Source organism: Telopea speciosissima, chromosome 2 (genome assembly GCF_018873765.1).
Source record: "Telopea speciosissima isolate NSW1024214 ecotype Mountain lineage chromosome 2, Tspe_v1, whole genome shotgun sequence".
NCBI classification, from domain to species: domain Eukaryota; kingdom Viridiplantae; phylum Streptophyta; class Magnoliopsida; order Proteales; family Proteaceae; genus Telopea; species Telopea speciosissima.
Genome location: NC_057917.1, coordinates 54,040,626 through 54,184,804, shown reverse-complemented (window position 1 = coordinate 54,184,804; position 144,179 = coordinate 54,040,626). Strand labels below are relative to the sequence as shown.

At 41.2% G+C, this 144,179-nt stretch overlaps 7 protein-coding genes and 1 non-coding gene across 10 annotated transcripts; 3 read left to right on the top strand and 5 right to left on the bottom strand.

Moving 5' to 3' along the window:
- Nucleotides 1–30,673: 30,673 nt before the first annotated feature.
- LOC122653186 lies at nucleotides 30,674–55,689 on the top strand. The gene is made up of 8 exons (XM_043847129.1): nucleotides 30,674–31,448; nucleotides 51,708–51,875; nucleotides 52,106–52,204; nucleotides 52,366–52,467; nucleotides 52,594–52,710; nucleotides 53,121–53,261; nucleotides 53,581–53,934; nucleotides 55,396–55,689. The coding sequence occupies exons 1-8, from the start codon at nucleotides 30,855–30,857 to the stop codon at nucleotides 55,588–55,590; spliced, it is 1,770 nt and encodes a 589-aa protein (XP_043703064.1). The 5' UTR covers nucleotides 30,674–30,854; the 3' UTR covers nucleotides 55,591–55,689.
- A 3,842-nt stretch (nucleotides 55,690–59,531) lies between these two features.
- Nucleotides 59,532–66,474, top strand: LOC122652889 (chlorophyll a-b binding protein 8, chloroplastic). 2 transcript variants are annotated; one of them, XM_043846775.1, is made up of 5 exons: nucleotides 59,532–59,551; nucleotides 60,723–60,731; nucleotides 64,647–64,820; nucleotides 64,962–65,023; nucleotides 65,843–66,474. In XM_043846775.1, exons 1-5 carry the CDS (start codon nucleotides 59,540–59,542, stop codon nucleotides 66,459–66,461), a joined length of 876 nt encoding a protein of 291 aa, XP_043702710.1. In that variant the 5' UTR covers nucleotides 59,532–59,539; the 3' UTR covers nucleotides 66,462–66,474. The 2 variants fall into 2 exon arrangements, with proteins under 2 accessions (XP_043702710.1, XP_043702711.1); XM_043846776.1 differs by lacking the exons at nucleotides 59,532–59,551; nucleotides 60,723–60,731 and having other exon boundaries at nucleotides 64,596–64,820.
- Nucleotides 66,475–81,503: 15,029 nt separating this feature from the next.
- Nucleotides 81,504–87,095, bottom strand: LOC122652542. Its single transcript, XM_043846315.1, has 3 exons — nucleotides 86,854–87,095; nucleotides 84,933–86,148; nucleotides 81,504–84,557 (listed from the first exon to the last, which is right to left on the bottom strand). Exons 1-3 carry the CDS (start codon nucleotides 87,003–87,005, stop codon nucleotides 81,612–81,614), a joined length of 4,314 nt encoding a protein of 1,437 aa, XP_043702250.1. The 5' UTR covers nucleotides 87,006–87,095; the 3' UTR covers nucleotides 81,504–81,611.
- Nucleotides 87,096–96,548: 9,453 nt separating this feature from the next.
- On the bottom strand, nucleotides 96,549–96,684 carry LOC122653307. Its single transcript, XR_006331742.1, has one exon. It is a non-coding gene; the product is annotated as a small nucleolar RNA snoR86 (small nucleolar RNA).
- Nucleotides 96,685–104,843: 8,159 nt separating this feature from the next.
- Nucleotides 104,844–105,531, bottom strand: LOC122650867 (myb-related protein 308-like). Its single transcript, XM_043844238.1, has 3 exons — nucleotides 105,327–105,531; nucleotides 105,091–105,220; nucleotides 104,844–104,979 (listed from the first exon to the last, which is right to left on the bottom strand). The coding sequence occupies exons 1-3, from the start codon at nucleotides 105,457–105,459 to the stop codon at nucleotides 104,844–104,846; spliced, it is 399 nt and encodes a 132-aa protein (XP_043700173.1). The 5' UTR covers nucleotides 105,460–105,531.
- A 1,835-nt stretch (nucleotides 105,532–107,366) lies between these two features.
- Nucleotides 107,367–125,702, top strand: LOC122651941 (putative 4-hydroxy-4-methyl-2-oxoglutarate aldolase 3). Of its 2 annotated transcripts, none has more exons than XM_043845519.1 (2): nucleotides 107,367–107,377; nucleotides 125,191–125,702. In XM_043845519.1, the coding sequence occupies exon 2, from the start codon at nucleotides 125,196–125,198 to the stop codon at nucleotides 125,694–125,696; it is 501 nt and encodes a 166-aa protein (XP_043701454.1). In that variant the 5' UTR covers nucleotides 107,367–107,377; nucleotides 125,191–125,195; the 3' UTR covers nucleotides 125,697–125,702. The 2 variants fall into 2 exon arrangements, with proteins under 2 accessions (XP_043701454.1, XP_043701453.1); XM_043845518.1 differs by lacking the exon at nucleotides 107,367–107,377 and adding an exon at nucleotides 120,423–120,455.
- Nucleotides 107,724–112,112, bottom strand: LOC122651939 (probable WRKY transcription factor 2). The gene is made up of 5 exons (XM_043845517.1): nucleotides 111,617–112,112; nucleotides 110,381–110,569; nucleotides 108,646–109,541; nucleotides 108,393–108,551; nucleotides 107,724–108,288 (listed from the first exon to the last, which is right to left on the bottom strand). The coding sequence occupies exons 1-5, from the start codon at nucleotides 112,067–112,069 to the stop codon at nucleotides 107,733–107,735; spliced, it is 2,253 nt and encodes a 750-aa protein (XP_043701452.1). The 5' UTR covers nucleotides 112,070–112,112; the 3' UTR covers nucleotides 107,724–107,732.
- A 4,048-nt stretch (nucleotides 125,703–129,750) lies between the features above and the next one.
- LOC122650866 (pentatricopeptide repeat-containing protein At5g12100, mitochondrial-like) lies at nucleotides 129,751–132,289 on the bottom strand. The gene has a single exon (XM_043844237.1). It carries the CDS (start codon nucleotides 132,287–132,289, stop codon nucleotides 129,791–129,793), a length of 2,499 nt encoding a protein of 832 aa, XP_043700172.1. The 3' UTR covers nucleotides 129,751–129,790.
- Between the last annotated feature and the right edge of the window lie 11,890 nt (nucleotides 132,290–144,179).

The following is a 144,179-nucleotide window of genomic DNA, read 5'->3' as shown; positions in this document are numbered from 1 at the left end:
GTTTTTTATAGTTTGACTTTTGGGGACTTATTCCAATGACTCTCTAGTTAGGGGTGTCAATGGGTTGGGCTGGGCCGGGCTTGGCCTTAACCCTAACCTAACCCTGTTAGCCTTAACCTAAACCCAAACCCAGCCCGACCCTGCAAGGGTCAAGCATACCCTCAACCCAGCCCGACCCTAATTGACCCTGAATAGTGCATAGCCCATAACAACCCAGTGAGCCCACTTAACAAATAACAAAGCCCCAGCCCACTTAACATATATATATATATATATATTATGTATACACAAAGCCCTAGCCCACTTAACAAGCCCATTGTAACATATAATATATATGAATACATAGCCCCAACCCACTTAACAAAGCCCATTATACAGATAATATATTGTGTATACAGGGTCGGGCTGGCCCTGCCAAGGCTAAGACCTCAAACCTAGGCCCAGCCTAGCCCTGCCAGGGCCAGCAAAATACTAAACCCAGCCCGACCCTGTCTAGAACAGAGGCTCGGCCCAGCCCTGTCCAAGCTCAGGGCAGATTAGGGCCAAATCAGGATGGCCGGGTTTTTTTGACACCCTTATCTCTAGTCTATTCTAAGGTCAAGTGAGGTTCCTATAAAAGCCTCCTAAGGTCTCTACACAATGCATATGATTTTTTCATTATATATGTATATGCTATTACAATCATGCAATGTGTTTCTAAGTGCACACGAGGGACTTCAAGTCTTCTTTGCTTCAAGTGTCCTTTATTTGAGTTCTTCAAAGGTATATCCTTCAAGTCACATTGCTTCAAGGTCTTGAATATCTTCAATTTTATGATTCTTCACATAGTCCTTTCTTGATCATCTTGTCTTTCTTTCAAGCTTTACAAACCTGTCATTCTTGATTATTCTTAAGCAAAGTAATAGTTTCATCTATGTGTTTGTTATCATCAAAATTTTCATGGAAGTGGAGAAGTAGTTTTCCAACAAAAGCAAGTTTACAAATAATGGTTTCTCATATTCATACTAACCATTTACAAATAACTTCTAACCCATTCACACTAACCACGTAAAGACTTCATAACTTATATAACTACTCACATAACATAATAATTACTTACACAATTTGAGTAATAGCTCTGATAACTTCTACGTAAGCTCTCTCTATACATTATCATATTCTTCCACATAAGGCCATGCAACACCATGCACCATGCATGACAAATCCATAACACTCTCGTTCAAATTCCTCAAAAGAGAAGGAAAATGTCCTTCCAGTAATCCCAGATTATAAAAATAAATAAAACAACCAATAATTTAGCATATCCCTCTTATCCAACTCAGAAGCCAGAAGTTCTCTGGAACAGGGATGGCGATGGCCAAAAGTGAAAGCTCAGTGTCTTCGTGTTTTCTCTTCGACGATAACAACAGTTGAGGTTTAGAGCAGATAGGGCTTTGGTAAAGGAAGAATCATATTAAGTGAGAAAAAAAGAATTAAAAAAAAAAAAGAAAATAGATTACGGAAGTAAATCTTGCAGTCTGAGTCAAGACACAATGTAGCAAGCTAGCGTATGTGAAAAGTAACTACTCTCCACGTATGTATAGAGGAGGAGGAAAGTAATGAACCAGGATCACCTACCTGTGTCAAGTGGGCAACACCTAACGAGTGTCGGGCAATGCTCGACGTAATAGAGGATTGGATTGTTCTCTGCTTGCACGTGAAATTTACCATACAAATTTTTAATGGGGGAGGAAATAGGTTACTTTTGAACCACAAGTGCAGCTCCTCCATGCGAGCTTAGCTCTTTCACACTCAAGCAATGCAAGGAACACGTTCATGCAACTGTTGTGTATATTGGGAATGCACACAAACACACTCTCACCTAGGGTTTCTAAAACCCTAATTTCTAGACAAAGACGGAAGGAGGGGGGGGGGAGAGAATTAATGGAGAGAGGGAGGGTTAGCCAAAATCATGTGAGCCCTCTCCACTTAGAATAAGCTTCCTGATAGGAGGATGTTTGGGATTCTTAATCTCAACATTGCCTTATTTGGCTAATCCCTTCAATGACCAGTGTCCTTGTATGCTACAAAAGAGGGAAGAGGTAGAATCCCATTAGGTATCCAACATAATATGAATATCTTATAATATTCATTAATTTAATTAATAATTATTATAATGATTTATAGACTAAATAAGTTAATACCATTAAGTCCCCAAAGTAGTAGATGTTCGTCAATTAATCTAATCAATTGCATATTGGTCCATCAACTAAACAATATCACATAATAGACTATAGGGCAGGTAATTATATTACTGCCAAACCCCAATCCATCAAATATAACTATACAAAGATTCTATGTCAGTGATTGGACCAAAACATTTTTTGAAATATTTAATAAAATAATATTATTAATAAATAATATTAGTTTTCAAAACAATTTGTTAACTCTTTAGAAAATCGTTGTCGTATCCGGATTTTTGTCCAATCATACACAGATATTCTCTCGCCTCTATTTTAGGGCAGTGGTTCTATGTTGAGCATCTCTTTTGTTGATAATCAAATACTATATGAATCCAGTACACCGATATATAGTCAAGAAGACATCAACCATTGGTGTGCCAAAACCCAAAATGTGTAACCGCAACAATAGGGATACACAGATATTCTCTCTCCTCTATTAGGGCAGTGGTTCTATGTTGAACATCTCTTTTGTTCATAATCAAACACTATATGAAACCAGTACACCGATATATAGTCAAGAAGACATCAACCATTGGTGTGCCAAAACCCATAATGTGTAATCGTAACGACAAGGATCTCTCAAGTCAAGGGACCAATTGAATTCTTCTAACGAGAATCTTGTATTTCATCAAGTGGCAGTGACACATGTAAGACTCTCGTGTGATCCTGTATTACACACAGACGGTATGTGCACTCACACTTGTGTATTGGAATATTCTCGAAGATTGTAAACTAGGAAAACAACACTTAACCATTCACCTTCTCATTCCACCTTATAAGTGTTGAAACAGGATTATAGCACATAGTTCGAGAACTCAAATTTAGAAAGGATTTGGTAACATTAATAGGAGCCAATCAAATTCATCAAAATTCTATGCTTAAGCCCAGTCAATACACACAAAGGCACACTAATGCCAACTGAAGAACAATTGGAAGGCTACATTGATAACCCAACTACTATCTATTGTCATATCAATTGTGTTAGTCATGTAATCTGTTAAATGGAAGTTTGTGGGTATTTTCTTTTAAATAAAAAGTAAAAATGATAAAAAGGTGTTGATTAATGCACAATCTTAGGCTGTGTTTGGTATGTATTCTTGGAATGCATTCTAGGTCGATTTTGCCTTCTAGGATGATAAAAATAGTTGTTTTTATCGTCCAAGAATGCGTAATCGACGTAGAATGCATACCAAACACAGCCTTAGAATTGGCTCTACTGCACTTCAAGTAGAGGTTCGACTCTTTCAAAAAATTTCTAAGTCCAGGAAGAGAGCAATGCACATTCATTAGTATATTCTGCTATTATCCACACCGACAGAAGCTTCAACATGTTATCTGGTCATATTTTGAATGGTGTCTCTCCTTTTCATTCCAGGTACATCACAGATCTGAAGTGCAAGAGTCATTTGAAGCTAGATTAAAGGAGTAACAGTCCTCCAGATTGCAAGGAAGAAGTAACCAACCTAAAAACTGTGATCACTTCTCAGGATGGGACTGGTCCCTTATCTAGTCTTATATGATACTTCAGTTGTGTTTGATATGCATTCTTAGAATTGATTGTGGATGCAGAACGCATTTTGAAATCTGATTCTTCTCTATTTTCTCACTCCAAAATAGAGAGAAAAAAAAATAGAAAACTTGACTGTCTGATGGATACCCTTTTTAACGGACATTCAATCCTTCTTGGATTGGCTTTAATTTAAGTGTTCTGTTTTCATAAAAAAATATATATATATGCCCCATTATGTTCATGGAAAAGTAGTTTGGACAGAATGACAAAGGGAAAAAAGGGAAATGGAGATCAAAATTCTCTCTTTGATTGTCACAATAAAATCAGTGATGAGAAGACCGGAGGGCAAAAGTCACATTATAACACATGCTGAGTTTCTGAAAATCAAAAGGATTTTCTTTCGCAGCCATTTTTTGTCTTCTACTAAGCATAGCCCAATGGAATATGCCTAGTTTCCTGGTTGGTAAAATGGAGTCTACCTCTCCCCAACTAAATCCACCAAGAAAAGAATAAAGAATAAAAAGGAGACATTGGATGTAAATACCTGGTCTTTATTCACATTTCATGCACTTATATATTAGTACAGCAAGGAACTGTTTCATTTTACATTCTTAATTATCTTTCAAACTTCGGTCCTGGCTCAAGGCTTCATATTTCAGTTGAGTATCTGCATCCACTTCTTTCTCCTTTATGCTAACTTCCTCCAAATTCTCCATAATTTGTTCAAGAATGTATTCTTCCTCTGCTTGTAGCTGTTGCAATGCTTCTTCAAATGCCAACATAATTTCTTGATCAAAGACAGAGTCCTCATTGCATTGATTTTCATTCACTGAATTAATAGGTAAAGGACCAAATTTAGGAGTGACATAACCTCCAGGAGAGAATAATTGCCCTCCCACATCAAGCCACTCCTTGAGACTTCTGGTGGCTGCAGGGAAATCCACATTGTCACTTGGAATTGTGAGTGTTGTTAATCCACTTGCCATAACCTTTCTATTCAAGCCCCTTTCAGTCATGGCATTCCCCTTTTCGAAGGCGGTGGTGTCCTCGACAAAATCGATCATCTTAATTGTATAATTTGAACTACTAGAATTCACTAACATGTCTATAGTAGCTTCATTATTTTGTTGATGTCTAGACTTATTGACTTCCATGATTCCTTTTTCTTCAATCACATTCAGTTCCTTGATTGCATTGATCTCCTGCCCGAAGTGACTTTCTTCCTTTCCATCAACTTCAATGGTATTCTCACTAGCATCCTCACATTCATTCAATTTTGATCCACAGACATCCAGGAAATCTTGGGACTTATGGGCTTCAAGTACTGCTTTTGGCATCCAATTTCTTTCAAGCATTTCATCAAACTCTTGCACTGTGTGAAAGCTTCTACTCCGTTTAATAACTTCGGTCCCATTGGAGTTTGCTTTGTCAGGTAATGCAAATTCTGGGAACCAATGGAAGCTATTAGATCGTTTGCCTCCACTAGCAACCCTCTCAACTCTTGGTGGTGATTGTTGTTGTTTTTCTTCTTCATCTTCTTCTAGACCTGCCATCAACTCCCATGTGTTGATGATCTCTGGACTCGTATCCTCGAGAGGTGGTGGCATGTTTGTATCAGATTGCAATGTCAAATTCCTAATTTGAAGTTTTCCAGCTACGTTTTGAGCACTGCATACAAGGGCAAGGATAGGGTCACCACCATTCCTAGGTAAACATAGTTCTTCCAAAACAGTAAAGCCCTTGGCCATTCTTTGAAAGCTCTGGTTCATATCTTCCTTCAAGCTATTTGATCTTATCATGAATTTGGAAGAAAAGCACCCCATTTTCAATCAAGTAATGGTTCGAGGAAGAACTTACTGCACCAAGAAGAAAAACACATATAAGAACACTCCTTGAATATCCCTGTCCCCGCAGGCAAGAAAAAAAACAAAAAACAAAAATAAAGGGTTCTCTCAATCTTTAACTCTGTAATTGGGTTTTAAAAAATCAGCATCAAGCCTATGTGTATGAGGGGAAGTTCAAGATTTTACAGTTACTTATTTTCATTTGCCACTGTTACCACATCAAGCCTATGAACAACGACGAAGAGTTGCAGAGAAAGGAACTTCTATATGGTGAAAAACAACAAAAATAAAAAGAAAATCAATTCATCTTCAAGATTCAATAGAACTCCAAGAAGCAGCAGCAGCATAGTCTTATATTTATGGATCTTTTAAGCACAACCCAACCAACATATACAGAGTTAGAATCTAAAAGTATAGCAGGCCCAGATTTATCAAGAAGAAATCAAGATAAATCATAGTCAATTTGTGTGCTATTGACAAGAGAAGGAGATTCTGATGCTACAAGTTTGAGTAACAATTCGCATACGAAAGTGTCTGAGCATGAAAAACATGATAGAACAGAGAGAAATGAAAACGAATACTTTTCAAAGAGGATATGCCGTAAATTACTGAAGTGATTATATTCATATATGAAAGCAGGAGAAACAGAAAATCTCCTCGAGAGAGAGAGAGAGAGAGAGAAAAGAAGGCAGCAAGCACCATACATACCTGAAGAAGGTGGTAATGGAATGAAAAGGGAAGCCGTAATATGAACTATGGAGGAAGGATCGAACACGAAGATCATCAAAGGAGCTTCAGTTTCGTTTTCATCTCAAAAGTTTTAGAGTGGAACCGGTTCAGTCCTGACCAACGACAAGGACTAATGCCGTAATGAAAACGGTAATGGTTGGGGAAATGGTAAGCGGACTTTTAAGGTGGTGTACCAACCGCGAATTTTTTAATCTATGTCAGACGCACGTATAAAAAACACGAATGCACATCCTCTTTTTCTTTTTCTTTGTTTTCTTTTTTTTTGTGACTCTGTAGGATGTTCCTTTCCTCGTGGTTTAAAATTTTTCTTTATCAAAAAACAAAAAATGCAGATCCTCTTTTCGTGGATTTGCAGCTTTGCAGCTTCCCCTTTCACCTAAAAAGAAAAAAATAATAATAATAATTTGTCACTTGACATTTTTTTTTATTTTTTATTTTTTATTTTTTTTATTTTTTTTTTGTCTGGAGAGGCCGGATGGGGGTGTTTCATGTGGGGGAGTGTGGCTCCTGTTTGCGCGGGGTCAATGGGAGCTCACGTAGAAGAATCATGGAGGGCGACACTTCTGAATTTCATAGGGGCGGGTGGTCATTTCGCCCTCTCTATGTCTAGGTGTAGTGTGCATGTTTCCCCTCTAGAGTTTTGTTTCCCTTATTTTAAAGACTAAGGCAGTTGACCGTCACGATCATGACTAGTACATTTAGGTACGATAATAAAAAAGAAAATAATATAAACTCTTACAAATAATGAATTAGATGTTAATAACATTTTGAGAGAAAGAATGCTACCAAGCTGTCTATTTCTTCTTTTTTATTCTCCGCATAAGGCAGTGACAGTGACGTTGCTGCAACCCCTCACCTTTGGAAATAAGCAAAGAAATACGCTTTTTGATATAAAAATATAGGAATGTATATAAATCACTTATTAAATGTGAATTTACAAACTATGCTTGGGATCTTACGCCTAGAAAATCACATAAAACATGGGAATAGAAAATGAATAATAACAAAAAGGTTAACAAGGTCACACAATCTAAAATGCAATCTCTTTTGTTGTGTACCTAGTTGTGCCACGTGGAATGATGATGTAGTAATCGTTAGATATCTCATGAATAGTTTAAATTAAATATGTATTAAAATTCATTATCTAATTTAATTGTTTATATTTTCGTGTTTTGACAATTTTTACTTAGGCTTGACTGGTTACTTAGGGTGAAAATTCCACCTTTCATGAGGGGGCATTCATTTCCTCTACTGTATTTGGGCGCGGCCTCCTCCCGGATCCACAGAGAACAGATTCCCTTTACTAATCGTTGAATATTATTCATGAGTAATTGTCATGGGTAGACAAGCATGGGACCCACTGCAGTTTTGGAGACAATGAGGGGAGCGGGGGGGTTAAGGTGGGTGTTGTATGTTGTACGAATGGAAATATGGGATCGAGCAATGAGCCACTGGTGACCAGACAGACTGTCCGCGACGATGTTAACGTAATTTGCGGTAAGTGGCGAAGCCGGCCGCGCCGTAGGACCACCACTAAAGTTGAACGGCGGGCTGTGCCTTTTGTTTACTGATTTGTTTCTTTCTGGATAAAATGCGTTGCAGGTGGTGATCCCATTCCCACGCTGTTTGGGGATTGGGGAGGTCAAACTGGTCAAGTTACCTCCTATCCTCTCCAGTAGCCGCTTCAGAGGAAATTTATAGGGACATGTCCGTGATGATACAAAATGTGAAATTGCTCTCTTTTTCATGAAGAAATAAATAAGGAAAAGACAACGCTACCTGGGCATGTTCCGCACCCCAAGAAATTTTGCCTTTCCATGGGTGTGTGGCCATCATTTCGCCCGCCCTATGTCTAGGTGTAGGGGCAATGTACGACACATGCCCAGGTAGGGTTCTTTCTCCCAATAAATAAATTGAGGGGAGGGTTTCAAATAAGGTCATTGTAGGAAGGAATCTGTACACTATACTAATAAGGGATTGGAAAATGATAGCATCCCTATTGGGTTCACATTGGACCCACATAATTAGAATATGAGAGAGAATGTCAGTGTGAGTCCTACTATTTATCGTGTGAAGAAGTATTTAAAATCTATACAAGGGCAATTCATGTTTTCTTTTTTCCCATAATAAATAAATGGAAAAAGACCGATGCTGATAGGAGAGAGAATGTCAGTATTATTTTTCCCTAAATAAATATTCTCGATAATCTTGTACTTTTGTACGCTATATTATGCTAGGGTCGATGTTCTCTATGTCATAGCGCATGCTGCGCCTAGACATTTGGGGGCGGTATTTCTACCATTAAGGGGGTGAGGTGATCGTTTTGCCCAACCACATGCCCCATGTGGTTGGGCACAACTTACGCCCCAACACAGAGAATATTTTCCCATTATGTTAATAATACATTGTCAGTATGAATGTTCGGAGTCCCTGACCATCACCCTCATCATAACCATATCGCCACTATAAATCCATCAATAAAATTCACCATGATCCTCCGAGAGGATTTCCACCAGCATCATCTCAATGCAGCTGGTAAGTTGCAGAATCAACTCCACCAGACCATGGATTTAGTATTGATATCGTCATGATACCTAGCCGATATTGGATCGGTTTACAAAAAATATTGAAGGCAAACAACAAAAAAACAATATCAGAGTCTTGGGAGGCAAAATCATCTGGTCCAACCAATATGTATTGGTAGGCGGTAACCGATACTGGTATCGATACCGTGAACTAAATCCCCATCCACCATCATTAACCTATTGGCAAATTGTAGCACTCTTCTTGATATTTAAATCTTTTTTTAATATTATTTGAAAGCATGGAAAAACATCTCGGTAGTTTTGACCGAGATAACTCGATTTCTCCAGCTACCAAGACGAGATGGGCAACAACTCCAAAAAATCCTTGGTTTCGACTCATCGCGACCTGTTTCGACTGAAATAGTCCATATTTCGCAAGTTTAGACCTTAACACCTATGTAAATTCACTTATCCTCATCAAAACTTGAAGAAACCTGTCTCGAAACCAGGACATACACTTATTTATGCAAAATATCACTTAATTAAATGTTTTTTTATTTTTGTTTCAAAAGCTTTCAAACAAATCAAAATTGCTTAACTCTGATTTATACTGAAGGAGTTATGTTTCGATCAAACCTAATTTGGTGTGTGCGAATGTTATTTAAAATCGCTCTAAATTTTATATTTTTTTAAATATCAAAACCAATGAATATTTTACTGTACTTTTGATTTTTAACAATGTTAGATTTATACAAAATTTTAGATTTGAGAAAAATCCTAACATTTAAAAATTGAAAATTACACTTACAAAAATCCTTTGTGCTTAGAATTGGGGAGTTGACTTGTTGTCTTTTTGGAATTTATTTTTTAATTATTCTTATTGGATTCAAATAGGGGGTATTTATTTGTTTATGAATAATTTCTTAAGTAAATAAAATAGCAAATATAAAAATCATGATTCTTAATACACTATGCGTACATTAGTAACTTGGGTCAATAACCACAAATACCATTTTGAGTGTGTTTTTTTTTTGTGAAAATAGTTGATGCACTGTGTTTAAAATGTCAAAGTTAAGCTGTATAGAAAAAACTATAGGAAAAAAAACATTTTCGAACCTCGAAACCACTAACTTGAGTTGGCTGAGAAAAAATCTCTGGTTTTGACCAATTTCAACCATATCTTGGTTTCTGGCTGGTCGAAACCAATATTGAAACCAAGTTTTTGAACCTTGTTCAAAAATGCACTCGAGTTTCTCAGTGTTCACCCCCATTTTTTATAGTCCAAAGCATGCACCCTCTCCAATCCAATGGCTCCAATCAGAGGGTCATATACTGTACCTGAAAAAGATTCTCTATTCATCGTAGGTGGAGAGAATATTTAAAGTGGCTTTTTTAAGTAAAATGTGATTCAACATTGGAGATTGGAGAACTCTCAATGGCTATTACCTAAAAAGGAAAAATCTCTCAATGGCCAAAGAGAGTAAGGTGTTTAACCATTTAGAGCATCAATCGATTTTTAGCCCCATTTTGTCTTATGTTTAATTTTTATTTTAACGATTGTTTCTCCCTTTTAATTATTAAAATAATAAAAAATCAATTAAACTTATCTCTTGTCTAAGACTTCCAAAGATTATTATTGAATAAAAAAGCTCTAAAAATTCACTACTTTTGTGAAATCATTGCTTCTTCTTGATTCCATTTCTAGGATTTCAACCGATTCCAATCCAACCAAAATCAGAATCAGCATGAACCGATCCTGTCCCAAATCATGTATTCTCGAACCTTGATAGCAAGAGAACCTTCCCCTCTTTTCACTTCTTTTTACCTCCTCGGTGTGTCATGATTATAGACACCTCATTGGCTCATTATATCACTCCGAAGGGAGCTTATTACAATGATGAACACATGTTCAAGGATCAAGAGAAGGTTCTATTTTAAGGTCTCACAAATCCTTCATAATTTTGAAGATGTTGGAGATCATCCAGATGAAATGACTAAAATACCCCTTTAAGGTAAATAGGATTAAAATGTTGCTAATTGACCTCAAAATCTACCAAAATTTTCAAATAAAGTGTTTTCCATATTATAGTTCATCATACTTAACTTTGGCTTGAAATGAGTTTATTTGAACCACAATTTAGAAATGATTCAATTTTAGTCATGTGGGACCTACTTTGAAGTTGAAGTTAATTTTTGTTAACCAAAACCGTCCCCAAATTTCATACAATTTAACAGTACCTAAAAAAAAAATAAAAAAAACCTTTAAAATGCCCTTTGAATCACCCAATTTGTTTACCAAAAAAAACATAGAATCACCCAATTTCGATTTTGGAGCCAAAGATACAAGTTTTCAATGTTTTAATAAATTTGGATTAGGATAGGTGAGGCCCAAACCGGTTCAAAACAAAACCAACTAGCCCCTATGTTGAGCAGAGCCCATCACTAGTTGAGAAACCTCATGACCATGGATCGACATTCATTGGTCTCTATTCGACATCGAACATGCTTGTGTCAACATCGAGTGCGCTCCCCTCGATGCACGCTCAACGTCGAAGTTCATGCTTTAGATGTCAAATGTAGTTTATTAGACGCCACAAAGCCCTTAGAAGGACTCTTTGGGATCCAAAATCCAAACAAATTTATTTCTTGAATCCTTTGGATCATGATTAACTGCATCACTATCAAATTTTCTATTGGTTGGAGGATTTTATCCACTTTTCAATTGTTGATGAAAAACCATCTAAGTTATTCTTAACCAAAGTCCAACGTTTTGGGTGAGATCAGACCCTATACGTCGTAAAGATACCAAGAAGGTTGATTGAACTTTTTTTATAAATAGGTTTTTCCCTAGCTTTGAGAATAAGTTTAAATTATGTAAATACCCCTACAACTATAACTCGAGTTTAGGATTTGAGACTGAGAGAAGTTAGGCCTCCACTTGAGTTATGAGAGCCCTCGACGGCTCGACCCCAATAGTTTTGTGATTCCTTTTATTAGGTATAACTACTACACTTGTTCTTTTTTATTTTACTTCATTTAATATTGTATTTTGCTTCCTTAATGTATGAGAATGTGTATATTTTTTAGGGGGTGAAACGAGAAGGTGTGTATTACTATTACCTCTAGGTAATAGTGATATAAATCGTTATGGACCCAAATCTAGTATGAAAAAAAGTGTTTTTTATATGAATTTTGGGTTGCTATCCATTTTTTATCTAGTTATTTTGGTTTCGATATATGTTTTTTTAAAGTTTGGTTCGGTGTCTTAATGGTTTTGGTGCTCTCTGATTTGGTTTCTGTTGCATCAGGAAATCTTCGGTAGATCCTTCGAGTGCCGCAACCTGCTAAAGGACGTCAGGAACAAGGGAGAACCGGTATGGTTCCGGCCTAGGGCTCTCCAATGCGTAAGTTAGATCAGAATTATTAGAATTCAAGATGAATAATGGATTGGAATACCTGAGTATTTATAGTTGTGCATGGCGGTGTAGAGTGTCTCAGTTGGTGATAAGTATTCCTCGTGGAAGAGTCTATCTAGTGGTAGAGTTGAATTTTTATCCGCTGCTGTAACTGGAGTGTTGTTGTGCGCATCGTGCGGCGCAGCAATGGCCATGTGTGCACAGCGGGCCCCACTGTGCACACATGGCCGCTGCTGCGCCGCACAATGCGCACAGCAGCGGATAAAGGTCCAGTAGAGTTGTACTTGGAATAGCTCCTTGTGAGATGTAGAGTCTTAGTAGGGAGAGGTTCTGATAAGGCATAAAATCACCTCACCAATTGGAAGCTGCCGCGTGGCCGAGCCGAGGATAGACCGGGCACCGAACAGAGCTGAGCGGGAAATCGGGCCACCCAATCCCCGATGGGTCGTATAGCTGGACTGAGCCATCAGCCGAGTTCATGAGGCACCACCCGCATCGGCCATATGCCCTAAACCGAGCTCACACAGGTCAGCCTGGACCGAGGCCGAGGCCGAGCCCTCCACCAAAGACGTCATAATAGGCCCATCGGGAATTGCAGAGCCACGTCAGCACAGCCCAAGAATCGCGGGATAAGGATCGAGCCACAATCCCAGCGCGATACGGAATCACACTTCACATGGACTCTTACCTTAACAAGAGTTCGACCCCGAAAATAACTCTCCACTTCGCTCTACGCGAGAGAGCCTTCCAAGAGAAGAACTCCTACCATGCGAGGACTCTCCCTACCGCCTCAACTCCCTCTATAAATACTCAAGTATGTAGCTCTATTGCTCATCTCACTTTTTACTAGCTGTTACGCTGTCGCATTGGAGACCTGACTTGAGCGTCGGAGATTCCTAAGCTGGAGCCACATCGGCTCTCTTGCGCTCACTCGATTTTTGCAGGCTCATCTGCGGGCAAACCGGGCACCGAAGGTTCCCACACGCAATAGATTTGGCACCGTCTGTGGGAATGACGTCAGCAAGCCATCATCGTTTCTACCAACTTCAAGAGCAGGAACAATGGTGCAAACAAGATCAGGACAGCACGGTTCCGCCTCCCAGGGGGATGAGCCACAACCTGATAGGCAGGCAAGGCGATCACCGCCCCCTAAAGCATCGTGGAAAGGCGCGACCGGAAGACCCCCTGGGGTAGGGGGTACGCAGCCCAGCACGGGCGCCGCGGCCAATCCAATTCCCTCGTCGGAGGGTGGGAATGATGGAAGTGTGCTGGACACAGCAGCGGCTGACAAAGTACAGGTCAAGCCAAACTTGAACGGGCTGAGCCTACCACCGCTGCTACCCTTACCGAAGAATTTGGATCCCGAAGCCCCGACAAATAACCAACAAGTTATGGACTTGCAGCTGCAGATGCTCCACACCAACGAGATGCTGCGTACTTTCATGACCCAGATGGCCCAAGGTGGGCTGATGTGTCAACCATTGGTCGAGCCCCCTCCAGCCTCGGTACGTGTTGAGGGAAACTTGTAGCAGAATGGTGGCCGGCGTTGGGCCGAGGCGAGCCGAGCCGGGCCGCATCATCACACCCGTCTCATCAGAAGACTCCTCCTCCACGCCCTAGTAGGGGGCTCGACGGGATGAGCAAGAGCAGCACCGGAGCTCGGGAGCAGGACGAGAAATAGAACCTGCGGCATCGGTGATGAGAAGGTTGATATTTTCTGGTCGGTTCGGAGAAGACGGGCAGCTGAGGGGAAACCAAGAACAAGGGAACAAGCCAAATGGGAGACGTGTTACGAGGCACGGAGAAGGATCTCGCCATAACCCCTAGGGTCGAAGCCTGCCTCCCCGAGAAGAGCAACAGAGGAGCCCCCGTGGGTCCAATTTCCAGGTGGAAAGAAGAATAAGGAGGGAGGATGCAGATCGAGTCGACCAAAACGGCCGACCACAACGGGACGACTGAGTAAACCGAGCCCGAGCTGAAGGACAACATGGCCGACCTCGGCTGAACGAACAGGACAATTTGCATCAGCTGGATGAGCCGAACAATCGAGCACCTGAAATCGAGCTGGAAAAGTGGCTACGAGACTTGGTCGAGCAGGTGGAGGGATTGAAGAAACAGGCGACCCCGGGTGCCGTCCGACCTCCCTGGTTGGACGACACCCTTATCCTCCCGAGATTATGACAGCGCCACTACCGACCGGGTTCAAGCCACCTCCTTTCGATCTGTCTGACAGGACGACAGACTCGACGGATCATATCAACTACTTCAATGAGATGATGACCATGTACGGGGGAACCGAGATTGTCTCTTGTCGGGCTTTCCTCGCATCTCTCAAGGGCGCGGCGACCTCATGGTTCTCCTGGTAGCCACCGAACTCCATAATAGGCTTTGCCCAGCTCTGCCAAGCCTTCGTCATGCTGTTCCAAAGTAGTATGAAACACAAGAAGACGACAGTCAACCTCCTCAGCATGAAGCAACGGTCTGATGAGTCGATCAGAGCGTTCGTCTCACAGTTCAATAAAAAATCTTTAGACATCAAGGATTTGGATGAGGCCACCGCCCATACTACGATGAGCAACGGGCTCACCGACATGGACCTCATAAAGGACTTGGCCCGAAAGCCAACCAAAAACCTGGCCAAGCTCTTGGAGAGGTGCAATGAGTTTGAAAATATGGTGGAGGTGCTCCAAGCCCGGAAGGGGAATGAAGGTAGAGCCAAGAAGAAAAGGCCGACGACCGATGACTGCAAAGAGGAAAAGCGGCCTAGGACTGATCGTCGAGCTGAGAGATCAGACCAAGCTCGGAGCCCTGTTACACCCCACTGAATACCTCGTGAAAGAAGATTTTGATGCAAATACAGGACGGTGGGTACATCCGCCGACCCCGGCCGATGCAAGCCGGGTCATCTCGGAATCCTAACAAGTATTATCAATTCCACAAGGACACCGGTCACAACACCGAGGATTGTTATCAGCTGAAAAGAGAAATTAAAGAGCTGATAAAAGTGGGGCACCTGAAGCGATATGTCAAAGGAGGCCGGGAAGAACGTGGGGGTTAGCGACCTGAAGATCGCAACCAAAGGAGAGCCGAGCTAAGGCCCAAAAATAGGCAGGCCAAGCGTGATGAAGATAAAGCCGGAGCCAAAATCCGAGGTGATCAAAAGAAAGCTCGGAGAAATCCGAGGTGATCAAAAGAAAGCTCAAAAATGTTACGCTACATTCGTCAAGCAAAATAAAGGCAACGTCTGAGGAATGGCGATGTGCATCGAACACCTCCCTGAAGACCAACGGGATGAGCTCACAGAAAGGAGTGGAAGACCTGTGGAAGACCTCATCCCATTCTCCTGCAGCGACGAAGATCCAACCAAGATAGTACAACTCAGATCATTACTGAGCGAAGAACAAAGGAATCGACTCGGAAACTTCTTAAAGGCGAATGTCGACGTCTTCGCCTGGTCCGTCGCCGACATGCCGGACATACCAAGGCACATAGTCGAGCACCGACTCCACATGGATCTAAGCCGAAAGCTGATCCAACAGAAGAGAAGGAACTATGCCCTTGATCGCCAAGCCGCCATCAAGGAAGAAGTAGAGAAGCTACGCCGATCAGGGTTTATCTGAGAAGAGAAGTTCCTGACTTGGTTGGCGAACATCGTTATGGTTCCTAAGCCAAACGGGAAGTGGAGAATGCACGTCGATTATACCGACCTCAATAAGGCTTACCCGAAAGATGATTACCCGCTACCTCGGATCGACCTCTTAATTGACGCCACTGCCAGGCACGAGATGTTGAGCTTCATGGACGCGTACTATGGCTACAACCAAATCATGATGCATGAGGAGGATGAGTCATACACGACATTCCGAACTGATCAAGAAAATTTTTGTTACAAGGTCATGTAATTCGGGTTGAAGAACGCCGGAGCAACCTATCAACGACTGGTGAACTATGTATTCCACAAGCAGATCGGAAGAAACATGGAAGTCTATATGGACGACATGTTAGTGAAAAGCTTGAAGGCTGAGCACCACTTGGTCGACCTGGAAGAAGCCTTCGGCGTGCTAAGGAAGAACCAAATGAAACTGAACCTCGCCAAGTGTGCATTTGGCGTGACCTCGGGAAAGTTCCTCGATTTCATGGTCTCCGTCAGAGGCATCGAAGCCAATCCGGCAAAAATTAAGGCCATCCAAGAGATGAGCCCTCCAAGGACAATCCGAGAAGTACAAAGGCTAAACGGTCGAGTGGCAGCATTGGCACGATTCATGTCGAGGTCGGGCGACAAGTGCCTGTTATTCTTTAAGGCCCTCAAGAACATCCGGAACCCGAAGGACTTCATTGGTCGGACGAATGTCAACAAGCTTTTGAAGAGCGGAAGAAATACTTGGAGAACCCGCCTCTTCTCAGTCGACCCAAGCCAAAAGAAGAGCTTCAAGTTTACTTAGCCGCTATCCCGGTGACGGTCAGCGTGGTGTTGGCTAGGGAAGAAGGCTGAGCTCAGAAGCCCATATACTACATCAGCCATGTTCTTGTCGATGCCGAGACAAGGTACTCCAGGTTCGAGAAGGTAGCATTCGCTCTTATCATGGCCGCGAGGAAGCCCATACTTTCAAGCTCATCCGATCACTGTGTTGACCGACCAGCCTCTCAAGAGGATATTGCACAAACCCGATGTGTCAGGAAGGCTGATCACCTGGGCGATCGAGCTGAGTGAGTACGATATAAGCTATCGCCCGAGGACCGCGATAAAAGGGCAAGCACTTGTCGACTTCGTCGTCGAGTGCACAATGCCCGACCTTAAGGTCGAGGAAGAGAAGACAATGGAAGAAGCCAATGCGGAAGCTAAAGCCGACCCGACCTGGACCATGAACATTGACGGCTAGAGCAACCCCGGAGGAAGCGGGGCTGGGCTGATCCTGGTGAGTCCCGAAGGGTTTTACATCTAATATGCCCTAAGGTTCAAGTTCCTAGCCTCGAACAATGAGGCCGAATATGAGGCCCTCCTAGTCGGACTCTGAGTCAGCAAAGCCATAGGCGTCAAGCAATTGAGGGTACAAGGAGACTCGCAACTTGTGGTCAACCAGGTCAATGGAGACTATGAGGCAAAAGATGAAAGAATGATAGCCTACTTGAGCCGAGCACGGGAGTTTATTTTGGAGCTCGGGCACTTTGAGATGACTTGAGTACCGAGGAAAGAGAACGTCGTGGCCGACACCCTATCTAGGTTGGCCGAGGTTGACCTCCCAAATCTGAGCCAATCAGTGTACATTGAGATTTTGGAGAAGTCATCCTTGCAAGAAGAAAGCGTCAAACACATCGAGGAGGACGGGCCGACCTGGATGGACCCCATTGTAAACTACTTGGAGAATGACCAGCTTCCGAAGAATCTGGAAGAAGCAAGAAAAGTCAAAATCCGAGCTGCCAAGTATACCATGATCGACAGAGTGCTTTATAAGAAAGCCATCTCAGCGCCCCTTCTCCGATGCCTCAGACCGAAGGGAGCCGAGTACGCCTTGGCCGAGGTACACGAAGGAATATGCGGGAGCCACATGGGCGGTCGAGCTCTAGCATATAAGATACTTCGACAAAGGTTCTACTAGCCGAGAATGCAAGAAGAGGCCATGAAGTATGTGAAGACGTGCGAGAAGTGTCAGCTCTTCGCACCAGTGCCGAGCTAACCTGCAACAAAGCTGACCTCTATGCTGAGTCCAATTCCTTTTGCTATGTGGGGGATGGATATACTTGGAGACTTCACCCCGGCGTTCAAAAATCGAAAATACGTGGTCGTTGCCATTGACTACTTCACTAAGTGGGTTGAGGCCGAGCCCCTGACCACCATCACACAGAAGAGCATGGAGAAATTCTTCCAAGACAAGGTGATCTATCGGTTTGGACTAACCAAAGTGCTCATCACTGACAATGGTGCACAGTTCAACAATCCGAGCTTCCGAGAGTTCTGCAAGCACTTCTACATCGATTTTTGCCTGATCTCGGTAGCTTATCCACAAGCCAATGGGCAAGTGGAGGTGTCGAACCGAACACTACTTGCGGGGATCAAAAGAAGATTAGATGAAGCTAAAGAAAAATGGGTGGAAGAGCTGTCGAACGTTCTATGGGCATATCGGACAACCATGAGAACACCGACTGGGGAGAGTCCTTTTCGGCTAGCATATGGAACCGAAGCCCTCACTCCCGTCGAGGTCAAAGCGTCATCATACCGAGTACTCAACTTTGATGAGAAGACCTATAAGGATGGGCTTAGAGCCAACCTCGACTTTCTCGATGAAGTCCGAGAGAACTCCTTGCTTCGAAACACAGCTTACAAATAGAAGACGGTAAAGTACCACGACTCGAGGGTGAAGGAGCGACATTTTTACCAAGGAGACCTCGTCCTCAGAAAGCTCAGCGCGTCCCAACCAAAATAGCAAGGAAAGTTAGCACCAAATTGGGAGGGACCGTACATAGTCTCCAAGCAAATTCGCCCAGGGACGTATTGCTTGCAGACTCTGGGGGGCAAGAAGGTACCGAGGCCTTGGATCTCAAAAAATTTGAAGAAATTTTTTCAGTAATTTTTAGTAATCCCCTCAAGTATTCTGCTCTGCACGGTTTATGGCGAGCATATTTGTACTGGACTTCAGCCTCGACGTTCATGATTCAATAAAATAAAGACTTTCTCCACTTCTTAGTGTACTTTCAAACTCCAAGCATGCCGAGTCGTAAGACCAGTCCTTATAGACCTGGCTGACGTCAAAGACCAACCCTCATAGGTCGGCAACCAAGTCGTAAGACCAGTCCTTATAGACCTGGCTGACGTCAAAGACCGACCCTCATAGGTCGGCAACCAAGTCATAAGACCGGTCCTCATAGACCTGACCGACGTCAGAGACCGACCCTCATAGGTCGACAACCAAGTCATAAGATCGATCCTCATAGACCTAGCAGACGTCAAAGATCGACCCTCATAGGTCGACAATCATGTCACAAGACCGACCCATATAGGTCGACTACTAAGTCAGAAGATCGGCCCTCATAGGCCGGCGGACACACTCACCATGGTCGAGTTGAACGAAAGCCAAAATCAAGCAAAAATATCCAAGGCATTGGGCTCGGCCACATAGCCAGCTCGGCCAAGCAACTCCAGTGGCCGCCGATCCAATCTCGACCGAGCAACTCCATTACAGCCTAGCTAAAAATAGCCAAGTCCCTGAGCTTAGCTGAGGGACCGGATCGATAGCTCAGCCACGACACTCAGACAATCAAGAACAACATATGCAAGAAAAGAAAGGCAAACAATTTTTGAGCTCAAACACTTAGACAAATTGGAAAAACAATTTTCATTGATTAAAGCTGACGGATCGGCACATTACAAAAAGAGGGCAGCTCGGCCCATTACAAAAAAAAAAAAAAAAAAAAAAAAACTTTAAGTGTCACTCTCCTCGGCAACGTCCTTGGAAGCGACCTCGGCGACCTCCACGGTAATGTGCTCGGCAAGGAGGTTTTGGGGCTCAGTGCTAAGGGGGAGGGGGTCGACCTGCATAGGGTCCTCGGCTAGCAGAGCCTGCGTGACCTCGACACCCTCCTCGTCTCCCAACCCCTCAGCTATTGTGGTCACATCGTCATCATACCGTGAAATATTGAGGGAGGGGTATGCGGCCTTTATTTCCTTCAAGAGGTCGGCTCGGCCCGCGTCGTAGCCCTCGCCATACGGTGGCTTCCTTATCTCATGGCAAACCTGGGCATATTCTTCTGACATAAGGTAGTCGATAACCGCCTCGGCTCGAGCCCGCGCCAGGTCATCCTTGGCCTTCTTCTTGGCTTGGTCGAGCCGAGCCTTCAAGGCCTCGACCTCTTCCCCCTGCTTCGTCGCCGCCTCCTCTAAGCTCTTGATGTTGACCTCAGCTTCGCTGAGATTTGCAGTGGTCTCCCGACGTGCCTGGACGGCCTTACTCGCGTCCTCGTTGGCTTTCTCGACCTGAGCCTTGAGAGAGGAGTTCGCGATCAGAAGCCGTTTGAATCGGAGGAGGGTCTCCACGGCCTTGGAAAACCCCTACAAAAGACGTCCGAGCATTAGCGAACCTGAGCACAATAGGTCGGACCCCTAGTAGGAGCTGAGCAGGAAACTTACCATATTGAAGTCCTAGAACAGGGAAGAGAGGAGCTCGGGGTTGGTCAACTTCTCGAGCATTTCCCTATCCTGAGGAAGTTAACTTGCGTTGAGCCATTCCTTTACATGCGCGGTCGACATCAGGGCCGAGTTCCCTGGGAAGAGGCGCCAGTTCGGCCACAGCAGGACATTATTAGCCGAGGCCCTCCCTAGGACATATTGGGAGATGTTGGTCAGCGAAGCCATGGGCGAAGGACCACTACCCGTCAAATTGACCGAGATCTTCTGACGTTTGATGTCCCTCGGCGGGCTCAGCTCGTCCTTCCAACCCTTCCCTCTTCGGGAGGGGCTCAGCGGAGCTCTGTTCTTCTCGGCCTGGAGGCCGACCACCGTGTCAGTTGGGCTCGGCAACACAGCCTTGCCCTTCAATGTCTTGGAAGTCTCACCTCGGGACTTCTTCTCGACATTTTTCTTCCTCCTCTCCGCAATGGTCTCGGCCCTGAGCCGAGCCGTGTCCATAGGAGGAATGTGGCTGACCACTGCAAGAAAAACAACGCGTTAGAAACATACCAAAAAAGAAAGAGAAAAACTAAGTAAATGGGTCAGCTCGGCTAGGACTCCTACCAGGGGTCATATGCCACCTTTGAAGGAACCCCTCATCCTGGAGCTGGAGGACATCGAAGGGCGGACGCTGGCGAATCAAATTGAGCGAGGTCAGCTCGTTCTCGGTTAAGGGCAAGGTTTTGTTAATGTAATTCAAGTGGATCTCCTTCCACTCAGCTCAGAAGGGGCTGTCCGGAATGGAAGCAAAAAAGAATCGAGGCTTCCATTGCTTGTTTGAGGTCGGCGTCCCGACCAGAAACTTGTGGCCGCTCATGGTCGCATTCTTCCCAATTCGGTGGGTGAAATAGTACCACCCCTTCTCTAGAGACTTCATCAGGAAAAAGAGCCGAGAGAAGAGCGCTACGCTTGCACCTCGGCCCATGTCGCAGAAGAGGGCGTGGAAGCCGTACACGGACAGCCATGAGTTCGGGACCAACTGACCTAGAGACAGGTGGAAGTGGTCCAAGATCTAGTCCACTAGGTCGAGCACAGGGAGCCTGAAGGCGCACTTGAAGGGCAGCTCGTATAAGGCCACCTCGCTCGACCTGATGAAACAAGCCATCTCCTCGGGGTTAGGAACACGGAGCTGGACGTCCTCAAAGATGGCGTAAGTCGTCCTGAGGTAATGGAGGTTGGCATTCGTGATTGTGCTCTAGACGATGCTGATACTCCCCTCTTCAGGCTCTGGAGCATCAGTGGACGAGCTTACCGAGCCAACCCCATCTCGGGAAGAACTGTCCTCGTCCGAATTTTCATCATCTGTCGAAGATGATCCTGAGCCCTTGGCTCGGTCTTCAGGAATTGGCTAGGCCTCAAGGCCAGACTCCATGGGCAGGGGAAGCTAGGCGACGTCAGCCTGACGAGGCTCTGCTACAAGGGGCTCATCCGAGGTCGAGCCCAATAGGTCTATGGTGGGGGAGCGAGCAGGGAGCTCTCGACTCAGAATCGCACCCTCAGCCATCCCAGCGAACACTTCGCCCGCGTGGCTACTACCAACTGACATACTGAGAGGAGAGAACTTACTGATTGAAGACGAGTTGAGAAGCTGGACGAGCTGGAAGAAGAAGAGCTGAGCGCTTGCAATCTCAAGCAATCCGAGCTAGCCGAGCACTCAAGAGCTTTAAACAGTGAAGAATGAAAGAAGAAGAGTCACCTATTTATAGCCTCAGGGCCGAAGTGATCCAACAGCTAAGGGGAGTTTAGCGAGAATCAACGGTCCAAATCAAAGGACGATTTGACTTCCTGAGTGCAATTATGAGGGCGGATGACATGGCACTGCCCCCAACTGCCAGGCCGTACAACGTCACATCGCCGACAAAGTGAGCTCGGCTCGGTCGCAAGGGAAGACAGTCGAACAAACCAAAAGATCTCACTCATCAAGGGCGAGCCGACCCCAGATGAGTGGGGGGCCTGTGATAAGGTATAAAATCACCTCACCAATTGGAAGCTGCCGCGTGGTCGAGCCAAGGATAGATCGGGCATCGAACAGAGCTGAGCGAGAAATCGGGCCGACCCAATCCCCGATGGGTCGTATAGCTGGGCTGAGCCATCGGCGGAGCTCATGAGGCACCACCCGAATCGGCCATATGCCCTGAACCGAGCTCACACAGGTCAGCCTCGACTGAGGCCTAGGCCGAGCTTCGAGGCCGAGCCCTCTACCAAAGACATCATAATAGGCCCGCCGGGAATCGCGGAGCCACGTCAGCATAGCCTAAGAATCACGGGATAAGGATCGAGCCACAATCCCAACACGATATGGAATCACACTTCACATGGACTCTTACCTTAACGAGAGTCCGACCCTGAAAGTAACTCTCCACTTCGCTCTACGCGAGAGAGCCTTCCAAGAGAAGAACTCCTACCATACGAGGACTCTCCCAACCGCCTCACCTCCCTCTATAAATACTCAGGTATGGAGCTCTATTGCTCATCTCGTTTTTTACTAGCTGTTACGCTGTCGCATTGGAGACCTGACTTGAGCGTCGGAGATTCCTCTCTTGCGCTCACTCGATTTTTGTAGGCTCATCTGCGGGCGAACCGGGCACCGAAGGTTTCCACACGCAATAGGTTCCCTAAGCGTCCTCTTCTCGTGTTGAGTTTGATTAGGTTTGTACCTCTTTGGGATAGTCCTCCCTTCGGTATACCTCCAGTTAGGATCTTTTAGTGATAGGATAATGTAGATCTTGCTGATGACGTCATGGTTGGACTCCGTGGCTTGCATGGTAGACTTGGCTTTTGGGGTGGCCTCTGTTAAACAAAACAAAAAGCCCAGAATGGCGATTTGCAGAAGAAAAACGGAATAGAGAAAGTGCACACAACGCATAACACAGAGATTTACATGATTCACCCCCAAGATGGGAAGCTACATCCACGGTCGAGCAATAGAACAGGTTTCACTATTTTCTGGAAATATTACAAACCCTCTTAACCCTATCTCAAAGAGATAAGAACATTATATACGGAAGCCCAAACCCTAGAAAGTACAAAAGTGCCTCTGACCAAAAAATAGCCAAAAAAGGACCAAAACATAACATATGGCTCAAAAGTACTCATTTCAAAGATCTCGACAAGCCCAACACAGCCCCGCCATTTTTCGGCATTCCGAGGTTGTTTCGAGGCCAAAACGGCCCTCCGAAGGTCTCAACCGCACTTTCTGGACCAAATCAGGCTTCACCAACAACAGCCTCTTGGGTCCTATTCCTCTTGGGCTGCCGAACTGGTTCTGTCGCGGTCGGGCTTGAGCTGGCCTCCTCTTCGGGCCATATATTTTTGGTTTATCTGTTTCAATGTCACAAAACCCCAGCCTGAAACATGATCTAGTAAGCTCATATCGGTTTCGATCAGTTCAGGCTAGGTTTTGACACCCCTAATTCATGCATTAAGCTTCCTTAATTATTTCATTGTTTTGTGTGTGACACCCTTAATTCATGCATTAAGCAGGGTTTTGTTTCTTTTTTAATATTTAACCATAGATCTGCATTAATCTTGTTTTTCTATATTTATTAGATTTCTATTTTGCAGTTATTCGTGATTTTAGGCTTCACTTAGTCTCAAGACTCTCAACTCTCACGAGCGTTTTCATCATTTTCAGCCCATTTTACTTTTCACGGATTTTACATTATTTTTCTAACATCTCAAATGTTGTTAGTGTGTGCGCGTATTTTGTAGGCTAGTCTCCATTTTATTTTGATTTTTCTTTTATTCTTAAAGTTTTATTTTTATTATTTGAAAATTTTTCATATACCTCCCCTCAGGCATAATGTAATTACAAAAATACCTGTCAATTTTGAAAAATTTCGTGTGCCTTTCTATTTTTCTAAAAAGTTAATACATGCATCCATTCTGTTAGTATAGAACTAACAATGTTACAATTAATAGGTAAAATAACAAAAATGCCTTTGGGAATTGGGTTTAAAAAAAACACACAAAAAAAAACCCAACTCTATCTTCCCCAAAAATTTTCCACCGCAGATAAATCTCAGATTTCAAGAAGCTTGTCTGGCATTTGCTTATCTGGTATTGCGAAATTGATTGGATTCCGTACGTTAATAGGTTCTTGTTTTTTTTTTATTCTTGAGATTAGGCTATCCACGAGTAAATACAGAGCTTTAGATTGATGGTCGGGTTCTACGTATTTAAGGAGATTATGAAATTGCAAAGATTTTGAGGTATCGGCTGATTGTGGCCAGATCGGATCGGTGTCAGTTGAGACCGATCTTGATCCCGATATCAATCTGATCCAGTTGTACGGACAGGGATAAAAAAAATAAAAAAAAATAGTTTTTTAAAAAATATTTTTTTATAAGAAAACAGGAACAAAAGTGTCATATTTGCCCGAATTTGGACGATCCCAAATCATATCGGCCAATCCGATCCAACCGATACCGAGATCACGAACCATGCACCACTCTGTTCATACCCAAGAAAATTTTGGACACGTTATTTTGGGGTTGCTAGATTTTCCTTGGAAGTGTTAGTTCGTCAGTTCGAGAAATTCTTGTTGAAATCCACTTTGTGTGTGCCAAGTACGAGTACACCTATAAGCTGTAAACACCAAGAGTAAGGGCTTTGGTTTCCATGTTCTTGGTTACGATTTGGGGAAGATGAGTAGCAGTTATTGTAGAGGAAATGATTTGGGGAAGTTGAGTTGGGTTTTTTCCCCTTTTTTTCAAAACCAACTCGCAAAGGCATTTTTGTCACTTTACCCATTGATTTTAACGTTTTTGGTCCTATACTAATGGAATGAGAGCATGTGTTTTTTATATTTTTTTTGGTAAATGAGAGCATGTGTTAACGGTTTAAAAAGTAAAAGACACGTGAAAATTTCCAAAACTGATGAGTGCTTTTGTAATTATATGATACCTCAGGGGAGATACATGAAAATTTCCCTTCTTTTTTTAGGCATTTTCATGAATATAGGACATTTTAAAAATTGCTGAAATCCTTTATTTTGTTTAACTTTTGTGATTACTTACTTATCTGTTCTATTATGGTATTTTAATACATATATACATGTTAAGTAATGTTCTTTCTTAATTATTCTAGTATGATAATGTAATTCTGTAAATGTATTATGTTTAATGTTTTCCAGTTTTCATTAAACACATGTAGTTTAGTTTTATATTTTTTGTATACTAATCATTACTTTGTACTTTAGTTTTGTGTATACTAATCATTGTGTTGTACCCAAACACATGAGTTGTGTGACTACATTAACTTTTCCTTTAATTTTTTGTTTTATTTAATTTTGACCAAGTAAATACGAGGACCAATATAATTGGGTGGATAAAGTGCCTAACACCTTCCGTAGTCTACTACCTTCCTCGTATTCTAATCTTTTGGTTTGACCGGTCTCTATTGGAGTCCTTTATGAAGTCGTAACCTATGTGGCAATTCTTTAGCTATCTCTTTTTCTCGTACGTGGAGGATAAAAGATTCCTTTTAAAAGCAAGGGGATGGAAATCTAATGTTTCTCACATTGATAAATTTTAGAATTGCATGCTACACTCAAACCTAGCCAAGCAATTGAAAGACTGGTTTAACTGGGTAGAATGTGATGTCTAATACCATCCCCGGATCGTAACTTTATCCGTACCAAGACTGATCAATTTCCAAAGGACATTACAAGAGAGTCAACTTTTTATATTATGAGTCATAAACCCTCCTCTAGGTAGTGATTCCTACATACATTATCACCTTCCTCACTCGATCTCTCTTCTCCCCAAAGAGGGATGAGATAGAAGACGTGTGACTATTCCCTACCATGTCATTGTTATCACTAACCCCCATAGGGTTGTCAGATGGATCGAGTGACTGAAGTCGGTCGAACCAATCAGCCGATTCCATAAGAAACAATTAAAAATCTATTTGTCCATATATATATGATGGACGCATGGTCAACATGCAACAACATGATGGATATGTGCCAACATCATGTGATTGAAAAAAGAGAGTGGCGGGCCGTGGTTGTAGAGATCCGACTCCTCTACTTCCAAACTTTGTACTTCCAGCTTCGTCTTCTTTAAAGAGAGAGAGAGAGAAGAATCCGAAATTCTAGGGAAAATTTCATGAACACACACCCTATACGTTTATCGTATATCATAGACACCCAAAAAACTATCAAAATATCAACCCTCCCCCTAATGTCAAGCACATTTAGCACCCAAAGTTGAAATGTCCATTTTAACTCCCTTATTTATTTAAATAAAAACCTCTCATTTCATTTTCTTCCCTCTTCATACCGTTGGAGAACCTTTCATTCCATCTTCTGCCCTCTTCTTCCCTCTCATGCTTTATAAGGGTTTATCTCTCTGTCGATCAATACGTCTTTCACTATATCTTCTTCCGATCTGCAAATCGAAAATTCTTTCTCTTACCTGTCTGAAAGCGCCGTCAGATCTTCGACCAGATTGCTAAGGCAACATTCAATCTCCACTGCCGTCTTCTATCTCTTTAAAATCTATCCCTTCAACTTGGTCTTCTCGGTGGTTATTTCTTTATTGACTGTTGTTTGAATTTAGAAAGGGTAATGGTGAGAGATGTGGTGAACTAACTTATGCTTTTATCCAGTCATGGATCTAGAGAATTGGGCAGCAACAATTTTGTGACTGAGAGAGGGTTATTAGGGTTTCAGTCATGACGCAGGAAGCTACTTAGAGTTGGATATCCTCTTACAAGGGGATGTCCTCTGATAACATCAAGAGTTTGGTATTAGCACGGACTTCGAGCTCCTTCATTGGTGCCAGCTTCATTATAAAGAAGAAAGGTTGAAGAAGGCCGGCGCATCGGGAGTTAGGGCAGGTGAAACAGAATTTATAGTGAAAGCAGTTTATTTTAGTTCTGAAATTTGTTTTCTTGTTTGAGCTTTAGTGGTAATGGATAGAATTGGGTGAGTTGGGCTTGGTGTGGGTTTTTATGTAACAATCCTGATCCTCTATGGTACGGCTGCCCCCAACGGCCTGTGCTGCGCAAGCACAAGGCGGTGTGCAATAACCGCTTTTTCCTTGCCTGAGTGCCTTACCCGAGTGGGGGTAAGGCGGACATTGCACACTGCCTTATATTTGCGCAGCACGGGCCGTTGGGGCAGCCACGCCCTTTATGCAATTGGTGGTGTCGTATGTTTTCAGTGAATTTATAAGCTATACTCATATAGTCTATCCGAGTTCTAGTTTGGTTGTGTTGGATTTTTTCAATAATTGTGTGGATGGTTTTGGGTCATTCTTTGGTTCAATGTTGGCCTGATTTTTTGGCTAAAGGACATGTATCTTCAAAGAGACATATCTAAGGGACATGTATTTTCAAAGAGACATATCCAAGGGATATATATTTTCAAAGAGACATATCCATTTGTATAGGTGCATTCATAGTACTTGGATTGGAATCTTTTAATCTAATCCATTGATCCAAGAGACACACCTACACCATGGGGTATCTCCAAGAGACATATCTACACCATGGGGTATCTTCAAGAGATACTTACATATACGTGCTTGGATTAGAATCTTTTAATCCTATCCACTCATGTCAATGGCCACACCCATTCCATGAGGTGTCTTGAAGGGATACATCCACCACTATAAATAGAGGTGAAATGGACAGCCTAAATGATTTAATTTTTGTCGTACGATTTCAGTCAATCAGACATTAACAAATTCTCAATTTTGTGATAGTTTCAACTTTCAAATGATTACTGTCTCTGCAAATCAGTAATCAGTCCAGCCTGTTTTATCTTGGGAGACAGATTTGTTGCAACTCAGTGCAGTAATAGGGTGCAAATATTGTCTCAAGGACAGAGCGTTCTTGTTCGACTTAGGCTATCTCTTTGTCCTCTTCTTTCAAATATTAGTGTTTCTCCAACAGGTTGTAACTTTAGCTTGCTGGAGCTGTCACATTTAATCCTTTCCATGTGTAGATAAGTCAAAAGTGGCTTTGGGGGTGAGCTAAACCCTTTTAAATATCAGATTTTGTCGTTATCGAAATCTGGAAAAACTCAATGAATTCGATGCTGATTGCGTAGCTAGAATCAGTGGTGCTGAAAGTTTGATCGCGGAAATAACTCTGTTTTTGCAGCCATGCTTCAAGACAACTATGGTTGTCTTCGAGAGAAGGTTTAGATTAGGATATGGAGAAGGCCTGGCAGATCAGTTGATAGAGCCACTGCAGAACATACTGATCTTGCTGTTGTTGCTTCTTTTGCCTTCAGAGCATAGAAATCAAAGCAAAAATGGTGCCTTGTAGAGCAGCCCCCTTCCCTGTTCTTGCTTCTTCCGCTTTTAGACCAACGAAGACGATGAAGAGAATGGTTTGTATTTTGGGGTTTTACCCTTAAGGGTATTATGGGAAGTTCATCCTGTGGTAAAGGTAATTTCGCTATTATAAAAGAGTTAACAACGACTTAATTGCACAGACCTAACAGAGTGGACTAAGTCGAAGCAAAGTCATACTATAGGGGGTATCTGTGATATTTTGATAGTATTTGGTATGTCTGTGTTATACGATAAACTTATAGGGGGTGCCCGTGAAATTTTCCAAAAATTCTATGTATGGGGGTTTTCAGATTTTTTTTTTAAATTTTATATGGCAAAAGGTTTCATACACGACTATGCATGGTGTACGATCGCACATGAAACCATAGGATGGGGACAATGGGCCCATCAAATTACCAAAACCACTTCTCTCTATTTACTAATCGTCGATTGGTCCTTCCCTCCCATGCAGGAATCCCTTTCCCATTTTCTATATACACAAGCGCCTAGACCAATGGTGAGCATACCTGGGTATCTACCCAAGGGGCAAAGGCGTCATCTCACGGTGCCCTGTGAGAGGCGTAGGAAACACCCCCAATTAGAGATCTTTTTCCCATAAAAAAAAATTCGATCCACTACCAATCTAATTCAGTCGATTCTAGTCGGTCTAGAGGCCACTGATTCAGATTGATATTCAAATTAGAATTGGCAAGACGGACTTGAATCTCAATTTTTTTATTTTAGAACTTTGCGCTCTACCAAGAAAAGTAAAATTGATTTTAAAAAAAAGACAAGAGAATGCTGTCTGGGCCTCTAGAGCCTACACATGCGTGTTGGCCAATGGTAGCACACGTGCAAGCATTGGCCTAAGTGGAATTTGCACATTTCTATAGGGGCATGACAATTCTGTGTCCGGGTACAGGAGCCACATTGGCCATTCGACCAGATAGCGTTCTTGTTCCCTTAAAAAATGAGCATATTTGGCATAAGTTACTTTTAGATGTCATCTTGAAAGAGATTTCATTGCAAAGTAATAATCAGATTTAAAATGTCTAAAATTAATGGAGAGGGATGGCACAACTAAAGGGATACACCAATGGTAGCACGGACGAGACATTATATAGGAAGGGCTCGTCATTTTCAAAAGTGGAAGAGAGAGATAGACACGTAGGGTGGTAGCTTATGTTATATAATATGTATTCGGTCGTGTTCAATTGTTGGATGAGAGAGAGAGAGGGATGTATTATTGCAATTCTACCTTCCCATCCCTGGTTTTAATCTTCCCCAAATCCTATAGTATGGCAGTGCGGTAGTGCTAGCTGGAGATGTCGACACCTGGCAGCTGTCGCATCCAACGGTCCGAGCTCATTGATATGGACCGTTGGATGCGGTAGCATGCCGACATCTCCACCTAGCAATGTTGCACTGCCACACTTTAAGGAATTGGAGAGGATTATTTTCCCTCCCATCCTAACCTTTTGAAAGACAACCACGTGTTGTAAACAATTATAAAATTTCTATTTTAACGATTTGAATTTCCTTTCATTTGGTGAGCCGTGGTGCATTTCATGCCCATGTTCTCCCGGAGGTCTCGAGTTCGAATCTCCTAGCTGGTACTTTCCCCCCTCCCAGTTCGATCCCCCTCCATAGGAAATATATATATAAAGCTCCTGATTCAAAAAACAACGAAAAAAAAGGAAAACAAAGGGGAAAGAAAAAAAAGATTTTAAAAGGAAAAAAAGATTTTTCTTTCATTTCCTTTTATTTACCTTGCCACCTAAATTGAACAAAGTGTCCTCAGTTACAGCAGTAGCACGAGACTTTTCGAAAGCTTTAAATTTCGATTTCTCCGCCAAATCTTTCACATCACCTCTAGAGTTGGTAGTTCAAGTAACTAAAGTAGTAGTTGTTAGTTGCTTCTGCTTCTCCACTCTCGTGTAGTCTTGTGACCTGTTTACTTTTCTCCTCTTCATGAAGTCGGTCCTTGCCATCTAAATTTTATGGACCATTTCGTTTCGTTTCAGCTCCACTTCCGTGCTTTGCCACTCCTACCTCTCGTCATGGAAATTTGGAAATGATCAACTTAAAACCCTAGATTTTGAGGTATCTTCCTTTCTTTTTCTTCTTCTTCTCAGGTGATGGCGAGTTCGGCATTTAAATCCACGACGAAGCGATCCTCAATTGGAGCTGCTGCTTCCAATGCGGAGGATGCAGGCTCTTCCAATAGGAACTCAACTCATCATCGCCGGTCCAAGAGCGTCAGCAGATTCTCGGGGCGCTCCCATGCGCTGGACTGGGACGAGCTACCGGCAGCAGCTGCAGCAAAGGGCAGATTCGTGAACGCCTCCAGGGGTTCAGGTTTCCCTGAAACCATCAGTCTCGACGACCTTGCCAATGACTTCTTCCCTCACCATCTCAACCAAAAGGACGAGGACAGGGACCTGGATGTCCTTCTCAGAGTAAGCGAAAGGGGCCGATCACGATCGTCATCAGCCCGCCGCGCTTCTGCCATTGGCAGCTCTTGCTCGTCTGCGACTACGACTACTAGTATGAAAGGTTCGTCTCAGTCTCAGGACCTAAGGCGTGGAAGGTCTGTTTCCAGGCAACACGCGCGACCGGTTGATGCTGTCAATGCCTCGGCTTCCTCTGCCAAAGCTCATTCCGACAGTATTTCTAGTTCCAGGAGGAGGCGTTCCCTCTCTGTTGTGCGCTGTCAGTTTAGTGATTCGGAGGTACGGCTATCCTACTTTACTTTCTCCCCCTCTCTGTTTGTTCAAATATTCTCCTCTTCAGTTTATTTCCTGGAGGTCGGTTTTCCTCTAGGTAGGAGATCATCTTTGGATGATAAGATATCAAGTTATTTAGGATTGACATGTATAAGGCATAACTTTCATCCCTAATAACAGTCTGAATGTGTTGGGAATTGGGATAATCTTGAATTCAGATTGAATGGCATGTTTTGAAATGCTTTCGCAAATTTTCCATTGTTGTGCTGCAAAGAGAAACACCACATTTCTAATCACTTAGTTAACTTTTTGTTATATTTATTGATTGATTGATTCTGTGTAATGACACAGAAATTATTCACTAATTATGAAAAGCAAACAAGATATTGGTGGAATTGAATTTTGATAATGCAATGCTAATTTTTTTTCCTGATACGATGATAAAACTGTTTTTCAATTGGATGACAAATGAACTATATCCCAATCATGAGGTTTTTCCAACAGGCTCGGCGAAAATTTGGAGTGGCTACAAGGAAATGTTAGAGCTGGCTCCCCCCTTGGTGATGGCCTGAACCCTTTCCTCTATGTCCGACCACCCTGGGGTGGTGCCGCCACCACCCAGGACCTCCCTTCTCCCTACCCCTGATCCTCCCTCCCTCTTCTCAACCCAAAACCCCCCTCCCGTGATGGCTTCCCCCTTCACTTTGTCCCTCCCACCTTCACCAGTGGCTCCAAGGCAGCCCATTACGAAGCTAACCTCCTCCTCCATGAAGCTAAGGAATGGGATAGATTCCTAGTGAGGCACTTTATGGGAACCCGACCCCCCTTCCCCCTTGTAAACGCTTCTCCTTCGAAGCAATGGAACACAAATGGTCGTTTTGAAACACACCTGCTAGATAATGGGTTCTTTATCTTCAAGTTTGCTGAAGATGATGACAAAATTAGACTTTTGGCTGGAGGTCCCTGGAATGTTGGAAGAAAACCCTTCTTTCTTTGGCAATGGAACCGCTATCTTCAACTGCATTGTCTCGATCTTAGTTCTCTTCCACTCTGGATCTCTCTCCCTAAGCTCCCTTTGCATCTCTGGTGTGAGGAGGGTCTTAGTGTGATTGGCTCGGTCCTTGAAAATCCTCTCTATTCAAATGGCAGAACAAAACTCCAGGATCGCTTTGCCTTTGCCAGAATTTGTGTGGAAGTTCAGGCGGATTCTCCCCTGCCAGCTTCCATCCTCGTTGTTGATGACGAAGGGTTCTCCTTCAACTAGATGGTTTGGTCATTTGACCGGAAAATGCCATGAAGCTGGGAGTGAAGCCACCGCTGATGCTTCTTTTGCTCGTCCTTCTTCTATCAAAGGTCCCATCCCCTAGTCGAAGCTTCTGAGCAGCATCGTCTCTCCCCCATCATCGTTGAAGTTTCCCCTGCCAGCTTCCTGCTTGTCCTTTGCCATGGAGCTAAGTCCCCCAATCGAAGCTTCTGAGTAGCTTCGTCTCTCCCCCACCATCGCTGAAGTCTCTGCTTCTCTTCCGACAGCCTCTAAGTAGCGCAACCCTAGCCGTGGCCGGAGAAGAAGTCGTCATCAGAAAACTTGCCGGAAGGATCTCCTGTCTTTGATCTCTCCTCGGTGCCTTACTCTGAGCAATTGGTCCCCCGTGCCATCGTAGGTTCAAATCGCTTCTCTCTCCTCTAGCTTGCTTCCCTCTGCGATGATGCAACTTTTCCCTCCCCCTATGAGCACATGGTCCTCGATTAGCTGGCCTCTTGTCTTCTTCCTGAGCCAGTCTCCACTGACCTTGCGCTTGTCGAGCATGCTAAGCCTGTTGACCACATTGACCTTGTTGCCCCTATGCAAACCTCCCTAAAGACTCTCCCCTTACACCTCGGTATCTCTTCCTTTCTCAAGTCGACGACTATGGGAATTTTATCCCTTAGGCCTCCTCTCTCCTCGATTCCCCCTTCCAATGTTATGGTCCCCTCTTTATCCATTCCCTCTGTAGCCCAGCCCAACTCCTGTCCCTCTTTGTCTGGCTCACCTGGTTCTAATGGGCTAGTTCCCTCTCCTTTATCCTTTTCCTCTCTGGTCCAGCCCATCTCTTGTTCCTCTTTGACTGACCCATCTAGTTCTAATGGGCCAATTCCCTCTTCTCTCTCAACCCTTAACTCTACCCGGCTTCCCCCTTTCCGTCGCCGTAACCCCAGCTCCCCTCCTTTCCCTAAGAAGCGCCCCTACCTTTCTTACTCCCTGTCTGCCCTAGAGTTGAATCCGCCTTTCAATTTAGATATCAGAAATTATGCTCTAAGTGATGAGCCTATTGACACGGGTTAGTTGGCCTCTTTCGAGCAGGGCCTGGTGCCTGGCTTGTTTTCTTTTGTGCATTTTTTTGGGTTGGGCTTTGGCCCATTGTATTGTCCCTGCTTTTTGGCAGGGCTTTGTGTCGCTTTTGCTTGTATCCTCCCTTCTCCCTTTTTCTCCCTTTGGTAATTGAATTATTTATTCATCCAAACAAAAAAAAAAAAAAACTATATCCCAACCTATGTGTTGAGATAACCATGCACTATCCCATAATTGATGTGTTGGGACAACCTCTTGTCAAGAGTTTGTGATTTTATCTGCAAAATTTATGTGTCAAACCACAAGGTTTTAGGAATCAGTTAAAAAAAAAAAAACCACAGGCAAAAGAGAAGTTTTTAACTTGAAATTTGGCTAAAATAGATTTGAGGTTTTTAGAAGACATGGCTAAAAAAGTCTTCACCAAGAAAACCATTCGTTCTTGATGGAATCATATCCTGTGGAATTCCTGTTCATTGCTCCAAAGTACTTATTTGTGGTACGTGCATCAAGAGGAAAGAGGTGGGTTTTGGTTGTAAAAGGAGTGTGTGTCTGTGCTGATCTTGAGCATGGATACAGGAGATTTTGTTAGGTTGGCTGCTGCCATAAAATCTTTTCCCAAATGCTTTTAGGTACGAACTTAGAAGCTTCACTTTTCGTCTTATGCCTCAGCCTGTATGTTTCTTGTGAATGTGGAACAGCCAGACAGGATTTCTTCCCACAGTGGTCTGGGCAAGGCTCTTTCGAGTGAGCTGGGGGTATTCTAGCTTTCAGTCTTACCCCTTTACATTTTTCCTACTTTTTCTATACACCCATGTTAACTATTTTGGGTATGTTCTTAAAAAGGAAATCTTTTCATATTTATTATGTACTGATCTAGAAATATATTATGATGCTCTGGATGTTTGAATATATTATGGCAGTTCCAACTGGAGACATTGTTTCCAGTTTGTTTCTACTTTCTATGATATAAGGTGATGCCTAGCTCAACTCAAATTGATGAGCTTTCCCTCATCTACACCTATCACACTGTTGATATGCTAGGGAGAATTTTAGTCATTTTTAAGGTGAATGGTCCCCTTCGATGTGTCCGGTACATTGACAGTACTCCCCAGTTCTCATGCACGCAGGATTTTGATGGGCTATCTTATTTAATTTCCATTGCACTAAATATTCTAGTGACATTTTTTTTTTCCCATTTTTAGTTGAGTTTGTTGAAGGGCCTGTGTGTCAGCAAACCCTTATGCACCAACACAATTTAAGAGATCACATTTTGAAATAAGTTCTTACTATTTGATCTGAAAGAGGTTTGGCTACCTAGATACCTTTTAGATTTTGGCTCACTCAAAAACATAAAACCCTAAATAAATTAGGGTTGCTGGGGGAAGCAAGTGGGTATGAACAGAAAGGAATATAATTAAGAATTTTCATATTTGGAATGTGCTGCTGAGAGGAGGGTGTAGGGTTGAAAGGAGTGATAACAACCAAATCCCTAATTAAATCAAATCAGGAACATCACAAATATATGATAAAATAAGGCGGATGGGTCGAGTAGTAGTGAGCTATTAATACCTCTTAAGAGGAATCAATTAATAAATGGTTAATGCAATTGGCTAGTGAGAACTCATTAAATCCCAATTCAAAAGTGGAGAATGGCCAAGAGCTAAGAATTAGTTGAACACATTCAGATGATTAAATCATTCTTTAAAAAAAGGGTAAAGCTGTTCGTAACTAGCCCGGTCACAACACATTATTGTAACTGGACTTGTTTACCCATCCTATCCCCCTTACCAAGTATCTTAGACAGGATGTTTTTGTACTTTATCACTCCTCCCTCTTCCCTCGACTCCGGCCCTCTCCCACTCCCTCCTACGACAGTGAGATGAATAAAAAGAGGGGAATGGTGGAACCAGATTCCTCTATGATTTCCATCATTTCATCGCAGGCTCCACAAGAGCAAAACCCAGAATATAAAAAATCCCACAAAACTAGCTCTAATAGCAAAAAGCTTTAATGGTTTCCAAACAGTGAGCACCAGCTATGTTTGAAGCTTCGTAAAACCAAATTCTCAGCAGCATGCAGTAAACTAAATTGAAGACAGACATGGGGAAGTTGGACCGTGTAACCTTGGGCTGGCTAGAAATTGGAAATTTGCAATTGTTAAAATTAATTAATGAATGAATTTGGCAAAAAAATTTGACAAAACAAAATCATAACAGAGGTGCTTCAACATTTTTGCCTGCATTTTTGGGGCACATTGGTCATTTTAAGGGTTAAATCACAAATGGACCTTGCTAATATGTCTGTCATGTGTCTCAATGTAAGTGCCCAAAATATAGAGCAAGAGAGAGCAGGACTGGGAATAAGATTGTGAGAACACCAAACTCAAAAAACCACTGTTGAAGTGGCTATCTAGCATGATGAATCTTATGATAGTTTTCCTTAGCATTGAAGAGACCTTATATATTACTTCTCTTTGTGTGCTTAGTTTTATTGCTCTTGCAGTTCCTTGTTGGAGCTAGACAAGGGAAACCTCCTTGTTGGAGCTGGACAAGGGAAACCTTCAGTTGGAATTTTGTTGTTATCAACAACTATTAATTGCTTGGAGATTAGCAGCTATGAAGCAGGAAATAATGTTAAAAAAACTCTTATTCTAGATCCCTTAGGCTTGAAAATCGATTTTTCTCTTCAATTTGTAGGATGCTCAATTACAAGTGTGCAGCACTTTTATGTACCCAACTGGATAAATTAGGTTATCTCCAAGTCCTAATCATGTCTGTGCCTTTGTGGTTACTTAGAAATCCTTCTTTTGAATTAAATTTCCAGAGTTATTCAATTGTTGAGATGTGTTACCCGATATTATAAGGGTATTTTTGGTTTTTTATTTATGCTTTATTTATGTACTTTTGAACAAGGGTAAGATTGTAATTTGGGTTATGACACTGTTCACGTGAACAGTGTCGTGAACAGTGCAATGAACAGTGTTTCCCTTTGTAATCTCTTTTATTATTATTATTATTATAAATAGAGAGCTTGACTGATCTCATTGATCATTCAAGCCATTCACGAAATTCTTGTTTTGTTAACATGGCATCAGAGCCAAATACACTCTAATCTAGGTTTTCAAAACCCGCCTCCCTCCCTTTGATTTTTTTCTCCTTCCCTCCATCGAGCTTCTTCCCTTCTTCTTTCTTCCTTTCTTTTGGTGGTTCTTCTCCCATTAGGGCAGCACTACTGAGGTGATTGTAATGATCTAGCTGCTGCCCCAATATACCTCCTTTTTTATGCCTCTTTTTTGGATTGAGTAGAGCTGAAGCACTGTCTGCGATTTGAAGATTCCTATGTTTTTTGGAGATCAGGCCTCTACATCTGTTTCGGCTGCATCTTCTATTGTGGGATCTTTATTTGATATTGTTCTCAGCCCCTATTTACTTCATCAGATTGGTTGCAGACCCCAGCCCCTTATCGATCTCTCTTCTCAGGGTTTTTTTCAAAACCTTGACATTAATCGATCTTGGGGTTGGGCTGCTGGTTCCTGCTGCATCTGATTGGCATTCTTGCTGCCTTCATTCGACATCATTCCCAGCCTACATATCTGAGATTTTTTGCTCCAATACAACCCTTTTCTATTGGGGGTCGATTCCAGAATTTTTTTGGATATTTTTTGGCTGTTTGCTGCTTCATTGAAGATTGGTTACCTGCTGTAATGACTGGTTCAGATTCTTCTTCGGCCTCTTCTGGCATTGATGGCCACCCTCGGACTGATTTTCTTCCCCTTGCTACCCCAATCAAACTTGATGGCTCTAACTACCTGAAGTGGTCTCGGTCTACCTATTTGACAGTAGCTGGCCTGGCCTTACTGGCCATCTTCTTGGGACAATAACTAAACCAGTGGAAGAGGGTTCTCAGCTCAACAAGTGGTTATCGAATGATGCGATGGTGATGTCCCACTTGATCCATTCTATGCAAGGGGATATCTCAGACAATTTTCTTCTACTGGACACTGCCCATACTATCTGGAATGGTGCCAAAGAGACTTATGGTCGCACGGGGAATGATGCATAGGTCTATGAGATTAGAAAGAAGGCTAATGCCACTACCCAACAGGAGCTCTCTGTCTCCAAATACTATGCTGCCCTCAAGAACATGTGACAACAATTGGATCATTACTCCGACTATCAGCCATCTATTGCTACTGATCTAGTTGCCTATCGCAAACACGTTGACAAAATACATGTCTGTGATTTTTTGGCTGGACTAAATATGGAGTTTGATCCTATTCGGGTGCAAGTACTTGGGCAGTCCCCTTTTCCATCCCTAGAGCAGGCCTTTGCCTTGGTTCATAATGAGGAATCTTGTCGGGTTGCTCTGCTGCAGTCCTCTACTGTTGATTGCTCTGCCTTGCAAGTTGCTTCTAGTACTCCTTCTCTTACCACTACTGATGGTGGTACTGCTGTCCCTAAAGGTCCTGTCAAGTGTGAACACTGCAACAGGCTCTATCATACTAAGGCTCAATGCTGGAAGCTCCATGGGAAGTCTACTGATTTTGAGGAAAAGAAAGCCCGTGGGAAGTTTAAGCCCAAGGCTCATATGGCTGATTCTCTTACTACTGCTGCTGCTGTTGCTGCTGCCCCTTCATCTGACATTGGGCTTACTCAGGATGAGCTCCTAGCTTTCCGTCGCATGCTACAAGCCTCTTCCGCTGCCTCCACTACGGCATCTACACCTGCTGCCCCTCTTGGTTCTAATTTTGCCTCAAGTACTCCAGTCAGTAGTCTGTGTGCATCGGCTGTATCCAGTCCTTGGATTATAGATTCCGGTGCCACCGATCACATGACTAGCTCCTCCCATGTATTTCATCTTTATTCTCCATCTTTTGGCAAAGACAGTGTTCGAGTAGCTAATGGTTCCCTTTCTCCTATTAATGGGAAGGGTTTCATACGCTGCTCACCTACCCTTCTCATTGTGTCATACAGGATCTGGAGACGGGGCGCATGATTGGGGGTGGTAAGATGCAGGATGGTCTCTACTTACTTGACCCGGGTCAGCCTTCTACTTTACATTCGGCTTCCTCTACGACTCATCATTTACTGATCCACCTCGTCCCCGACCTTCATCTCTGCGCTGTCGACTTGGTCATCCATCCCTTAGTACTTTGTCTCTTTTGTTTCCGAGCTTGATTAAGCATTGTAATAGGAATGAGTTTTTATGTGAGGTTTGTGTTTTGGTCAAACAGACTCGTTCCAGTTATTCTTCATTAAATAAAAGAAGTGAGTTTCCTTTTGCTTTGGTTCATTCTGATGTGTGGGGCCTTGCCCGTTGTACTTCCCTTTCTGGTCATCGATGGTTTGTCTCGTTTATTGATTGTTATACTCGTGCCACTTGAGTATACATGATGAGCTATAAAAGTGAGGTCTTCCACTGTTTTCAATTATTTCATCGTATGGTTCAGACCCAATTCAATGCCACCTTGCGCATTTTACACAGTGATAATGGCAGAGAGTACATGGAGGGTCAGTTCCAACTTTATTTGGCTGCACATGGTATTGTCCATCAGACTAGCTGTGTTGATACACCTGCCCCAGAATGGGGTTGCTGAAAGGAAAAATAGACATCTCCTTAAGGTAGCCCGGGCCATTGTTTGCACGGTAGGTTCCTTCTCACTACTGGGGTGATGCCATTCTTACCGCTGCTTATCTCATCAACCGTGTGTCCTTGATGGTCGTTCCCCCGTTGATCTCCTCCAGGGTTCCTCCTCCTTTATGGTTCCCCCCAAAGTTTTTGGTTGTGTTTGCTATGTCCGCAAACATCATCCTCATGGGAAATTTGATCCACGGAGCATTCGGTGTATTTTTCTGGGCTATTCTGCGACCCAGAAAGGATACAAGTGTTACCATCCACCTTCTCGTCGTAGTTTTGTCTCCATGGATATTGTCTTCCATGAGTCCTTGTCATATTATTCCTAGATACCTCTTCAGGGGGAGCAGAATCAGGGTTTTGAAGATGTGTCTGCTATTCTTCCGGCTTCTATTCAGGGGGAGCCCTCTGTAACTTCAGCTCCTATAGTGGCTCCAATTCAGGGGGAGCGTAGACCAGTCAGTCAAATCCCTATTGATAAGGTATATACCCGGGAGCGCACAGGACAAGTTGAGATTGCCACCACAACCATACCACCTCCACAGTCGTCTGCACTTGATCCACATCCAGACCCTACTACATCATCTGGTAAGGATCCTTCCCTTGACTTACCTATCGCTGTTCGTAAAGGCGTTAGGTCAAGCACCCAACACCCCATCTCCAATGTTGTTTCCTATGATGCTTTTTCTCCTTCCTATCGTTCATTTGTTTCTTCTCTTTCCTCTGTTTCTATTCCTCAGAAATGGCAGGAGGCGATTGCAGATCTAAAGTGGAAAGCAGCCATGATGGAAGAAATGACGGCCTTACTTAAAAATGAGACATGGGAGCTAGTTGTTCTTCCTTCGGGTAAGAAACCAGTCGGGTGCAAATGGGTATTTGTTGTCAAGCAGAAGCCAGATGGAACAGTGGATAGATATAAAGCCAGGCTTGTGGCTAGAGGCTTCACTCAGACTTATGGGATCGACTACCAGGAGACATTTGCCCTTGTTGCGAAGTTGAACACTGTCCGGGTCTTACTGTCTTGTGCTGTCAACTTTGGCTAGGACCTACAGCAGTTGGATGTAAAAAATGCATTTCTTCATGGGGAGTTGGAAGAGGTGGTTTATATGGATGTTCCTCCGGTTTTTTCCTCTGACAAGACCCATGGGAATGTTTGTAGGCTCAAAAGGGCACTCTATGGGTTGAAGCAATCTCCACGGGCATGGTTTGGTATGTTTCATTAAGCCATGGTCTCCTGTGGATACAAACAGAGTCATGCTGATCACACTCTCTTCATCAAGAGAAAGGGAGAAAAGGTCACTCTTCTCATAATTTATGTTGATGACATAGTTGTGACTGGTAATGATATAGATGAAGTTTCTCACCTGAAGGCTTTCTTGGGATGGGAATTTGACATAAAAGATCTAGGACAGCTAAGATATTTTCTTGGGATTGAAGTTGCCCGTTCTCCAAAAGGCATCTTTCTCTCCCAGAGAAAGTATGTTCTAGATTTACTATCAGAGACTGGTTTGCTTGGTTGTCATCGTTGTGACACTTCCTTGGAAGCTACTACCGTCTGCAAGAGAAGGATGGTGAACCTACTGATAAGGGCAGATATCAACGATTGGTGGGCAAGCTGATTTATCTCTCCCACACTAGACCAGATATTGCCATTGCTGTGAGTCTTGTGAGCCAGTTCATGCATGATCCTTATTCCAATCACATGGCTGCTGTTCTTCGTATTCTCCATTACTTGAAGTCAGCTCCAGGAAAGGGAATCCTTTTGTCTCCTCATGACCATCTTCGCATTGAGGCTTACACAATCTTGCCGGGGTGGTAACCCGACAGGAAATCTACCTCCGGCTATTGTACTTTTGTTGGAGGAAATCTAGTCACTTGGCGGAGTAAAAAGCAAAATGTTGTGGTAAGATCTAGTGCTGAAGCTGAATTTCGTGCTATGGCCCAGGGCATATGTGAGTTACTGTGGCTTCAGAGTTTACTCCTTGATATCCGTGGTTCTGTTCATCTTCCAATGATGTTGTACTGTGACAACAAAGCAGCAATTAGCATTGCCCACAATCCAGTGCAACATGACCGTACCAAATATGTGGAGATTGACAGATACTTCATCAAGGAGAAGTTAGAGAGTGGGCTGATTTGTATTCCTTTTGTGAAGTCTGGAGATCAACTGGCTGATGTCTTCACCAAAGGGTTGAGTGGGAAGTTGTTTTATCCTAGTCTAGTCAAGTTGGGCATGTGTGATATCTATGCCCCAACTTGAGGGGGAGTGTTGAGATGTATTACCCGATATTATAAGGGTATTTTTGGTTTTTTATTTATGCTTTATTTATATACTTTTGAACAAGGGTAGGATTGTAATTGGGGCTGTGATACTGTTTATGTGAACAGTGTCGTGAACAGTGCCATGAATAGTGTCGTGAACGGCTTCCCTTTGTAATCTCTTTTATTATTATTATTATAAATAGAGAGTGTGACTGATCTCATTGATCATTCAAGCCATTCACGAAATTCCTGTTTTGTTAACATCAATGAAGTTGCTCTATTAGTTCCCCCAAGTTTTTGATGAGAAAATCTGCCTTCTGCTTCTTTTTCTGGCAGACAAACGTCTGTACAACTGAATGGTGGGTCTTCTCTACTCCCTCTGGCATTTTATCCAGCTGAAACAATGAAAAGGAAAACACTGTAAAAGCACAAGAAGGCAAAAAGAAGGTTGGAGTTGGGGAACTCTGATAAGTAGTACATCATCATGATGTAAAAATACAGGTTATTTATATCTGGATGTTAGGACTCCTTTAGACTTTTGTGGCATATGAATATGTGACTTCCCCAGCTTTCTAGGCACTGCACCCTACCCCCACTGATGCAGATACATTCTACTCCAAACAGTACCATCGCAAGAAGGGAGAAACCAGGCCTAAACTAAGTTCGCTTAGTTCAAGCCAGACCCTCCAGTCCTAAATATTCTAGCCCAAGTTTCAGTTAACTCCAGTCAAGATGGGTCAAAAGTAATTAATGCATATTTGCTGAAAAATAGATCAATTAATTCCAGTCCAAGACTTACTCAAGAAGTTTCAAGAGTAATATGTGCTGAAAAAGAAAAGCATTTACTAGTTAGATGTAACTAGTTGTTGAAATAGGCTGCTTACCCGATTGGGGTAAGTAGTCCTAGTTAGATTAGGATTAGTCCTACTAGTCCTAGCTGATTAGGATTAGTCCTAGTCAAGTTAGGAGTAGTACTAGTCAGATTATGATTCTCTTCTTTTATTTTTCCCTTTGTTTTATTGTTTTTCCCTCAGCCGAGTCCTATTCTGGCATTCCTAGTTGTATTAGGAATTCCTAATAGGATTAGGACTGAGGCAACATTCCTATTTGTACTTTGATTAATTGTACTTCAATTCTATATAAATAGAGGGCCTTGGTGATCGGTTAAGATCATTGAAGCATTATTTTTCACTGCTGTTTACATGGTATCAGAGCCACTTCTGATCTGAAGAAGCAGCCCTCTCGATTCTCTGGTTTTTTCTTCTCCAACTCTCTAAGCTATTGGTTCTCTCCTTCTCTAACAGTCTCGGTTACTAGTTCTCTTCTTCTCCACCACTCTCGGACTCTCTATCTCACTTAGGGCAGCAACTTGGAGGTGAATCCAATGAAGATATAGCTGCTGCCCTCAATGACACCTCACTAAAGATTGAAGACACTGGTGTGACCTAATTCTGCCGGCAGACCCTCCATCGTTAGAGATCAAGCTACTTCTTCAACTACAGTTTGACTTTTGGTTCTTTGGAGATTGGTTCCTGCCATTATTGGTCTACACCAATCCTTTATAGAAGACTGCAGCTTTGGATCAAATCTAATTCAGATTCCAAACCTGCGATATTTCTGTATTTTAATTTTTCCCCTAAATTTTGATAAATTTATGGTTTCTTATTAGCTCATCCGAAGGAGCTAATTTTTGGAGGACTTCTTCCCCACTACTAGAGGAGCACTCGATCAGTTTTTCAGCCTATTTTGACGGCTGAAATTGCTGCAACTTCAAAACCCTTATTTCAGATTTGATTCAATTTTTTGAAGATCTGTTTTTTTCAAATTTGTGGATCGATTTATGCCTTGCTCAACTATGGGTGATTCTGAAACAACTACTGCTACTTCTGGAGGGGATGGTCAGCCTAGGAATGACTTCCTTCCCTATGCTGCTGCCATTAAGCTTGATGGTACGAATTATTTAATCTGGGCCAGATCACTATCCTTGACTGTGGCTGGTAGGGGATTCATTGGCCATCTTACTGGCACCACCAAACAACCTGCTGAAGAAGGTGCTGCCCGTACTAAATGGGCTACCAACGATGCTATGGTGATGTCATTCGTTTTAAATTCTATGACCACTGATCTATCCAGTCAATATCTCCTCCTTGACACTGCTACTCAGATATGGACTGCTGTCAAGGGAACTTATGGTCGATCAGGAAGTGGTGCTCAGGTTTATGAAATCAGGAAAACACTCCAAAACACTACTCAGAAGGAGATGTTTGTCACTAAATACTATACTGCCCTCAAGTGTTTATGGCAGCAATTGGATCATTATGCTAGGTTTCAACCTACTACTACTACTACTGATATTACTGCCTATTATTCTTATGTTGATCAGTTTCGGGTCTATGATTTCCTAGCTGGACTCAATGATGATTATGATCCTATCCGGGTGCAAGTCCTTGGTCGGGTTCCTTTCCCTACTTTAGAGGAGACCTTTTCTTATGTTCACAGTGAAGAGACACGAAGGGCTGCCATGATGCTTACTCCCAAAGTTGAGAGATCAGCCTTACAGACTGCTGGCTCCACCCCTGTTACTTCTTCTGACAGGTGTTGCTGCTACTACCACCAAAGAGCCTGTGAAGTGTGAGCATTGTCACAAACCATATCACACTAAGGCTCAATGTTGGAAATTACATGGGAAGCCAGCTGATTTTGAGGCCAAACGTGGTCGTGCTAAGTCTAAAAACAAAGCCAATCACACTGAAAGTTTAGCTCAAACTCCCACTGCTGATATCGGTTTCTCCCAGGAAGAACTCCAGGCTCTACGTTGTATGTTGAACGCATCCGCTGCCTCTACTACATCTGATGCCAATTCAGGTTCCTTCTCTGCCCGTACAGGTATTTCCTTTGCTGGTCATTGTGCCTCAGTAGTTTCCACTCCATGGATCATAGACTCCGGTGCTACTGATCACATGACAGGTTCTTCCAGCCTTTTTAATACATATTCTCCTGCTTCTGGTAAGGATAAAGTCAAAATTGCTGATGGGTCCCTCTCCTCCATATCAGGGAAAGGATCCATTGGTTGTTCTCCTTCTCTTACCCTGTCATCTGTGTTGCATATTCCCAAATTTACAACTAACCTTCTTTCTATTAGCAGTATCACTAAATCCCTGAATTGTAAAGTGACTTTTTTTCCCACTCACTGTGTCTTTTAGGAACTGGACTCGGGAAAGACGATTGGATCGGGTAAAGTGCATGGCGGATTGTACCTGCTTGATGGCGATCCTACACCTACCCAGGGTTTACCGTCGGCATCTTTCTCTTCTGAATTACATAAATGGCACTCTAGGCTAGGCCATCCCCCTTTAGGTATTTTATCAAATTTATTTCCAACATTAGTTAAAGACTGTAATAAGGAAGACTTTTTTTGTGAGCCTTGTGTCTTGGCTAAATAGACACGTTCAATTTATCCTATTTCTAATAACAGATCCTCTTCCTTATTGCATGTTGTTCATACTGATGTGTGGGGTCCTAGTAAGAAAGCTTCCTTGTCTGGACATCGGTGGTATGTCACTTTTATTGACTGCTATTCTAGGTTCACTTGGTATACCTTATGCATACAAAAAATGAAGTTTTTTCGTGTTTTCAGCACTTTCATCAATTGGTTAAAACCCAATTTAATGGCACTCTTCAAACTTTGAGGAGTGACAATGGGAAAGAGTATATGGAAGGTCAGTTCCAAAAATACCTTACTGGCCATGGAATTCTTCATTAGACCAGCTGTGTTGACACTCCAGCCCAAAATGGTGTGGTTGAGAGGAAAAACCGCCACCTCTTGGAGGTGGCTAGGGCTCTTATATTTGCTCGCAATGTCCCTGCCCTTTATTGGGGGGACGCTGTCCTTACTGCAGTCTATTTAATTAATAGGCTGCCCAGTCGTGTTCTTCTTTCCAAAGCCCCTATTGAGCTATTACGTGGCTCTTCTTCCTTTACAGTTCCACCTAAGGTGTTTGACTGCGTTTGTTATGCCAGGGATACAAGGTCCCCTGGTAAACTTGACCCACGTAGTCTCCGCTGCATTTTCTTGGGATACTCTGCTACTCAGAAGGGGTACAAATGTTATTACCCTCCATCCCGCAAGACTTTTGTCAGCATGGATGTTGTTTTTCATGAAAGCGTTCCATATTATATGTCCCCACCTCTTCAGGGGGAGAGTGTTAGTGAAGATGTGCTGACTATTGACTCTCCACCTCCACTTCAGTCTGTTTACCATGAGTTTGAACCTGTTCGGCCTACCCTTAATACTCCCCCTGAGTCAGGGGGAGAGGTTCTTATACTGGGGGAGACTATTTCTATTCAGGGGGAGCAATCTACCCCTGCCCAGATTCCTATCCAGAGGACTATTAGTGAATTTCAGAGGAGGATTGATGCTAGTAACATGAAGACCTATGCAAGGAAACATAAGCAGGTTCAATCAACTGTTGCTCTAGTACCCATCCAATTGTCGAACCTGGATCCAGAACCTTCCTCTCCACCTTGTAATGTTCCTTCTCCTGAGTTACCTATTGCTCTTCGCAAAGGGGTCAGGACTTGCACTCAGCATCCCATATCTCATGTTGTTTCTTATGACTCTCTTTCCCCATCCTTTCGTGCTTTTGTTTCCTCTCTTTCTTCTGTTCGTATTCCTAACAATTGGCAGGAAGCTCTATTAGATGGAAAGTGGAACGCAACTATGATGGAAGAAATGGAAGCCTTGAAGAAAAATAACACATGAGAGCTTGTGGTTCTTCCACCTGGGAAGAAAACCGTTGGATGTAAATGGGTGTTTGTGGTGAAACAGAAGGTGGATGGCATTGTGGATAGGTATAAGGCACGACTTGTGGCCAAGGGGTTCACTCAAACATACGGCATTGATTACCAGAAAACTTTTGCACCTGTTGCAAAGTTAAATACTGTTTGTGTGTTATTATCTTGTGTAGTCAACCTTGGATGGGATTTGTAGCAACTAGATGTAAAAAATGCCTTCCTAAATGGAACACTGGATGAGGAGGTGTATATGGACATTCCACCAGGGTTCTCTTGTGACAGAAACCAAGGAAAAGTGTGTAGGCTAAAGCGTGCACTTTATGGGCTGAAGCAGTCACCTCGAGCATGGTTTAGCCGGTTCCATAAGGCCATGATTTTTGTGGGCTATAAGCAGAGTAATGCTGATCACACACTCTTTATAAAGAGGGCTGGTGAAAAACTCACTGTTCTTATAGTCTACGTTGATGATATAGTGGTTACCGGCAATGATGGTGATGAGATCAGACGGTTGAAGACCTTCCTTGGACAAGAATTTGAGATTAAAGATCTAGGAAAGCTACGATACTTTCTTGGGATTGAAGTGGCCAGATCTTCTAAAGGCATTTTTCTCTCCCAGAGGAAGTATGTCCTAGACTTATTGGCTGAAACCGGGTTGTTAGGCTGCCATCCTTTAGATACTCCTATGAACCCTACTGTTTGACTCAAGGAAAAAGTGGGTGAGCCTATTGATAAAGGCCGGTACCAAAGACTTGTAGGGAAGCTGATTTATCTCTCACACACTCGTCCTGACATTGCTGTCGCCGTGAGTACTGAGCCAGTTTATACATGATCCCTACTCTTCTCATACTGAAGCTATTCTTCGTATCTTGCGCTATTTGAAGTCAGCTCCTGGAAAAGGAATTCTTCTGCCTGTGTATTGACCATCTACGAATAGAAGCATACACTGATGCTAATTGGGTTGGTTCTGCAGATCGTAAGTCTATTTTTGGGTATTGCTCCTTTGTAGGTGGAAATCTTGTCACATGACGTAGCAAGAAGCAAAATGTAGTTGCTCGTTCTAGTGCCGAAGCTGAGTTTCGAGCTATGGCACAAGGTATTTGTGAGTTACTCTGGCTTAAAGGTTTGCTACAAGATCTTGGTGTTCCTATTCGTCTTCCTATGATGTTGTACTGCGACAACAAGGCTGCAATCAGCATAGCACACAATCCTATACAGCATGATCGTACCAAGCATGTTGAGGTGGATAGGCATTTCATCAAAGAGAAGTCAGAAGATGGACTGATTTGTATTCCCTTTGTGACATCTGCGGATCAACTTGCTGATATCTTCACCAAGGGATTGTCTGAAAAATTGTTTTATCCCAATCTAGTTAAGTTGGGCATGATCGACATCTTTGCTCCAACTTGAGGGGGAGTGTTGAAATTGGCTGCTTACCCGATTGGGGTAAGTAGTCCTAGTTAGATTAGGATTAGTCCTACTAGTCCTAGCTGATTAGGATTAGTCCTAATCAAGTTAGGAGTAGTACTAGTCAGATTATGATTCTCTTCTTTTATTTTTCCCTTTGTTTTATTGTTTTTCCCTCAACCGAGTCCTATTTTGGCATTCCTAGTTGTATTAGGAATTCCTATTAGGATTAAGATTGAGGCAACATTCCTATTTGTACTTTGATTAATTGTACTTCAATTCTATATAAATAGAGGGCCTTGGTGATCGGTTAAGATCATTCAAGCATTATTTTTCACTGCTGTTTACACTAGTAAAGTAGTGAAGTTTTATTTCAGTCAATAGGTCAGTTTCCTTGTTAGTTGTGAAAGACCTTGAAAATGTAAAGTTCAGTAATTGGTCAAAAGTCCAGGAGGAAGCCCTGATAAGAGACTAGAACCCTCCTAGCCACTCTATATAAGGAGCGGCCTGTAAGCTAATGGAAGAACATAATTTGAATGAAATCTTGCCTTTGCCTATGTAACTGTGAGATACAGAGTTTATAGGTGAGATTCCTTGTTTTGGGGTTGGTGAGATTCTAACCAAAGCCTGGTTGAGAAGTCTTGGTCATATGATCATATCCTCTTTATCTTTTCCTTGTTCCTGTAATTTTTGAGTTATTCACATATTTGATTCGGAAGGTGTTTGGTTGCTGCTTATAACCGAAAAATATATTCCATCAACCTTCCAACGAAGGTGGCTCGACAAGTTGAACACCATTCGTCAAGGAAACCTTTCAGTTGAAGAATACATGGACCAATTTGATACGTTGGTATCTCGAATTGGTCTAACCGAAGAAGCCGACCAGCTCATCTCACGATTCAGGTTAGGGCTGAAACCTGAGATTCGTGACAAGATTGGAGTAACCGAGATATGTAGCTCACAAGATTTCCTGGAGAAGGTCCTTCAAGCTGAATATTTGATTAAGCCAACTATTCAGAGATTTTTAGTATATTCTCAGTGGGGGATGATTTGGGAAGCGAATATCTAGGGCTTGGTTCGCCTATAGAAAAGGCAATCTGTGCCAAGAGTATCTGGCCAAACCAAACAGTAGTAGAAGAGATCAGATAATTCCTTTGTAGCTCGGTAGAAAACAGGAAAGTGCAAACTGTGACAGAAATACAAGGAACATTAAAGGAAGAAAGTGAGTATAATAATAATAAAGGAGAAGTAAAGAGAGGGATGAGAGAGAAGATCAGAAACGATAGAGAGGCAGGAAAGAGAGCACACACTCACAAGTCAAAACTGTAACCCGCAGGTAAACCCATTCTTCAAATTCAATTCATTCCAAATCTATGTCTTGCGTAGGTTACAACCTTGTATTTAAAGAGGACATAAAGACTCTTAATAGTAATCTAAAAATTGAAATTAAACTTGACTCTAATTGGACTCATAAACTCCTAAATAGACTCTACCACTAATTAGCCTATTAAAGCTAAAACATGAATTACAAGATAAACCCAAGTAATAAAAATCCTATTAAATAAATAAATTAAATACCCTACTGAACCCAAAACCCAATTGGACCCAATTCGTCTTCATTTGGGTCCCCCAATGGATTTGGGCTGGTCCAAGGAATTGCTCCTGCGTCAACCATGATTGCATAAAAGCATGGATTTCGTGCTTGAACTTCCCACTACTAGGGAAAAACACGACTCTATTTTTGTGGTGGTGGACAGGTTCTCAATAATGGCTCACTTCATATCTTGTTGAAGTACTTATGATGCTATCCATATTGCAGCCATATTTTTCAAAGATGTGGTGCTACTACATGGACTGCCAGAATTGATGGTCTCTGATCGTGATGTTAGTTCATGAGTTATTTTTAGAAGACTTTGAGGTTAAGGACAAGCACAAAATTTCAATTTTCTACAGCTTTTCACCCACAAACGGATAAACAAAAGAAAGTTATGAATCCAAGTTTAGGCATTCTCCTACAGTGTCTTGTACGAGATTACGAAAAGACTTGACCATCAATACTTGACATTGCTGAGTTTGCCTACAACAATTTCATCCACAACACTATAGGCGGTATACCTTTTGAGATGGTACTTGAATTCAGCCCAAGAGGCCCACAGATTTGGTACCTCTCCCTCCTAATGCACAAGTTAGTGTTGAGGCTAACTAGTACATTAGGAGGGATTGCAATCAGCAATGATGTGTACAAGGCTGCAGCTGATCGTCATCGCCAATTTGTTGAGTTCCAATCGGGAGACATGGTCATGGTACAGATTGCTTTGGAGAGGTTTACTCCTGGTACCAATACAAATTTACACCATCGGAAGATGGCTCCATTCAAGGTGCTGAAGCGAATTGGACCCAATGCGTATGTACTTGAGTTACCGCCAAACATGTTTGTTAGCAACATTTTTAATATTGTTGATCTAACTCTATATGAGGGACACCGATGAGGGTGATAGCGAGCATACCCTTCTATTGCATCAATTTGCTTCATTGGATAAGGATGAGATTGAAGACGTCATCAGCAGCAAGTTTGACAAGGAAAGGAGGCGATTATCACTCTTTCCTGGTCAAATGGAAGGGTCTACCAAGACATGACTGTACATGGATTCATGGAGAGGATTTCAAGCGCATCAACTATGAGCATTATATATCCTTTCTACATCCGTCGGAGTCGAATGTTTTCAAGCCGGGGAGAGCTGATCAGATAAATTCTATTCCAAACAGTACCATCACAAGAAGGGAGAAGCCAGGCCTCAACTAAGTTCAGTTGGTTGAGGCCAGACCCTCCAGTGGTAAATATTATAGCTCAAGTTTCAGTTAACTCTAGTCAGATGGGTCAAGAGTAATTAATGCATGTTTGCTGAAAAAGATATCAATTAATTCCAGTCCAAGACTTAGTGAAGAAGTTTCAAGAGTAATATGTGCTGAAAAGAAAGCATTAACTAATTAGTTGTAACTAGTATTAAAGTAGTGTGGTCTTATTCTTATTTCAGTCAATAGGTCAGTTTCCTTGTTCGTTGTGAAGGACCTTGAAAATGTAGAGTTCATTAATTGGTCAAAAATCTAGGAGGAAGTCCCCACAAGAGTCTAGAACCCTCCTAGCCACCGTATATAAGGAGCTGTCTGTAATCTAATGGAAGAACAAAATTTGAATGCAATCTTGGCTTTGCCTACATAATTGTGAGATACAGAGTTGCTTGGTGAGATTCTAAGCAAGGCCTGGGTGAGAAGCCTCGGTCATATCCCTTAATCTTTTCCCTATTCCTGTAATTTTTTAGTTATTCACATATTTGTTCCGGAAGTTATTTGGTTGCTGATCATAAGGAACAAACAGCACATGAACTTGTGTCAGTTTTACTGTTCTCACTTCCCTACGATCCTATCTAGTAAGGATTCTGATTCTGTCTCCAGGACCGAACCAGGACCTCATCACCGACCCCCTCTCCAAATACATAAATAAATAAAAAGATTTTAGTTAATTGGTTCCAGCAAATCAACCCTGTTGGATGCCCTTAGCATCAGATTTATTCACCTATTCTTGGAAGGTCGGAGAGGAGAAGAAAAATTATACATGAGATGTTTAGGATCATCATGTCAAATAGCACCCTGGCTTCCTACATGTGTTCAATGTGCATGATAAGGAAGGTTGTGGTGGGGGTTGACCATATCAGTCATTCTTTAGATATGAAGCTACAATATGGACTTCTTTTGGATAGTATCATACACTTGTACAGTGTCTTCATCATTTTCTTGCACAATAGAAAGTGAATAAGTTTTTTCTCTTTAATTTCTATTGACAGGGTGATGTGGATCCTTCACAAATATCTAGCAGCCATGCTAAGCTAAAGAATCACACCAGTGGAAATCACAAGTGGTCTTCATCACATAAGCCAACAGCTCCTGACCATCAGTGCCTGAAAAGATCTCTTAGTCAAAAAGATTTATCGAAGTTATACGATGACTACTCTGTAAGAAATGTTCATCTCTTAGAGCTAAACAAAGCCTGATTTTTTATTCTTATTATTTGTTTGAGGACAAGAAATAGAGGATGTTCAGAGTTGTAATAATGAGTAACTGAAAAATATCCTGGTTTAATGACCGTGCTGTAGTCCTTGCTGTAGATTTGTATCATATTTGTTTGGGAGCTTTATCTGTGGAAACAATGCAGACTTAAAAGGACATTTTTGGAACCTTTCAGAGCCACTCTTCTGCATTAACTGATGATGAAGCATGGAATGCTTGTTCCGGTAAAAATGGAACTGAGAGGACAATCCGAACAGTTTATGCACAGAAAAAGGTTGGTGTCTGGAATAGAGCAGCTAATTTAAATGAGCTGTATATTGCACTGGATCAGATACTGGCGCTCTTAGCCTGTGGTGAAAATTAAACTTTTGACCTCATTTGAGAGTTTTAAAGAAGTATCTTTTTTTGCTTTTGTCATTTTTTTTACACTTACAGATAGACCATCCCACTGGAGATGGAGAAGGAACTGCATTGTATGAATCCATGCGAGACGAACTCCGACATGCGGTTGAAGAAATCAGGATTGAGCTTGAACAGGTATTTGGTGAATCTGTCTTTCCCGACTTGCTGTACTACTGAATGTGTCCTGTTCCAGTTGTGTAAGACTTGTGCAAAAGCTTGATTATTTGCTGAAGCTTGTGGTGTCCTGATGTACTTTTGCAGGCCATGGTGAAAACAAGGCCCTCTTTAGTGGATGGTGATTGCTTGCAGTCAAACAATTCGGATGTTCTTGGGGCTGTTGCCATGATCCGAAAGAATTTCACATCTAAGTTGGAACAGGTACTAATTGCCAATTTAATTAATTTTCAGAACTCTGACATATCTTCTCATCATCTTGCTTCTATCTGATAGTTAATAACCTCTATTCTGTTTATTGTACTACCTAAGCTCCTGACCTAGTTAACCTTCAACCAAAATGTAGGATGGTGCAACGAGGAGAATCACTATTTGATATACTTGACTTTGATATTTCTTTTTGATCAGCAATTAACCTGATCAGAGATCAGTTATTACCTAACTATTACATTCTCTTGGATGTCCCAAAGAATTGAGCTGAACTTTAGATGAAAGTTTCAAAACAAGGATATGGTAATCTGATAGGTTATTTGGGCTTCTATTGCTGCAATGTCGTTTTATTGAATTTGTCTTTATTGCTGCAATGTTGATGGATGTGAACATATATCTTTCAGTCAGAAAAGCGTAAAAAGGATTTGCTAGCTGAGATGATGGTTGAAGAACAACGTGGTTGTGAGCTTTCTAAGATTGTTAGAGAATTGCTTCCTAATCCAGAGAAGGCTGCCATTGCAGAGAAGCCATCGCGAGCTAGAAAGGTAGAATGCTCTCTCTCTCTTGCTCACAAAACAACACATGCACACAGATGCACCAACAAACCCACAAATGTGCAACATGCCTGGAAGTGCAGTGGGTAGATGTTGATGTCCTTTATTCTCTCTCTCTCTCTGTGACACACACATGGAGGCACTACCAATCCAGGGCACATTAACAAGCATGCAAGTCGAGTGGACATGTCATTGTCAAGCCTGTATTTACTATGGTAGTATGGTTACAGTTAGTGGTCCTGCAATGAAAGAGCTGTAAGTGGACCCTTACCTAACCCTCCCTTTTCTTTAAAATCTTATTTGCTTTCAGAAGAGCAATGATAGAAGTAGGATGACCAAGTGCTTGACTGAGGAGGCAGAGAAGTATTTCGAAGACTTTATTTCAAATGTTGAAGATACAGACATTTCATCATTCGATGGAGAAAGGAGTGATGCTAGTTCAACATTAGGAGGAACAACAAGGCCAAAGGACCTATTGATCCATTGTGGGGAATCAGAAACTTTTGGGATTTCAACAGGATCTTCCCTTCCTGTTGAAATGGACGGAGTTGTTCTTCCTTGGTTGAGGTGGGATTCTAGCAGTGACCACTCTCCTCTATTATGCAAGAGTAAGGAGGAAGCAATGACAGTGACAGTGCAAAACAACGTTCATGATGCACCTTTGGTAATTCTCGAGTTTCTTATATTATTTATAAACAGTGTGCTTGTATTCCATCTTCAAGTTGATGGCTGGGATTCAAAGTTATTTGCATGAATATGTCATTGACAGTTAGTGCTAGATATCAAAGTTATTTGCATGAACATGTCATTGATTTGCAGTTTTATGGACTGATTTTAAAGTTGGTTGCAGTCAGTGCCATATATAGAGAATTAGGGGTTTCCAAATATCTATATTTTAACCTATGAAAGTTATTAATTTTTTATTTATTGGGAGCTTATATATATTTTACTTGGGGGGAGGGGAAAGTGGTGGAGGCCCCAAGGGGAGTTGATCTTATGACCTCTTACTTTTGGAACTTATTTAAATTGAATGAAGGCAGGTGATATTGAGGCTTTCAGCTGTCGTATTGGAATCTGACTGATGTTGCCTGCATTTATTTGCACAAATGCCACTCAAAAATTCTTGTCCAATTGTTGAAACAACAACAACAATAAAAGTAAATGTATCCTTACAAAGACAAAATATTGATAATAAAAGTAAAAGAAAATTAACACAGCACAACAATTACAAATCAGTCTTATACAAACTAACTGGGGTCGGCTACACTGATCCTTGCCCTCCAATCAGCTCTATTCGGCGTCATACTTGAAACAAGTCCAAAACTATGCATGTCTTGTCCAATTATTGAAACTCTATCAAAATAACAACCCTTTTAACAAACTTACAATAGCTATGAGTCTATGACCACATTGAAAGTGTTTTGCAGCTTTCTAGACAATGTTATTTCCTCATGGGTAGTTTTTTAGTAAGAAAATGGGCAGGTGCTATCAACCAGTTTATCTGTTAGATTGGGATTTATGAGGGCATTTCCATTCATTCATGGGGAGATGGAATTGGGTTGAGTTTGAATATCAAAGTACAGCACTTGATAGTTCTGTGGCCATGTCCCATTTATATAATTTCCTTCACTTCATTCATGTTTCATGAGTTCTTATTAACATCTATGCAAACTCCAATGTGTGCTCGAAAATCTTAATACGTAAAGCTCCTGATGCTTTAGATTCTATGTGGGGTGTATAATTCTGATGAACTCATTGAGGAAGAAAGACATGTTTATGGCTCCCAGTTTATGGAAACCTTGAACATGAAAGATGGAGGAAAAAGATGATAGAAGAGTTCTTTGGGACTTATTAATCTGTCTATTCCTGGTCTTGCATTAACTTGACCTTTAAGTTTAATCTATACAACACCTTATGATATGCCTAAAAGCTCCTTTGTGGTTGTCTTTCAACATGATTTATTGTGTGGTTTGCATCATTCTAAATGCTGCAAACAAGTTCTTGATTTAACTAGTAACATAAGGTTTCTGGTGCACCACATATGTCCTCTATACTCTCTGTATTTTATACTAATTAGACTAGTTGACATTTATTTCTTCATTCTCTGTATGAGCTCATGTTACAGGAGGTCGGTAGAGGGTTTGCAGTACCCAGAGGCTGCCTGTGCCACTCTGCTGTTGGCGAACCAAGTGGATCGTGGTTTGACAGAGACGAGTACCCTCACTTCCCTGACAGTGAGGACCTCCTTATTGAATGTTGGATGCAACGGCAGAGAATAAATTCAGGTGGGCTTATTCTCTGCACAAGAACTTATCTTTAGTTCCAACCATTTGTATTCATGTTCTCTACTTGAATAACTGAAATTCCGTCTTTTGTATAGATCTTATATCTAATACACCTTGGATCTTTTAAGTAGCAAGCAACATTCTTGGGTTGTACTTTTGTGGAACTTATTATTTTGCATCTGCCCAAGGAATTTGCATTCTTTTTATTTGTGGCTTTGAAAAGCCACTATATTAGAAGGTTCAATTTCGGCCAGAATGAAACAAAATTTACATATAAGAGTCATTGTTATACACTTATACCTAAAGAAAGGGAGATTTTCATATCCTGAGACTGCATGAAGTTGATTTTTTTTTCTTCAATCCCTTGTTAGTCTTGTGAAATGGTATACATGGTAAATATCTGGATCGAATGTTATCCAGCCTCTCAATTTATAACGTGGGTTTGGTTAGATTCCCCATGGTTAATGGTTTTCTGTTTGAGCTTCCCTAGCTAATCTATAGATGGTCTGAGATATTTTGCTAGTAATTCAAGAACATGAGCACTTGCCATCTGATACAAGACCGTTTGATTCTATGGACAATGTCAACATTGCTGCACAACCAATGGTCAGCAGGTGCAGTTCTCCCACACTAGCTTGCCACAGATTTAATAATTCTTGAAGAAGAAGAGACACTGTTAATTTTATTGTCTTCTTTTTCTCTTGTGATGTCCTGATTAATTAATGGTTAGTTATCCATGTAACAATGGAAGGTGATGTTTACGAAAATCACAAGATAATACCGACTTATTCGTTTTTACGGTTTTTTTTTAATCTAATTGTCCATTCCCACTCAGAGTTAGTAGAGTGCATAGTATTGTCTAGACTCTAGAGTATTGGAATACATGCATGGACATCCTCGAGATGCATGTCATTCCACCAGGGGGTATTTGATAGGATATTAGACTTGTGAAATTTGTCACGTGGTTAATCTAGACCATGTCATCTCTATCCAAAGGTCGCGGGATGTGCGTGGAAATAGGTTCCGAATGCATTTCTGAAATCTCACCGTCCATCCTCATGGTAGAACAGATGCCTAAAATTCCTTGGGTTTATCACAAATCTATTTGTCATCATTAATCTCACTTTATGTTGGAGGTCAAAAATGCCCTTTAACTTCATTCAAGTGCAATGTTGGCCACCATAGAGGAAGGTTGAGGAAAACTTAGTCCATATAAATTAGGCTAAGGTTAATCAGCACAATCCATCTTGCTAAGCTTATTAAGATGGTCTACCATTTTTCTGCCATATGGACGGTTGGGTTTGGCTAACTAATCGTTGGATAAGATGTTCTCATTATGGATTAGCCAAATGTTAAATTTCACTCTTAAATTCAATAATTGTATTTGTTACATCCATGTTTGTTCATATTATTTTTTCATCATTCCCTGCATTTAGTTAAGTTTTTGCAACTTTGCACCACATGGCTGGCTGGGGTAGACAATTGTTACACCCAGAGGCTCCCAAATCTCTCCTTGTACGATCAACATAGGTATAATTAGTTGGAATAATCATTAGTAAAGATCAAGTTTGAGAGAAGCCATTGTTGAGATTGAGTAGCATGTGATGATCGAAAGCTTCTGTTCGCCAAGATGTAGTCTCTCCGCCTCATTGTGTGTTTCCTCTCCACCTTTGTGCTTGTTTCCTTATCTTTTTGAAATCCACCATCCTCCTCAGTTTACTATCTCACCGAGAACCTAGTCTGTGAGAGCAGTGTTGCCATCACCAACGTTGAAGCAATCGTAGCAGCGAACATTGATAGATCTACAAGAACAAAATCTCCAGCTCAGGCAGAGTTGAGTCACAACAGCAAGATCGCTTGATCGTCGCCAGTTCCGTTTCAGTTGTAGCAGCAGCAACAATAAACTTCGGCAGATAAGAGAGAACAACATTGTGAGCTCCATCGCAAGAATCTAGTAAAACATAGATCTTCGCAAATCGATCTGCACTCTTCACCTTTTGTTATTCAAACTGTTACTGGATTCAATCAAGCGGCTCCATACACCCATTAAATGGATTTAATTTTTGGTGCTCACCAAATGGTTTTAATATTTGGTGTCCATCATTTAGTGCTCATCAAACGGCTTCAGTATTTGGTGCTCATCAAATGGGTCCATCACTTAGTATCCATTTTGACTTTTTTCATTGTTGTACGAGATATTTTTTAAGGCATGCTCGTTGTAACTCCGCTTTCACTCGTCTCCAAACCATTATCCATCCTCCATTCCCATTGTTACGGTCCAATGTTTCGTGACTTTGAATAGGAAACTCGAAGAACCAACAATGGTCCATCTTCCTTGGAGAACCCTCCTCACATCAATGGATTTTCTGTCAACTCTCCCCATCATGAGAGGCCTAAGGATGTAGGACACAGATCCAGTGGTGGAGCCGAAGCTAGAGTAGACGTCAGAAAAGAAGACCAGAGAATCTCAAGGCCAAACCCAATTGTTTTCCCTATTCAAGCTATACAATTGGCCATTTTGGATTATTCGAATTAAGGAGGATTTCTGATATTAAAGTGGACACCCATATGGCTTTGCTACCATTGTTATTCCACTAGTGGTTTTTTCATCTCCCAAGGATATTTTTCATATATCATTTTGTTATTAAAGTGGACACCCATATGGCTTTGCTACCATTGTTATTCCACTAGTGGTTTTTTCATCTCCCAAGGATATTTTTCATATATCATTTTGTCTTGTTAGCTGTGTATACAACTTTGGTTCTAGGGAATCTGGCTTTACCAAATACCAATCCCCTAGCCTGGAAGACCGTGTCGATAGCATGTGAGACACTTTGGTCATATTCCACTCTTGGTTTTTGATACTTTGTATCCAAACCTTGTGTAATTCATATCGTTTATTTGAATAGAACTATTCTTTTTTAAAAAAAAAAAGGTTTGTCCATGCGCCCTCTTCTACTCTCAAAGCTGTACTTTGCTACTTGGAGAATATAGTTTGGATTGAAATTCAACATGTAAGTAGGGGATTTTGAGGTTTTACTTTGTTCAGACAATCTGACCCCCATTCGATCTATCACATGACAGATATTTGGGCCGGCTTGAGAAAATTTTCAAGATGGTTCTTCTTGCATACTTTTCCCTAAATTATAGGCAAAAAGGGACTGACTTGACTAGGTTCGTCGAATACTTATTCCCTTATTTATTGTTATGTGACATGTTTGTTGAGGCAAAAAAAAAATTTTTTGGTAAATTTTTTTTTGAGGCAATTTGAACAATTGAATAGGAAAAGATGTACTGTATTAGCTAAGTGTCAAATTTTAGTTGTCTAATTTTTCAATATTAATTCAATTGTATGGCAAATCATATATTACATAATTTTCATCATTATTTCAACAGTCTAAACTCATTCAACCATAAGCGGTTGAATGTAGAAGGATAGGTCCTCATCCTACCTCTTACTGATCTTTAAGCTCCAATGAACCTATCGAATGGGGAACAAACATTTATACTTAAGTTGCTTCCCTTCCTCTATTATAAATAATTGCCTCACGAGTCCTACCTCCTACTGAAATTATGGTTTCAACAAAACCTTTCAAATGGATTGGCAATTATTAATTAAAAAAAAAAGGATTGTCATTTTTTCAAATTTTAGGCTAAAATTCTTTGAGAAAGGTTTTCATCGTCTAGAATGAAGAATCTCTTCATCTACCATGATGGGACCGTATAATTGGATTCTTAGGCAGATGATTTTATCATTATTAGCCCCTTACTGTACGCTGAAAACTACGATTCTCCACGCCAATTCAAGGTTGAGATATCATGGCTTAAGAGGCTCTCCTTTTATTGTGGGTATAGGAAAACTTGCTTCAAAACTCAATCATATACATTCCCACATGTTAGCATTTTGCCCTTGCATTCTTAGTTGTCTATTATTGTTAAATCTCCTTATTTATTTTTTGGATTTTTTAAACTTCATTTTGCCACATGGTCAAAGTTGTGTTTTTCTGAGTTGAAAATGGATATGAGAAAGGGACCTTGAGGTCTATTTTCTATTAAATTCAGCCCCATTAACCTGTAATGTGTAGATGTTTATTTTACCCATTGATTCCATGATGATCATGTAATCCAAGAAAACCAATATAGAATAATAATATAAGGGAAAGGGTTTTCTGAGCAAGCAAGGTACTCTACACGACTACACCCATCACATATATATTTTTAAGGAAAAAAGAATGATAACTAGTCGCATGGTTAGTGTGATTCCTACGCTAATTTTTATCCTCTCAAGTGTGATGCACTTGCATGGTACACCGCACTTAAGGGGATGAAGATACTTCCTAGCCTAGACACAAACCAATGCCTTTGTGCTCGAGAAGACCGTTCCACCCCCAGTGAATTCAAAAATCGTATCCAAACCAATGCCTCTGCGTGCACCTTCATTGGCTACTACGTTGGTGGGTACATGACCGGTTAGCATTCTCTTGCCTTATTTTTAATCGTTCTTTCTTTCACTTTAAAAAAAAATAGGGGAAAAGAGTGCTACTTGGCTGCGTGCGGTGCATGGCTTCTACGCCTAGACACAGGGTTGTGTGCCGCACACAACCAAGTAGCGTTCTCTTTCTCAAAATAATAATATAATAACATGTGCGAGGAGGCTTAGTGTATGCCTTAGGCTTACAGAGCGTTTTTTTTGATAAGGGAAAAAGAATGCGACCGGTCGCGTGGAACATGCGCCCTGACATAGGAGAATGCAAAATTACCACATTAACTATTGCAACTACAATGTGATCCGATGACGTGAAGGTCCTGCAAAATGATAAAGGACACTAAAGAGATTCAGCAGACTCTGAGGGGGGACTCTCCAATTCCTAAGTCAGGCCCGGGCAACATATAATCATCTGTAGAGGGAGTACGAAGAGAGCATTTTTGAGTTGTCTGGATATTGTCTAGTCCCTTACCTTAAGTTTCACCTTCATATTTATAGGAGGAGAGGCGGTGGAGGAGTCAATTTCCTTGTAATGGTTGCTCTATTCATAATAAATGTGTAATGAGAGAGTTTTGAATTGACCGTTGAGAGTTTGAGTAGTCTTCTTCCATGTGTTGATCGCCTATTGGAAGGGTATTTTTATGTACAATAAATGCCCTCTACCCTTGGACACAAAATGAGTGCGAGGGAGTAACGTTTGACGATTTCCTCTTTACTTTTTTTTTTCGGCCGGACCTCAGACCTTGGTCCCTAGTTTGTTATGGCCGGTATTGGACCTAGGGGACACCCCGGCCCATAATATTCGGATTTGGATTTAGGGGATATCCCGGTCCATAATGTCCGGATTTTGGACTTAGGGGATACCCTGATCGATAATACTTGAATTTGGACTCAAGTTATACCCCAGTATCAAAGCGGAGGGGTTGAAGTAGAGTCCAAGGTGCATGATTCTCTGGAGCAAAATCCCTGAAATTTTGGCAAAGTCCTACCGATTCTATGGGACTTTGGAAGGAAGTTGGGTGGGAAAAATGGTAGGCCATGTGGGCCATAGGAAAAGTAGACTTGTCTACCAAAATTACTACCCTATTTAAACAAACTCATTGGGGTGAGAGAATCCGTACAATAATTCCCCCCAATAATCTCATTTCATCAAACAAATGAAGCCTAAGTGGTTGAATGTAGAAAGATAGGTTCTCATCCTTTAAGCTCCAATGAACCTACCAAATGAGGAAAAAAAATTACGCCCAAGCTGCTTCCCTTCCTATATTATAAATAATTGCCTCATGAGTCCTACCTCCTACTGAAATTATGGTTTCAACCAAATGGATTGGCGATTTCTCAAATTTTAGGCTAAAATTCTTGGAGAAAGGTTTTTGTCGCCTAGGTTGAAACATCTCTTCATCCACGATTTGGGACGAGTGCAAAAGCTCATTGACAATGGGACCATCCAAATACACCCCGTAGTCGAGCCATCGCAGGAGTCTAAACAGGAGAAGGTCTCAGCCAACTCCACATCGATTGCAAGGATTCCTTCACCATTAAAAGGGTATCGTCCTGCACCAGTCAACGAATCAGATGAGGATTGTCCTCTCTTTGTGAGCTTATAATTGGACTATCGGGCAAGTGATTTAATCATTAAGTCTAGCCCTGTATTGTACGGTCAAAACTATGCTTCCTCAACTCAATTCAAGGTTGAGAAATTGTGGTTTAAAAGGTTCTCTTTTCATTGTGGTAAAGGGAAACTTGCTTAAAAAATTCAATCATATACATTCTATATATTAACATTTTGCCCTTACATTCTTAGTTGTTTATTTCTGTTAGATATCTGTTTTTTTTTTTTTTTTTTTGGACGATATTTTTAAAACTTCATTTTACGAAAGTCGTGTTTTTCTAGGTTGAAAATTGATATATGAGCAAGGGACCTTTATGTCTAATTTCTATCACATTCAACCCCATTTGACCTATCATGTAGTAGATGTTTATGTTATCCATGGATTCTATGATGAACACGTAGTCCAAGAAAATTGATATAGAATAATATTATAAGGAGAGGGTTCTTTGAACAAGTAGGGTAGTATACATCCTCTCACATATATTTTCTTAATCATTCTTTTATTCACTTAAAAAATAATATAATAACATATGTGAGGAGGCGTAGTGTAGGCCTTAGGCTCAGAGAGTCTTTTCCCTAATAAGGGACAAAGAATGCTACCCAGTCGCGAGGCTTATGTGTCCAGACATAGGATAGCAAAAAATTACCACCCCAGCCTTAGTGAAATAAAAATTCCATCCATATTGATCTCCCTCCTAACACATTCTCTCATTAGCTCACACATTAGTGCAAGGGCCATGCATCCAGGCAACAATCTCTTGCCCTAAGGGAGCAGGGTTTAGCAAAGCCATACCTAATGAGGAGTTTGCCATACCCTCAATTACTATCAATTTATAATTCCGATGAGGTTAAAACTTTTGGTGGTAGGTGGACTCTATAGTCCTATGCTTATATGTCAAGTTTTTGGTAAAACAAGGTATTAATTAACAAATCTAAGAAAGAAAACGTAGGGAATATGTCAAGGATGCTTGGACGTATATGGAAAGTTATGAGTATACGTGAAAACATATATCAATTGATTTCAACATGACCAATCCACACATTATTTCCTGCTAGTAGGGGTGCAAGTTTGGCCTTAATGGCCCGAGCCCACCTTGGCCTACCTTGAGCCTGAACTTGGCCTGGGTTGAGATACCTTGGCCCTGAGGGCGGGTCAAGGTATAGGCCTCAAGTTGAGCCCGGTGCCTAACCCAACCCTGTCTTCTTCTTCCAGTTTTTTTTTTCTTTTGTACTTCTATTTCTTGTACTTTCTTCTTTTTTTTTTTGTTCCTTTCTTGCTCTTCGTCTTCTTCTTCTTCTTCTTCTCAATCTGGCCAGCCCATGCATCTCCTCCCCCCCATGGTTAGGGCCAATCACGATCAGCTTGGCCCGGTCCGACCCTAAGGTCGGGTCAGGGTTGAATTTTTCTGGCTTTGAGTTAGGGCTAGGTCAGGTCTGGGCCTAGCTAAAGGGAACTCAGAGTTGGGCTGGGGTTTTAAAAGGCTCAGCCCAACTCGACCCTGTGTTGCAGCCCTATTTCCTAGACATCTAATGGTCTAAAGTAAGGGAGTAAGTTTGGTCATATCAACCCGAGCCCACCCTGAGCCCGAACAGGGCATGGGCTGGATTCTTCAACTCTGAGGGTGGGTTAGGGTTGACATTTTCAGGCCCTAGGTCAAGGTCGGGCTAGGCCAGGGTTGAGGCTTCAAGCAAAGTCCATCCCAACCCAACCCTGTGTTAGGTTATGCTTTACAATTTATTATTTACATTTTGCAATTTTTGTTTAGTATCTATATATTGGTTTACCCAAAAAAAGATTAAGCACAAGAGATCTCTTCTTAGTCGCATGGTCTCTACACAAGCGTCTAGGCCACTGCGTGAGCACACTTGGGTATCTACCCAGGGGGCAAAGACGTCATCTTATGGTGTCCTGTAAGAGGGTGTAGGAAAAACCACCAAGTAGAGATCTTTTCCCCAAAGACTAATTATCTATAGAACGAAAATATTTATAATTTTAACATTTGGGCTAAGTTTTTTAAATTAAAGAAAAGTCTGATAGTCAATGGAGTATGAAACAAATCAATACCTAATCACATGTCATTTTTTTAATGCATAGGACAACATAAATGGCAAAAAGCAGGGCAATTCAAGGCCAACCAGCCCTAGCAAAAATCAGCCCTTGACAAAAATCAGGGCCAATCAGGGCCAACCTATCCCGATCAAGGTCAATTAGGGTCGGACTGGATTGGGCTGAGCTTGGTAGGGTTGGGCTTGGGCTAAGATATCTCAGCCCGACCTAAGGCCGGGTTGGGCTTGGGTTGAGCTAAGAAGACTCAGGGTAGAGCTAGGGTTTTAAAAAACCCGGCCCTGAATTGCCACATTAGTCTTCAACTTATTAAATAAAACACAGATTTTTTTTTTTTTTGGTAAATAATAGTAAAACATAGATTATTAGATTATGATGATGATATGGAAGTTTTGTTAAAAAAAAAAAAAAAAAAACAACGAGAGGTCAGGTGCGGAGGTGAAAGGATCAGATTTTATGCCATCATATATAGATTTTTACGAATAATATGCCATGACTAAATAATATAAATATACAAGGCAGATATGCATCCCACGTGGCACTCAGAAAGATTGAAGATATGTTAAATCTGGAGATGAGGATGATTATGATCCTATTATCCAAGTTAGAATCTCCACGTGGCAAACGTTTGTTGGTGGCTAAGATCATATCATATCTGAGAGATTGACACCTCATATCGCCCTAGATTTCCATTTGGAATCCAAAGTTGTTTGTTACTACTTGAAATCAACCAGCCCCACCTCACCCTCCTCTCAACCTCCTCTCAGCCGCCCTTTGGGACCACAAACCTTAATCCCAACCCCCACTTCTTCTCTGCAAGTAGTACTGTTTGTCTTCATCTTTCTTATCATATCATATCCTCACAGCCTCCAAGTAAAGAAAGGAAAGAAAGAGGAAATTAAGAAGCAAGAGAGTAAATAAAGCAAAGAAGAAGAAGAAGAAGATGGCAACACAAGCCTTAGTGTCGTCTTCTCTCACATCTTCTGTGGAGGCAGCAAAACAGCTACTGGGAGGAAGGACCCTTTCAAGTGGGTCGTCGTCCTCCTCCTCCTCAAGGAAGTCTTCCTTGGTTGTAAGAGCTGCTTCTACACCCCCTGTCAAGGTTAGTCTTTCTCCATTTCTCTCTTTTTGTTTCATCATATCATCACAAGGGAGGGAACCGGGGGTGGGGAAGATTTCATTTCACCTTTAAAATAAAAATAAAAATAATAAATCCTTAATTTCTTTGCATTTTATATTGCAGCAAGGAGCAGACAGGCAGCTCTGGTTTGCATCCAAACAGAGCCTATCATACTTAGATGGCAGGTAATCTTTAACTAAAAGTTAAAACTACCTAAATCACTTACTCTTTGATTATAATTTATGTTTCGGAAAAGGAACGTTAACCGGTGTTGTGCCTCGGTGTGTACCTGTGTTCAAGAACAGACTAGCATGAAAAGGTCGGCGTTGCCCCTATTTCTTTCCATCATTTTAGGGGGCAGCATCGGTCTTTTTGTGTTGGGCTGTGTCTGGGTGTAAGTACACGCCATGACACAACACTAGTTAGCATTCTTTTTCTCTTTATACTTTTAGACCATAGTTGGAAAATTGGGTTTAGATTAAACGAGTTGCCCGAATTGAATCAAAATTTAGGAAGACCTGATCAAAAGACCTATAGATTAGGTCAAGTGAAAAAATGACGAGACTAAACTTCATCAAGTTTAGTTGTTTTCTAAAAGGCCATAAAACTGATTTACCTAGAAGCGGAGTTGATTAAAATAGTAAATCCATGTTCTGAAATAGTAAGAAATTCTCAAATCTTTGACTTCTTTCTCTTGTTTAATGGTATAAACTCAAATTACATTGATATGTGATTCCATGATTTGTTTCTGCATATTTTTTATTTTTATTTTATTATTTTATATACATTTATTATATTAAAAAATAAAAAATATACTTCACCTTGATAAAGTTTTACAAGACCGAATCACCAAATTTTTTGTTTTTTTTCCAACAAACATGAGTTAGTCAGAAAACTAGTTTTCCAACTATGCAACTCTTTTGAAGGTTTTTTTTATGTTTTTTGGAAAGACAGGGGATTAATTATTCATCTACTAATAAAAATGGATTAAAAAAAAAAAAAAGCCTCCCAGGTGACTTCGGATTTGACCCGCTGGGGCTGTCGGACCCAGAAGGTACAGGCGGGTTTATTGAACCAAAGTGGTTGGCTTACGGAGAGGTCATAAACGGGCGTTACGCAATGTTGGGAGCAGTAGGCGCCATAGCACCGGAAATACTGGGGAAGCTGGGGCTGATCCCGCCGGAGACAGCGCTGCCGTGGTTTCAGACTGGGGTGATACCACCAGCAGGAACATACAATTACTGGGCAGACCCATACACACTGTTCGTGATGGAAATGGCACTTATGGGTTTTGCAGAACACAGAAGGTTCCAAGACTGGGCGAATCCAGGGTCGATGGGTAAGCAATACTTCCTTGGTTTTGAGAAGTACTTGGGTGGGTCAGGTAAACCGGCTTATCCTGGTGGTCCTTTCTTCAATCCACTGGGATTGGGAACAAAGGATGAGAAGGCAATGAAGGAGTTGAAGTTGAAGGAAGTCAAGAATGGGAGATTGGCTATGCTGGCCATATTGGGTTACTTTGTTCAGGGACTCGTCACTGGAGTTGGTCCATTCCAGAACCTATTGGACCATTTGGCTGACCCAGTCAACAACAATATCTTAACCAGCCTCAAGTTCCACTGAAGATTATTATATGTTTTAAGGGTTATTAATCTCAATTGTGTCCATAAACTCAATCTTAATTATTGATCTTTCTTAAATATGTATGTACCGTATGAATTGATGAAGAATCTTGTATTCTGATTGTTCGATCATATGGATATTTATAAATTGAAGTGGTAACATGTTAAATTTTAGACTCTAGTTGGTCGCATGGACCCTACACTAGCACATGGACCAATGGGAGTACATGCCCTAGCATCCAATATGGGGGGGAGGGGTGAGGTGATCATTTCGCCACCCCTGTTTCTGACCGTAGGGGGCATTCCAAAGTAAATTTAGTCATCCATTTCTCTATAGGAAATTTTCATTTATTTTATCAGATTTTCAAAGTTTTATTTTTGCCACTTTGATTAGTTAACTTTCTTTTTCAATTAAACCTTGGCATGTGAGTAGAAGAAGACTTCGGACTCTATTTTTTTTTTTTTTTTGGTAATTAAACCGTATCATGTTAATTCACACCTCAAAGGGAACTCCCTACATATGATTTATGACTAACGTGCGGGTGGGGTGGGTGGAGAAATGGGATTAAAGCATTACATGTTGGCTTTCTTATTAATGAGAGAGTGTGTTCACTGAGCAAGTGGCAAAGAGGAGCACATCAATTAGGTACAATAAAATAGTTTAGTATATTGATAGAAAGTAAGGTCATTTAATGTGAGAAGAAGAGATTTTTTTTTTTTGGGGTGGAGTTGTCAAGGGCTTATTGGCCATTGATGAACCCAAAATCACACCAACCAATCAGAGGTCGCCATGCGTACCCGGCCCAAGGAGTTGCACCAAGGCCGGGCCAGCGAAAGACCAACCATGGACGCGAACCACATGACCCTCTATGGGTGCGGCTCAAACAACCACCCTACACGGACCGGGACAAGGATACTACCATCGTCCCCAATAAGAGGAACACCGCCACCTGGACTCTGTACCACCGTCATAGACAAGACTTCTACCACCTTCAGGACTCTACACCATCCTCCATCAATCACACAATCCAAGACGGACACAAACACTTTATATTTATCTATTGGAAACACCATTCCTATCAGGACACTACCTCTCCGTAGAGAAGCAACCAACCATGGAAGACCCCCGACACTCCGGGACTCTATCTACTACGGGGATTATTCGCCATCAACTAGGACTCTTCGCACCGCCATACTCCATTATAAAAAGGAAGGTATGTCACTCCATCAGGCATCTTGAATTCTATTCACTCATTTGTTTGCTCAGAGAGATCTAACTTAGGCATCGGAGAATCCTAGGCCGGAACTACACCGGTTCTCCTTTGTCACCCAGGGTCTTTTGTAGGTTATGGCACTCGAAGGACCATCGGACGATTTTTTGACGCAACAGATTGGCACCGCCTGTGGGAACGACACTAGCCATTACACCTACTAGCTTGTTTCCATAACTGTTCAACAATGGCACCACAAGGCAAAAAAGCCGCTCCCTCCACCAACAATGCCCTGAGGGAGGGGAACGGATCACCTCCTCCAGAGAGCTCGCGTCGTAGAGCCAATGGCCATGTCACTCCAGAGGAAGAGGTCCCAGAGAACCAACATGCTAAGGCAGTCAACCTCAACCTTGAAGCAGCCATTGAAGCTGTTGGGGAGGCAGCACTTGATCCCAATGCGCCAGTAACTGTAGGTCAGATCAACGACTTGCAGCGCCAAATCCTTGGTGACCAACAACTCTTCCGCGAATACTTGAGGCAGCGTGCAATGTCCCACCGTCGTAGGCGGGGGCAGAGCCCTAGGAGATCACCTCCCAGGGGTGATAAGTCTGAGAGGCACACCAGGCAGCAGGGAGATCCCTCCTAGCATCCTAGGAGAACAACGGATCTCCCAGTTCGATCGTATCATAGAAGAGCGCCATCGCATCGATCCGTGGTGCCCAATCCAGAAGGCTCAGTTAGAAGATCGGTGTTCCCAGGTCGACTAGGGGGGAGTTACACACCAGGGCGAAGCCAGTCCTACAGAGAAGAAAGTCCATCACGCTCAGACCAGGGCTTGTCGTGACGTGATCATTCACCATCTCGCCAACACACAAGGCGGGAGGAAGCTTCACGACAAGGACAAGAACGGGGTGACGATGAACGGCAGGCCAGGCGTGAAGGACCGTCATGGGATGAGGAGCTAAAAAAGAGTCTTCAAGATTTGGACGAGAAGTTGGAAGGACTGAAGAAGTAGACCAAGGATGACACATTCGATCCCTGGACAACATCCATTCTCAGAAGAGATCATGTCAGCCTCACTCCCATACAGGTTTAGGTTACCTACCTTCGAACTATACAATGGTACCACAGACCTCAACGACCATATCAACTACTTTAATGGGATGATGACCCTATATGGGGGATCGGACGTGGTGTCCTCCAAAGCATTCCTTGCATCCCTCAAAGGTGCAGCCACCTCATGGTTCTCCAGACTACGACCGAGGTAGATAGGTTCGTTCGCAGAGCTGTGCAAGCAATTTGTCACCCGCTTCCAGAGCAGCATCAAGTAGAAGGAAACCAAGACCATGAAGGAGCTCCTAGAGAGATGTAACAAGTTTGCCAATATGGTCGAGATAGTACAAGCTTAGAAGAAGGCAATCGAAGACAAGCCACAGGATAACAAGAGGTCGGCACCGGATGACCGCAAAGAAAGCAAAAGGATGTGGTACGAGGTCCGAGGTCCAGGGTTAAGGATCGGGTCATGGACATGGACGAGGTTCAAGGATCAAGGATTGGATCGAGGTCGAGGTTCGAGGACGTGGTTCGAGGTCTGAGGTTTGAGGTCGAAGTTCGTGAGGGTGCGAGCTCCAAGGTCCGAGATTGAAGCTCGCGAGGGGTTGAGGTCAAGGTAAGGACATGTCCATGGCCGAAGACCAATTAGAAAAAAAAGAAAAAGAAAAGGGGAAGCCAAGGTTCACGCCCAAAAGGAATGAGCGACGACTCTTGGAGAGAGAAGGGAGCAAAGGACAAGAGAGAGAAAGGGGGCGCCGATCGAAGAAAGGGAGTGATAAAAAAAAATCAAGTCCAACATTGATCGCCGCCCAAAACCAAAGGACAAAAAGAGAAAAGAGAAAAGAGAAAACAGAATGAGTCCATACCAGGCACCGACCGCGGATCGTTGAACCACCGGTCACAGATGTTGATCATCGATCAAAGAAGGTGTTGCGGGCATAGATGGTCGAACCACCGATCGCGGGTGCCGATCGTCAAACGAAAGGACGGCGGGCTGATTGCCGAACCATCGGTCACAGGCGCTGATCGTCGATCGAAGTAGAGGCCGCGGGCACTGATCGTCGAACCACCAGTCGCGGGAGCTGATCGTCGAACGAAGTACAGACATCGAATGATGGTCGAGGGCGCTGATCGTCGAATGGAAGGCCTTGGGCGAACAGAGACCCCGAGGATGAATCGCCGAACGGTGGACTACGAACGCTGATCGTCGAAGGAAAGACCATGACTACGGATCGAAGAAGTGTCAATGACCATAGATCGAAGGAGCGCCAATGACCGCGGATCGAAGGAGCGTCAAAGACCGCAGATCGAATGAGCATTAATGACCGCAGATCGAAAGAGCTTCAATGACTGCGGATCAATGGATGTCGCCAAAGCGTTGATCGAAGGGGCGCTAATCAAATGAGCGTCAATGACCGCGGATCGAATGAGCATCAATGACCGCGAATCAATGGACGTCGCCCAAGCATTGATCGAAGAGGTGCTGATTGAAGGAGCGTAGATCAAGGGAGCCCTGATCGAAGGGCCGCTGGTCGAATGGGTACAGATCGAGTGGGCGCTGATTATCGCGGATGCGGACCAAATCAAATGAGCATACCAAGCACAGATCGAATCGAGCAAGCATCACGGGTGCGAACCAAATCAAAAGAAATTACCAAGCACAGATCGAGTCGAACGAGCGTCACCAGAGGCAGATCGAATGCAGGCGCGGATCGAACGGGGGGCAATTATGCATTGATTCGAGGGCTACGATCGTGGATCGAGGCCATGGGCATGGACGAGGTTTGAGGTCTGAGGTCGAGGATCAAGGTTCGAGGTCAAGGTTGGAGTAAAGATGTGTTTGTGGCCAAAAATCAAATCAAGCAAACAAAAAAAAAAAAAAAAAAAAATTGCCACAACCAAGAAAGGCCATGGACGAGGTTCGAGGTCAGAGTTCGGGAAGGTTCGAGAAAAAATGCGTCTGTGGCCAAAGACCAATTCAAAAAAAAAAAAAAAAAAAAAAAAAAAACAAAAAAAAGAAGACAAAGAAAAAAAAAAAGATAAAAGGGAAGTACGAGAAGTCATATTTGTCGCGAGTTCAAGGTTTAGAGTAGGGTTGTCAACTGGTTTGCTTGGTCGGGTTCGGTCGGGCCTAGCCGGGCCTCACCAATTGTGCAGGCTACACTGTGTCCGACCATTTAAGTATTTGGTCCGGGCCAAGACGGGCTCGGTTGGTGTCGGTCTTTAATTGGGTACTAAAATTGGGCCTTAACCGGGTTGTGGGCCTGTTTAACTCTTCATCGGGTCTTACCCGGGTCTTAATCGGGCCTTAACAGAATTAAATTCCTACTTGAAAAAATGCTGAGAAAGGAAATGGGTTTCCACCAAAACACATTCAAAACCCAAATCCAAGCCCAATTTTTCAAACCATAATCTTTTCCTGTACTTATGTTTATTAGTTTTTATTTACTGATTTGTTTCTTTTTGTAATTATAATTAACTCAAATCTATGAAGTGTTTATATCAACTCAATCATCATTGACAGTACTGGGTTCGTCCTACTATTTGTTTTCTCTTTAAAATCTTTGATTCTGCTGGACTAGTGCTTGCTTTGATTCATTTAACTAGCAGGTTCTTCCATCTAATATTTAACGGACACCAATTTGGAGCAAGAACCCCCCCGCCCTTTTTGTATATGTCTGGTTCTAATTCTATGAAATGAGAAGCTTAATGGAGAAGAATATAACCATCTTCCTGAGATAAGGAAACCCATCAATTGAATTGCCCATTAATTTGGGCTTAATGGGCTAATCATTTTAAGGAGTTAAATAGAAAAGAGAGAGAGAGGGTTATCTGGTGGGCTAAGTGGATTAATGGAGGGAGGTTTGCTTAAAGGGTTGGGCTAGGTCGGGCCTGAAAATGGTCAGTCCGATCAGGTGTCCGATGGGCTAGGACCCCACACCGGGACCGCCCTATTATTAAACGTGTCGGGCCTAAGCTCGACATGTTTAAGAATCGGTTCGGTCCGGGTTGGGCTTTAACCGGGCGGGCTCGATCAGGCTTGCCAGGCCCGGCCTGGAATTGACACCCCTAGTTTAGAGGCAAAGTTCGAGAAGTTCATGGAGTTCAAAATGGTTTGAATACCAAAGCTCAAAGCCATCAAGGTCCGTTGACCACCAAGGTACGATGCCACTAAGGTCCGTTGACCACCAAGGCACAATGCCACCAAGGTCCGTAGACCACCTAGGCACAATGTCACCATGGTTTGTAGACCACCAAGGCTCAAAGCCACCAAGGTCCGTAGACCCCCAAGGCACAATGCCACCAAGGTCCATAGACCACCAAGGCGCAAGGCCACCAAGGTCCGTAGACTACCTAGGCATAGTGCCACCAAGGTCCGTTGACCACCAAGGCGCAATGCCACCAAGGTCCGTAGACCCCCAAGGCACAATGCCACCAAGGTCCGTAGACCACCAAGGCACAATGCCACCAAGATCCGTAGACCACCAAGGCACAATGCCACCAAGGCCCGTAGACCACCAAGGTTCGACAACCATTAAAGGCTTAAGGCCACCAAGGTTGAATGACTACCAAGGCTTATCTGCCACATAAGAAGAGACTAGAATAGAGCAAGGGAGACAAAGCTTCAAAGCAAAAAATGCAAAGTCTACTCTCTTGGACATTCTGATCCAAGAAAGTGGAGGACAAATGATAAACCCAAAATCACACCAACCAATCAAACGTTGCTACGTGTCCCTGTCCCAAGGAGGTGGACCAAGACCGGACCAGCGAAAGACCAACTGTGGACGCGAACCACACGGCCCTCTATGGGCGCAGCCCAAACAACCACCCTCCACGGACTGGGACAAGGATACTACCATCGTCCCCAATAAGAGGTACACCGCCACCTGGACTCTGTACCACCATCATAGACAAGACTTCTTCCACCTTCAGGACTTTACACCATCCTCCATCAATCACACAATCCAAGACGGACACAAACACTTTATATCTATTGGAAACACCGTTCCTATCAGGACACTACCTCTCCGTAGAGAAGTAACCAACCATGGAAGACCCCCCACACTCCGGGACTCTATCTACTACGGGGATTATTCGCCATCAACTAGGACTCTTCGCACCGCTATACTCCATTATAAAAAATAAGGCATGTCACTGCATCAGGCATCTTGAATTCTATTCACTCATCTGTTTGCTCAGAGAGATTTAACTTAGGCATTGGAGAGTCCTAGGCCGGAATCACATCGGTTCTCCTTTGTCACCCAGGGTCTTTTGCAGGTTACGACACTCGAAGGACCATCGACCGATTTCCTGACGCAACAGCCATCAAGGCCCCACAAAGAGGCAAGAGAAGACCCACAAGGGATCAATATGGTACCCACATGGGCTCTACTTCTTGAAAAGCAAATAAATGTGGATTTGGTGTCGCTAAGGAGACTTGAACCACCGATCAAACTCCTGACGCAGTTCTCCTAAGAGAGTAGCAAACCACCAAGGCAAGTCTTGGATCACCAAAAGGAGAGAGATAGATAGACACAAAGATTGTTGGGGTTTCATGCAGAAGATGGAAGAAAAAAAAACATCCTACATCGGATATGAATGAGAAATGTGGGGAATTTATAGGTATCTGGGTACCCTCTCCATCATGGCTAGCTATTGAGGATGAGTTCTACCAAATCCCTAACAAATGGTATCAAAGCTACACCTAAAGTTATGGTTTTTTGCCACACCTTATTCGTTGATTTATTTTTTAAGAACCCCTTAGAACTGGCTATCCAATTCCAAAAAAAAGTAGAGATCAACCATAAAAATTAGAAATTATGGAAAATTGTTGTAAGACTAGAGAAAAGAAGTTCTATTTATGATGAAAAAAGACTTTACAAAAGAGAAGAGCTATCTATGAAATTCATTGTTGGAAAAGGTTTTCTAACTCGACTCGTCTTTCGGAAAAACCTGGTGACTCGGCCTTATCAAACCCAATCAAGGCGAGTCACGTTTTGTAATTTTTAATGTACAAAAAATCAAGGAATCACATATCAATGCATTTTGAGTTTATATCACTAAACAAGAGAAGGGAGTCGAGAAGTTGAGGGTTTCTTTTTATTTTAGAATACGGATATACTATTTTACTCAACTCAGTTTCTAAGTAAACCAGCTTTATGGTTTTTAAAAAGTGACTAATGTCGTCGAGTTTGTCATGACTTGGGTAAAAATACCGAGTCTTATTTGGCTCAGACGATTTATGATCCAGTCTCGTCATTTTTTGCCCTAGCCTAGTCTACACGACTCTTGATTAGGTTTTCCAAAATTTTGACTCGACTTAGGTGACTCGCCCTAGTCCAAACCCGATTTTCCAGATATATCTATGATGGAAAAAAAAAACCAAAAACTCCCAAATTCCAATAGGAGAACCCAGAAACAAAAGGAAAAAATATTTGACATGGAAAAAAATAAAAAGAAGACAAATAGGATATCATTCTCGTCTGTGGAATACAAGGCCAACAACACAAGAAAAGAAGAGGTCATATCTGATTTTTTTTTCTTTCTTTTAAGACCAAGAACACAAGAAAAAGAAGAATAAGATATCGTTATCTCCTGTGAAATAAATATAAGGTCAAGAGCACAAGAAGAGAAGAGGTCAAATCTGATTTTTTCTTTTTTTTTTCTTATTAGGCCAAGAACATAAGAAAAAGAAGACAAATAGGATATCGTTGAATCGTTTTGATCAATCAATTCGGTAGATTCGTGAAAAACGATGTCTTATCGATTGCTTGAGGCCTTGGATTGCCGGTTTGAGAGTCGCGTGCAAAGTATCCGCGTTGCAGACTCGACTCTGGGTGTTGTTGAGGGCGATTCGTGAGTCAATTGATGGGTTGAATCGGCCGTCTAGTTCTTTTCTGGTAAACAGAAATAGAATCAGGTATTCAATTGTAAGTCAAATTCAAACTTATCATTAGGCAAGCTTTTACCTCTTACCTATCAAACAAGGTAGGAGAAAAAGCACCGTCATATACTCATTACAATGGTTGAGTGGTTGACGGTATTCCTAACGTGTGTTGGTGGGCTTTATAGAACCCTAGCCCAACCTAAGTCCCTAGTGGTCGGGCCGACCAACCCGACTCAGGGCTAGAAAATCCAACTCGACCGCCCGTCGGTGGAGCTGACCGATTGGCCCGATCATGGGGAGGGAAAGAAATGCATGGTGGAAGAACATTATTAATTTTACATAAAATAACAATATAATAAATTATATTATAACACTTATTGTCTTCATATATAATATATTATATAAAGAAATGTGGGTGAAATTTAAAGTTTATAATGTATAAATTTTGTCAATATATATTTCAATATAACTTAAATCGGTCGGCGGGCCAGCCTACCTCGAGGCCTCAACCCTAACCCGACCCGACCTAACTCAGGGCGAAATTTCTAGCCGACCCACCTCGAGCCAAATATCTCATAACAACGAGGCCAAACTTGCACCCTAGTTGACGTATTCCTAACATGTGTTTGTGCTGTGCCTCATTGGGTTTATAACAAGAGAAAATAAAAGAGTTCCCAGTTCGTGCGTAGCGGGGGGGTCATGTACGAGCTCAGGGGTGGATTTAGTCTGTCTAAAGTCGGATACCCCTCCTGTCTCCAAAAAAAAATAAATAAATAAAAGAGTTTGAGTCTCCTGGCTATTACCGGATATTTATCCCTTACAATTCCCTGTCAATCTATTTCTTGCAATTCCTTTCATAGGAGGGCAGAAATGACCACCCTACCCCCTACTTAGGTGGGGTCCACCCCTTATTAGAGGGACTTGGGAAAATGGACCGGACAAAGAATTGTAAGAGATAATTTTTCGACTGTTACATTACCCCTTCCCTAGTTCCCCCCTCTAAAAAAATATATATAAAAGCTCCCAATTCCAAAAAAATAAAAAAAGGGAAAAAGAACTCTGTGCGGACCCATGAAAGAAAGCTACATCTCCCCCAACAAAAAGAGAGAGAGAGAGGATCCTGCAAGCAAATGGCAAAGGTGAAGAATCGTTATCCTCTCTTGTTATAGCACGGTGCTATAACGCATCGTGCGGCACTGCAGAGGCCATGTGGCACTGGCACAACGGACCCCACATGGTGCATATGGCCTCTACAGCTGCCGCATGATGCGTTACAACACCGTGCTATAACAGGAGAGGATAAAAATTCCATAGGTGAATGCATCAATAAAGTACGATAAAACATTGAATTCAGATCCTCTCCCGCGTCAGTGCCTCTTTAACGTGCATCCGACAATTAGATTGGCATGATATGCACCCTGATACACATCCCAATGTGCATCATGACAGCCCAGCCGTCGGATGTGCGTTGGCATGCACCAGCACAGGAGAGGATTTGTTTCATAAAACATCATCATATATAGAAGGGCAACCAGATCATTTCATGTGAGGAAAGAGATATGGACGAAAAGGTGCAAAAAGCTGGCCTGAATTGGTAGAGGCCCGATTAAAATCAACTGGTTAAAGTCTAACCAAATTGACTAGTTACTAAATGGTCCAATGCTGGGCCTAGACTGATCATTATTCGGACATTTACGGTGCTTGGTTGTAGCCCAATGGACACTTAACTAGGACTGATCAACATCGGTAACTTATCAGAACCAACCATTTATATGCCAACTAGCCCATTTTTAGCTTGATCGATACGTTTATAGTCTGTTTATAATCTGTTTATAGCTCAATTAGCCTGTTTAAAGATCGATTATGATTTGATTAATTTAATGAACTTGACCTCAATTATGAATCGATAATTGGCCGATCGAATATAAATGTTTCCATGCCTCACGTATAAGGCTCAATTAACTAAATGATGCGGTAACAATGCAAGACCTTAAATTGATGGAGACAATTAGGCCCGACTGATTAACAGTCCTACATGTACATGTGTACTTGGGCATTGGGGTTTCAAAATCCAATCTCTAGAAAATATTGGAAATATTAGAACTTGTTTACACCCTAAAATTATCAATTATTAGTCAATCATTTCTGACCGATGAAAGTGGAGTATTTTGTAAGATCGGTCTGAGTTTCCATATTCTGATTGTGGAATGAAGTAGTGGGACCACTACGGGTAGTGGTTATCAAAAGACACGTGGAGTTAGGCAGTTTCTGTAATTTCCAAGGCAAGGCGGTTGGCTAACTCCCACAGAGACATTATCCTCACTACTATAAATATCAGAATTCAAGAAGCGAAGGGGATATATCTCTCGATCAATCAAACAACCACAAATTATTTATTTTTACTTAGTGTAATCTTTTATTTTTCCTTAATGTAACTCTCATTTAGACCATTTCGGTCATCCTTCTATCAAGTTCTTCCTTTGATTTACCTCAATGGTCTGTTATTCAAATGTACCAGTATCAAAATCAATAGAATTATTGATTCTCTTTCAATCCATTACTTGGTCTTGTGATCAATTTTTTCTTCACATATTGCAATTTGATCTTTATCTTTTAAATTCCTTGGAACAATCGAGGTGAGAGGAGGATCCACATTTTTTGGTTAGAAGTCAGTGATACAATTTCTTTCTCTCAATTTATAAGTCTTAGTGACTCTGACACACCCGCACTCTCTATCACATACCACCCATTACAATTGATCGATCAAACGACAGACCTATTTGCTTTGAGCTACCAAAAAAAGAACCAAACAGAACTAGATGGAGATGACGTGGAATAGCATATGGCCCACCTTGGGTAGTGCCCACATTTCCCTACTGTGAGTATGTGCCCGTTACATTATAAAAAAAAAACGTATGTGCCCGTTTGGGTTTAACAAAAGAAACTATAAGAGGACTTTTTTGGTTTTTTAAGAGAGGGATAGGCACATGCATGCTTGCGGTGAGCTAGCAGCTGACATCAATGGGATTGCGTGATAAGGCATTATATAGTAAGGGCAAGAGAATCATTTTAAAAGAGAAAGAGAGAGATACAGACAATAGGTGTTAGGTTATGATATACCAGTGATGTATCGAATCTTTTTTTATTTATTTTGAAAATCAAATTTATTCAAAAAGAAAAGTAGTCCACAACACCTGAGTTCCTATCCCTTCAAACCCCCTTTCTTTTTCTGTTATTCAGAGTACATAACCATTATTACATCTGATTGATGATACAAAAAAAAACAAAGAAAATAAGTCCAAAAGCCAGCTGGCTTGAGTACGTACCGTATTGCAACCAAGTAATTAAATTAGAATTGTCTATCCAGACCTCAATTTTCTTGAAACCTTTTTTTCATGGCTTGTTGCAAATCCTATAGAATTCCCTCTCGCCATTGGAGCCAAGAAAAAATGAGACTCTCGCCACTATAGGGTTTAGGAAGGGTGATAATGTATGTAACCTTACCTCTAATTAAGCAAAGAGACTATTTTCAGACTTAAACCTATGATCACTTTGTCATAATGGAGCAACTGCACCTTTAGAATCAATAGATCCCTTGAAAAACCACAACTTATAGAAGCAAGATAGAAACAAGATCTAAATAGTAAAACAGAAGTTCAACCATCATCCTAGATAATTGAAAACTGAAAAATAGTTTTTGCTCTATGTAACCACCACGGTTAATTGTATTGAGATCGCAATCATATCAAATTTGTGTTTTTTTGCACATATAAAGAGAAATAGTAATGGTATTTTTTTTTTTCCCTACCAAAAAGGTTTTCTGAGTAAGCTGCAAAAAGGAGCGCATCAATAAAGTACAATGGAACGGTTTCGTATATAGGAGAACAACAAGGTAATTTCATGAGCAAAATAAAGATATAGAAAGAAAGGGTTCTAGCGTCTCCTCCCCTTGCAACTCAAAGAACTTTTCCCCCACCCCATTCCTTTTTTTCCAACAAATCCAAGAAGTGGGAATTTTAGGAGATCCTCAGGACATGAGGAATCTAGCAACCCCTGATGTAGGTAACTTACTATTCATTTTGCAATAGAATGGGTATGAACATTTTGTAATCTATTTACAAATGAATTTTCTTATTAACGTCATGTCAAATAATTTGTAAATTTATTGGTTTTTTCTCTCTTATTATAATATATATATATATATTTTTTTTAGTGAAGGTAAAATCATCATTTTCATATATTTATTAGAAAAATATGCGAGACAATGACAAATGACAGTTCTTGAGAATGACATGATGGTAAATTACTTTTGAATTATTTTAAAATTTTTATTTTACCTTTAACGAAAACAATTTTTTGAAATAAAACAAAAAACAATCAAAATAAGATTACATATTTTAAATCACCTATTAAGGTATTATTAGACGATCCCATTTACACAAATAAAAAAGAAAAACAGAAGAGAAAAACACTAGAATCAAAGTTTCCTGTAGGAGCTTTATATCCTTTTAAGGGTGGAGACTTTACTTGGTTGTTGGAAGACTTCATAAACCAAGCATCGAATCAGAACATGACAGTCTCTGAGTGGAAAGCTGACACGTACTTCGGCATGAAGAATTGTTTTTTCGTCCCAATCCTTTAGTGCTAGGGAGAGCCTCTCATCACAAATTAATGTAAGGGTAAGGGAAGGAAGAACGTTTCATTGTTGGGGGTAGGAATGGGAATGAGAATGAGAATGAGGGTAGAAGGACAAATATGTCAGAACATCACACACACACACATTTAATTGTCACACGGTACACACGTGCATAGTGAGAGAGAGAGAGAGAGAGAGAGAGAGAGAGAGAGAGATTATTGTAGGCTAAAGGATCTTCAGAACCGGCACATTAATAAAGCATTTATGGGTGGACAAGTTTAATTGTGTCACACAGTGATTCCAAGCCATGGGATATTAACTGAATTGTGTGGCTTAGCCAATGTAAGCATTAAATTTTTTTGAATTTTTTGCACTGCTTCACTTATGATATTCATGGCCCATCCATCTATCATGTATCCTTGTTTCTTCAATGCTTTATTTGTCACTCATCCCCCATCCTGTTTCTCTGGGAAGCGTGGCCCTTGTGTGAGCACGGGTCAATTAGCGCGCACATTGACATCATGGAGGTGGGATTTCCACTTTCATGAGTATGGGTAATACACTCCCCCACAGAATTTAACATGGGTAGGTGAGTTAGCCAACCCCCCCCCCCCCCCCCATCCAGATCTTCTACGGCGCAGCTGCCCCAACGGCCTTACCCCCACTTGGGCAAGGTGCTCGGGTAAGGGTAAGGCGATCATTGCATACCGTCTTGTGTCTACACTGTACAGGTCGTTGGGACAACCACGCCGTAGAAGATCCCCCCCCCCCCCTCTTCTCCAACCATCATAGGGGACATGTATCAACCAACATTAGTTTGTATCTTACCTTCTCTTGTTATCAGATATAAATTTTATGGATCTGTTTATCAAGGAAAGAGATCCTTATTGGTTAGTCCCAATTCCAGACGGTCTTCAATAAGATTATCTTACAAATGCCAGCTCCTGCCTTGGACTTCTGTGCGGAATCTTTATTCTCTGTTTATTGATATCCATGATCACATTATCGAATCTTCATGTACTGATTCTCACAAAGATACCACTTCAACTGTTCTTTCTGACAAATTAAAAACCAGAAGGCTAAAGGTATCTATATCTCCAGGCGATTTGTTGAGACGAGAGAGATGAAGGCGAAGCATGCCAATAGGTTGAAATATATAATCCTTAATTGTAAACTCAAACAACTCTGATTTGAAAAAGAAGGAACTGTATTGCTCTCTTGTTTCAACCATAGCAAGGCTATATATAAGCCTAGCTATTCTCTAACTCAAACCTTACACTTCCATATGAATTAAGAGTCCTCCTGTTTCAGAGATAAAAGATTTCTATCCAGTCCCCACTAAATTCCATCCAAGCTACTATTGCTGTGATTCATATAAGTAAGAAGGGGCCAAACTGGTTTCAAAATCAATACTTCAGCAATGACTCCAATACCCACAATGTGAAGGTTGACCACCACTTATATGGACATTCCATGATCAAGACACAGTCGATGTGGAACTAAATTCCGTGACACAACAAGAGAGAGAGAGAGAAAGAGAAAGAGAAAGAGTAAAGAGTTAAGTTACTGCTGCACTTTAAGGTGTTGAGGCCTATGCATATGTTACAAATCAAAACGTCCAAATGCTGATTAGTCCAAAACTAAACCTTGTCTAAAATCCACTATTATTAGGTCTTGTTCCCTCTAATCATCAAACGTTAATTTATAACATTACTACCTTCATAAAACTTAACAAGTGCAGTCTAACTTCAAACTTCCAAATTTACCAAAAAATAAAAAAATAAAAAAATAGAAAGTAATTCAGAAGAGTTCATTCTCGATGTTATGTATGTAACTTCAAGTACGAGCCCAATTAGAAACCGACGGTTGACATGAACAGCAGTAAATCAATGATCCAGAAAAAAAATTCTTCTCTTCAAAACAACATGACAATGAGAAAGTGTATCTTCAAATTCAACAATTATTCCAATAACATAGCATTACTTACTCTTGGGTCAAACTCAAGACAGCAATTTTGCAGTCAGCAGTTTCAACAACTGTTTATGTGTCACCAAAAAAAGTCACCAGATCAAAGTAAATACAAACCCTCCTCAGATACTCATTGGTACATATATACTAAATTTTTTGCAGGCTCCTTCACACCATTCAAATTTATAATTTATCCACCACAGACAATAACCCGTCGCAAACCTGCAACACTGTCAGCCAGGATCAATTCATGAGCTCAAAATTCCAATAAGAAGCAGGTCAAAGTTTTGCCGAGTCCTGGTAATGCATCAAAGGTGCCTGTAAAGTACTGACTCCCGATTAAGGGACCACTTAACCAGCAAAGAGAAGGCCTGTTGGAGTGCCTTGCTCAAGGTTTCAAATGACCCGTCGAGCTTGTGGAGCAATGACAGGACCTCGCGATAATGCACTGGAGACTTCGAAAGTACCTTTCCACTTCACAGGGTTTGCATCTCCTCCAGGGCATGATACGAGAAAACTGGGCTTGGGCCTTACTGGTGGTTGCCTCAGCATATAAGCATTCCGTGACTGAAAGCAAGGAAATGGACTCACCTGTGTCAAATTAGAACCAGATGCAGTTGAAGCCAGGATACCCACTGGAGAAGGCTGGCTTCCCCTTAACCCCTCAGTGGGTTTTGCATTTCTCATTCTTGAATCAGCATCATTTTCTGGAGAGCCATCAATGATAATCACCTCATGGATGGGACCGGCAACAGCTTCAGTGGCAGGAACAGCACTCCGTTGTTGGGGTTGTGGAGATGAAAAAACTCTATCCACGTAAGTAAATGGAGGATTTGGTTTCCTATTCAACCCCTCTTCCTGATGCAACAAATGATGCTGCAATGAAGACGCTGCAGAGCCTCCCACAGGCATGTTAGAACAATTTACACCTTGTGACAGTGGGAGCTTTTGGTGTGCCTCAGAATTACAGAGATCTCTGAACCCATTTGGTAAACCAAAATCATAAAATTGGGAGGATGTATTGCAGGAATCCTGGTTGCCAATGACAGGACCTTTTGTGGTTGTGTGATAATTTGAAACACAGTCCTCATTGGGGGCATTAACATTAGAGTATCCAAGAAGAGCCAAATAGTTTGCATTTGGACCACCACTTGGTGCCCCTGGCATAATCTCTCTGAGTTTCATGGATGTGTCTTCATCTTTGTTTACCACCATTAAATTCTTGCCCATTAACCTAAGAACAGGATGAGAAGTGGTCTGAGGATGAGCATGAGCGGATGGAGAAGCGAAATCTGAATCATTGAGACCTGGGAAGTTCAAAGCAGCTGCAAGAGAATTTTTCAAAGCAATAGGACTTGTAGGCAATTCTAAGACGGGGGCCAGCATCTCATCAATTCTCGAATTTGGGCAAATGCTGAAAGAAGCAAGCATTTCAGGCCTGGTACTTTGCTCGCTAATCATCTGATTTCCCATGGCATTAAGAATGGCTGGGGTCTTCCTACATTGCCCTGGGGAGGTTGATTTTTCATGCACTAGGGCAGCACCTCGAGATGTACCCTCCTTTCTTGAGCAACAGCATGTCTGATCAGCTAAATATTCCAGTGGGCCCATGGATGGAGAGATCATAGTGAACTTTACATTCTCCCTTTCGAAATTGGTTCTTTCTACTCCATCCATACTCACCATGCCTGGAGATATTGTTGAATCCCTCACAACTGGATTGTTGCTACAGTATGAAAAGGAAGCAATTTTGTCTTGAACTAGAGGAGATCTTGCATGGGACTCCAGCTCTGAATGTTTTAAATCAGTTCCTTCCATGTGAGGATGAGAGATGGAGGAGGTTGCAGAAACAGGAGATCCAGATAAATCTCTATCAGCAAGAAAATATCTGTCTTGAAAAGATGAAACCCTGCTTGAGTTATGTGATGAGCTTCCCTGGAGAACTTCTGAACCCCGAGGACTTGGCAAAAATGATCCTGGTGGTCCCGGTATAGGTATTACATCAACTTCAGAAAGTGAGCTTTCAAGTCTAACCTTCAAACCTGCTTCTGATGAACGATCAGTTTTTCCAGTACTAAAACTACCAATTTCATCTGCAAAATCCATCTCTAGGTCATCAGTAAGATATAGTTCAGTGGGTCCAGTATGTGTTTCAGTTCCACACATAGGTCTTTTATGTTTTCCAATTGATGACAAGTTAATGGATCGGATATCAGAACAAGTACCGAGCTCATGGGATTCTGAAGAGAAGTTTCTGTCTGAACTGACAGTGGAGCCTCGGACAGTATTCCCTGGGGAAAGCCTAATTGCTGTATCCTTCTCACCAACATGAGTTTCCTCAGTACCAGGTTCTTGACCATCAAACATATCAGGTGCATTCTTGCTACAATAGCAACAACCATGTTCAACTGCATTGTCTTTTCCCAGAGTCACTCCATCTATGCTCTCTCTTGTTTCAGACTCAAAAATATTGTTCGGGTCTAACCTGTGGGTCTCTTCCATTTGGTTAATGTATCCAAATTGATTCTCAACAAAATTATGTCCCTCGTGGGCCTCATCATAGTCTTCGACCAAATCAGAGGAGAATGCTTGTACCTGATCAACTGTTTTTGCCATGGATTTATGCATCCGAGACTTCTTAAAGATGAAATGACTTCCTTTCTCATTAACTTTAGTCATAGGAGATGCTTCCCTGACTAACAACATTTTCTTCTTCAAAGTGGATTTCTTGCCTTTTGCTGACAAAAGATGAGAAGTCCTAGATTGTTGTGATGCCATCTTGGGCAAACCATTGGAGCTTTTGACTGGGTCTGCATGAATTTCAATTCTCATACGTCGTGGTGATCCAGCATGATTTCTTAAAGATCTTGAAAGCTTCGGCATACATCCATCAAGTTCAGAAGAAGTGCTTCCGTTACTCAACCGACTAAGACCACCTGCTGCTAGTCTCGAACATTTCTTTTTATTGGAAATGACTGGGGCTCCATATGACAGACTTCCTACCTTCTTGCTTTTCGGAGAAGAGGTAGGATCTTCAGATGATGAGTTTGGAAGTTTACAAATTTGACTCCTCTCCATAGAATAATTTCTCAAGTTTAATTGATCACTACTATCCAGTGAGTCCATCAGCTCTAGTGATGAACAATCCCAGTCAGGATTATGACTCCCATCTTGGCCACAAAACTTCTTTGACAGACCAGTTCGTTTGGAGCATGCCCACTGTCCTACAGCTCGTGACTCACTGGGTTTGATCTGATCACAAACTTTCAGGAGTTGAGATAGAGATTCTTCTTTCTTGAGACTTTCCTCCATCCCATGCTTCCCTCCCGAGGCCCCATATATCTGTTCATCAACACCAAAGCAACTATATTACTGAAATGCCATAATAGTGTGATTGCATGTTATAATGTTTTCTTTCTTCCTTTTTTTTTTTTTTTTTCCCCCCTTCCGAAAGTCTAATATAAAACGAAATAACCTGAATCTGGAAACATATGTACACCAGAAAACGTTCAAACCAAGTACAAAAAAGGCGTTGTAAATTGTTTTGTCTTATCATAATTCTGAAAACCCAAAGGCAGACCAGACACACTAGTTCAGTGAGATAAAACATTCAAATGTACTGCTCCAAACTCAAAAAGACAGGCGTTTTCAAGACAAAACATAAGTATATCACCCAGATAACTTTGAGAACACAAGAAAGAATAAAGAAAGAAGTACCTCAGCCCGATCTGGCTTTTGAGAGAGTGACTCAGTCTGAAGCTTTAGGTTCATGTACTTAGAATGTCTGGGTGCAATACGTCTTCTCTTTACAGTAGAGAAGTTCTTGATATCTTTACAATCTCTCATATGCTTCCTGGGTTTGAAATCCTTCCCAACTGTTGACACTGGTGTGTCCTTAAATTTAGATAGAATCCGAATCTTTGTGCCATTAGAATCAAAATAGACTGCATTATCTTCTTCATCATCCTCGAGAGGCATGTTAGACAGCCTTTGTTTTTTCCCTTCGGTGCGAACCTCGACACTTGCAGAAGACATCCTTAAATCTGCAGCCCAATTTGAACCATTCCTCCTATCAAGCTCTTCGAGTGTACAACGTGGTGCAGATGCACAGATGTCCACCATTGACCTCTTTTTCCTTGGTTTCACCCGGTGTTTGCCCAGTTTAGAATTCAGAGCCAACTTGGAAGTGGATTCCACCGCAAGGCACTGGTCAATATGAGCATTCAGTGCAGTGTTTGAAGTAGATGAGAACATCTTGCAAACAGGGCAAACTTTTGAAGCCATGGAGTCTGATATGGTAGTAGTGTTCAATGTATGCTCGTTGGTGTTACTGAGATTAGAGATGCTACCCAATTTTACTATTAATCTGCACTTCTTACCCTTCGATTCAATTGCTATTCCAGGCTTGTGGAGTGTGCAAGGAGCTCCTGCAACCTCAAGTTCCACTGAGGCCTCTGGCAAAGTGTTGGGGGCTGATAAAGGGAACCTACTAGTGGGAGATGACTCACTCCCCCTACATTGGGCATGACTGACCCGCAATGGAATATGTCCTTTTTCACCTTGATCCAAACCCGGCACCAATTGGCATAAACTCCTGTCTTCGGAGACTGTAAACTTCTCCTTCTCCTGTACTTGAGATGGAGCTTCGTCTGCAGACACTAACACTGATGGATCAAATCGTGGACAAGATTCCCCATCTAGATTACTGGCGTTTTCCTTCCGAAATGAACCTTCTTCCCCTACAGTGTTTCTCCCCAGTTGATCGGATCCTAGAGCAATAATCTTGCTGGAACACTGGTTTCTTACAGAATCAGGAGTTTCAAACGGTGGCAACGGATCCTTGATGCCATGCTTCAAGCAAATTTGTAAATGCTTCTTATGAAAAGGCCAGCTAGCACAAATATCCTTGCTCCGTGCTGCAAAAGCATAATCTCTGTCACACCAAAAAAAAAAAAAGATCTGGAGTCAGAGGGAGTATAACACCAAATAAACAGCAGAAACAGTCAAATACCACCGAGCTTTTTTCATCACTAAGCTCTTTTGGAGTTATCCCACCAAGAAAATCTGAAACCCAAAAAGCATTTTAAGCTCAAGGATGATAGAACCCATCAAATAGTTATGACTGAAAGTCACCAAAGAGAAATCGATGGCTAGAGGATGGTTGAGGAAGTCAACATGTAATAAAGCCGCATGATTTTATGCTCCAATGAACTCAAATGAACACTTCACGCATGCCAAACAACCATCAGAGAGAGAGAGAGAGATGCCTCTGAGGTCACAATTAAGGTGAAACCCTCTAAATTTGGTAAACTATATTTCCAAAAACTCAGAGAACTTTAGTTAATAAAAGCCTCTCATCTTCATACCAAAAAAGAGTTTCGAGGAACAATCCCAGAGGCAGAAGAGAAGGAGAAGCTATTCTACCATCAACAGAAATGAAGCACCATGTAGATCTGGACCTAATTCGAGGAAGGAATTCTGGGATGTCTGAAATCTCTCAGGCCACCGTATTGGGAGTAGAGGGGAAAGGTAACCGGCCAGATACGAGAGTTGATGGCATAAAATTCGAAGCAAAGCATGGAACAAGTAAAGAATACCAATACCATTTACAGAAACAAAGAAGAGACGCCGCCATTACCTTATAGAGAATTTATCAGTACCACCAAGACCTTGCTTCTTTAGCAGATCCGGCACTTGCAGGGCAAGCCCATCAGAAGCCCTTTCATCATTTTTCAGTTGTGAACTTTTGGTAGAACATGAGGGATCTGGAGGGTTTTCGACGGATAACATCTGCAGAAAGACTTCCCCCTTCTTGTGCTGTTTTGGAAACAGTCACAAGTACTTCGACGATAATCTCTTCCCCAGCATAACAAGAGCCTGTGAGCTTTAAACCAATCACTACCACCACACCACCTCCACCTTATGTATAGAAGTTGGGAAAAGAAGATCAAAACCCAGCAACTAAACAGTCCCTTTCTCCCCATGAACCATCCTGCAAGTAAGAGACAACAACACACAAGCTTAAAAACCAGGGTTCTTGAAGCTTGTAGAACGTTATTTTATGTATTAAGGAGAGGTGAAGAACAGGAACAAAGCCTCTGGGGACTTTTTCAAATCATGGTATCTTAGAAGTAGCTTCGATTACCCATTAATCCAGTAGAATACAAGAGACATTAGTGAAAGAAACGAAACCCACCAAGACCCACCAAGACCAAGCAAAGATAAGTTATGAGACTTGAGATTAAAGACCGAAGGAACGTTATTTTATGTGGCGAAGGACGGAAAAACAAAGTGAAAGAGATCGGAACTAGGAGAGAGGGCAAGCCCAAAACCAGGCAAAAGTAACAGGATTCCACCACCAGATCCACACGATAGAATTACTCCACCACCCCCTCCCCAGTTCCCCCCCATCCGCCCCCAAAAAAATCAAAAGGGTTGAAGGGGAAAACAAACTGTAACTAAAGTCCGGCGAGATGTGAAATGTCCTAAGATTACCAGGAAAAAACAAAGGAAGGAAACCCAAATAGTCTTGAATCACAAGGGAGAGTATACGAAAAAAAGGGAAACGTTGTGACTTGGGGACCCAAATCTCAGTTGGAGAGATAGATGGGGGACACAAAAACTATTAAATCCAGTTAAAACCCATGTATAGACTTCCTATATAATGATCGATAGCCCTTATATGAAAGAAAAGAGCATGAAATCACACGGATGATGGAACTCTTACTTTCATGGTTCACCCAGATTCAACAAAACACAAGAAAATATGGGTTTTAAGAAGGGGGAAGTGAGCAAGGAGAGATGATAACCAAACCCAGTTGAAACTCCGGACCGATTGCAGAGAGGATAACAATGAATGAAACCAAAGAAAAAGAAAGTGGAAAAGAAGTCCTAGGTAATCAGGAGAAGATTAAAAAGATAAAAAAAAAAAAAAAAAAAAATCCTCAAATGAAGATCGGAAACAACTAATCCAAGAAGCGAACAAAAAATCATACAAACCTGGAGCTGCTTCTGAATCCTGATGGGTTTTACATGAAAATCCGAGAAAGTAAGACTAGAAAAGATTAGAAGTCGTTCAAGAGTAGGGAGAGAGAGAGAGAGAGAAAAGACGAAGAAGAGGAAGAGGAGCAGAGAGAGGGAACATCAACAGTTAAGAAAACAGCACCACCACCCACTAACACATCAAAGGGGGAGGGGGCATCAGGTTCTCCACCAAAAGCAGCGCAGCTCTTCTTCTTCTTCTTTGTATCTCTATTAAGTGTGTATAGTGTGTGTGTGTGTGTGTGTGTAAGTACCCATTTAACAACAATTTACAGTAACCTCTCACCCTTCTCAATCTCACCTTCAGCGCCCCCACCTCACTTCGGCCCCCCCCCCCCCTTCCCCTTGGCCTTGTATTGTAATCTAATAATTCTCCTTAATCTGGATTATTATTGAGATTATTATTCATAATACGAGAGAGAGAGAGAGAGAGAGAGAGAGGGTTTCCTGTTTTCTCGAAAGAGCTGTCCTTTCTTATACCTACTCTTTGCTTTTCAATTTCTCATTCTTTTATGAGAAAATTAATCTAATAAACATTATAATTTATAATTATAAAGCTTGTACGTTTATAAGTGTAAAGACCGGAAAGAGGAAGACCTGAGCCCAGTTCTTATCTATTAAGGAAATTACCAAAACGTTCATCCTCCGTGTAAGCAATAAAGGCTATATATATAAATAGGTGATTAGCAACAGCTACGGGGAATTGAAAATTGGAAGAAGGAAGAAAAGGAAGGCATAAGGGAAAAAACCCCAAACTAAAAAACAAAAGAAAAAAGTTGGACAGAGAGAGAAAGAGAGAGAGGAAATGTGGAAACCGACATCGACTCTTTTCTTTTTTATTTTTGGGTTTTTTTTTATGGTTGCCATCTTTTCTTGTCATGATGTTATGTTGACCGTAATGCCCACCACCAAAGGCTTAAACTGCCTTCACCTTTTTTTTCTTGATTTTAAAATGACTTTAAAAAATGGAATGTGGAATCAGGAATGGATGTCGTGTAAGGCGTTCTTATTATCTACTGACTTCTTTTTCTGTTTTTTTTTCTTATAAAAATGGTAGCAATAATCTCTACCTTCATGGTTTAACTGAATTCCAGTCCTTTGCGAGTATGACTGAATGGTCTAATTCCACTCTTTGATTGTTTGGTTTATGTAATTTGCACAGATCCAGATTTTTTACTGTCGAGTTGTCCGGTAGAACCGTATTGCCCAAACATGGTGAGGCACGTAATGACCGCCTTACCCCCATTCAAGTAAGGCACTTGAGCAAAGGGTGAGGCGGTCATTGCATGCCTCTCCATATCTAGGCAGCACGGTCCTACCGGACAGCTAGGTAGTAAAGGATCCAAATTGAATTTGCACACCTTGAACTTATCTCACACCAATAAATGATTCTTTTGATACTAAAAAAAAAAATTTGATGGCTCAGACGCTTATGTAGAGACCATGTGACCAACTAGATATCGCAATCGTGTTTGGCCATGTTCATATGTATATTGGTATTTCTGTAATTTTCAGCATGTTCTAACATTAGCTTATGTTTGATACATTGTTAGCCTTATAAGGGTTTTGGATTTATGCTTGCTTTACATTCAGTATATCCTCCTTGCTTCTTTTTCTTATTTTCATGATGTTTTGGTTGAAGAGCTATATAGTTAGCATATCTATAGTTTGAAGTTTGGTTTAATTGGATGGGCTGAGGTGCCTAATACCTTTCTCAGACCATAACCTGACACGAACCTAACCCTTAGTTGGATCAGTTCAGAATGAACTCAAATAGTTTAGAATTGGGGCTAATATATATGGGTTCTAGACCCTAATCTAGGTGGCGACTTTTTGCAATATTTAAGACCCAGACCCCAATACAAAATCTGCCCCTGATTTAGATCTGAACCTCCAATTTTCACACACACTGTATGCATACCCATACTTTTGTGCCTTAAAATCATCATTCCAAATAACACACAGTGTAACGACCATATAAATAGGATGTCTAGTCCTATCCCTAATCCAAAACTATTTTAGGTGAAAACTTAAGGACAACTATAGCCCGTCAATTATCATGTATGATAAATTAATTTAAATATTATAAAAATCAAGTTTGATGGACATATTTTCAATATGTACATGGTTGGTGATCTCTTTCTCTTGACTGGTTTCTCGAGTGGAAGTGGAGAGAATAAGAAAGAAGAATATAGAATGTGTTTACTCTTGTGCTATTATTTTGTAAATATTTGATTATCATTGTATTTCTCCATTAGTTTGCATACACAAGTGGGAAATAATTTGTTTTTCCCAATACAAAAATTGTTTGGGTAGGAATTACTCTGCACCAGACACCTCTTCGGACTTGGGTTCAGCTTTGGAAGTTGTACAAAGAATGGTCTTAGATGGACTGGAGAAGAAATACATACTCAATCATTTGGGACTGGGAGCCTTGCCTTCTTCCACACCAGAACTGAATGATGTCGATCAAGATCTCAAATGTCATTTGTGGGCTTGATTAGTCCCTAATTGCCTACAATAAGTAGTTCATGACAAATTGAAAATGCTAATGCAATATGATTATTGAATTGGGGTATGGCTACTATATGGATTTGTCTTTGGAGAGCAACTAAAAATGCAATTTCAGCTCTTCATTTTCAGGTAATGGCACCCTACGTACTAACTAAGTGGTCGAAGGCTGGAAGCAATACATATGGTTACAAGCTTTGTTAATGAAAATGAACTACTCTTGTCTAGTGCTCACAACATTTTTGAGGTTCTGATTATAATGTAGTATAGGTTGTCAAATGATGTGATCTTATTTTTTTCTTGAGAAGTTTGATGGCGAAACCAAAGAGGTGGAAAATGCAGAACATACCTTCAGTACCATTGGGATCGAGGCTTGCCATCTCAGTCCAATCAATCTTTGTGTTTTCCGGCAAAGTGGTTGCAGCAGCAATCAAATGAATTCATAAACACTTAAGGGAGACAACTAAAAGTAGGTCTTCTCATCTCTACTCTGTCTCTCAATACTCACCCTTGATAATAAGGCAGAGTTGTCCGTCAGAGTGAGACTAGGGACCCATCCCCTTTAGTAGTTCTTGGATAACTATCTCCCATCAAGGGAGTTATCCTTGAGTCAAACATCTAACACTAACCTGATGCTGATGTGGCAGTATTTGCCACCTCAGCCTTACATTGTCTCACTTGACTAATTTTGCCACGTGCCAAGTTTAAGGTATAAGTTCAATAAATGCATGTCCATGCTACACTTTTACCTAATGAGTGTCATCATGTTTGAAATGAGATCTTCCATCCACGAATCATGGCGGTACATATCCATACAATGAATACTTTCTTTCATGTTGTCCTTCTTAAATCAAACCTTAATGTGGTAGATGTGCCTTTATGAATTAACCAAATGGTCAACTCTAGGTCCAATAAAATTTTCCTATGTGCTAATGGACATCTGTTATTACGTAACTTAAAGTGTACACAAATACATAAGTAATTACAGAGAGTTTTCTTAATTTTTGGAATCTTAAACTGTGAATTACAAGTCATAAAAATGATCTTGTGAAACATAAATGTATACACAACACAGTTTAACATAATCGTTTGCACTTAAATGATCTTTATAATCTGATATGACCCATATGGTCTATGAACACTTTAGGTATAAAACATTTAGTGAATGGCTTACAATTATCTCTCTTGTGCCATTCTGACTAATTGCTACTCTTCGATCTAAGAAGTTCATAGTCACAACATATTTAAATAGTCTTTTCAATTAAAGGTATCTTCTTAAGATCTGTGACACGTTGCCATAAACTACATATGAGAGACAACCTCATAACATGCTACTCTTTCTGCTTCTACATTTGAAAAAACCCTTTCTAGTTGCTTAATGCTTTATCAAGTTACTGCTACAATAGCATGCAGAAGACATAATCCGAATTAGGTCTTGTGTTACCACATTTAACGTAATCTAGATGAGTAGCTGATCAACTCTAAATGATCTACACTCCAATAGTGTGATCTTTGGTCTCCTTATGGTATTTTTGTACTTTTTACGCTCTAATCTAATGTGGTATTTCTGAATCCTTATAGTATGTTAGCTCCCACAGTTAAGGTAATGTCAGGTATGATATAAACCTAAGTTTACATTGAATTGCCCATAACAACCATAAGTGGTATACACTAGCATCCTTATAACTCCAAATCATACATTGGACAATATTTCAGACAATGTCTGTAACATTAATATATAGATGTTGCATTTAGTTCTGAATCCGTCATCTGAATGAATCCAAATTTTGATTAACATTTTCTTTACGAGACAATCATGTGTTTTATTTGACTTGTCTCAATGAATTTTATGATATCAAATTTTCAAATTAAACTTATATCACTACTTACCAACGGTATACCATCAATGTGAGGATCAAAATAATGATTTCAAACTTAGTGTAGATCTGCATGATTCTTAAAAATCCCACAAGAAGTAATTATGTGATCAAATCTTTGCCATTATTGTGTGGAATCATGTTTCATTCTATACATGTATCATATATATATATATATATATATATATATATATCATACTATCATACTATTATATAAAAGCACGTTGTGGCAAATCTTTCAGTTATCTATTCTACCCTTCATTCTTATCTATAATTCCATCTTCTGTTCATTCTTTCTCCTGTTTTTTGTTATTGTATTCTTTATTAAAATTGGTACCCTTAGTTTTTTTTGGTTTTTTTTTTTACTTATTTCTTAAAACCGTTTTGTACGACAGTAATTCGCTCGAATCCCATTCTTACCAAAAAAAAAAAAAAAAAAAAAATTCTCTAACGAAAAGTATCTAATCGTGTGACCTTCTATTTCCCTCTCCCTCTCCAATGTCCCAATTACAGTCCTCTCACGGCTCAAACAAAACGAACCTCTCTCTTTTCTCTATTCATCATCAATCCTCATCGAAACTTATTCTTCTTCTTCTTTATCTCTGTGACTAATTCCTTAATACTTTGTGATTTTTTGTAAACTGAGTAGACCTTTTGATTGTTTTGTGCAGCCATGGCTTGGTCTTTCCTTCAGGTTACGGCTTCAGAGGAGGTCGCTTTGCCTCTCAGAGTAGTGCAAATGAAGGGTTAGCTCCATGAACTATAGGTTTATTGTGTTTAGTTTTGCAATCTTCTTCTGATGATTCAACTGAATTGTGGACTCCATGTCAAATGCTTCTATTATTTTTTTATTTTTCTCTTATTTTCTCTTTTCCTGTATCCAAAACCTTCAATTTGTGGTTAGTTCTTCACACCTCTTTTCCAGTTTTGATTTCTGGTTAGTTCTTCACACCTCTGCTTGCATTCTCTTCGTTATTTTGATTTCACATAGACACCTGTTTTGGAATTTGTGTAGGCTTTACAGAAAACATACCTGTTGGTTTTGGCAGACACGGATGGAATAGAAAAACATGGCAGAATCTTGAAAACTAAAGAATCAAAAGAATTGGAAATTGAGGTGTACTTGTTGCATAAAAAGGAGGAACACAAGAACAAAGAGAGGGATTGGAACCTATTTAGGAATTTAGTGTATTGAAATTTGATTTCTTAATGCACATGGAGTTTTTCCTGAACTGAGAACTAACGCCACAAATACTTTGATTGTGTTAGAAAATGTTTTCATGCTATTTACTTGCTTCCGTAATTGAAGTAGGGTAACCTTTTCTTTTTGGCCCTTATATTCTGTGTAATCAGTCTACATCCTGATTTGTAGATATAGTCTGTTGTTTCCTTTTAGCTCAATATTCTGTTTACTGCAACAGGTCTCAAGACAGCAATCAGAGTCGAGGCAATTTAAAGATTTTTGTATTCGACCTCTTCTCCCTGTCCAAATATTCACAGGTAGTGGAGGAATGCTTATATCATTCACAGTTATGCCACCATGTATTATGAATTATCCATAACTCCCCCTTCACAGGATATGCCTGGCATTTTAGCTTAGTGGACGAAATTATCTTTAAGATATTATTTCTTGTTAGGTGTTAATCTTTTCTCAATTTTGAAAGTGGAACAGCTATCTTTGGTGTCATACCTTAGCTTTATTTATAGACATGTACTTCTTTTATTTAGATTATGGCTACAAGTTTCAATTTGTCATGTCATGTCATGCTTTGAAATATCCTCCATTACTCAAGTTTTAATTTGTTCAAACTTATAGTTTATTCTCTGAATTTCTTAGATGCTGACGTGCATATATAATGTAGTAGTGTTGTCTAATATACTGCTTTAAATGCAGCATTTTGACATTCACGTAGTGATTCTGAGATTAAAGTATATGGATCCGTTTGCTTTCCTTCAGCAGTATATAGAACTTTGTTAAACCAAACAGACCAAATCTCCCATTGGCACTCCGAGGAGTCCCTCAAACTTTACCTCCAAATGTGTCATATGGGAATTTCACCAGATGGGTTTATTTTACCCTTAGTTGTGAGAGCTTGTGCTTCCTTGGGGAGCTCTAAATTGTGCAAGATCATGCATGCTCATGTTGTTCTGTTGGGTTTCCAGTTTCATCTTCATGTTGTAAATGAATTGATTGGGATGTGTGCAAAGATTGGGCAGATGGGCTTTGCACTGTAATTGTTTGATAGGATGCCTCACAAGAGTTGTACTTCTTGGAATACTATGGTTTCAGATTTTTTTCTGGATTATGATTGTGATGGTACTGTTGAGATATTTGGAATGTGATGGGACAGGTGGTGTTGGAGCCTAATCTTGTGACATGGACGTCGCTATTGTCGACACATGCTCAATGTAGGAGGCATGAGGAAGTTTTAGGGCTATTTGGTGATATGAGAATGAGAGTCAATGGTGCTACTACAGAAGCAGTTGCTGTTGTTTTGTCTGTTTGTGTAGATTTTGTTGCACCCAAATACCCAATAAGGGTAAGGAAGTCCATGGATTTGTCATTAGGGGTGGTTTTGAAAGCTATGTGTTTGTGAAGAACAGCCTTATCTGTTTCTATGGTAAGCATGAATATACTGAGGCTGCAAAGATGTAATTTTTGGAGATAAAAATCTTACTTGGTGAGTTGGAATGCATTAATTTCCTCCTTTGGTGAAGCTGGGTTTTTTTATCAGGCTTCTAAGCTTTTTCCACAGTTGGAGAATATAAAAGACCGGTTGATGAGACCTGATGTGGTAACTTGGGGTGCGTTGATTGGTGGGTTCTTCCACGGGATGGGCTGATGAAGTGATGAGTCAATGAAATTCTTTCATCAAATGCAGTATGTTAATGTGAAGCCCAATTCAGTCACAGTTGCCAGTACTTTATCAGTGTGTGCAGAGGTAGGAGCACTACATCTTGGAAGGGAAATCCATAGCCATGTCATTAGAGCCCTGATGGATAAAAACATTTTGGTAGGAAATGGACTGGTTAATATGTACACGAAGTGTGGGAGTCTTAAAGAGGGGCGTTTTGTGTTTGATTGGATTAGAGGTAGAGATTTGATCTCTTGGAACACAATGATCATGGATTACGGAATGCAGGGTATTGGGAAGGATGCTTTAAGTACTTTCAAAGAGATGGTTAGAGCCGGAATGTAACCCGATGGACTAACTTTTGTTGCTATTTTGTTGGCAGTGTTTATATACTTAAACCTATTACTGTATTATTTAAAACCTTTTGGCATGACAACTCTTCGTTTCATGGCTTGTTCCCTTGGTTATGCAGCAATATTTTGTTTAAGCATGTCTTACTTTTTTTTGAAGCTTTTAATATGGTATTCTGGTAAGGAGGCTAGAGAATTGTAGTTGAACTCAGTTACAAACATTATCCATGGGCAGAAATTTGTAAGTAAAATAAACTTAATTCTTACCAAGTTATTCGTGAAGGATAGAATTTTCCGGTCAAATGCTCTATTTGTTGACTATAAATGTATTTTGCTACTATATTTTGTAACCAAATGCTGTAGGCAACTTTTCAGAGGCACCCTCAACCAGAAAAGGAGTCACAGTCTTTTTCACCATGATTCCGGTTTTGAATCCATTTTTCTGCTTTGTTAATGGTTTCCACTTTTTTTTCTCTCTAAGCCATCTGGGGGTGGAACATTTCAGATTGTGCAGACGACTTTAATGAGCGAAGCATCAATTAAAGAATGGATGGTGTTCTGTATCTGTATCTGTCGCTCGCTTCATTAAGCAAGAAACACCTTAATCATAATATTAAAAAAAAAAAAATTTGAAACAAGCATTGAAGGTGGATAAGGAAACACAAAGTTACCGAAGGATAAAAATGTAGGAAATAATTGAATGTAGCAATTTGTTCGAGGTCATAATCAAAACCAATAGAGATTTGAAAGGCACGGAGAATCGTTAATTTCTAATCGATATCGCCAACCTTCAATGCAAAGTTGCGTCATCTTTATAATTCCGACGCCCTTGCTCTGAGAATTGGCTTACTTGTGATTGTATTCAAGAATCTAACAATGTGATGTACTTCTGAAACATTTAAAAAATATAATATAATATAATAATAAGAGAGAATCAATTACAGAAGAAAAACTGAACACTCTATTTGAATGGACAGACGATTAGAGAAGATGAGCATCAGGAACAAAGAAAGTAAAAAGGTAGAAGAAACCATTCACAAGATGGAGAGGTGAAAACTGCTTATAATTAGCAGTGTTCTCTCTAAGCCCTAACATAAACTGAACAATCGGGAAGAAAGAAAGGAAAAAATGTAGAGAATCCTTACAAGATATTCTGTAACTGATGCATCTGTACTTGCTATTGAGGATTGAGATATAAATCATAAAACCCATCATACAAATCCAACCATTCCTGCGCTCCGCACAAAGTAAACCTGATTTCTCCGGATAATACACTTAATATTTAAATTACTTTAATTTAATGTTTATTTTCTGTTTTGCAGCACAAATATAAATTACATTCTTGCGTGTCCAAGGTTTATTATTTCTACTTCAAAATGGATAGCAGAAACAATGAAAGTAGAATATCAAGAAGAATTGTTACTGAAAAAATAAAAAAAAGAAGATGCGGGAAAGAACAAGATCATTGATTTGGTAGAATATGCAGACAACAAAACCAATAAAATTAAAATAGAGAAGGATTAGCTTTAATATATGGTTTACATGATCATGAAACTATTAGAACAATGTCTGATTTTTGGGTTGAACAAGTTCTGCTACTTGTTTCAAGCAAATTGCTATTTACACTGTTTTGAAACAATTTACTAAGTCTTTAATTCCTCTTGATTAATTGGGAAATTACAAGTAACAATGCTGCAAATTTTATACTTTCACAACACCAAACTTCAGCAAGAAGAGACCAACACCCAACCCTCCGCTATAAAAAATCTCTTTTGGATCTACATATGGTCACACGTGCATATTTACAAGTATATATATATATGTGTGTGTGTGTGTGTGTGTGTGTGTATGTCTTTTGTGTGTGTGAAATCATGTTCATTGTATAATGGAAAATTCCCAGTTTGTTTCATGTATACTTCTTCAAATATTTTGGTGTTACTCTAAATCATAATGAGCCACCAAAGCTATGATGGTCTGTATTAAATCTTTGCCTTTACTTTCATCTTATCCTCCACGACATTATGCCCTAAGATAGGAAACTTACAGCCCATAGCATGTGAAAATGATAAAGGATTCAACATTAATTCCAAAATCAAATTCACTTTCCCATAGGTATACATGCTGATGATCTGAAGAAATTATAGATTTCCTTATTCCATTACATTTTCAGAACTTTGGTTGTTCATCCACATTTTCTTTATGATGAACACTTGATTTACCAATAACCTATTCTTCCTGTGTTATAACCTTATGAGAATTTCTTCCTTAATCTCAATTATACAACTAGATAATTGGGTAAATCCAAAATTGTGAGTCTTTCACCACTTGATGTGGAACTTTCTAATGAAATGTCAAGTTCTTTGAACTTTATATTTCTAGTCCTCTGACTCCCACTGTTGGTGGCATCCACTAGAAAATCAGCAGTGTATGACTCAACCTTTGTAAGTAAATGTTTAATTAATAAGTTTGTAACTCTATAACCTTTTTCAATATTCAATGAAAATTCATTGATAATATTAAGGTTCAAAATCCTCTCCTATGACTAGTCATCTTTGCTTTAATAGGACATCCTCAGACATCAAGGTGTAAACTGGATTTTCATCCCATCCAAAACTCAAAAAATGATGCTTTAGTTACAGCCCTAGATGGAACCTTGTTTTTATACATACATACCCAAATGTCATTAAGGTTTCATTTTACAAGGACAAGGAAAACTAGAGTTACTAATCATACTCATTACCATGTCTAAGAATGTCTCATTCTTTTCACAGCAACGCCTTGATCTGGAGATCCTGGCATGTTATTTGATGGATAGTACCTTTCTTTAATAGCAATTAAGCAAATAGACGTGGTCTTGAACAGATTTGTGAATCTAACATAATATTCTCCTTCTCTATCTAAACATATTACATAAATTACTCTATCAGTTTGTTTCGCTGCTCTCATTTTATAGTTCTTAAAAACATCAAGTGCTTCATCTTTATAAACTAAGAGACAGAAATACACATACCTAATATGATCATTTATAAGAAAGAAGAAATATCTCTCATCGTTCAGATATGGTATGAAGAACAGTTCACAAATTTTATGAATATGATTTATTAAGACTTGACACTACACTTGATACTACTTTGGACTTAGCTGATATGTTTATCAATATAAATCACACAAGTCCTAGAGTTAGTGAAGTCCATAGGTTAAAGGACTCTACCGTTTACATACATCTTAATTCTTTAATCATGGATATAACTTAATATAATGCAAAAAGTTAGAAGATTTCTTACTTATAGTATATCATTTGTTTCCAATACTGACGAAATTAGACAATAATACTGCATTCAAATGTAGATTTAAATGCTTACCAAAAAAAAAAATGTAGATTTAACTGCACCACATAAACCATTAACTAAATATCAGAACTCATATCAATATTGTTTCCAGTAATGAATATAATATACCACCAAAACAAAATCAAATCTAAAATATGCAAACTTAGGTATCATGACAAGGTTTTATCCAATAATGGAACATTAAAGTTTTGTCAAATTCCAAATAAATGTAGAAAATATTAAAAATTTGTAGACTCCTAATGTCTTGACTTGAGATTGCATCTCTTTAGCTGAATAGATATGTTGCTTACTTAGTGTCAGTGGCTTCGTCTCTTGGAAGTTCTGCATGAAATGGAGACATGGATTAATAAACCAAACTAAACCATCAAGTACTATAATGAGAATTGAAAGGATTTGATTCAAAGTGACTAAAGTTTGAGTCACTCCTTCCTCCAAACTTTATACAATCAATTACCACATTTACTTTCACTCTACAGAAAAGACAATAGAGTGTAGTATTCATACCTTGATTCTTAATAGGCATTGCATAATTGTCCTTCTATTGTACGTGAAGCTTGGCTTGATGACCTTCTTCCTGTGTGATAACTAATTTATTTTCTTCCTTTTCTATCTTCAATCTTTCCTCTTCTAATTCACATTTGGCTGTAAAGCTACCAATTGACCATTGTTTTTTTTTTATATATTTTTTTCTTAAGGGGGGGGGGGGGGGAATTGACCATTGTTAGTATTGTGACATATGTGATAACTTAAAGAGAGCAAACTCCTTAGGCAGATAGAGGAAGACATAGCCCACAAGAAGGGTATCCGAAAAATCAATCCTTGAAGATTTCAGTTCAGTTTGAATGCTTTTCACTTCTATCATTTGAGACCTTATACCTTTATTTCAATCATACTTTATGGAGCCAAAACTCCCTATCAAAATCTTAAATAGTCTGTTCTCTCAAGATCCATGTATTCTAATTGAGATAGATTATTTTCATTCCAATTAGAAGATCTATCTCTTGCTAACATAGGGAGATTAGACTAGTCATTTATTATAATTCCATAAGATCTATATTATAAATAAAATCATGATAAATTAAAAATTTTAATAATACTAAAATTTAACCAATGTTAATATATAATGACAAATCAAGCTCACTACAACTTGCTTATAGGCTAGGGTTACAAGTTGCATTGATTTATTTTCTTTTATACTAAAAAATCATAGAAATTATTTTCAATTACAAACTACATGTGGACATCAGCTGTAATTCATTGTATTCTAAAACCAAACGATAAGACTAGAATGCAGCTCCTTAGACAAGCCTACTTATAGGCATTAGTTGTCTTCATGTTCAACAATACTATCCTATCATATCCCAACTTACTTGCACAAAAATGGCCATTACCTATGGGCATCATGTCCATTCTGTACAGAAATTGCAAGTTTTAATTGTCTTTTTATATTTATAAGATTGCCTAGAATGTCTTTATGGGATTTAAATGATGGGATATGTGGCAAACAAATTCCTTAAATGGCAATTTTGTAATACAAGACAAAACAATAATATTGTGAGTGTGCATGATTTATAATGTTCTTAATTAGGTTATGCTCTCAATATAATATAATAAATACATATTAGCATGCTCATAATATTATTCAAAACAAAAATACCAAGATTCCTTATATAAGTAGCTAAAATGCAGCCAAACATAGCTTAAGGTCCTTATTTATGGTATATTATAATGTCTTCTTTTAGCATTATGAAGCACTAAAATATCTCTTTATAGGACCAAAAGATGTACTCCCTTTGTTATATAGTACCCTTCAAAATTAGGGTAAATTTTACCCCAAAAAAATAATTAGGGTAAATTTTGGTTTAAGAATAGCAAAAAAAAAAAAAAAAAAAACAGCTTATAATGAAGTCAAAAAATTTGTTTTTCTGAAATAGTTTCTATTAAATATTTCTTTCAGAAATAATTTATAAAAATAACCATGAAATAATCAATTTATAGAAATAGTTTTTGTTATAAATAACTTTCATAAACAGAAGGAACCAAACTAATTTCCATCTTATTAAATGCTCCACTAGATCACACCATTTTGAAACAAAACCTAGAAATTCAAACACTCCCCTCTTATTAAACCCCATTCAATCCTATTGTAAACTTTTGATATGTCCAACTTAAGGGCCAAAAAACCTTTCTTACCTTGTTTATGTGACAAAAAGTTTATTTTTTTTAAAAAAAAAAAAAAAAAAAAAAAACCTCTTAGGCAATAATAAATATTGTTATTAATTTGTTGCCTAGGGAATAATGCCTTTTGAAAAGGGGAGATGTAATGATTCAAAATGGGTCTTAATATATTTACAAGAATTTTTGCAATTATTTTATAGGACACATTATACAAGCTAATGGGACAAAATTCATCAATATGAACCGCCTTAGTATTTTTAGGAATAAATTTAACAGTGTGAAGTTAGCACCAAAAGGGAGAATTTCAGAAGAGAAAAAATCATGCACAAATTGTACAACCTCCAAAATAACAATATTCTTGTTGCGTTGGGAAACTTTCGGTTGGGTCCACCTAGAATGAACCTGCAAAAAATCGAGTGAGCAAAGGAGAGCCGGTGTGGCTCTGGCCGAGAACTCTCCGATGTCTAAGTTAGGTCTCTATTTTAGCAGCAGTTCTATTTCGCAAAAAGTGAGATGGCGTTTAAGCTTCATACCTGGGTATTTATAGAGCTATTCTGGGCGGTTACGGGGAGAGTCCTCGTATGGAAGGACTCTGATTTTGGTAGGAGATCTCTTGTCGGGGTTACATTTGGAAGAGGACTCTTCACTTGGTAAGAGTCCTTATTTGAGTGTGATACGGTTCCGTTGATGGATAACGGCCAGATTCGGCTGACTCAGCGTATCCCATGAACATAGGGATGGGCTTACATAGCCCCGTGATTCGTTCGGGTTATCGTTATCACTTCGGTGTATGGCTTGGTGGAGACGTCCGACCTTGTAGTCCAAGCCGACCCTGGTCCAAGACGACCCCTAGCCTAAGCCGACCCTTCGACCTTGGGCGTTCCGAGTGTATCGGGCTCGCCCTTTAGTCCGACCTTAGATGGCTCATCTTAGTGGCCAAGCCTGCTAGCTGATGACCCATCGTCCGAGTGTGAAGCCAAGTGCAAAGCACTCAGACCCTTCATGATCTGGTCTTGACCGACCCTTTATGACTCAACTAGGTGATGACCCATCGTCCGAGTGCGAAGCCGAGTGTGAAGCACTCGGATCCTCCCTGAGTTAATGGCGGCTGACCCTGGGCCTAACTACGTCGTTCGAGTGTACAACACTCGGCCTTTAATAATTTGGTGTCAGTCGACCCTACACGAGTCGTCCCCACCAATCCCGTCCGACTCTGCGCCTGTCGAGGCAAGGCCTGGTCCGACCAGTTCCTTTTGTTTAGCCCTCGGGTCTGCTACATGTCGCTCCTTGATTGGCTCATCATCTGGTGACTTATCAATTGCAATACTAATGGTAAAAACAAGCCTGAAATCTATCACACCTAGAGGCCTTGAATGCCCCAATACTAAAAACAACATTCCTAATCTCATCTTTTGATGCTATTGTGCATGACGTAAAGTTTTCGACATGAGAAACTATCGGAGAAAATAAATGTTCAACAAAACTAGGGATCAAGGGGTTGTAGGTCAAATAGATTTCCCAAAAATTTTTTGCAAAATTTCTATCTTTGTCTGGAGCTAATACAGGTTTATTGCCATTTTCATCCAAAATAAATTCAAACTTACAACTATGGAGATTATGTGTAGCAACAACATGACAATACCTAGTATTCCGGTTTCCATCCATGATATAATGGTGTCTAGACTTTTGAAACCAGAAAGCTTCCTCCACAGCAAGAACCCAACTAAGAATTTTAACATACTCATTATAAGGAGACACCGAATTAATAGAGTTGGGAGAATCTTCAATCTCGATGGAAGATTTAAACAATTGCAATTGCACCTATATCATATGGCCAAACACATTACAATTCCAAACTTGAAGGACCCTACTAAAGGCTGCCAGTTTAACTATAAGATTATAGTTCCCAATTGCTAATCACCTGTCAACCATAAATTGTTTAAAGGAAGGATGGAACATCCAAGCAGAGTGAAAATTAAAGAGTTTCTTAAAAGAAGCAAGTCTGGCTCCAGTGTGAAGAGCTAAGGGATTATGGGCAGATCCCGCAGAAAAGAGTTTTTCAAGAAAGGCAAAAGGTCACATCTGAAGCTGGGAATGCGACACAAAACACCAATCAAGACATTCTTTGATCAGAAGAAGGTGTTTCAATCTATTAGACCAAGTGCAGGGAGAGCCCAAGACTCTAATTTCCTCTAAGCATAAGCTAGAAATTAATTTTCTGAGACCTTGGGCTCCAGGGGATCCATCAGAGAGGGGTAACCCTCCCAACTTGTCATATTGGTCAAGAACCTCATTGTAGTCTCCTATAATGGAAACAAGCCACTGTACAAACAGAAAAACAAAAGAAGGGAATCCCAACAAGATACTCTGAGGGATGCTTGAGGGGGATCATACACATAGATCAGCTACCAAGGGCCACTTGCCATGGATTCCTCCACAAAGACTGCAGTGAAAAAGTGTTAGGTATAACCCTAACAATATTAACATGCAGAGAGCAGATAAAGAGAGAGAATTGATAAAAAGTTTGGGGTATTTTAGGTTGCGTAAATCCACAGATGGTAATTTCGTGGAATCATGATTCTCAGTTATTAAAACTGTTTGATTGGGCAATTCCACAAAATTAAGAGAACCACCTGATTCCACTTTTTGTATTAAAGTTGCTTCATTGCTTTTTCTTTTTTCTTTTTTGGTAAAAATTTGCTTCATTTCTAAGTTCACCTTAAGAGGTGAACTCACATATGGACCACCTGATCCATAGTACATTAACATGTCATGATTCAACCTATAAGCAACATTTTTAATAATTAATATTTTATTAAAAATAAAACACTAATATTTAATTAAATAAAACACTAATAGTTAACAAAATAAAATCTTATATTTTATTAAATAAAATACCATTTTTCAATTAAATATTATGCTTATATTTTTTAAATAAAACACTAATAATCAATTAAATAAAAAACCAATATTTAATTAAATAAAAAACTAATATTTAATTAAAAAAACTAAGATTTAACATAAAAAACTAATATTTAATTACAAACTATTATTGAATATAAAATCCTAAAATTTAATTAAAAAATGGGTTTTTTACAATTACCACCCCAAAATCTTTATTATCTACTATTACCCCCCCCCCCCAAAAAACTTTCAAATAACTGTTACCTCCCTCTATTGTATACTAATAACAAACTAACCCCCACAGTTACATTTTCGTAACGGAGAGGGTTAGTCGTGACAGTTTGCCGTTGTCACGGATTTTTTAAGACCAAAATACCCATTTGGGGTGGTAATTGTAAAAAAAATAAAAAAAACCCATCACCGTCCCTTCTCCTCCTCCTCCTCCTCCTCCTTCTTCTTCTTCCTCCTCTTCCTCCTCTGCAACCCCAACCCCAACCCCAAAATGTGGCTGCCATCAAACCAAAATCAAAAACCTTGGACCGATAGAAAATTCAGGTTTTTTTCAGGCCCATTTGAAAAACCCAATTAAATTCTCACCCACTATAAGTGGCGTCTGGAGTACCCTGATGTGGGTATTCCAATAGTTCTTGATTTCATTGTCCGTTCTTCCGGGTAATCTACCAGCAATTAGAGACCATCTAAATATTTGAAAAAAGTCCCAAATGAGTTCATACTGGAAGTGCTTTCAGATTCTCAATTAAATGTGTAATCGAAAAGAATTGATGAGAAGGAAAGAGAAGGGGGATTACTTGTTTCCAAGTAAACTATGGAGTTTGATGATGAGCTCGTCTTCTTCTTCAGTAAAATTGCCTCTTTTGAGATCAGGCCTCAGGTAATTTATCCATCTTAATCTGCAACTCTTTCCACAACGCAGCAAACCTGAAACACACACATAAATGGAGAGAAAGAGAGTTAGAGAGGAAGTAACGACATGGGTGTTCTCTAGCTTGGCTGATTTGGGTTAGGTTAATCCTAAATGGGTTACCTGCGGCTCTGGGGAGAGATCTCCAGCAGCCCTCACCATGGGCTCTGTTGTAGTTGATGAGGCGCTGATCTTCTTCTTTGGTCCATGCACCTTTGTTGGTGTGGGCTTTCTCACAGCAAGGAGAACGACCCATCTGTCTATCTCTCTTCTATGTGTTCTGCTGCTGCTTCTTTTATGTGTTTTGTGCCCTTTTAATTAGAGAGAGAGAGGATTTATGGAAAGGAGTACTGGAACAAAGGAACGAGAGGATTTATATGAGGAAGAAACTCTTGAGTACCAATTGAGTCGAACCCTTTCGTGGGCATTTGACCGACTTAGTGAGGAAGACGAGTAGTTACAAGATAGGATCAGAAAAGAGATGCTCAATGCTGAATGGGATTTGGTAGGTAGGTCTACTTTTTCATGAGAGTTAAAAGAAATTAAACGAAATCTCATCATTTAAGGGAGAGGGAGAGGGAGAGAGATTTCTCTTTCCATATTTTTGTTATTTGATTTCTGTAAAGGTTGTTCTAGAAAGAATTTGATCCAGTGAAACTGGTTTTATGCGGAGGAGGAAGAAGAAAAAGGAGGAGAAGGGACGGTGATGGGTTTTTTTTTTATTTTTTTTTATTTTTTATTACAATTACCACCCCAGAACCCCAAAAGGGTATTTTGGTCCTAAAAAATCCGTGACAATGGCACACTGTCACGACTAACCCTCTCCGTTACAGAAATGTAACGGTGGGGGTCAGTTAGTTATTAGTATGCAACAGAAGAGGGTAACAGTTGTTTGAAAGTTTTTGGGGGGGATAATAATAGATAGTAAAGATTTTGGGATGGTAATTGTAAAAAACCCTTCAAAAACTTATATTTTATCAACTAACAGACTCGCGGTAACCAAACAGTTTTTCAGATACATCCAGGATGAATCCAACTGACAGACTCAGGGTAACCAAATAGTTTTTCAGAAAGATTCACGTCATCAAATCATGATAACCAAACAGTTTATTTTCCAGAATAACGAATTCACATATGAACTTTGTGGATAACCATCCAGAATCATTACAACCTCCCACAAATTTACGCAACCAAACACACCCCGAAACTCAGAGTTGAGAGAGCTTTTGGACTCATCATCAATCCTTTTGCGCATCCTACCTAGACGCAAAGGAGAAGAATCTATATGGAGGCCAGATTCATCAAGAGAAGCTTTGGAATCTCCCCCCCCCTTCGAACACCTTGCATCTCCATCCCCTCCTTTGAGAGAATACCGGTCTTGGAAGGATTGCTGCAACGTAGAACCTGCTCCGGCTCTAAGTTGGGACAGAAAGCCCCACAATTCTTCGTCTTCACGAAAGGTACCGAACCATCAGGAAACGGCCCCTAAGATGCTCCCGGTGCCTCAACAGAATTCAATTAGTCTGTAAGGCATTGATGGTTTCTCAAAAAAGAGGTTTGCAATAAAAAAAATCCTCATACTTATGCCACAAGCACTTGGGAAGATTCAATCCTTCAGTAGAGATGTCTGTACTAGGTTCCACATTGATCATATCAGATGGACCAAGAAGGGAAGGAGGGACATTAGCCCCAAAATTATTATTCATCAATTCAATATTCAACCCTCATCAGGGCCAAAGCTAGAAACAGTGCCAAGGGACAAAGAGGTCCCAAAAAGTCCTCACAAACATTCACATAAAGAGGATTAAGTTAAATCAGAATAAAAAAGATCCTGGTGGTGGGAGTCTACCTCTGGGGGAGCCCTTGGAGTGATAAAATCAACCACATAAAACAAATATAGAGAAAAGCTCATACTTGAAGGGAACCATAGTCACCACACCATCACGGTTTTTAAATTTTGCAGACACACACAGGCCTCTTAAGTTTATATTGAACTTTCACCCTTGCAGTATAAGGGGTAGCCCCAAAGAAGAATCCAAATGAATCACCATCGATTTACCCAGGCACACCACTGTCTGCCTAATAATTTCTGAAAAAAAAATCAGCAAGAACATTATAAATCTGAATCCATAAGGGAAGAGATTCAAACTCTTTATGATGCTCAGAAAAATTCGGTGAACGTAGAAGAAGATGATTCATATTTTTATGAACCCACCACGGTGATGCTGCAAGGATTTCTATCTAGTTTTACTTTTTATATTTGGTTCATTTGTTTTGTAAGTTTACACAAGGCTCTGTGTGATCCATTAGGAGTTTACTGGATGACATAATAAATGACATTTACCACCAAAACATGTTTTCTCGAGGAAGCGACAGTGAAGCAGCAAGAATGCCTTTCGATAAAACATACAGAGGCTATATATATAAATATATTGAAAGGGGGGGGGGGGGGGAGACGGGGGTTGTGAGTGTCAAACTTGGGATTGAAACTTCCACCATGCAAATGTACAGACTTCCTACTCGCACTTTTTACAGCTGAGGACCAAGAGGGTGCCCATTCATGATCAGGTGATTAACTGATCGATTTGAGAGGTTCAGACCAGTATCTGTTAGGGGCTCTTCCTTTGGTTCTCCTTTAGGCATCATAGTCCCAAACCCATTCACCTGGTGCTGCTGTCCCATATACGGATAAACAGGCAGAACGGGCAGCTTCCCTTGGCGAGGGCCCAATCCATCAACTGTGAGATTGACGAGGCTTGGATGATTGAGTTCAAAAGAAAAGTCCGGTGCCACTCCCAGTTGCTGCCTTCCAGGCAGAATGAATGAACCAAGTGATGCAGGTCTTCCAAACCTTGCCATGCTGTCACGAGCTTGGGATGGCTCAGGCCTTTGGACATGGGTTTGAGCAGCTGGGGCAGGTACTGTGCTTGAGCTACTGGGGTTAACATTACTGCTGTTCCGTGCTGTAGGGACATCATGGTTGTGCTTTCCCTCGTATGTGGTAATCACTGATTTAAGATCATGGGATGCCCTTTCGACATGCTTCCGAACTGTGCATCCAGCACTTGTACACTTGTAATAACTCCTGCATCAAACAGGCCAATTCATTACCTCATTCGCTATAGATTTACCATCTAATTGGAACCACTGATAATTCATGAGAAATAAATGGAAATCCTAGCTAGATACCTAGGATTTGGATTTCCTTTAACGACTTTTTGCCCATACTTGCGCCAGCGGTACCCATCATCAAGGATGTCCACTTCGCTTGTAGTTTGAACCACAACTCTAGGCTCACGTATAGCTCTTGTGGTCCCACTCATTTCGATTGTACAAGCATCGATCTTCCTGGAACCAAACCGGACAAAATTGCTGCCTTTCAAGTATTATAGGATCACATAACATGAGAATTCAACAGTAATTAAAAGATTGTAGTAGTGACCTTCTCTTTGACTCTGATTCATCTCCTTCACAATCATAATCCAATGATTGACTTCCATGTGTGCCTCGATCATCTTCATCATCATCGTTGGAAAGAGTGGATGAGACATCCAAAGCATCACCATGATCAAAGTGAGGACCATCTTGCACTTGTGAGGAGGTAGAAGGATCGCAGAGTTCAGGACCCACAGATGCAGATGCAGATGCAGATACAGGAGATGTTACCTCTAAGTTATCATACCTCCAATCAGGTCCTCCAACAGTTTCTCGCTGCATGCATGCCCATGCTGGATCACCATCAGTAGCAGCAGCATGTGGCACAACTTGTTCGGGGGTGTCAAGTTGCACTTCATTAAAAGGGTCAGAAGACCCAACAGCTGATCGTCGATTTAGTGGAGGCTTGGGATGATTGTGCGCCCCCTTGTAGATGATCTCTGTAATGTGACCTTCATGTGATCGTTCCACCTTCTTCTTTACCTGGCAATTTGGATGTGTGCACTTGTAATAACTACGGGGATACTCACTTCCTTTTACCTGTTTCTGACCATACTTCCTCCAGTTATAACCGTCTTCAGATATGGAACCACCAATAACCATGGAACTTGATTCTCCATTTGCTCCCTGATCCCCTTTTGCATCCTGCTGTTCATCAAAGGGTGGAGAATGTTGGGTCTCACCATTGGAAGTATCAAATGTCCTAGGATCAGATGATGCGTGATTCCTACTTGAATTTTTTCCACTGCATGATATGGAAAACTCTGACTGTCGATAAAGTCCATTTTGAGTCCCAGGGTGAACTTCAGCAGGTTCAAGGCTTCTAAACTGAAGCGAGTTCTCTGATTGAATCGACACCTCGATATCTGTTACGGGTTGCTGAGGCTTGGTTTCAGGCATAATCTGGATGTAGAAAGCATAAAACCATTAACAGAGTGTGTTTCTTTCAATTACACATGAGATGATTTGTCTAGCATTTGATCACATTTATAGGTAAATTAGTTTCTATTGTCAGAAGATAAAGGTCAACTTAAATCCAAAAATCATTCTTGCAAAAATACCAAGTTGTTGGACTCATGGTCGCTAGATGCCTCAGCAGATCACCTGGGGGCAACTCAGGTTTTTTGTTTTTTGGGTGCCAGATGGCTCAGTGGTTTCAACAACCAAGACTCTTGATATCAATGGGGGGAAGGAAACATAGTTGGTTCATTTTGACATTACTAGAAACTTTCCAAACAATTTGAATAAATGACAATTCATTAAGTTGAAAGACCAAAGCTAAATTCTCTTCAGGGGGAGGAGGCACCCAAAATTATATACAGTTAAATAATTAGTTATATCACCCCTATGTATCAGTAGGAGACTGTGGTCACAACAGCCAATCATCTAGTCTGGTCAGACTCTGGGATAGCTCAGGGATAGCAGGTTCAAGGGTTTGGGATCGAACAACCCCTCCCCAGGGTACCACCACCTTCTAAAAGTAGTATCACAATAGAAAGCTTCCTAGGAGAGTGGATTAGGGTTGACCAATAATTAATCAGGTTTGGTATTTGGTGAACCCTGCCCAAACCTGTCACTGTTGCCATCCCTAGGTCCATCTTGCATCCACAGTTTTTTTTTTGGGTGAATATCTTGCATCCACAGTTAATTGCACTTCACAACACAATAATACTGAATAAAGATTTTCTCTCTCCAATTTAAACTTCCAAAAAAAAAATAAATAAATAAAGACACATGATTACTTTTTTGGCAACAGCAGGTAAAACCAAGGAGTTCAATTCCATGTGAGGCTTGAATACAGCAGATAGAATACTCAATTCTTCAAATGGGATATCGTTACTTCTTTCATGGGATTCTGAAATCAGCATGGAGCTCCTACCGTTAATAATTTGAGCAAAGGATAATTTACCAGTAGTTGGGGATGGCTGAGCCTGCAAATTGAGACAATGCTGGAAAAGTCAGAAAAAAGACAATGTAAAAGGGATTCACTGAAACTGAGAGCACTAAAAGTGACAAATAGTGAGCAAAATCAAAAATGAAACTGGCTTCAGGTTGAACACAGAGTTTAGGGATTCAAATTTTCAGCAGCGAATTAGGATCTGCTCGGGAGTAAGATTAATGAGAGTCGCATCAAAACATATTAAAGCAACAAAGGAATTGTTTAGTTCAATTTCATGCAGCTGAAACAAATCTTGGATTAGGTTATGCTTTTAGTAACAAGTGACATTCTTCACAGGTATTCAGTTTTCTCAGAATTTCCAAGCCCACAAGTGAAATACAAAATGTAACACTAAAACAAATCATAGGGGAAAAAAAGTTGACTCATGCTCACAGAATCCATCTGAAATCCACAAAAATTAGGCAAGACTACCTTCAGGAATTAACACTTGATTAGAAGCAAATGAAGGAAGCTTGTAGAGGTTTCGAGCACCTGATTTACCGGTAATGGCTGTGAAGACAATATTGAATTCGAAAACCTAAGTTCTGAATGTGATTAGTTTTCTTATCCTATCATCAGAACTAAAGCATCTCAGTTGTCCATTCTGTTTATATTCCCAAGGACAGAAAAATAGTGAGTCCTAATTGAAAACGTGGTGAGCTTGATCAGTGATGGCCCATCTTCTAAAGAACAGTGACACCATATCCATGCTAATAAACAAAGCCCCAAACACGATGCAGATGACAAATGTGACTTATAAACCATCATGCCAACAAACTTAATGGAGTTCACATTAAAAGCCAAAAAGTGAAGGCCATCCCAGCAAGTGAAAGAGTGCACTTGCAGCAAAAGATGTGTTTTCATATTCCAACTCATCCAAATATAAGGATAATATATGGTGAAGATGATGACTCAATGTCTCAACACAGAGAAGTTCGAAACCCGTGAAATGAATTGTTCAGTTACTATTTATCAATGACCTCTTACTAGAAAAACCAAACAAGTAGGAACTGTTAATAAGAATTACATTCACACTTACCAGAGAATTCGAAAGGAAAACAGGAGAATCCAGTAGAGTGGTCGGACTGAGACCTGGAGGAATTGTTAGGTAAGGAGAGCGAACATCAGAGGATGATGATAGGTTACCCGACCTGATAGTAGCTGTGTTTATTTTTGGGGCATTAAACCCAGCCCTAGTTGCCATCCTCTCGGCAAGACCCCCACGGGACCTTGACTTCTGGGCTTGCTCTGGCAAAAAATCACAAGAAAGATCACATCTTGTTGTATCATTTTCTCTTTCATTATTTACCACAGCTTTCTGTCTGTCAGTTCCTCCAAAAAGTCCCCCACAGCCGTTCTCTCCTTGTAGCTCTGAGAATGATTTTGAACCAAAATCCTCAGCACTGAGGGCAGTGGAGAAAAAGGTTCTCGGGCTGGGGTCAGGAGGTGCCCAGTCCCCAATGACAGCAACACGATCACCAATTCCAGCCATGAATATTCAAATGTTCCAGCAAAACGATCTCAATTCAGGACTTATTAAATAAATTAGATTCCTGAAGGTAATAGAAAACATGAGTTAGAGGCATCAAGATTCAGGAAACGATGAATGATTAGTCATAATCCCTAGTTATAGAAACGCCAATAGCTCAATGAGTTGAGCTATAATTATGCCATTATGCCCATCTGGAAAGAAACCAATCCATGACATTGGAATACATCTATATCTTTTCCATGAATAAGGAGTTAAATTTACCATGGAATGAACAAAGCATCCATTTATTTCGTTTTGTAAGAGGAATCAGAGTACATGGCTTTCTGGAAGATCGCATGAAAGAGCTTGATAAATAAATCAAAAAGTTAAGATAATGAGAGAAAAGGAAAACCGAAAACCAATATTTTGGCAGATAAATTTGAGATCCAATAGGAAAAAAAAGGCCGAGAGAGGATCAAATAATTTGATGCGTTTCTGGGTATACGAAAGAGACCATCATTAACCGAAACACAACTCCACCCAAAAGAGAGGGAAAACTGAGAAGAGAGAAGGAAAAGTTTGAAAAATAAAATGGAGAACAACAACGATTGGAATAAGGTCTACTACAGTGAAAGCCATGGTTGCGAGGAAGGAGAATTAAGATAGAGTATAGACTGACCTGATTGAAATTTTGACTAAAAATTCTGAATTCTGCTCAAAGGCGAAATTTTCCTGCGATTTGAAGAGTGAATAAGATCCACCAACTCCTGTCAACTCGGTCGCTTCATCCACAATTAAGCGCACACACACGATATACAAATGAGAGTGAGAGACAGGAATAATGATATGGGACGCGGTGCTGGGTTTGGGACTTTGCGTGGAGAATCTGGAGACTCACAGAGAGAGAGAGCAGAAGAGAATTAGACAAAAGAAAGGAAGAGGACCAAAGGAAAAGGTATGTTCATGGTGCGGACTGCGGAAGTTTGACCGAAAGACCGAAAAGGGTGCGGGATTCGTTGAACAAAACATGTCAGAAAGGAAGGGTGGGAAAAAAAAAGAGAAAGATAAAATGACGCAAAGAAGAAGGATGTAGAAATTTTTAGTGAGAGGATCGCCTTCGCCCGCGGATGTTAATTCCAGAACAGTCTCATTTTAGTTAATGCAACTAAACCCAGCTCTCGATCCCCATTATTAATCGGCCGGTACAATACGAAACACCGAAACGGGATAGTATCAGTTTCTAAATTTATTGGTTTTGTTTCATTATTTTCACTATTATAAGATGTAAGGTGTTTTTTATTTGGGCCACTTGACTGACAAGCCCTCTGAAAATGGTCAGAGATTCTTAAAAAAGATAAAAAAAACAGGGATCTTGGGTTATCACTCTGAGCTCATATCTATGCTGGTATACATGGAGAGCAAAGAATGACTCCATCTTCAATAGAGTAAAGCATTCCCTTGTAGAGATCTGCAACTTGGCGGTTAAGGGGGGCATGGAGTTCAAGGAGGCTACAAGGTTGCCTCTCCAGCCAGACCTTCAGTTGACTATACCCCATCGTCAGTCCAAGTTTGGACCCCTCCGGCTGGTTTCTATAAACTAAATTGTGATGCATCTCTATCTTCAGAAGGAAAGACTGTGGGCATCAGCTTCATTATCTGGCAATGGAATGGAGACCCCCTTGTTGCTGTGTCATCTCCATCCCCCTTCCTATCGGTCCTACAAGGAGAAGTGATAGCCTTAAGAACAGAGATTCTCCAAGCAATTGTTGTTGGTTATGAGAACCTCCTTGTCGAATCTGATTGCAAGGAGCTTATCTCTTTGTTCCAAGAAGAGAACGAGATCCCTCCAATTGAGATCTACCTGTTATCCAACATATCCGCTTCTCAATCCCCTATCTCCTAAGTTGTTCGTTTGGTTTTGTTCCAAGGTGTATCAACCATGTAGCTGATACATTGGCCAAGAAAGCCTCAACTTTAGAGTGTGATTCGAGTTGATCTATTTCCACTCCATGGCTTATCCAACTTTGGAATCAAGATGTCATGAGTTGTTCATACTCTAATCAATAAATTTTCCTTTACAAAAAAAAAAAACGTATTTTTTATTTTAAAAACCAATTTATAAACTAAATCAAATGAATTTAGTAGTTTTACTTCTTCAAACTCCATAACATCACATGTAACCTTCTCAAAATGACAACTAAAGAATTAATGATGACGAAATAAATAAGCCCATGTATGATTTTAGTGACATCACTGAACAAGTTTAAAGGTACATCAACATAAATTTCCATAAGAGAAAATACCACTAACTGTTTATCCAAAAAAAAAAAAATTTTGATGAGTTCAGAATGACTAGTTCAAAAAAATCTAAAATTCTTTTTCTTATGTCAAAATCTTGGTAGTCAAAGCTTTTGAGCTTTCTATACATCTAATCTCCTTTCAACGAACTTATAAAATCCATTAAGGGAGATCATCTTTGGCTACTAATAATCCCAAATAGATCCTGAGACAACATAATCCGCTAGTCTCTTTACTGTGTCTTAGCATTTTCTTTGAAAAGCTCATCTCAGCCATATTCTGCTCTGTACCAACCTAACATGGATGGGAACTAATCTGACCAGTTGCCCCAACCGGTTGAAAAAAATCCAGCCGGTATCAATCCGGTTTGTCAAGCCAGATCATCCTCAACAGCTATATTTTCATAATAGCTAGTCCAACCAGTCTGATGGATTCACGAACAAATCATATACCCTTTGAAAGGATATTAGTAGTTCTGGTACCGGATTCCATACCGGATTTACAAGGGTGGTCCTCATTTTTATTCTATAATACACGTAGCCCGCACTCCGCAAGATTCTAAGAAAAAAAAAACGGAGCGCTCCGACGATAACTTTGAATTAGAGAGTAGACGACAGTCGTCGTATCTCGTATGTCGTAACTCGTAACCTAGTTACGCGGTTTCAGAATATGAAATATTTATGGAATTATAATATATGGGCGGAAATACATAACGATGACAACCTGGTTACGCGGTTCCATCTCACATTACCTCCTCCCATGATCTCATCCCATTGGGTCCCATGTCCTTTAAGCAGTGTCCTTTGGTTCAGTTTCGGTTTGGTTTAGAATAAAAAATATATAAATTGAAAGGACAAGAGACCAAGAGTTCTCTATGAGCTTATGCAAGGGCCAATAGGAGTACACGTGATGACATCAATAAATGGTCATTACCATCTTTATGGGGGTGTGGTGGTCATTTTTATCTTCATGTATCTGAGCGCAAGAGGGTACATACCCCACAGAAAATATTTTTTCAAATTGAAAATATATAATTTTCATAATATTAAACTAAAATCAAATCAAATAGATTTAGTTTTATATTTTTATTTGATTTTCTTTTTTAATTAGTTTCGTTCTATTTTTATTCAATTCAAATTCAGTTCAAGTGGGATAACTTCTAGAAACAAATAAAGTTGAGAATGAAATTACATACAACTGCATGAAGATATAGTCTTAGAGTATCAATAAGTCTGGTACTTTTTATATACCAAGGTCCAATTAAGTCCATTATATAATTACAAAAGCTTGCAAATATATCATTAACTACTCCAAATATAAAAAAGGGCAAGTGATCACTATTTGGTCCTATAGCGCTTGCATCAGCGTGGGGCCAATAAGAATGCATGTTCCAGCATTTAATTGAATGGGGTTTTCTAGTTCATTGGGAACTAAGCGGTAATTTCGTGTGGTCCTATGTCTAGGCACAGGAACCATGTGACCGATTAGCGTTATTTTTCTCATATAAAAAATCTTCAAAATACTTCTTAGCCGATTAACAACTATTGAAGCATTTAAGCCCTTCAAAATAAGTAGAAGTGCAGATTGCATGAGTGAAGTGAGTAGAGTCCATAGTCGAAGATAGTGGTGTAAGTTTAGCCCAGTGAACCCAAGCCCGCCCTGAGCCAGACAAGGCCTAGGCTAGGCTTTTCAGCCTGCAAGGCGGGCCTAGGCTAAAGCCTCGGGCTGAGCTTGGCCCAATCCGACCTAGCCCGACCCTAATTTTATATAAATATATATTGATTATTATATATTAAGTTTAAGCTTTTAAGCCTTTGGGATTATTTTTAAAAATGATGGATGTCGATGATTGTAGACACCTGATTTTGTTACCCCTGATGATGATGACAACCAGACATCTATGAATCTCGAAACTTCTCTCAAGGAAAGGACTCATTCTATGAAAAATTGACCAAATTACCCTTATTTATTTGGTAATTAATAACATGACTCTCTTGACTGTTTTTCATGCGATAGTAAGAATTCTCATGAACCAACATTGTCCAATTATGTGAGAACAATTCATAATAGCCACCGACTCCCCCCCCCCCCCCCCAACACAACTTTTGCCCACTAGGTTCCTCAACAAAGTTCTTGGCCAAATTCAGATCTGATTCTCACAGCATTGGGTAATGCTTGTTGCAAGCTTCGAAACAATATATCACACATAAAAAACGGACAAACGAGTTGGAAATTATGTGTAAAGACCTCATATTGTCACCCTTGAGGCTGTTCTGGCGATGATGAGTATGTCTCAAGGCTGAGTGACTTTGTATTTATTGGTTTGGGAAGGTTTCCTATACTCCCTGACATGTCCATCAAATCATCTATGTAAAATGACCAAAATACTCCTAAAGAGAAAATATTGTGAAAGTGATTAATTATCTCAAGAATTTGCCAGCATGTCTGAATGGTAGATGAAGAAGAGGAAGATCTAATTTCATCAATTTCTGAATATAACCTTTTTACCAAATCTTCGTAATCTTTTTCATCATTTAAATTGAACTATTGGAACAATTCATTTACTTTATTTTGAAATTTTCTCTTATAACATTTACTAGCATAATGACCTATTTTTTCACAAATGCATTTATCTCTATTTCTGTCTTGTCTTTTATTTGATTTATAAGGTTTAGAAGCATTAGGTTCTTTATATTTTTTAGAATAAGGTCTAGAAGATTTTCGAAACTTATCTTGAGAAGATTTATGCATTAAGACGCTCTATACTTTTATATATATCCAAATTGATAACAATAATTTCCTAATATATTATATATGTATAACTTTTTTTATTTGATATTTAACTTTTTCATCATTTCTTAGAGAAAGTCCTATGAAAGAGATTTTTTGAATTATTTTACCAAAAGATAAGTTTTATAAAGGAATTTCTTTAAGATATATTCTAAGTTTTTCTACAAAAGCTTTAACGAGTTCAGAGATGAATTTATCTTTCCACAATACATTATTACATTATTCTAATAAATTAATAGGATTGAGTTCTCTACTGTGTTGCATAGCGTATGCTAGAGCTTGTCTATGTCTATCTCTCTCCTCCCACAATAGAGGTTAAATATGTCATTTCATAGAAATGAAGGAGAGAGATAAACATAAGGAGGTGCTGGTGTACACTGTGCAACTTGGTAGCATTCTTTCTTCTTAAATTAATTTTGAAAAATTTACATATACCACCCTTGAGGTTTGACGAAAGGATATTTTCACCTCCCAATTTTGGAAAATTTTGTGTACCCCTGAGGATTGCAAACAGTAACAAGTAAGCTTATTCTGTCAGTTCTTGATTAACACTGTTAAAAATTAAACTTGAACTGACGGAATTGCCCTTTTCTAAGAAAAACCCAAAAAAAAATGGTGAATAGACAAAATTACCCTTACAAAGGAAAAAAAAAAAAAACCTGCAACTCATCTTCCCCAATCGAATTGGGGAAGATGAGTTGCAGGTTTCAAAACCATAAGGAAAGAATCGTCGCCTTTTTGCGATAAGAAATTAACAAAGTTTGTGATGAGGAAGGGACCCATATAAGAAGCAATTGTGTTGACACCTGAAGAAACACTATAATCAGTCCCTAAAACCCGTGCAATGAAAGCAAGAAACCAATCAAGTGATCATACCTGCAAAAAGAGAATTTAGAAGCAGAGGTCTCCAGAAAGCATAGGCTATAGCTGTATGCAAAGAGGAAGTTCCATTTTTCTGTTTCCTAAGCCATTCTTATAACAAGGAGTAAGATTTCTCTGCTGTTTCTGATTCAGGGTCTGCCGGAATGTGGTGTAGTTCAAGTTTCTGAGTCCGACCTTTTCTGAAAAGTGGGTTTAGCCAGCTGAAAGTGAGTGTATTGTAAATCCTTGCATTGCTGAAAGTTTCAAAATCTGGAGGAACCTCGTTATCCTCTTTCTGAAGAAGTGGGTCTTTAATTTCCGGGATTCTTCTGTTATAACTGAAACAGAAAGCATTGACACAGAGAAGTAGTGAAAGTGAATGATGGCGATGTCACCTTCTTGTTACCAACACCAAGACTGATAGCCGCTGCAACCTGACCCTTTCCTTCTTTTGCATCTTTGTCCTTCCCCACTCAATCGAAATCATCGGCAAGGAGAGGGCAATTGGCGAAGGCATTCCAGAACTCCGAAGGCTCGTTGCCCTCATCGATGTTTAGAATGGGTTCTTGAGCTCTCTCGTAACGCACGACCTGTCATAGATTCAATACTAAGTCTCACCACGATAATCGAACTGTTAGCATGTAAAAGCAGATCTGAATTATAGATTTAAGTTCCTATGGAAACTGATTTATTTGAAATTATAGCAAGCGAAGACGAGAGAGACTAGAGATCGTATTGCAGGATGGATGAATTTAAGGATGTTTATAGAGAAACAAGATGAACGTAAAACGACAATCAATGGGGCACTAGGATGGTTGCAACTCATCTTCCCCAATCGATTTTGGGGAAGATGAGTTGCAGGTTTTGGTGTGTTTTTTTTTTTTTTGAGAAGGGCAATTCCGTCAGTTCAAGTCTAATTTTTAACAGTGTTAGTCATGAACTGACGGAATAGGCTTATTTGTTACCGTTTGCAAACCTTAGGGTACGCAGAATTTTTCAAAACTGGAGGTGAAAATATCCTTTCGTCAAACTTTAGTGGTGGTATATGTAAATTTTTCATTAATTTTTGAAAAAAAAACATCTTTGTATAATCTAAAATCAGTTAAAATTCTACATCTAATATTTAGGAGTTTTTTTTTTTTGGTGGACTAATATTTAGGAGTTGAACCCGAATTTTTCTACGTTATCTGTACTTTTTCCTACAAAATGTTGAACAATGTTAAGAATAAAGCATAAATAGAATTTGGGATTGGATTTCCATCATTTCTAGGAATTAGATTTCCTTGTTGATCCATGGCGTAGATAGTTGGTCCACCATTCCTAGAGCCAATAGTGAACGACAACATGATCACTTGAAAGATGCTATCATCAAAATTTTTATTTATACGATGAGAATTGGCAAACATGAGGATTTTCGTACAAATGTTCATGATTTGATATTCTATCAATGTTCCAAACTTGGATAGAAGCACCATCGTAGACATCAAAAGCAAATGGCCAAGAATGGAACATTTTGGACCAATGAAAAAACCTGACTCCTCTTGTTAGAGGAGACTGGCTCCTTGGAGGGAGTGCCCAAGGGGCATTCAACGCCTGGGTTGTGTCGCACACATCCCTGTGTTGGATGTTCCTTGAGCGCTGGGCTACTTGGAGAGGAGCTCGATCTTGTGTTTTTTTTTTTTTTTTTTTTTTCTAATAATGAAAAAAAAATATTTTATTAAACAAGAAGAGAATACATAGATTGAGCAAGGAAACTATCCTTATAATTACACCAGTTAAAGGGAACGCTAGAAAAGTTTGCATTAGCTTCAGCTAATTCAAGGTATATATTAATTAGATTCCATGGGATTCTAAGAAAGCCTGTGGATTTTAAAAACTCCAAAAGTGCTTTGTTGCAAAAACAGACTTGTTTGATGTGTATGTTTGCCTCCTTTGCTTGATTCCATTCATGAATGATTCTTATTGGATGCCCATGGACACTTAGATTGCCTTGCATTTGGTGCAGTGGTTACACAGTCGGGCAACAATCTCATTTTCATTATAAAAAGAGGGGGTGCTGTTCTCTGTGCCGCAACGCTGGCTGCAACCAGACACATGAGGGTAGGCGCAATGACCACCTTGACCCTTGAGTGGCAAACCCATATGCCTGGATGCTGTGACAGAGAACATTTTCCCAAAAACGGATTCTGATGTATTTCCGTTGACTAACGCAAACGTGTCCAGAATGCATCAGATGGTTGGACAGCGGCACACAACCCAAGGACAGCGCCCAGCCATCCGATGCGCACTAGCGCATGTCCTTGGGGTGTGTGCCTCTGCTGCCCAGTGTAACTGATGGCAAGCAAAAGCAGCACGCCAGCACCACAATCCCCAACGACCTCAAGTCGCCCATCGTTCTTTCTCCCTCTCTTGTTGCTACCTCGCTAGAGTCGCAGTACCTCTACCTTAACTCCTGCAGGTAAGCTTCTCAGTATTTCTTACTACCTCTTTTCCCCGTTCTCGGCCTTCTCTTGTTCTATTTCCCCTTAACTGAATAATTCTCTTACTGTTATTTTCTATATTTCTTTCTCATTTGCCTTTAACATGCTATCCTTCATGCGCCCTTCAATTTTCATATGGTATTGCGGTAATCGATTGGGTATCTCTCTCTCTGTTTTTTTTTTTTTTTTTTTTTTTTCCTTGTTCAATGACGGAAATGAATTCATTTCAAGAAAGCCGAGGAGTAACTCCATCGGGCAGAACCCAGAAGAGAAAGGAAATGGATTTACAAGAATGGGAGGTGGGTTCAGCCACCGGACTCGAGACAATCTGAGTTTAGAGGCACCTATGAGCCTTTAGATTACCATCTCTAGATACAAAACGATAGGAAACAGAAAAAATAGAGAGAGAGGTTCAAGAGCTAAAATGTCCTAAATTTGTTGACTTTCTTATAAAATACGTGCTTGGGTCTTGATCAATGTATTGATGATGATTCGTATCCTACACCATCGCCGTGGAATCCCCTGGGATAAATCTGTTTAAATTAGTTAAATCTGTAGTTCGTTTTTCATTCCCTTCCTCCCCCTCTGTATGCTTGTTTGTCCCATTTCTTCTTCTTCTTTTTTTTTTTTTTTACTTGTGATTGTGGGTGGAAGGGTGGGGATGTTGGGGCAGTTTGAATGTGTTATGTATCAGGTTTGATGAAGTGAAGAACTGCTTTTTGGATCCCTGTGACAACCTGCGAGAAGTTATGGTTTGATGTTCAAATGTTTTCATAGAGGGTGGACCTTGGGGCCATGGTAAGGTTGCTCCATTAATACCTAGTGGTCGCGGGTTCAAGTCAGGAAACCGCCTCTCTGTGAAGCGGGGTTAAGGCTGCGTACATTAAGACCCTCTCCAGACCCTGCAGTGGCAGTAGCCTGGTGCACTGGACCCTTTTTCTCCATCTCCTTTCCGTGTTCCTTGGTTTCTGTACAAATGGGTTGTATGAGATTGACATAGAGTTGTTATATGAGACTGACATAGCCTAGTAATAAGTAGTTCCATACCATGTGTGGAACTCAAGCATGGCTTCAGGTTACCTCGTCCAAAATGATGACTAATCAACCAAAAGCTAATAGCACAGACAGGATCCTCGTGAGTATGTGCTTCATCCTTTAGTTCAATTAGTTCAATTGTGGCCAGATAAAACTAGATTATGCCCTCAAAACTGAAGTCCACTCAGCTTGATCTTGTTTATGACTAATACTCCTGATGGGTTTTCATTTCAACAAACCTTAAATTCAATCGAGCCAAGGCTCATTAGTGCACTTACAATAGTTTAGATGCTGCTGCTGCTATGCAGCAATTAACTTTGATTCACTATAACTCCCAAACTATTCAACCTCTAAGATGACTATTTAACATTGTAACTTATCAAGCTCCATATAAGCACTTACAATAGTTTAGATGCTGCTGCTGCTATGCAGCAATTAACTTTGATTCACTATAACTCCCAAACTATTCAACCTCTAAGATGACTATTTAACATTGTAACTTATCAAGCTCCATATAATGACTCTCCCAACTGTAAAAGACACATTGTGTGGGCCTCATAAAGCCGAACGTTCTGAAACTTGTAGAATGCATATTATCTAACTCAATTTCTTATTTCCTCTTCTTTTAGCTCTTCATTTCCATTATCATTTCTCTTTTAAATATTCATCTGACACACCGTGTGGAACCGACATACAAGCCAATGGTTCTTTCTTTGCATACATGTAGAACATTGGCAATCAAAGAACCATTGTAATATTTTGGATATGTCAGTTAGATTTTGAGGTTTAGACCAAAGTTTTGTAGTTTTTTTCCCTTTATATTTTTTTCAATGAATATTTTTACCTTTTTCTTATCATATTTAACTAATGAAATGATTATACAATGCATTCATGAAATATTTAGTATCTAGTATCTGTTCAGGTCTTTTTGAGAAAATAATGATAAAGAAATTTTACTATTATCTTTATATAGTTGTATTAGCTAATTTTATCATTTTTATTGATGCAACACATGAAACAAATCAATAATATATAAAATTATAAAATAAACAAAAAAGCAATTCTGCAGTCAAAACTTTCAAAATTTGTTTTCATATTCCCTCTTCCCGCAAAGATAGACCTGATTGAGGTTTTTCACTGGCCCAAAATGTTTATCCATTTTAAGAACCAAGATATGCAGCTTTGTTGGATTCCCCTTTAATCCACACATTATTGTATTTCATTTAGTAATTGTTTCTCTCTATTACATAAGCCTAACTAATAGGAATAATGTTGAAACAAAGTTTGAATTAGTGGGTGATTAATGCATTAAAAACCACCTTCTTAAAATGTGAGTTTTTTCAAACATGAAAGTCTTTTTGTAACGTAATAGATGAGGCACTCCTTTTATCAATAATAGGGGGAATACAAAGCACTTAAAAAATAATAGGTGAAACAGAGAAAGCATTTACATACAAATGAATTGAGATTTTTTTCTTCTTTTGTAATAGTGATAGTTTAGTAATTTCCAGCTAAATGGTTGCAGTATAGATAGTTGAGAGAGGGAAGCAGCTACTTCCACCATAAGTTGATATCCAGTAAAGGCTTCATTTTGTACATTGATGGTGAAAAGGTACATTAGGCTGTGTTTGGTATGCATTCTGGAATAACTGAAACTTTGTTTGGTACGCGTTCCCATTCTAAATTCCTAGAATGAGGTCAAGAACGGGCCTTGTTCTGGAACATGCCAAAAGCCCATTCCGCGTTCTCGTTCTTGTAAAACTGTGCCTCTTCGAACCATTTCTCTACTTCTTCCCTGAAGAATAAGCCATTTCCTTCTTCAACATCTTCAATGTCAACCTTCTTCTTTCATAATATATGTTGTGATGTTGCTTATTCATTCAGTCAATCGACTCCGTTTCCCTCCCTCCCAACCCTCTTTTCCTCTTCTCAATGCCTCAGAGATTTTTTGCAACTAATCCATTGATCTAATCTGATGGCTTTTCCAGAGCCTAATGTCACAGCCCGCCCAAAAAAGGCTCATAGGCCTAGCTTGCAAGCCCATGGACTTAGACATCGGGCTAAAGAAAACCCATACTCTAGAACTCTCCACAATTGTAGAGAGTCTAGACATATTCTAGGACCTCTAGAAGTCAAGAAGGTTCTTGAGAAGCCATGTACATAGCTAAGGAAGGGAGAGGTATCTAGACTTCTCCAAGATCCTGTAATTCTCTAAGTTGCTAGAACCTTCCACAAAGGAGGGAGGAAAGTTCTATAGTCCCTATAGCTTGAATGTTCTCCACCATTGGATGGAGGACACATGTAAAGATCCTAACAAATCATTGTAGGTTGGGGTGCCAATAAATAGAGGTGGCCTCATTTGGCCAAGGCACCAAGCAAGTGAGCATTCAAGCATTGTTCTCAAATCTCTCTAGTGCAATTCAAGTTCCATTGTCTCAAACTCTCAAGTTTTCTCTTTAGTTCTCTTCCCAAGTTCCCCAAGGTTCGATAGAAGGCTGACTTAGTGCGCTAGCAAGAGTGCTAAGTGCCGGCGCAGTTGCTTAGAAAGGTCTAAGGCCATGACAATAAGCTCCCTTAGCAATGGCGGGCTGTACTGTCCTCCTTCAGTGGTTATTTCATCTCTCTGGTTCTCCTCTTCCATTTGGATTGCTTCGTATTCCCAAGTATTGATCGTACTTCTACGAAGAAGTGAAAGGTTTCTCCTCTCTCTTGCCCGCTACTCCATCTTGTATTGAATCTTTTGAGAAATCTCTCTCCTCTTTGCCCTTCCTTAAGCACATCTTGTACTTCACGAACTACAAGAAAGATTACGATACACAAGTCGCATAACCCAGGATCCCAACCACTTCATCCGCTATCATCGCAGCAGTTAATGTTCAATACGACTTCATCTGCTGATTCTGCTCTGTCGCACAAGAGACAAATCGGGTCCCGACAGGAGCCCAACATCTCACTCTATAATCCCTCATTTCCATTCTGAAATGATATCTTCCCATGCCCAATCTGCGGCAAAGTCTTTCAGAAGATGCAGCTTCTAGCACAGCTCCAATCGACGGTAAGAAACCTTGAGGGTATAATTGGATCACCGTTGAAATCTCCTAGAGGGAAGACTGTGGTGACTGTGTCAGGAGCCGATACGACCTCGATGGCATTGATGAACGCCAAGGATTTCGACTGAGGTACAACCTGAATGGCATTGATGAGCATACCGCGGGCTATTCCACCACCTGATCAATGATTTGCCTCTGAGGCAAGTCCTGGTCAATTTGAAATGTTTTATCCATTCCAGGGTGAAGAATGCATTTTAGCCAGATGAGCGTCCAAACAAAGTTCTCATTCTTCTCTAGAATGAGTTCTGCATTCTGAGGATGGGAATGTGTATTCTCATCCTGAAGAATCCATACCTAAGCCAAGGGGTTGCCGCGGGATGGGAGGGAGAGGGAAAAATGTTATGCATGGCCACAATCTATTGATGATGTTAAAGCTCCCCTGACCCATCCTTTTTCTTCTTTTGAATTAAGGTTCTTTTTTTCCAGTTCTGTGCTGAAACACTAGTCTTAAAAAGACAGTACATATGAGTGCAGGCTCTGACGGCTGTGGAACATACTGCTCATATTTGGTTATATCCTATTTCTAGTTTTCCATTTTGCATGGCTTAACAAGATGCTGTACCTGCAGGATAAATGGCTTCTTTTAATACTGCTGAAGCTTGCGACGCAAATGTAGCACTTTTGGCAAGTGGCGAACTCCGCGTTCTCCAGCCAATCTTTAAGATTTATGGGCAATGTCGGGCATTCGCAGGCCCCATTGTCACACTTAAGATATTTGAGGACAATGTGCTGGTGCGGGAGAAGCTTGAGACAAGAGGAGAAGGAAGGGTACTAGTTATAGATGCTGGAGGAAGCATGAGATGTGCAGTAGTTGGGGGGAACTTGGGACTGTTGGCCCAGAACATGGGGTGGGCTGGTATTGTAGTTAATGGCTGCATTAGAGATGTGGATGAGATCAATGGATGTGATATAGGGGTTAGAGCCTTGTCATCACATCCACTAAAATCCAATAAGAAAGGTGTGGGTGAAAAGCATGTCCCTGTTTACATTGCAGGAACTTTGATTTATGATGGGGAATGGCTCTATGCAGATAGTGATGGAATTCTTGTTTCAAAATCTGAGTTGTATGTTTGACGCTCTAAATTAAGGGGACTGTTTCTAATATGCATTTGCATAGTTCTCTGGCATTGTTTGATAACATCTAATAAAAATGTTTCCTTTCAGGTTCTATGGTCATATGCTCTACTTACCATCAACAAATTCTTACATTTTTCTGTCAACAAAAGAGTATACATATCTTACATTGCTGAGGAGCCTCATTAGTAGTGTCTTCATATGCAAATCAAATTCTTCTATCTATCCGTGTGAAGGACCTCAGCTATCCTGTACTGGGGAAACAACTAATGCAGGAAGGTTTGAGAAAACCCTTGACTGTGGGGATTATAGGACCTATCAATAAGACTTTGTGAAATGTAGCTTGCTGAAAGTGTGAAATAAAAAGAGATTTTTGGGAGGGAAACATCGAAGAAAATGTCAATCACAACGATATTTGCAGGAAAGGATTATCAGGCTAAGGCTATGTTTGGTAACGGTCTTCGTAAAGAATACCCGTTTTTGACCAAAAACGTTCTTTGGCGTTTCTGGTCTGAAACAGCGTTCTATGTATGATTATTGTCGTTTGGTAACGGTCTCAAGAACATTTTCGGAACAATTATAGAACAAAAATGTCGTTTGGTTTCTAAAAATTTTTGTTTCTCTTAAAAAATTCAGGGAAGATGGATAATTTCTTGAAAGAGAATTATTGAATAAGTGTTAGATCCGGTAGACAATTCAAGGGATGAATTGGGTAATGCGAAATTTTAAAAACTTTTTTGCTTCTACACATTTTTGTCCAATCGATGAAATCCTAGAGATGTTCATAATGATCACAAACACAATAAATAAAAAAAGAAAGGTAGAGATTGAAAGAAATATGACAATAAATTTAGAGTGATTCCACACACTACCAAGAGATACCCACTCTCAAGACTTTCTTCTATGTCGATCTCTTTTTAATGGTAATGATTAAACCATCACAAATTGGTTTCAAGATGGCATCAATTAGGTTTTCTCGAATGCTTTCCCAATGGTAGAAATCAAACCTTACAATCAATACTTTAGAGACACTTTATCTCCCACACATTCTTCTGATGAAGAGATTTTACATGGCTCAATATCTGGATTACAAATGAAAGAACAAGACTTTGATTGTAAACCTTTAAAAATCCAAAGATTGATGTACTAGTAAGGTGCAAAAAGTCCTGGTGAAACTCCATTAAACCTCTCCTAAATAGAGAAGGAATGGCAAAAACAAACATATGACTACTGGAGTCTCCAATGTCTCTATTCAGATAAAACACAATGAATTGATTCTAACTAAGCCCAAGTAGATAATTTATACTTTCTAAGGTATCAAGTTCTCTTAAGAGTCCCCTACGGTTCTCTAGTGTCAAGAACACCTTTGAGATGTGTAGAACATCTCTATTTAAGGTATTTGATCTTGACTAGAACTATTACACAAGATTACAAAACATTTAACAAATGTTGAATCTAATCCTATGCCTTGTGAAGCTCGATCTTGATCATCTTCTCCTCTGATACTCGTAGTTCTTCTGAGGCATTAGCATTCAACAATTCTTAAATAGTCGTGGCTTGGTGAATCTTGTATGATTGATTAGAGGCTTCAACTACTTGGCATGGCTTGCTTGAACATCTCCATTGTTTGATCAACTTCAATTTGCTTGAGTTATCTTGACTTGCTTAAACTCTTGTCTTCTGAGATGTTTAATGAACTTTATCTTTACTTTCCGGTGTGATGCTTAGTATCAAGACACATCTATAAAGTTGCACAAAACATAGTTTGTCATATAAATTATAGTGCAACCGGAATATTATCAAACAACTATTCGAGTTCCACTTTTTCTACCGGACAGAGCTGCAAAAGTGGCCTTGCAAGCAACCTCTTTGCCCACACTAAACAGATCTTAAGAGAGGCGTTAACCAGAAGTAGGGCCGGGAGGGACTTGGACTATCTATCCATCCGTAAAGAGGAAAGAAAGGAGAGGCCCAACAACATGGTTAAGCCATCCAGATTAGTACATCGTCATTTGCCACTAATGATAGTACCTCTGGGATAATATACTAATTAATAATTTTAAGCATGTAAAGAGCCTTTGGAACTTTACTAGCCATTTTCTACTAATAGCAGTACCTTTGGGAAATTCTTTTTCATAAACTAGTAACATGTTCTTTTTTTCTTTTGTGAATAGAAAATATATTAAGGGAAAAGAGCAAGTACATCATTGGAGCCAAATTGGTGAGCTAGGGGGGCCTCAAAATCAAAGATCAAAACTTCTAGAAAAAAGATGATACATCAAAAGTCAGAAAAGAGAGGAAACTTTTATCACCAAAGGATGATACATATGAATTGGGGGGATTAAAAAGAAAAGGTTGATACATCAAAAAGTCAAGGAAGGGGGGGGGGGGATAAGTGGAAAGTTCCAACATGTTTTTAAATGCTTATTTCCTGAGGTATTTGAGCTCACAGTACGTATTGGAAGAACTCTATTTCTTATCTCAAAAGTAATGGCTTCCCATACCTATCCTAAAGTACGTGACGAGGAGGTCCATCTATTTTTATTTCTTTTCCATCAAATATAATGAGTCACAGCATCAAAGACAAACTTACCAATATAATCATAGATTTACTTACTATTGATTTTTTTTTTAAATCCAATGTCATTCTCTCTTAAATGAAAGCATTGATCTTTGATGAGACCAACACTTATTTAAGAACCCTTTCCAAACAGCTTTAGAGAAAGGATAAGTAAAGAAAAGATGTTCCACATTTTTTGTTGAGTTCCAAGAAAAAACAACAATTAGAGATAGACAATGTTCTCTTAAAGAGGAACTCCTGAGTAAAGAGGGAGGAGGTCAAAGCACACTAAGCAGTAAAACTCTGTTTAAGAATATTTGAATTGAACCAGGCAAGTTTATTCCAAGGTACTTTCAGAGATTTTGATCTAATTAAATTTCAAGTAAACTGGAAAATATTATTAGCACTAAGTTTTCCTTCATCCTCTATGAAAGAGGAATTCCTCCACCATTGACATCGATATCATTGGATGACCATAGGGATGGGTATTTTGGATAGGTCTAACGAACTGGAAGACTTTCTATCTCTATATCCATGTAAATCCCTGGCTGTTGCTGGACGGAGGCCAGTAGGGCAAACTATCCTACCCAAACCATCAGTTGGATGGACAAGCCGCTGCACTTGGGTGTAGATTATAAATAAATTGGGATACTCATCACATAGTTAGATCACCCGTGGTGAGGGGATTCTTCCTCTCCCACTGGTGAAAGGAAAACTTTTGCAATATCATAGTAAGGAATATATATATATTTTATTTATTTTATTTTATTTTTTTTGGGTAATGTTAATAAGGAATATTCAAATCTTAGGTGTGGCTCCTATTGTCATAAATTTGGGAGAAATTTGTTGCTTACCCAAAAACAAAACAAAAAATTGAGAGAAATTTGTTTAAGTGGGTTTGGAAATGTTCATGGACCACTAAATGCACCAGTAGGACTGATTTGGTACAATATTAGAGAAGCAAAAAGAAAAAAAGAGTCCACTAAAATTTACTTGGGCAGAGTTGGTGAGAAAAGACATTGATGACTTTGGGTTGGCATCAGATATGGTTCATATAAGATTAAATGCAAAAAAACAGGTTATCTTTTATTTAATGTTTCTCAATCATTTTTTTACTTGTGAAAAAGTTCAAAGGTCTTGCTCATTCTCGGTATTATGAATATTAATTATTAAATATATTTAAAATAAAAAAACATGACTCGCTTTAATCAGGTTTGACTCGTCCAAGTCACCAGGTTTTGAAAAAGATTAATCGAATCGAAAAACCTGATTTTCCTACTATGATTATCTGATCATATTTACTTGGAATAAGGCTAAAAAAATTAACTGTTGAATTAAATTAATTGATTGACAACTGCCTCTTCAGTTGATTATGCACTTTAGAAGAAAAATTTTTTGCCTAGACATGCTTCCTTGTCATGTCCAAACAGAAAATGAAAAATGACAGAAAAATGGAAAATATTTACAGTGATGCAAATGGAGCATAATAGAAAAGTAAATAACCAATCCACTGTATATTCACAACAACACTGCTCTAACCATGCACTTCTTTCTCCCTCATTGTGTCACAAACATGCAGGGCCTCTTGCAACCTACCCTCCTTTCTGAGACCAGTAATAAGTTCATTGCAAGTATAAGCACTGAGAAGAAAACCATTCTCAAACATTTCTTTACACCATTGATAAGCTCCAGTGAAATCCTTCAGTTGGCAGTGTCCCTTGACTAGCGTATTATATGTGACAGCATTAAGCACTAACCCTTTGGCCTTCATATCAACAATAAGATCATTTGATTCTTCCAGTTTCCCATCCCTAAAGTACCCAATCATCAAGTTAGTATAAGTCATATTGTCAGGATGCATTCCCTTCTCAACCATCTCCTGGTGAAAAACAAATGCCTTTCGGGTATCTCCATATTTTGCATGACAGTGAATTAGTGCATTATAAACAACCTGATCAGGAGTTAGATTGTTCTCCAACATTTCTTGATACCTTCTATCTGCTTCTTGCACCATTCCCTCCATGCTAATTCCACTAATCAAGGCATGATAAGTTCTTAAAGTAGGTTTTATACCTAATAACTTCATATCTCTGTATAGCTCTAGAGCTTTCTGGGCATTTCCAGCACGAGTGTAGCCTGCAATTAGGGAGTTGTATGTGATCACATCAAGACTAAGACCTTTACCTCTTAGCATTCGAGCTAATTCTTCTGCTTCTGAAACCACCCCTCCTCTGCAAAAGCAATTTATTAAAGAATTGTAGGTTACAAGAGTTGGAGATATCCCCACATCTTCCAATTCATGAAACAATCTGAAAGCATCTTGCACTTTACCCACTCTAGAGTAGCCATGAACAAGCATGTTATAAACCTGCACGTTGGGTGAAACTCCTCTACTTTCCATATCCCTAAGGAGTGTTTCTGCTTCAAGAAGATTACCTTCCTTGCACAAACAACTTATAAGGGTGCCAAAGCTCACGCCATTGGGTTTGAACCCCTTCTCTCCCATCTCTTTGAGAATCTGAAAACATTTCTCGAAATGATGCACCCGACCATAGCCATCAATTAGTGTATTATAAGTCTCTAAGTTTGGGAGAATTCCCCTAACCATCATATCCCTCACCAATTCCTCTGCTCTGACCATATTGTAACTATCACAAAACCTGCTAATAAGATGATTGAAAGTAATGCAGTTTGGCCTCAACCCAATAGTTTCCATTCGATGAACCGTTGAAAGAGCTCTGTTCATGTCACCAAGAAGACAGTATCCCCATACGACTGTATTATACATCACAGTGTTCAGAGTGAAGCTCAGATTCTTTAGGACCTCCTCAGCCTCAGTCATCTTCCCTTCCTTGCAAAGTATGTTCAACAAAATACTACAGTTGTAGTCGTTGAGCTGAACCCCCTTGGTGCTCATTTCTCTGTAGAGGGCCAATGAAGCATCAGCGGATTCAGTGCCACCACACCTTGAGTACCCATTGAAAAGATTGGCATAGGTAAACCCATCCGGGACAAAGCCATGGGTTTCCATCTCTTTCAGAAGCTGCCTTGCCTCCTCCATCCGTTGAGCCTGACAAAGCCCACTAACCAATGAATTGAAGGTAACGAGATTTGGGAACAAACCCCGGACCTTCATCCGGTCTCGAACTCTAAAAGCCTCCTCTAAATTACCCACCTTGCAGTAGCCATAGATAAGCGTATTGAAGGTAACTCGATTAGGTACGACCTTTTTCATGAGCATTTCAGCAAGCATGTTGTTTGCATCTTCCATTCGCTTCTCCCTACATAACCCACGAATGACGACGTTATATGTAAATGTGTCCAGCCTCACCCGACTCCTTTCCGCAGAATCCAAGAGTTGGAGAGTTCTGTTGCAGTCCCTCAATGTGACCGCTGATTGAATAGCTTTGTTATAAGTGAAGGTATTGGGACGAAGAATTCCAGAATCGACAATCTCCGAGAACAACCGGAGGGTTTCATCAAAATGTCCCGCAGAAACCAGGGCCGCTAGTAAGCGGTTGAAGGATGCGAGCGATGAAGAGATCCCTTTTCCCTTCATACACATTAGCACCTCTGCCGCTTCCTTTGGCATCTTCAAGTCGGCGCATATGGACAGGAGAAGATCAGAGAAAGCGGGTGCGACGGAAGGGGAGGAGACGGCGAAAAGTCGGAAGAGATCCAGACGAGAACCCAACAAGGATAGAGGGGATCGGTGTTTGGGTTTCGAGAGGATGAGATGCGTAAGTGAAGATCGAACGGAGACAAGGCGACCCTTCTCTATGAGCATCCGAAGCTCCCTTACTTGTGGTTCATGAGTGTGGCGGTCTTCTTCCCACCACAGGGGCTCTTGTTGGTAGAGGTGTTTATTCTTGGTCAGCTGTTTAGTTTCGGTCTTTCTCTTCCAACTCTGTCGGAGTTGCTGTGTTATGGAGGCGGAAGAGCTGAGGAAGAGGAGGGGAGAGAAGACATGGAAATTTTGGGCTCTATAGCTGTGAGTGAATTTGGGGAGACTATGACGGAGATTCTTCAACATCTCTTCTTTTTTTTTTTCTTCTTCTTCTTCTTCTTCCTTGGACATGGTAGAATAGCAGTTGTGCTCATCTCAGTGAGATTGAGACGAGATTGATCGAGAAGCGATGGTCGTCGTCCCATGACATGGTTTCGTTCAGTGCTCACTCATGCATCTCTTCTTTGTTCCTGTCTATGTGCATGAGAAACAAACCGGATCGAGAGTTGTTCGTTCCCTTATTCAGTCATTCCTTCCATTCGAGTGGTTAGTAGCCCATTTCTTCCCTCATTGTGTTGTTCTCTCTCTCTCCTCCCCCTTTCTTTTTTGGCCGGATTTTAATCCTCTCCAATTCTTAAAAGTGTGCGGTGCGGTAATGCTAGGTGGAGATGCTGACAACTGGCAGCTCGGACATTCAATAGTCCAAGCTCAACACAAGTCAATGAGATCGGACCGTTGGATGTTCAAGCTGTCGGGGGTCGACATCTCCACCTAGCACTGTCGCATTGCACACTTTTAGGAAATTGGAGAAGATCATAAGATTATATTCCATCATTTCTCCTCCTTTTTGTCATATTACATTCATCATATAAAATTAACCATCCACAAAGATTCAAAAATTTAAATTCATTCATTCTCATAACCATAATGACTTTGAAGACATAAGAATCCCCATGAAACACACTTATAATTACGCACATTTTTTTTGGGTAAAGAGAAACTCATATATTAAAGCGTGTAAAACGCAAGCCATTTGAGTTACAAAGGTCAAATAACCAAGGAGTGGGAATGGGCTAGATAGTCCGACACACTATGGACATTGCTCTCCTTACCAGAGAGTCAGCTACGTTGTTAATCTCCCTGGGAATATAATGAAATGAACAAGATAAGAGGCAAGTAGATAGTTGTCTGATATCCTCCATGATGGTGATGATCTCCAAGGAAGTTGTTGATCGATCAACATTGTTCAAAAGAAAGATCAGATCTTGATTATCGGATTCGACAATGAGAGAAACAATTCCCTCAGCTATGCCTTGAAGGACACTAGCTCTGATAGCTAGAGCTTCCCCTTGTATGACCGATGAAAAAACAGCCGGATTAGATTGAGTACAAATTGGATTTCCTTGATTATTCCTTAGTACAAATCCGATTCCACCTTTCCCTTGAATCAACGAGGCATCTGAATTTAGCTTTAGGGATCCAGGTGTTGGGGGTTTCCAAACACTATCTTCTCTTTGGATTGGAGTTCTTACCCACTGTTGGGTGGGTTCCCGAAAATTGAGTTGTGAAAACTCCATAAAATCCTTCTCAGCGTAGAAGAGAACATTATTTGGAGTCCAATGCTTGCCATTGAAGACTAAATCGTTACAGGCCTTCCACAGGTTCCAACAAATAAATGGAGATAGACATGTAATCTCCTTTCCTGAGCGAGAGAATTAACAGAGGGGAGAGAACCCTAGTTGTGTATCACTTGTTTAAGGTTTGGAGAGGGTGAAGGTGGGATGTATGATAAACGAGAGCCAAACAATGCACCTGGAGCGAAAGGGCAGTCCAGCATAATGTGATCTACTTTTTCCTCAGATTCTCTACATCTTAAGCATTTTAGATTTACTGGACATTGTCGTCGAACAAGGGCAGTTTCAGTAGCAATACCATTTGCGCAGGCTCTCCATAAGAAGCTTCTAATCTTAGGCAAAGAGAAACAGTTCCAAATCAGGTTCCAGACCTTATTAGGAGTTTTATTTCTAGCATGATAGGAGGTGGAAGGTGCATTGTCATGCTTGATGTCATTCAAATTAGTTAAGAAGTGGTATGCTGATTTTGTTGAATATATACCATTCTTAGCTCCTCCCCAAGCCTAGTAGTTTTGAGCTGGAAAGATGCTCAGCTGAATCTTCATAATTGCTTCCTTATCAGCCGGGTGAAATAGAGAATTTATAAGGTCCATCTTCCAGGATCTACTTTGCTGATCTTTTAACTCTGTAACAAATATTCCCTGTTCTTCACTGAAATTGGGATATTGAAGTCAAAGTGTAGGAGAGGGCAGAAGCTACACATCCTCCCATATTTTGATTCTTCCCCATCACCCACAATCCAGACCAGACCTTCCATAAACACTTAAGTCCCTCTATGACACTGCATCAAGCCCAAGATGGGTTGGAGCCTAATCTTGCATCGAGAAATTCAGAGTTGGGGTAATACAGTTGTTGCTTCATATACAAATAGCCCAACAGGAAGTTGGTTCTTTCCATAGTCGCCATGCCAACTTGCATAGCAAAGCTCTATTTTGAATGGATGGATCTAAAAATCCAAGACCATCTTATGTACACAAGAGTGTACATCTTATGTACACGAACATTTAACATTAAACACTTTAATGACCATCTACTCTAAGTCCAAAAAATTGAAATCCCAAAAATAGTTAAACAATTTAATCAATTTTAAGTCTCACAAGGGTGGGTGAAGAGATATCATCTCTACCCAATAACTTCCTCCCATCATAAATTTATGTCACACTGAAAAACCCCTCTTTTTTTTAAACAGGTAATTTACGAGCGAGAGGGAAGGAACCAGCCACGACACAAGGGCTGCGGCCACAATCCAGAACACAAGGCAGTAGCCTGCATGCATGCGGGTAGTGACCATTGTGTGCGCAGGCAGAGGCCCACGCACGCTGACTGCTGCCTCACGCGACATGGTAGGGCGCATGGTGGGGTTGGGGGGCCAATGCGTGGCCTGGGTTCATGCGAGAAGTGGGCCTTGTCGTTTGGGTTGACGCGAGCAAGGGACCTTGGGTGTCATACGGATAGGGGGCCATGCGGCCGGGGTGCCTTGCAGCCAAGTCGCGTGCATCTCTTATTATTGTTGTTATTATTATTATTATTTAATTTCAATGATTATAATATAAAAAATTTTAGATCTTAAAATAAAAAATTCCTTCATCAACCATTGACTGGAAAACATGGGGAACCCTATGCATGGCATAACTTATCTGAATATGTTACTCTGATTCCAATTGTTGGTTTGGACTCGATGGCACAGCGGAATCAGATCGGGTAACATCGTTTTTGCATTCATATTGAGAGAACATAGACAAATAAAAATTTATCATGAGAAATACTTGGTTACCCTAAAGTCGCAATTGAAGCTCCTCCTCCATATAGTAGTTCTTTCACACTGAAGTAAGAGATGGATTGGCTTGATCAACACTTTGTCACCACCAATTGTCCGCAAAATAATGTAGAATACCATTCACCAATTTTCTGGGTTTCGCAAAAAAAAAATCTTATTAACACTCACACCTCATAAGGGGAGAGAAGAGAAGAGAAGAGAAGGCATGGGAGAGAGAGGGAGAGGCTTCAAAAAATCGTGGAGTTCTTCTCCTCCCTCCCCTTTTATAATATTTGATCTCTTATCGGATCCTAGCTTGGCCAAGTTCACTTTCCTACAATAAAACTTATCAATTTGCCTTTCTCAAGCATGGTTTCCAATAATCAAAAACTTACTGATACATCCAAGATTCATCGAACCAGTCAACGGTTGCCACGTGTCACAAAGCGACCTACTCCAGAACCAAGGAGAACCAACCGGGGGTCCCACCCTGGTACGGCCTCACCCAGGCGCGGCCTCACCCAGGCGCGGCCTCTCACCCAGGGGTGGTCTCACACCCAGGCGCGACATCGTGGACCCAGACGTGATGTACGCGGACACTAAGGCCACTCGTCTATGACCCAATCGTGTCACTACAGACTTATGCCACCACCAGGACTCTGGGCCACCACTTAGAAGTCACGTCACCCAGACGGATTCAAGCACCAATGATGTTATCACCACACGCGAGTATCATGGTAGAGAGTCTGGGCCAGACACGCGTCATTAAGCCTCTGCAAGGCTACTCTCACGGTAGGAAGTCTCCCCTTGTCCACCCATTCCCGTGACACGCCAAACCCAACCAAGGTCGAACCCTTCGGCACGCCCAAGGTGATCACCAGTGACTCATCCATAGCGGGAAGATCAGTGGCAGTACCACCGGAGGAACTCACCCCTTTCCCCTTGGAGGGGGGCAATGCAGAAGACCCGGAGGGCCGGAGGGGGCGACAGTAGGAGGCGGAGGCACAAGGCCCGAAACATCATCATCATCAAGAGAAATACGGGGAAGGAGGACACACACACCAGAGCTCGTCACATGTGCATGTCCTGGACCACCCTTCCGCTTCGCCCCAACAGCCACAGGCGCAAAAGAACCACCAACATCTGTTACTCCAGCAGATGAACCACCCTGAGAAGTGGCCTTCTTCCGCAGATTACCACGGAGCAAACTGAAATCCGGACGCGTATCCACTGCATGACAACATCAAGCTAAGACCGCCCAACCAGTCAGATGACATACATATTAAAATACAAGCATGCCAATCAAGTACAAAAGACAGTGCTCTTACCAGGACTCAGCTTCCAAAGGGACAGGAAGGCCTCCGAGTCCAACTCCTGGACGTGGAATGGATCGCGACCCAGGCACTGCTTGAGGGAGTCACCCTCAAAATCACTCAGCTCAAGCCCCCGATTGACCCTCTTGAGGTCAATGACTTCCCAAATAGTCCGTAGTGGGCATCGGGGGACCATGGCAAAAAAGAAGCAATCCCTCCAATACTTCACGTTGCTAGTGATCCCTGTGAGAAACTCCAAAGAGGCATAGGGCCCCTTGAGCATGCGGCGAGCAAAGTGATAACATCCACGATCCCCCTTCTTCAGCAGATAAAAGTGGGAGAACAGGGGAACAGTGGCGGCACACCCCATGCAGGCAAAAAATACATAGAAACCCAGGATCACCCTTCAAGAACTGGGCAACACCTGCCCAAGGGTGAGGTGCCAACGCTCTAGCACCAACTAAACAAAGCGAGGGATAGGAAGGCGAAGGCCCTGGAGGAAAAAGGTACGGTAGAGATAGATCTTGTCCGCACAGTGAGAGAAGGCATACTCACGAGGTCCGGGAATATGTAACATGACCTCAGTGGGAATGTGGAACTCGTCACGAAGGGAGACCAAGTCAGAAGAGGACAAGATACTAGCAACATGACCCAACATATCAGCAGGACCGGCGACTGAGGACGCTGCCCCGAAAGGCCTACGATCCCTACCAGGACCAGAGACACTAAAAGGTCCCACACCCCCCATCACTAGCACTGGGGGAAGGTACAGAGGATGGAGTACGCACAGAAGAAGGCGATCCTGGGGAACGCTCCTTTGAAGATCCAACCCCGACCGAAGCAGGGCCAGGGTCATTAGGAGACGACATGAACGACAAGAGAAGAATAGACTACTTACTCGAGAAAGCGATCTCCCTCAAAGACAAGAAGCTAGCAAGAAAAATGAAATGAAGACCACCTGCAAAGTATAAACAGCAGATCCATCACAGACAAGAAGAAGGAGAGTGGAGAAGCATGAGGGTCCATCGCACCCATGGGCGCGGCCTCACACCCATAAGCATGGCCACCCCAGGCGCGCCCACCTCAGGCACGGCCTCATGCCCACAAGCGTGGCCACCCCAACTGCGGCCTCATACCCACAGGCACGGCCTCACACCCGCAGGCGCGGCCTCACACCCATAGGCACGACCACACCCACGGGCGCGGCCTCACCTAGGTGCGGCCCTGCATCAAAAAAAAAAAAAAGAAGCAAAAAGTAAGAAAGAGAAATGATGAGGAAAAATGAGAAGTAAAAAAAGAGAAAGTGAAGAAGAGGAACATATATCTACAAAAAACAAAGCAAAAAAGAAGAAGGAAAGTGTAGGAGGAGAGGTTTGAACCTCCAACCTCTCCTACCTCACTAACAGATTTACAGGCAAGCCCCACAAAGGAAGTTCATTTGCAGCGGACCCCTCACTATATAAAGGCATCTACTCTCTTGGACATCCTATCTCAAGAGAGTGGGGAGCAAATGATACATCCAAGATTCATCGAACCAATCAGCGGCTGCCATGTGTCACAAAGCGACCCACTCCAGAACCAAGGAGAACCAATCGGGGGTCCCACCCGGGCGCAGCCTACACCCAAACTCGGCCTCACCCAGGCGCGGCCTACACCCAGGTATGGTCTCACACCCAGGCGCGGCCTCTCACCCAGGCGTGGTCTCACACCCAGGCGCTGCCTCACCCAGGCGCGGCCTCTCACCCAGGAGTGGTCTCACACCCAGGCACGACATCGTGGACCCAGACGTGATGTACACGAACATCGAGGCCGCTCATCTATGACCTAATCGTGTCATTGCAGACTCATGCCACCACCAGGACTCTGGACCACCGCTTAGAAGTCACGTCACCCAGACGGATTCAAGCACCAATGGCGTTATCACCACACGCGAGTAACTATCTGCCAAGGATCTTGACACCACCAGGACACTCCCTCCCATGGGGAGATGGCCAATCAGGATGGAGCCCTGCTACCCAGGGCCTCTATCCACTCAACGGCACACTCGCCATCAAACTGGGACTCTCCATATCATTATACTCCACTATAAAAGGGAAAGGTACACCACCCTCAGAGGGGACATCTGAACTCATATTGAATTCTACATTCATTTGTTTGCTCAAAAGATCTAACTTTGGCATCGGAGAGCCCTAGGCCGAAACCACACCGGTTCTCTCTGTTAAACAAAGGTCATCCTTTTGCAGGTGACGGCACTCGCAGGACCACTCGGTGATTTCTTGATGCAACAGATTGGCGCAGTCTGTGAGAACGACGCTAGCCATGACCTCTACTAGCTCGCTTTCATATTCATTCATTGGCACGAAGGAAGACTACCACCACCAATAATGTAGCGAGGAATGGATCACCACCCCCAGAGTGCACTCGTCGCAGAGCCAATGACCAGGACCATGTCCCTCTGGAGGAAGAGATCCCCCTTAATGACCAGTTTGTGGTCGACGAGCCCAACAATGAAGAGGCAGACAATGTGGTGGTGGAGGTGATACCTGAACCCAATGCACCAGCAACTGCGGGTCAGATCAACGACCTGCAACGACAGATCCTCGATAAACAATGACTCTTTTGAGACTACTTGACACAGTGTACGATGTCCCACCCCGAAGGACGTCGCCGTCAGCAAGGGTAGAGTCCGTACCTCGATAAGAGCCAAACCCTAGGAGATCAACTCCCAGGGGCGTGGGATCGAAGAGACTTGTGGGACGGGCAACCCCCACTCCGCAGCGGGGGGAGCCTTCCCAGCGTCTCAGGAGAACAAGAGACCTCCCGCCACAGTCAGAGCATGGGAGGACACCAACACCCAGAGCAAGGGTGCCTAGCTCAGAGAGATAGGTCCGGAGGTTTGTGTTCGACAGACGACTTGAAGAAGGTCACATACCACGACGAAGCCGGACCTACAGAGAGAAAAGCCCCTCACCTTCACGATAGGGTTCATCACAGCGTGACCATTCACCATCCCGCCAACACTCAAGGTGGGAGGGGACATCCAGGAGAGAGCGTGAATGAGGTCGCAGTGAACGTCCTGCCAGGCGTGAGGGACAGACATGGGATGAGGGGCTCGATCGAAGACTCCGCGACCTGGATGAGAAGCTGGAAGGGTTAAAGAAGCATACCAAAGGTGAGACACATTCCATACCTGGACAACACCCGTTCTCGACAGAGATCATGTCAGCCACGCTCCCTTCTAGGTTCCGACTGCCTACCTTTGAACTCTACAGTGGTACCACGGACCCTAATGACCACATCAACTACTTTAATGGCATGATGACACTGTATGGTGGGTCAGACGTGGTCTCCTGTCGGGCATTCCCTGCATCCCTCAAGGGAGCAGCCACATCATGGTTCTCTAGGCTACGACCGAGATCTATAGGCTTGTTCACGGAGCTATGCGAACAGTTCGTCACCCGCTTTTAGAGCAGTGTTAAGCAGAAGAAGACCACCGCCACGACCTATGCTAGCAGGACCAGAGAAGCAAAACCCTAACAAGTACTGTCTCTTCCACAAAGAGAATGGGCATGACACAGAGGAGTGCTATCAATTGAAGAAAGAGATAGAACAACTTGTAAGAGCAGGAAGCTTGAACAAGTATGTGAAGGGGAGACGTGACAACCGCTCAGGCCAAGGAGACAGAGGTCGTGACGGAGACAGAGTAGAACCGAGAAGGGAAGAAAGAAGAACAGATCGAGAGAGAGACCGCCCTGAAGAGCGGAGAGATGCAACAGAACCTAGTGGCGCCAAGGGACCTCCCATCCTCACCATACTTGGAGGACCGGGGCAAGAGTCCACCAGGAAGGCCAAAGCCCATGCCAGGTTTGTGGGAGTGGCAAAGAAGCCAAGCAAGATAGCCAAGACCGAGACGGTGATCTCCTTCTCGGATGAAGACCTGCAAGGACTAAGCTTCCCACATGAGGATGCCCTGGTAGTACAAGTGGAGGTAGCCAACCGACCTGTACACAGGGTACTGATAGACACAGGGGCCTCTGTAGACATATTCTCCTTGGATGCCTATCGGCAGTTCGGGTTTGGGGACGATCAGCTTAAACCAGAGCCCACTTACCTCCATGGATTCTCAGGTGCCACCGCCTCCATCAGAGGTACCATAGAACTACCCTTCACCTTCGGGGTACACCCTCGATAAGTGACTATCATGGTGAACTTTATGGTTGTCAAGACCGTGGTGTCCTTCAACGGCCTCCTAGGGCGACCATCTCTGATAGCACTTAGAGGAGTATTATCGCCACTCCACCTGAAGATGAAGTTCTCCACCGAAAATGGGGTAGGCGAAGTCCGAGGAGATCAGAAGAAAGCAAGGGAGTGCTACGCCACCTTCATGAAGAAGAATAATGGTAACACCCACAGAATGGCACTCTGCCTAGAGAACATGGTCAGTGACCAGAGAGATGAACTGACAGAGAGAAGAGGAAGACCAGTGGAAGACCTCATCCCATGGCCCCTCAGCAGGGACGACCCCTCCAAGGTCGTATAGGTGGGCTTGCTAGTAACCAAGGAACAGAAAGAAGGACTTGGACACCTCCTCCAAGCGAACATGGATGTCTTTGCATGGTCAGCCTCTGACATGCCTGGAATACCACGTTCCATAGCAGAGCACTAACTACATGTCGACCCAACCAAGAAGCCCATCCAACGGAAGCGGCGTAACTTCACCCTCGACCGACAAGTAGCAATCAAGGAAGAGGTCGAGAAGTTAAGCCAGTCAGGGTTCATCAGAAAGGAGAAGTTCCCAACCTGGCTCGTAAATGTGGTCACGGTACCAAAATCCAATGGGAAGTGGAGGATGTGTGTCGACTACACCGACCTGAATAAGGCATGCCCAAAAGATGAGTACCCACTGCCCAGGATCGACCTACTGATCAACGTCACCGCTGGCCATGAGATGCTGAGTTTCATGGATGCCTACTCTGGGTACAACCAGATCCTCATGCATGAGGGTGATGAGTCCTACACCGCATTTCGGACAGACAAGGAGAGCTACTACTACCATGTCATGCCGTTTGGGTTGAAGAATGCAGGGGCCACCTATCAGAGGATGGTCAACAAGATGTTCGAAAAACAGATCGGGCACAACATGGAGGTATATGTGGATGACATGCTCGTGAAAAGCATCCACGCCAACCAACACCTGACCGACCTAGAGGAAGCATTCACAGTACTGAGGAGGAACCAGATGAAGCTAAACCCTGCAAAGTGCACCTTCAGTGTAACGTCAGGAAAAATCCTGGGGTTTATGGTCTCAGTACGTGGAATAGAAGCCAACCCATCCAAGATCAAGGCCATCCAAGAGATGGCACCTCCTCGAACGGTCAGGGAAGTGCAGAGGTTGAATGGAAGGGTCACTGCCCTTTCAAGGTTCGTGTCACAGGCAGGTGATAAATGCCTACCATTCTTCAAAACATTGAAGAACCTCCGAAGCCCTAAAGACTTCACATGGATAGAAGAGTGCTAAAAGGCGTTCGAAGAATTGAAAGAGTACCTAGAGAGCCCACCACTGCTTGGGCGACCAGAACCTAACAAAGAATTGTAGCTCTACCTCGGCCGCCACCCTCGTCGCGATCGGCCGCAAGATCGCTGAAGGAAGAGGACAAAGTCTAGAGGCCCATCTACTATGTCAGTCATGTTCTGATCGATGCAGAGACCAGGTACACCAGGATCGAGAAGGTAGCCTATGCATTGGTAATCGTGGCTAGGAAGCTACGACCATACTTTCAAGCCCATACCATTACAGTCCTCATCGACCTACCTCTGAAGAAGGTACTCCACAAGATAGACGTCTCCGGACGATTGATAGCATAGACAGTAGAGTTAAGTGAGCATGACATCAGGTTCCAACTAAGGACAGCCATCAAAGGTCAAGCCCTGTAGATTTCATTGCAGAGTGTACCCTATCTGAGATCGAGGCAGAGATAGGGGAACCCGAGGAGAAGGATTGTGGATCGTGGGACATATTCATGGATGGGTCGAGTAACGCAGCAGGAAGCGGCGTTGGCTTCAAATTAACCAGCCCCAAAGGATTCCAGATCCAATATGCTCTCTGATTCAACTTCCAGGCATCCAATAATGAAGCAGAATATGAAGCACTACTAGCTGGACTCTGGGTGGCCAAGGCCATCCAAGTCACATACCTATCCACCCGAAGTGACTCCCAGCTTATGGTGAACCAGGTGAATGGAGAGTACGAGGCGAAAGATGATAGGATGGCATCATATGTAGCACGTGCTCAAGCATTGATCGAGAGTTTCGTGAAGTTCGAGATGGTCTGAGTTCCCAAGGATGAAAACGCCGTCGTCGACGCCCTATCCAGGCTAGCCAATGATGAACTTCGAAATCTGGCTAGTGCAGTCCATGTTGAGATCCTACATGAACCAACATATAAGGAAAAGCAAGTTAATGATATAAGAGGAGGAAAGCAACCCATCTATGTTCAAGATGAGAGGCTAGACAAGGAAGACACCATCCTAGATGGGGTACTTTACAAGCAGGGGGCAACAACACCACTACTCCGATGCCTAGGACCCAAGGGGCAGAGTATGCCCTAGCAAAAGTTCATGAGGGGATATGTGGAAGCCACATGGGGGGACGAGTCCTAGCCTACAAAATCCTCCGCCAAGGATTGTACTGGCCACAAATGCAAGAGGAGGCCATACAATATGCCAAGAAGTGCGAGCAATGTCAGTTGTTCGCCCCAGTACCCCATCTACCCGCCACCAAGCTGACATCAATCCTCAACCCCATACCCTTTGCCATGTGAGGGATGGACATCTTAGGAAACTTCACCGCAACACCGGGAAACAATAAGTACCTGGTCGTCGCGATTGATTACTTCACCAAGTGGGTCGAAGCTAAACCCTTGGCCAAGATAACAGAGCCAGAGATGGAGAAGTTTGCCTGCAACAACGTCATCTACAGGTTTGGGGTACCACAGATCCTAGTCTCAGACAACGGCAAATAATTCAACAACCCCAAATTTCAAGCATTCTGTCAAAGCTACAACATCGACTATCGGCCTGTATCGGTAGCATACCCACAGGCCAATGGTCAGGTGGAGGTCACCAACAGAACACTGCTGAAAGGAGTCAAGAAAAGGCTACCAAGCATTTTATGGGCGTACCAAACTACAGTAAGGACACCCACAGGAGAGAGCCCATTCCGCCTAGCATATGACACTAAAGCATTGACGCCAGTTGAGGTCTGCGCCATGTCCCATAGGGTTCTGCACTATCAACGGACTACGGGCGAACCTAGACTTTATAGATGAGGTCTATGAGAGAGCACTCCTAAGGAACGTCACCTACCAACAACGTACTGCTAGGTACTATAATGCCAGGGTTAAGGAAAAGCTATTCCACCAAGGAGATCTAGTCCTAAGGAGGGCAAGTGCATCACAGCCATAGAAGGCAGGGAAGCTGTTAACCAACTGGGAA

Coding starts and splice junctions, on each gene's coding strand:
- LOC122653186 (XM_043847129.1), top strand. CDS start 30,855: ATGGCGAGTTCGGCATTTAAATCCACGACGAAGCGATCCTCAATTGGA. Junction 31,449..51,707: donor GTCAGTTTAGTGATTCGGAG/GTACGGCTATCC, acceptor TTCTATTGACAG/GGTGATGTGGATCCTTCACA. Junction 51,876..52,105: donor AGTTATACGATGACTACTCT/GTAAGAAATGTT, acceptor GGAACCTTTCAG/AGCCACTCTTCTGCATTAAC.
- LOC122652889 (XM_043846775.1), top strand. Junction 64,821..64,961: donor CTTCTACACCCCCTGTCAAG/GTTAGTCTTTCT, acceptor TTTATATTGCAG/CAAGGAGCAGACAGGCAGCT. Junction 65,024..65,842: donor CTATCATACTTAGATGGCAG/GTAATCTTTAAC, acceptor AAAAAAAAAAAG/CCTCCCAGGTGACTTCGGAT.
- LOC122652542 (XM_043846315.1), bottom strand. CDS start 87,005: ATGTTATCCGTCGAAAACCCTCCAGATCCCTCATGTTCTACCAAAAGT. Junction 86,149..86,853: donor ACTGATAAATTCTCTATAAG/GTAATGGCGGCG, acceptor TTGGTGTGACAG/AGATTATGCTTTTGCAGCAC. Junction 84,558..84,932: donor AAAAGCCAGATCGGGCTGAG/GTACTTCTTTCT, acceptor GTTGATGAACAG/ATATATGGGGCCTCGGGAGG.
- LOC122650867 (XM_043844238.1), bottom strand. CDS start 105,459: ATGGGTCGTTCTCCTTGCTGTGAGAAAGCCCACACCAACAAAGGTGCA. Junction 105,221..105,326: donor ATCTCTCCCCAGAGCCGCAG/GTAACCCATTTA, acceptor TGTGTGTTTCAG/GTTTGCTGCGTTGTGGAAAG. Junction 104,980..105,090: donor CATAGTTTACTTGGAAACAA/GTAATCCCCCTT, acceptor TCAAATATTTAG/ATGGTCTCTAATTGCTGGTA.
- LOC122651939 (XM_043845517.1), bottom strand. CDS start 112,069: ATGGCTGGAATTGGTGATCGTGTTGCTGTCATTGGGGACTGGGCACCT. Junction 110,570..111,616: donor TTTTCCTTTCGAATTCTCTG/GTAAGTGTGAAT, acceptor CTCAATTTGCAG/GCTCAGCCATCCCCAACTAC. Junction 108,289..108,392: donor AAAGGAAATCCAAATCCTAG/GTATCTAGCTAG, acceptor TGTTTGATGCAG/GAGTTATTACAAGTGTACAA.
- LOC122651941 (XM_043845519.1), top strand. CDS start 125,196: ATGGCTTCTTTTAATACTGCTGAAGCTTGCGACGCAAATGTAGCACTT.
- LOC122650866 (XM_043844237.1), bottom strand. CDS start 132,289: ATGTTGAAGAATCTCCGTCATAGTCTCCCCAAATTCACTCACAGCTAT.